The sequence below is a fragment of the Crocodylus siamensis genome, chromosome 4 (assembly GCF_052110815.1).
Source record: "Crocodylus siamensis isolate JL-2025a chromosome 4, ASM5211081v1, whole genome shotgun sequence".
Lineage (NCBI taxonomy): Eukaryota > Metazoa > Chordata > Crocodylia > Crocodylidae > Crocodylus > Crocodylus siamensis.
This window is the reverse complement of record NC_143398.1, coordinates 204481465-204603360: the sequence shown is the minus strand read 5'-3', so window position 1 is coordinate 204603360 and position 121896 is coordinate 204481465. Positions and strand designations below refer to the sequence as shown.

The 121896-nt window shown below is 42.5% G+C and overlaps 1 protein-coding gene across 3 annotated transcripts; it reads right to left on the bottom strand.

Annotated features, from left to right (window-relative positions):
- Positions 1–334: 334 nt before the first annotated feature.
- Positions 335–83453, bottom strand: LOC149867463 (neurabin-1-like). 3 transcript variants are annotated; one of them, XM_090045464.1, is made up of 19 exons: positions 83328–83453; positions 80692–82517; positions 59967–60099; positions 59207–59327; positions 55859–55963; positions 55577–55697; positions 54712–54855; positions 51531–51584; positions 44669–44898; positions 44302–44398; positions 44037–44220; positions 40031–40182; positions 38587–38920; positions 20270–20354; positions 17635–17706; positions 16980–17178; positions 10961–11077; positions 4766–4954; positions 335–1957 (listed from the first exon to the last, which is right to left on the bottom strand). In XM_090045464.1, exons 2-19 carry the CDS (start codon positions 82279–82281, stop codon positions 1790–1792), a joined length of 4095 nt encoding a protein of 1364 aa, XP_089901590.1. In that variant the 5' UTR covers positions 82282–82517; positions 83328–83453; the 3' UTR covers positions 335–1789. The 3 variants fall into 3 exon arrangements, with proteins under 3 accessions (XP_089901590.1, XP_089901589.1, XP_089901591.1); XM_090045463.1 differs by lacking the exon at positions 83328–83453 and adding an exon at positions 82766–82900; XM_090045465.1 differs by lacking the exons at positions 10961–11077; positions 83328–83453 and adding an exon at positions 82766–82900.
- Between the last annotated feature and the right edge of the window lie 38443 nt (positions 83454–121896).

Genomic DNA, 121896 nt, shown 5'->3' with positions numbered 1-121896 from the left:
GATGAACACATATCAGGCTCTGTGAAACTTTCAGCTCCCAAACACGACACATCAGTCAATTCTCTTCCAAACCACTTCATTCTGTGCACCTACCAAAAACAGCCATAAGGGGTGTAGCTATGGGACAAATAGCCTCTCCCCACTCAAACTCTGACCAAGCTTTCCCTTTCTCAACAGTACAGCTGTTCCACCTTTGATCACTGAAACGCTGGACATGAGTGCATCTACCTATAATTAACTACTCTAGAGGAGTTAAACCTTGGCAAAGAAAAAACAATTGTCTTAGTTAAAACACAGAACTAAAAACACAGAAAAGCCATTTAGTAGAAACATATAAGACCAATTTTTTAAAACTTTATTTTGGAAGCGAGTGGTGTGCAGGTAGATTTCCATATGGTCCTTTCTCAGAATGGAGAAGAGGTAATTTTCCATACATATTACAAAAACACTGAATGTCAGATGGTAGTCATTCATTTGATTAAAAATGAAAAAACATTAATCATATATTTAAAGGAGAACTTGGTCCATGTAACTGGAATTCTAATTTTTTAATTTCAGTAATTCTAGATTTATAACTTCTATTCCACGATGGAATTAGCACTTTTACTCCATTATTTTTGTGAAACAAAATCTAATTAGGGAATTGCTTATGTAATATTTCTAGAACATATGCCATTACACAAAAACACATCCAATCATGTTCTAAACTATTTCAGGAATCAAATCCTCCTTTAAAAAAAACCAACCAAACGTTCTATAGTCTACAATCGAACAATTAAATACGATACCAAAACCCAGTGCTTCATTGATAGTTTTTCCTACAAAGCTCATCTGAGAATTTGAAGTCTGGAAACAGTATTGTTTAAAATTAGCAAATATATAAATTTGGTCCCCAAATCTTATACTGAGTAGAAAAGAGAAATACACACATTGCAAACTGATCTTATTCATAGCATAAAACTATAAAACTATGTATTACTTAGGAAAAATACATAAAAAATTGATCTTTTTATTTATCTGTTTAAACCTTGTTCCACCACCCTATCATGTAGCTTGCAGAGAGGACTTAGTGTTATGCTTAACACAAATAGTTTGTGAAAACTCCTTATTTCTGAATACTTCTCAGTAAGTTGCAACACGTGAAGTTAAAAAAAAAAAAATTCATTGCATTACCACAGTAGATTTTGAATTAAAAAAAAAAAAGGACTATGACTGGGAAAATAAAGATTTTTAAAGAGAATACTTTGAAATACATGCTCTGTTTAAATTAATTTGACACTACTGTTTTCTTAAACTTAATTTTTCACTATACAACTTTAGTGGCAACAGAAACAGCAGACTGTTGTAGACTGAATTTGGTGGCAGGATTTTTCTGTTGTCCCTCTGTCAGATTCAACATGCTATTTATACTTTAAGTCAAATGCCAGAGTAGTAACATATTATAGCATATTTCTTTACATGTCGTATCCCAATTCTTTTCTGAATTCCAATGAATATTTCAGAGTGTATGGTGTTTTTACAGATTGGACAGACGCACAAACAGTACTTAAGGCAGGAAGTTAAGTTACTGTCTATTAGTACAGGCAGAAACAACTAGATATAAAAAATATTGAAATTATTACTTTGTTTTAATGGAACATGTAATGGGGAGGGACTAAAGAAATTAAAAAGGTAAATAAAAACCTATCATGTTAAACTGTTGCACTTTTACTCTTTCCCCTCAATTGTACAATTATATACAAATTTGCTGTACTACTTCAACAGTCTGCTAAAATAAAACTAAATCATTTTAGCAGCTTGATTCTACAGTGGCTACCACCCTGCCACTCTTGCGAACTTCTCTCTCTCGCTTTTGAACTTTTTCCTTCTGTTTTTCCAGTTTTTCTTGCGTTTTTTTAATATCCTTAATTTTTTTCTTTATCATGGATCGGTCATTTTGACTGGAAACTCCCAAAGCCTTTAGGAGAAAATGGATATCATTATTGTTTTCCAACATAAAACCAACATCTAAAACACTAATCTGTTTAGGAAAATACTGAAAAAACTTCAAGAAATTGTCCAGTTCTTTACAGGGGAGCAAAGGATGTAAATCTGTGAACATAGCATTTGTGTTTTAATAGTAAACTGGAGGGCAAACTGCTCTTACTTTGCTATAAATATTTAAGTATTACTTAATAGAGTAGTAGAGATTCTAAGATATGACAAAGTTGAAAGCCTGTTTAAAATTTTCTGTTGACTCCAATGATCCTGCAGTATTTGGTATATACTAACCACAGTAACATGAGTATTAATTCCCCACCTCCTTCACCAGCAACATGGCTGAGCTCAGATCAATCATTTGCAGTATTTAGTGTTTTAGAAAAAAATATCTATCAATGAAAATAAAAGGAAAGAAATAACTTAGTGAAATCCTAAGTCCCATACTATTGACGGAGGTTCAAATCAGCTGAAAATGTAATAATACTATTTAAACTGATGGGGGGAAAAGCCCCTCAAAACACCATGCAAATATCCTTAAGTCATCCCATCTAAAGTTGAAAGGGTTGTTTAAGAACATCAAGGAAAAAAATATCTGTGTCCTCTTGGTTCTGTATGATAAAGGGCTGGCTGAAAGCTTCCTGCCAGCTTCCCAACAAACTATCTTTTGTCTTTTTTTAAAGCACGAAATTAAAATCCTGCTTGCCCAGGAAGACACTATACTGATTGAAGCAGCAGCACCATGATACAGGCAATCATCAAGAAAGAATTAGAATCTGTCATTTAAAATTCTCATCTTGCCTGTTTACTTTTTGCATTTCTCAGCACTAGCTAAATTTTTACATTGTTGGTAATTCTGTTTTGGATTCTGATGCTTTAGCCCATTCCAGTCCATTGTTTAAAAATCTGTCATGGGAATTTAAAATAAATTCATAAAAACATTGTTATGTGTTTTTGGTTTGTATCTAAATGGAGAGCCAAACTGGATTCAATACAATCCTTTTTTTAAGTAGTAAGAACAATAATACACTATTAAAAAGATACAGCGAGACTAAAATGTCTTCCATAATTTTAACTTAAAAGCACTAATTTGTTAGTTTCTATTTTCTTTTAATAACATAACAAATTAGTAGTCATTAAAAATGCAGTTCAATTTTTGATCAGCAGATGGCAATATCTGATTTCAATTCACAAACAGAGCTACTGTTTTATAGCTGTTGAACTCCTAATAGAATACCATATAAACAACTGCTTCAACCACCAACATTACCATTTCCTCATATCAGATAAATAGATATAGCTGATGAGTTACTAACGAGCTTCATTCTCTACCATTCAAAGAAGCATCCTCATACCACATTAAAGAAAATTTAGTGTTATAAATCTATTTAAAAAAACAGGTGCATTTTAAAGAGAAATTAAACATTTATTTTTCTTTATTACCAGACATTCCAATCCATCTATTAGTCACTAGGGGCATTTTATAGACATGCTCCTGCAGGCAGTGGGGGAAGGTAGGGGGGTGGGAGAGGTACTTTAATTAGTGTAGCTCTGAGACCTATGCTAATTAAAAGTGCCCAGAGTGTCATGTGTATCAGCGTCCCTGAGCTGAAAAGTAGTAGTGGGGCACTTTGTACTAAAGGTCATTGAACCAGCTTTAGCTTACAGCACCCTGCCGCTATTCTTCAGCATGGGGACGCTGATACACGTGATGTTGGAATCTGTGGGAGTGTGATAATTACCACACTCCAGGAGACTTGATTGAGTCTGCTCAGATGTGCTGTAACTACAGTGCCATTGGAGCAGTCTCCCTGAATGTGTAGGAGCCCTGGGGCTGCCTGTACACATGCTCCTTGGTGTTCTAATTAGAATGCCTTGTAGCAGAACTGATTAATCCAATCTGCTTCCTGTTTTAATTAGAACACTCCAGAGTTACTGCAGCATCAGCAAATGTGAGGGCTTCATATGCGTGATGCAGTGTTTTGGTTAGAGCGGCTTTCCGGGAACTGTTCTAATTAAAATGCGCCTCCCCATTCCCCTGGAACATGTATACGCAGCCATAATTCTGGCTGCACTTTATCCAATATCCTAATTTAGTGTAACATCTTGCTAACCTAGAAAAAACAGTCTGATGGCCTGAATGAAAAGTGTACAAGGTGAAAACTAGTAGCAAGAGATACAAAGTTACAGTTTTTGGAGGCAGAATAGCCTTCTCAAAATAGCACCTGGATGATTTGCAGAGGTTTAAAAGCTAGGCATTGAGAGGGTTCTGTAAAAAGGCAGATTCTTAGAAATACACTTCTCAAAATAGTGGCCACATCTGAAAGTAGAAAAGGTTTTAGGAATAAGGAACTGAATTTCCAAAAAAGAGGTAGAGATCTGGGTGGAAGTCAGATTTCTAGAACTAACTAAAGCCTGCTGTGTTAGGTACTTGAGTCACCTGCATCCTGTTACAGACAGTATAGTAAGGGAATTGCCTTTTTGGGCACCAGTTGCTTTCTTTGAGTTTTACTGCACTGCCATTGAAGAAATGTTTTATTTTGCTCTTTTATTCTGTCATAACTAATCCTTTTAATTTCAATATCCTTTAGTTTAATGCCATTCATTAAATGATGTTTGATTCTACACATTCTGAAGCTAAACCAAGAACACAGAAATAACTGCTATGCCCCTTAAAATGTTGCCAGTGCTCAAATAAGGAAAGGCTAAGTTTCTCTATTTAAAAAAAAATGCATCTCTGAACTAGCAGTCAAGTAACAGACATTTTTAAATTTAAAAAAGCACTTACCTTCAACTTATCACTGTCTAGCTGCATCAGCTGCTGCCCATCTATATTCATTGCTGTGAACTCTGAAATATATTGCTCCATGTTCATTCCCATCAACCAATGACATACTTGTTGGGTTGTCCACTCAGAAATGGGTCTACTCTGCCACTGATTTTGTTTCCCTGTTGTTGCAAATTCATCATCAAGTGCCTAACCAATCAAGAAAGTTACAGTGAATAATTTAAGATGATAAACTTTTTCCCTCCTTGACTGTATAAAGTTAAGTTATCAACTTTCTGAGGTAATAAAGTGCATATTTTTCAGTGCACTTTTATCAAACAAAAATCCAAAAGGAATAATTTATATGAAGAATATTTTATATGAAGAATTCTCAGCTTTAAAATTAACATTTCTTTGAAACTGTCTTTCGCCACAAGTTTTAACATTAAATAGTTCTTATAAAATCTTTCTAAATACTTTCTGTATTTCTTTCTATAAAACTTTAACATTTTCACTTGCATTCTGATGGGCAGCAGACTTTGTAGTCAGTCCTCTTTAAATCCAAGACATTGTAAGAAATATAAAGTTATCACAACAACTCAGACGACAAAATTCACCACGAACACAGGCAAGACAAACATTTGTAAGACATTTTAGTTTTGCCTCTGAGAAACTGAATTGTCATGAAACATCAAAACACTGGCTTAAATCCAGGCAATTTGTTGCCAAGCACTGAGCAACTTGCTCATTTAAGGGAGCACAATCCTGAGACAGAATGATAATTCTGCTCTTTCTATACTGTGCCTAAACAGAATCATGTGGCAATCTGGCCATATTACATGGTAATTTGGGAGAGTGCACAAACATCTAAGACAATGAGACTGACCAACCTGCTCTCGCTTGTAACCAAACAAGGACTTTTAAATTATTCAATTCTAATAATGGGCGCATCTACATGAGATGCTACAGCAGCGTAGCATCGGCAGGCACAAACTGTGATGCCGACTCTACAGAGATTTAGTGTCTAAAAACAAATGCGTGCCGCTGGGACTGTGCAGTCAGGGGCATGTATAGACATGTCCAAAAAGTTACAAATATATTCTCCACTGTAACTAATAACTGTTATTACTAAGTGGTAGTGTATTTCCCAAAAGTCATATTTATTCTCTTACCTTGTCCTGCCACACCAGATTTTTATTTTTAATTTGCTAGGTAGCAGAGACTATCTGAGTAATACCAGGCCATGCGTTATTCCAGTGAAAATACACCTCAATTGCTCAAACAGCCTACTCAATTCTTGGCTTTACATCAGGAATTTTTCTTCAATTTCTGCTTAGCATCACAAGAGGAAAACCTGCTATTACTGCTGAAGCAGTCTGGTACAGGGGTAGGTAACCCCAGACACATGTGCCAGAGCATAGCACACAAAGGCATTTTGCTTGGCATGTGTGCCTCAGGGCAGATGATGGGGAAGCCATGAGGGCTGTGAGTAGCTGGGCTCCATAGTGGGTGGCAGGGGCCTGCCTGGTGCCTGGGCTGGCTGTAGCAGGCAGCTGCAAGCAGCTGTGCTTGGGTCTGTGGAGCCCTGGCACAGCTCACTGCTGGCAGAAGGCACATGCATGCCTCAGGGCAGACAGCACTGCCACAAGGATAGGGCCTCTCATGGCTCCACTGCCATCCACACCTGGCACATCAACAATTTACAAGTTGGGGTTGCATGTGTTTTTGGCACTTTGCCCAAAAACATTGCCAACCCCCAGTCTACTACTTCACTAAATACAAAAAAAATTCTCAGTCTACAGAGGAACCAGGAAGCTGTTTTAAACGTTTTTAAAAATGGTATCTCTGGGAACTTGAAATTGGGATTTCTTGACCTGATGTTGAAACTCAAAATAGGGATAGAGCAGACTAAACTTTCAGAAATCTGTGGTATTAAGAAATCAAAACAAAACTTTATTATAACTTTAGCTGAGGTTCGGGGGATTAAAACTCTGATTACAGTATTATGAAAATAGGTTAACCTGACAAATTTATATTTTTGATCAGTGAACTGTATTTAAGACATGCCAATAAATGACTGTTACGCATAACCAACATGGTTGACCCAAAAGCCATATTGTAGTGCGTGTCCCATCTACTTAAAGTCCATTTTCCATATTCAGTCTTGCATGAGTACGTAGAGAGGCAAACCACATCTGAGGGAAGAGCAATGAAGGGTGTCTTTACACATGCTCTGAGGGTGGGGAGGGGCACTCTATAATTAAAGTTCCTGCAGCATCTCGTACATTCAGTGTCCCATGCTTCAAAATGGTGGTGGAGTGCTTTAACTAAAGGTCATTCAGCAAGTTTTGGTTAAAGGGCCCCTGCCGCTATTTTGAAGGATGCTGAATGCATGAAATGTGGAAGCTGCTGCAGCACACTAAGTAGGATGCTCCAGCAGACTCAATCAAGTCTTCTCTGTATGTCTATAGGCACCTTGAGTCCCCTGAGGCAAAACAGAATGGTTTTTCAGCTTCTCAGAGGCTGACAGTTTTATTCTTTATATCATACTAGCAGCTGCTAGCAGAGAGTGAAACACACAAGTCTGAATTAAATTTTTCTGCCCTGTACCAAGTAGGGTAGATAATTCTGCTATTATCTCTCTCTAATATCAGCAAGAAAAAGATATGCTTCCAAAGCTAAATATCAAAATGCATTTAATATCGTCTAAAAATGGGAGTTAAAGCAAACATATTAATTTTAGACTGCCTTTAAAACAATTATACTTTTGCCATTACAAGACATCAATACTTTAAAAGGTACAGGTCTCATTAATAAAGAGACTCAGACTCATTTACTGCAACAAGAGAGAGCAGATGGTTTTGAGCTGCCTAACTCTTAGGGTGGATCACTGGTAGTCTCCAAGCTGCTTTAACTTACACCCGATGGTAGACATCCTCCAGACTAACGAGTCCACAAGTCAGGCCCACGGCATAATTCTCACCATCCCAAACTCCACATACTGGGGGTAGTAGATGGGAGGTTACTGTAAGAATTTGGTCCTAAGGATTCTCAGCTGGGCAGACCCATCTGCTTTTCAGGACCCATTTTCTCTTCGTTGCCAGAGGGCTAGTCTGTCTCATACATTGTAACTGATTTTTCACCTTAAATATTATTAACCTGGCATACTGCGGTATGTAAAAACTTATCAGCTTTATTATATACAATAACTTACAAAATTATCTCATACTTGAAACTTAATTTTTTTGGTTCTCCAAAATTCTTAGGCCCTTGGCACTGATGGGGTAGTTACTTTCCTTACAATTAAGAATATATTTTTAACTACAATTGCCAGACTACATTTCAATTCTAAGCTTGCTTTCTTTGGGCCTGTTAATTAGCTACGTAATCTGGAAAGTAGTGTCAACAACTGAGTCCTTACTATAAAAGTCTCAAGAGGCAACCTTGAAAAGAAAAAGGAGGGGTGCTATCCTAGCATGCTTTTAACTTTCAGGCTTTGCTTGTCACATAAGGAAAGCAAAACATGGTTGGAGAGGATTAAAGCTGATTATCAATAAAAGTAAGGCAGGAGACTGACAGAATACAGACTTTTTGTAATTTAATAGAAGATTTACACTACAGGTGATGCATGTCACTAAGAGAAAGTAGACAGAATGTCCTCTTTAAGAATCCCCATTCTCCTAAATTCGCTTAGCATAGTACCAGAATGAGTAATAACACTTTAAAAGAATTCTAACTACCGTGCCATTTTGAATTGCTATTGCCATGCAAGTGTTTGACAGATACCACAATACTTCCTTGGATTCTGCTCAGTTAAAGGCATTCCCATACAAGTGCAGTGTCACAGAAGAGGGCCCATGAACACCGCAATTCTCAGCTGACTACTCTCCAAGTGTCATCCCTCTTTTACTTAAGCTTAGTGGGCACAATCAACTGAGGTACGTCTAGCGCTGTAATATGCAGTGTCAGGCATTGGCCATTTTTTTCAATAAAACCCCCCCACTGGTACTGTACATTCATTTTTATAGCTTAAGGACCTTAACTGAAATCTCCTTTTCACAGGTAGGAGCAGCTGTGTGCTGGCTCCTCCTGTGACTAGCTCTCTTCCAGTGGGTGATGTACAAAAAACATTTCTACCAGCAGAAAAAGACAAATGCTGATTCAGACATCAGAACCAAGAGAAGTTTGTGAAGATCTGGGAGAACTGTCTCTTAAGACTCTGGAAAGTGATTAAGGATAGAAAACCTAAAATTTCCAAAGACAGAAGATGAGGCTAGATGCATCTATCAGCTGATAGCAGAGGCCCCATTCATTGCAGCAGCAGATTAGAAAGTGCCTAAACTGGGGAAATATGAAAGTGCCTAAACATGTTGTGCAGCGTACTAGCTCATTCACTAGCTCAACACTCAGAGCTGGCTTCCCTATAATTAGTGTCACTCAAGAACTCAGCAATACACCCTATTCAGATCTCTGTATTTATGAGAGAATATTTCCCTTTTTCTCCCCTTTCCCAAGCTGCAGGGGAGTTATGTGCGTTTTTCTTTCTTTAGAAAGTATTTCATCCTTGGCTTTTAAACTGCTCCAGATTTTTTAGAGGAGCAGGAGACATGCATAGATATTTTCTCCGTCCTTCCCTTAATTCTACTTGTGATGGAGCTAATGAGTCGGGGTCTAAATATCTACAATGCTCTTTAGGAATGACCAAGATAGGTAATTTATGGAACTGATTCTTCAATTATACAAATAGCAACATAAGTGAGTAGGAACATGAAAAGCAGCACAATGCTGACATGTTTTAAAGTAAATTCATATAAAAACTCACTAAGAACTCAGTCGGGAGTTCTGCCCATACCACGCTGTAGTTGAGTGGCATGGGTTCTGCAATACAGGAGCTTGTGCTGTGCCAGACTACAAGTACGTGGCGGGGAGAACTGGTAGCAGCAGCTGGGTGGTAATGCCCACCCAACTTGATGGATCCTAATAGGATCATTCTGGCCCCCTCCCCTCACACTAGAAAATGTTGCTGACTGCTGCACAAGGACATTTCAGGTAACTGCAAAGAAACTGTGCAGTTTAAAGGTAACTTTTTTGCTGAGATGCAAAATAGGAACAACCACAAAACTCAATTTGCTAGTACAATTTAGGTCACAAATTCTGCTTAATTACATTTGCGCACAAACAGCGTGTACACAGACCTCTTTTGACAGTAACCTAGAACTGGAAGTTTGCTGAAAGATCCATCTGAAAATCAGGGATCAAGTTTATTCAAGAAATATTGGGCTTCGTAAAGATTTTAAAAAATTCTATATTCAATAAAATTTTTAGCAGCACAAACTTCATTTACTAGCTTCAAAAAATATTAGTGTTTTACAATGGTAGGAACTGTCTGACAGTCTTTCAGTTAGAAATATGACTTCAAGACACCCATACAAATTCAATAAGTTATGCTGGTACTGAAGCTATTTTGTGCTGATGAAAGAAAATTACGTGTTAGAAGACTTACTTTATTATTATTATATATATATATATATATATATAAAAAATAGTTAATATAATTTAAGCAAATTACCAACATGTGGTTTAAATATTTGTTAAATATTTAATATCAGAGACCAGTGACCTGTTAACTTTCCTTCAAATGTAATCATCATCAGTTGAGCCATCTTATTGAAAGATGAGGTATAGTTTTTGTAACTGTTCCTTCTGTTCTTTTACCTAGGCAAAGAAGGTTAGAGTTTTGCGAGTAGAAAGAACTTTGACTCTCTCGCAGGTACATATACCAGGAAATGTTTTATTTTAAGGATTAAATATCACTACACCAGTAACTACTTATCTAATATGAAAAGTACATTTTTAAATGTGCACTGGTGTGAGAAGAACTGAAAAATGCTGCAAAGTCCACTATCTTTTCAATTTATTTGTGTCTTTCTTTTGTAGCACGTCCTTAATTTTTGAAACTCCTAACTGTAATTTTATTGCATAGCACTCATCCCAATTTTTAACATATAAAACTGTAGATCATGAAGCAAAGACTAAAATACCTCTTTACGATATCAGTCCTTAGTTGACTATTTCAATGTTAAATCTCATTATAAAAGAACAGCAAGATACTGGAGTCATTGATCAATTTAATATTAAACAAAGCATGTTCTATTAGACATACTGTGGTATGAATGGTAACACCAACAAGACACATATACACACTTTGAAACTCACCTCATCTGAAGAGAAGATTAAAGTGTGTGAACGCCCTGACAGATTTGGTTCTGTCACTAACCCTGATAGATCACAACTGGGCCTGCTATGGTATGAATCATCTATGACAATTCTACTCTGCAAACAAGTGGAAATAATAAATAATGTTTTATTAACTTACCCCCTTGGATAGCAGAACACAAGGAGACATTTTAGCACCCTTGATACTTTGTAAAAAAATTATAAAAATATGCTCACTGTGTCAAAAATCTAACTTGTTTTTACTGAACTTGAAAATGCTCAGATATGACAATAGCACTGAAGTCACAGCTGTAGTAATACTACCTTTATGCAGATAGCCATACATTAACACTTAAGTGAAAAATAAGCCAAGTCGGTATTTGGAAAGGATATTTCAAAGGAACAGTGAGACCCAGCAGGAAGGGGTACAGATTTAGTTAGGAAAATTATTCTTTCTGAATTGTACTAACCTGAAATCACAACTTAAGAATGTGCAACTCTGCTTATAGTATGCCTCCACCCCTCCCACTCATGTACATAAAAACAAAGTCCTGACCACTGTGGTCATTAATGTCCCCATAGCACTAAAGTAACTCAAATAGTGGGGGGAAATTTCTATTTTGGTAGTTATTCTCGTCTTAAACTGGTGTGCGCATTGCTTTGTACTATTACACAGTTTCCTCATTTAACTAATGAGGTGCCTGTATTTCCATGAGCAGTGTATATAAATCTATACTATCAGCAAGAAGGAGAGATAGCGAGGAAGCTGACACCCCTTTCCCCCCAAACCTCAGGCAAGATAGGTATACACTGTAGAAAGCGCTGTGCTGAACTGAACAACTTATATTATAGAATGTAAGGTAAATAATTTCCCAAGAGCACTCACAATGCATTTACTCTGCACACATTTTTCTAATTGCCTCCAAAGAAGTAAGTTTAAGTAGACATAAGTACTTCCAGTGAATGATTATTACTAGTTTCTAGTAGCAATGAATGACTACTCAATATTCCTTTACTCTAAATTGTAAGGTAATAACATAAGCAATGTAAAATATTTACTAAATATTTAGCAGCAACAAGACATAACATATACATAGTGTTACTGCAGTTTATCAGGAAAGTACTTTCATTTGTGTGTCTTCAAAAGTAGCTAAGATGCTAATTTCAAATTTAGCCACAGGCACTAAATGTGTGACCTCAGACAAACAACTTGGACCTCAGGACACATACAATCATTCCATGCCTACTAGTAGAAGCCACAAGCATACAAGCTTTAATTCAAATTTCTCCCAGGGAAAACTTGCTTGTTCCAGGAGATCTTCCAGGTCTCAACCCAGAAGAGCTCCCTTGTGAGAGTTTCTTTCACAAGAACAAACGCTTGTTATGGTCCCCTCCTGGTCTGGTCCAGAAAGGGAGAGGCAGGGACTGCCCAGTTGAAGGCTTTGCTGCTCTCCTCTGCTCCTGGATGAGTCTAGGAGGGGAGGGGAAAAGCAGGGCAATGCCCCCTGGCCTTGGGGGGATTTCCCCTGCTGTTCCCTCTGCTCCAGGAGGAAACTTGCTTGACCAAGTCCCTCCCTTTTCTGACTTCTGCCACTGATCACCATCACGTTATTTATTGAATTAAAACTCCAAATATTTATTGTCAAAGCTTCTCATCAACTAACTACCTTATAAGAATGCTATACAATAGCCATGTAGTTATGATTTATGCACCTTAACATAAGGTTCCAGAATAAACTGATTTTTAAAAACTTGGTTCTTTCCCTTGTGGCGTCACAGGATTGAATCAAGTTTGCTTGGGTATCCTGTGTTTTTATACCTCACCATGTTTGGATTTTTAACTTTTTTTCTTAAGTTTTACCTTAACTCTAAATATCCTGGAAGCATAATGCCTGTTTGGCAATAATTAATTAAAACTGATACGTACTTTCAACTTTAATGCCATTTTTGGTAACATACTTTTCATCTCACTTGGGTTTCCCTGCTGTCTCCTTTGGGGGTTACTTTTAAAATCTGTCTGTATTCCCAGGATGGTGTTAATCTTACTGTCATCTCAGATCTCTAGTTTTTCAACGTATTTTAGACTTCATGAAACCCTTCCAGATGCATTAAATGTAACCTGGATGCTCTTAGTCCATGTATCCTTTCAGCCACTCCTTTTTAACTGAGGCAATTGACAAAACACTTAGAACCTGGACAAACTTAAAATTTGGGATTTTTTTTCTTCAAGCCAGCAAATCAACTGCACCTTCCTCATGCTTCTTGTGATCGGAATGATTCACTAGCAGGATTAAAAAAAGACAGCCAAGGAAAAGCCACACATTAGTCACACTAGTAAAGAGAATGGTGGGATGCATTAGAATGAAAACACATCCAGTAATGTCAGTCTCTCTACCAGTTGTAGCTGTTTTTTTAAATTTGAGTATAAAACACAACTTTCTGTTCAGGTGCAGCCATGCTTATTGTTCTCTTAAGAATTAGTGGAGTAGCATAAACTATTGTGGAAGATGCTTTGTAATTAATTCATGAATTCTTAAAAAAGGCCTGTGAGGTAAACTGCCTTTGCTCAAAAAAAATCAGCAACTTGTCTTGAGCGAAAGCCTTATGTAACACACAACAGCCTAATCATGTCTAGTTCCCAAACTGAAAAAGCACATATTTTGAATTCAGTTTGTTAAGCCGTCTCAAATTATGATATGTGTAATACAAAATTACTAAAATGTTATTAATTATATATTCCAGTACAGGAACTTTCACAAGACCCAACAGAATGAAGGTCACTTTGTGCTGGATTCAGCACAAATACATACTAGCAGTAAACATTTCTGCTTTAATCATGGAGACAAATGGTTTTTTTTATGCTTTACTACCTACAAATAATTAAGGCAGATGTATTCAAACATTCAACAGAAATGGGGCAAAATTCTCTCCAGAGAATAAAAATGACTAAAGTTTAGGGAAGTTAATTCAGCATAAATGGTCAGAAAGAGCTCTACAAGAGGTCTGGGGTGGTTAAATAACCTTCCAGATTAATCCTCATGGAATGTAAAAGCTAATAAAATATTAATCCATAAATATGTGGCACCACAATATTTTTCATAGCAGCACAATTTTGCTGAGAAGTTATCTTGGAAATGCTTGTGCTCGGACAGAAGCTTAAGAAACAGCTTAAGAAAGTACTTACGAAAAAACTATACAAGATCATCATTATCTAGAAAAATGAAGTATGTGACTGGTATATGCCTAGTTTGACTTGTAACAAAGGACTGTAAATCAAGAGATATTAGTAAAAATAACCCTGAGTCATTTGTCCATACTTTGATTTCTTTGTCAAAAACCTTATTACTTTAGTACAGTGTTTACGGAGTCAGGGCACCCCTCCGTAACTGCTCTGAATTTGGTAGCACACTGCCTCAGCTTACCTCAGTGGTACTCAACTAGGGTGCTGTCACCTCTATAGCCAGGTAGGACTGTTCCATGCACCCTGTGTGGAGCCAGACTGAGGTCTGCAGCAGGAATGCCCACTCCTGCCTGCATTAGGTTTCTCTGATAAGCCCAAAGCAGATGGGAATGCTGGCTTCTCCTGGGAAGAGGCAGCAAAGGCAGCCCCACCTGGCAGCCGCAGTGGCCCAGCAACCTGGAGAAACAGCTGATGTCAGGTGGAATTTTTCCATGTGCCTCTTTCTGTTCCCACAAGGAGTGGGCAAGCCTGGATCAGGAAGGGCTGCATCAGGAGCACCTGTTTTTGGCTTCCTCAGGCTTACTGGACATTTCTAATGCAGGCAGGAGCTTGCTGCACCCTTGCTGATCTGGCTGTACACATGGTGGCGCACAGGTTAGTTTCACCTGGCTATGGCAGTGGTGCCAGTGCTGCAGCATCCCCGAAAGGCTCCTGATGCACCCCAGTTGAAAACCACTGATCTAGTGCAGGGTTCAACAATCTATGGCCTGTAGGCTGAATCCAGCCTGTGGCAATTCAGGGAGTCTCCAGCATGCTCCAGCCAGTGGTAGAGCAAATCTCCAGCAATTTCTAGCATACTCCAGGCACAGCATGCTCTAGCCTATGGTAGAGGAAGCATCCCCAGGGTCCTATTGCCTACTTCATTCAGTGTATTTCATCTGCTGCAGCAGGGAAGGCATCTCTAGAGTCCTAGCATTTGCCTTTTTCTAGCTCTTCCCTTTGCAGCATCTGTTTATGGCCAGAGAATGTCTAGATGCAGCCTGCAGCAGGGCTTGGGTGGCTAACTGTTGCCCACTACTGCTCTAGGGCAATATTTACATTTAACTACAAGCTAAAGAAGACAATCTGATTAACTGCATGAATCAATAGTTGCAATATTGTCACAAAGCTAAAGAAGCAGCCCAGAAACTACTGCAATGCTATACACCTGACCTGGGACTGTCACAGGATCTGGAATCCCACAGAGCATGAACTGAGCTGCAATCAGCATACTGGTGGCTTTTAGAGATTCAAAATTAGCCTCCCACCACTCTGAAATGCAAATCGGCAGACAAATAGCCAGAGCCTATTATCACATGTTTGGTGATGCTGCTGGTTTCAAGGCTAAAGAAAATGGCTGGCTCTTTTCTGCTCAAAAGAAGAGCACACAAACCCATGACTGGCATGTTGGGTCAACAAAAATTAACTGAAAGCTGAAAGTGCTAATCGACCGGGGTGAAACGGTATAACGTGATGGAAAAAACAGTCAGTCAGTGAGCTGGGATAAGACATAGGAGCTTTCCTACATACTGAGCCCCTTGCTCCCCTGACCCCTCAACCCATAATCAGGGACCTAAGGAAAGGCACTTGATATTTGAAAACTCGTCCAAAATGCTCTCCCAAATATACAATTAGTCCAGTAAAAAGATATCACTAAAATCCTTTGTTCTCATACATTTTTTGGATCATCATGGCTACCACAACTTTCCAACACTATTCTATTTGCAAACTCATGGACAATTTTTAATGCATTTTAACTATATTTTAGTGAAGTTAGCAGCTGGAAACAAAGAAAAACAATACCATGTTATCAGCCAACTCTGGAGTATCCGTGACAAACCCAGACTCTATTATGGGACTACATTATGTTCTATATGCACTATATATCCCTAGATGAAATACTGTATAGGAGAATGTGAAAGCCTACTTTATATGGCCTGAACACAAAAAGATAAGTATGGGAATTAAAACTGAACATTGTTTACAAACAGGCAAGTTTAGTGTAATTTAAAGGTTAGTCTTAACTGTACATCTGCTTCTAAACATATTTATATAGCCAATGTTATTTTAAAAGATATTGCTTTCACTTTAGACTTTAAAGTAAAAACCTCTAAATGAAGAAAAACAATCACTTAAAGAGAACGAATTTAAGTTTCCCCTAATTCTAAAAATCTGTTTCCCCTAATTCTAACAACATTCAAATAATTTAGACCGTAAGAAGGAAGCTTGAACGTATTAACTTGAATTATGAAGCCTAATTTTATACTCTCGATTACAAAGCTTTTTATAACTCCCTGGATCGTTAGCAGAGACTTGCAGTTTGAAAAGTTTACATGTTATCAAGTTCTTTTTTCCATATTTGGAAGTTCAATCAATTTATGATTTTATTTTCCCTTTTGACACATACTTTTTTGGTATCCACTCTACTTCCTCTCCCCTCATGTTAAAGTCAACAAAAGCACCATTTTGTTTTGATTCCGTTTTTTTTTTCCACCAGCCTGAACTATGTAACCAGCAAAAATATATACTCTTTATGGAACTGAATTTCTGCTAAATTCACTAAGGAAATACCAGACAAGATACTGCTCCTCTATAAAACCCATTAAATTCCTTTGCAACTATAAGATTTTAGATTTCAAAAAGAATACTGCTCGACTTTCTTGTTTTATATTGTTCAAATTTTGAGTCACAACTACTTAGCATCCTGCTAGAGTCTATAGCTTACTCCATGTATTAATGATCAAGATTCTAAGTATTTAGACCTTGGATCCTGAACATGTAAAGAGATAATTAACCTACCTTGCTTTTGTTTTTCTCTTGACCCTGTTCAAATACACTGTCTTGCCCACTCTGTGCGAAGTGAAGACCACTACCAGAAACCTGAGGCTCTTTATGACTGTCGCCAAACCAAGAGAAAGGCATGCAAGTGGGAACAGGTGAATCTGAATCTGATGCAGACAGATTGTTGCCAGAGTCCTCCAACAACTCCCGGGACCCTCTGAAATAAATACATGCATTTGTAACTGTGCCACAGAAACTTACTATGTATGTTTCAGGCCATGCTGACATTTTAAAAATTAGAATTTATATTCACTTACCCAAATGCATATGAGAACTCTTGTGTGTCACGTATTAAAAGACCTTTAAAAGCTCATTGTAAATGTTTTAGCACCTTCCATACATATGCAGCAACTACAAGAAGCTACTCCTAACAGGTGTCCTAGATTACATTTATGAACTGAAAAGAAGATACAGACTTCACGTGAATAGGTTTAAACTGACTGCCGTTTCATGAGCACAAAAACATATTGAAATCTTCATTTTTGCAATATTTCATTATCGTTGTACTGACATCTGTGTGTTTCCTACGGTCAGAAAGCAATGTCTACTTCAAGAAAGTTTTTTTTTTTTTTTTAGTAATTTTGAGAGTGTAATATAATTTTTTTAAAAATACCTGCTATCCAGAGAACCCCTTAGATTTTCCTTTTCTTGTTTCTTGCCTTTACCACCAGATTTCCGTAAACCTCTGAATTGAAGAAAAATGCAAGTTTTAAACAAATTCTACATTTGAGTGCCATGTTAAGTTCTATATTCAAATACCATGCATATCAAAAAACGTTAAATATTTGTTATACATTTAATTCATATATCAATTAAAAAAGGCTTGATCTTTAAAACACTATATAGAATGAAGCACAATTTTGCAGATATTTCCTTTTATGTAAGGCATGCTGTTATTCACATTTCCTTAAGAAATGAGGAAAGTTACTTAAAAAAACTTCAATAGGACTGCATTTGCTACAAATATATATGTTAACTTCCTACCTAAAGCAGCTAACTGCTTGATATATACAAACACATGAAAAAAACAAACCCTTTAACAAGCAAACAGATTACAATATGGGGAGGGGCCAGCATAGATAACTGGTTAAAGAAATTAAAACAATTTTAGAACTCTGTGGTGGTAACCTCCTTCCCCCCTGCCAACTTCCACAGAAACATTTATTCACACTGTTTCCATATGAAAACGTGTCCCAGACACTTGCCAATACACACCAAATCCTGAAAAATCCAACACAACTAAAGTTTGGCACATACCCAGTGCTGCTCTCAGACTCAGGCATGCTCATGGCGCATGCTCAGCAGGGCACTAAAAGCAAAGACGTTACATTTCCCCAACTTTTGGCAAATGCAAGTGGATGTGTGAGTGGACATTTTTTACTTTCAGTAGCACTTCCCAGAATAGCTTTGGCAGTGTACACATCCCCACATGTATAGAGTAACTCGCATTTAAAAAAAATGCCCACACACATTTGTTTTGCTATGCTCTCCAGTCCATCTGTCTCAAACATCAGTCTCCTACAGTTTTGGATAGGTGGTCCTACTTTGAATCCTCTCTCTCATGTGCCAACAAAGAGAGGTGTAGAGCATATAGTAAATTTCAGCCACTCTTCTCCCTGGCTTCGGTGCTACTACAGTATTGCTTAGCAAACCAGCTCAGTGGTCTCCACTTTCGTTTTTCCACTATACTCCATTTTTACATCTTCTAACTGAGTCTAAGATGTGACTCCCTGACCTACTGTTGCCTTCTTCTGAAGAATAACGCAGAAGACAAATACAGTGATCAAATTCCAGCCTAGTTAAAACAACAACAAACAAAACAAATTAAAAAAGAGCCCAAAAAAACTCATTGACCAGAATTCCAAACGAAATGAGCACTAGGTTTCTTGCTCCTGGAAAAAATTACATTCCACAGTAAAAGTGCATGCATACATGCAAGCACAGACATCTGTGCATCTCTAGACAAATTCATTATTGCAGAGCCAAAGTTTTGAATACATATCACCAATAAGAGGTGAAATAAATCACAGGGATGACAAATCTCAAAAAGAAGCACTACTAAAGCCAAGAAATTTCCAGATGAAACTCCCTACCTGGTCAAGTAGGGAATTATACAATTAGGGCATCCAAGAAAGCAGAATGTAGCCCTGCAATGCTGCCATGCCATAATCTTATGACTCAGGCACTTTAGTGTATACAGCCCTAGATTAGATTGAATTTATTTTAAATATGTATGTTTATTAAAAAACAAAGCATCCCTCCCTCATTCTCCTGTGCCACAATAAAATAGGAAAACTGAAGCCACTATGTTTGCCAGGTAGCTTATGCCCTTGGATTTAACCGATTTCGCAGACGCTAGAGCTGAAAGGGACCTCATGAGATCATTGGGTCCTGGGATCAGATCACCCCAGCAAGATAAGCATCCAAGTGTAGGGGTGATCTGACCCCAGATGACTTCCTGCCCCTTGGGCAGGGTACTGGGCCCAATGATCTCATAAGGACTCTTCCAGCCTTAATGTCTACGAAATCTATGAAAATCAAGGGCATAAGCTACTTAGCAAACATAGCAGCTTCATTTTCCTATTTTATCCCATAGCACCCATCCTGAAAGACAAGTCTTTGAAAAAACATCTTTCTGGCTTTTTAAGAGCAACAACTTCTAGTTACAAAGATTAATAGTACAATAGTAATCATTACTCCTAAAAAAACCTTCAAATACATATAACTTGGACATAATATTTTACTGAGTTTGAAGTACTATCCAGATCTATAATACTAAGAACATTTAGGAGCATCTGGAAGCATATACTAATGTTTATTAACTCATCTTGAATACTAATCTTAATTGAAATTATTGAAGTTACTTGTAACTTCTCACAAAATGACCATATAAAACTCAAAGAGTCTGCAATGTAATTTGAAGAGATTTGTTGTATTTTACTCAATCTCATGGCATTCAGCTAATACCTCCTTTTATATAAATGCATGGATGCAAAGTATAGAATATGCTGTCCCAAAACTAAAATACATATTTGTATGCTCATATGTTTGTTTGTTTAGTAATTCTACCATGATTAAACCTAACAGAGCAGTCAATGACCAGTGAGGATTAATAGTAGAATGATAGCTCAATGAATTTGAAGGGATGAAGAGGGAAATACCAGAGAAATGCAGAGGAAAACATCATAATCACATTTTAAAGGCATTTACTTCTGCACCAGCACATGCACACACACAAAAAATCTCACCCAAAGTCCGGAAATCTTCTTTTGGACTTCCCAGATGTTGTACCTTCACTTGCTTCTACTGTCTTATCTTCATTTCTCCTTTCATCTGTGTATGAAGAAAGCAGAAATTAAGCAAACTTTAACTACCTGCTAAAGGTATTCATAAACTTCAATATTTGTAACTTTGTGTTGTTGAAAGGCATGTTCATTTCGACCACAAAGATTTAAAAATAATCTGATGCTTGACTTCCTGGTCTTTGAATACACATGCCACATACCTCTGTGGGGCAGAGCTGTACCGCTACCCATTGCGTCCACAGGTGGCAAATAATGGGATGACCTTCAGGGAAGGTTAGCTGTGAAATAAACAGGAGTAACTCTGACTAATAAGCAGTCATGGACCAAGCAGCAGCAGCACCACCAGGATGTGGTGAGGACAGCAGATGGCAATGGTTTCCCTCCTGAAAAGCCACACATCTTTTGATGGTGCTGTGACATGGCAAGCACAGGTCACCACTATAAATAAATCTGCCCAGATCCCAGCCATAGATCTACAAGTCCTGAACAGCAGAGCAGGCAGAAGATAAAAGAATCTCAGCGAGCGTGAAGGTGGATAAAGGCTGTGGTGGAATGAGATCCCAGGTGTCTTAGTTTCCTTGCTATTGGATCAAGGTCCTACTCTGTCAAGGGTTATGTGAAAGCTGATGTGTCAAGACTTCTTCCACCAGTACCTCAATAAAAAGTCATGGACAGGTGTCTTCCATGAAAACAGCTTTTCCAGCACATTCCTCAAGCCCTTTGGTGACCAGTTAATGGCAACAGGAGCAGGATTGTGAGTTCTGGAAGCTCCTAGTCATGAACTGGCACGCAGGTGGCAGTTACAAGGTCATCTAGTACTTAGACAAGGCAGGAGTGCAATTCAGCAGCTGTAACTGTGACTGAGCAGCCCTCTTCAGGATCTCCTCTGTTCACCCCAGATGGGGAGGGGGCTAGAAAAGGTGCCCTAAACATAGTCTGTCTAATAAAGTATTCTGTATTTCTTCCTGACTAGACAACTGCATCCAGTGGGTTCACCTTTACTGTGGTCAAAAATACCAATACCAGCATCATTTTGGGGACCTGGAACAACAGAACCCTCATGGACAACCTGAATGGTAAATACCCAGAGAGCCATGCTGCAATCATGTCCCAAGAACTCAGGCAATGCAATATGGATGTAGCTGCACTAAGCAAGACACAGCAAGTAGGAGATGGACAGTTCACAGAACTTGGAGGCAGCTATACCTTCCTCTGGAAGGGTAAAGAGAAAGGAGAATGCTGACTTCACAGAGTTGGTTTTTTCATTAAGAATGAACTCATAAACTAACTCAATGAATTCTCTATTGAAATTGAGTGCCTCATGATTCCGTCTTAAAACGGCGAAGAGCCAAGCATGTATGGCCTGACTCCTGGTGCTGCCAATGAAACCCAGGAACAATTCTATGCCAGTCTTGACCAAGTCTTTTCTGACGCTCTGAAAGGAGATGCACTTATCTTTTTAGTTGATTTCAATGCCAGAGTCAGAAGGGACTCTAACCTCTGGAACAAAACCATTGGCAAGGAAGGAGTAGGAAAAGTCAACACCAGTGGCATCCTCCTCTTGAACAAATGCGTGGAAAACAGGCTCACCTTCACCAACACCCTGTTCTGCCTGAAAAATAGGCGCAAGACATTATGGCAACACCCATGATCTAAGCATTGGCACCTGATTGACTATGTCATTGTCCGTGCCCAGGATCACAAAGATGTCCGCATCACCCAAGCTATGATAGGAGCTGTTGACTGCTGAACTGATCGCCTGTTCATTTGTTTGGTGATGTCACTCAAACTGGTTCCCAAACAACCACTGCAGCAGAAGCAATACCAATGGAAGATCAATGTTGAAGGACTCAAGGACCCAAGCAAGCAAGACCTCTTCCACCAGCATCTCAATGAAAAAATGGTGAACTCCAATCAACAGTGGGAGACTGTCAGCAGCATGTGGGGTGCCCTCAAGGCCACTATCATCAGTGCCTGTGAAGAGACACTTGGGTTCCCTACCAGGAAACTTCAAGACTGGTTTGATGAAAATGACCAGGAGATCCAAGAGTTAATCAATTCCAAGCACAAGGCCTTTTGTGCTTGGCAAAACAACACCAACTCCAAGCAAAAGAAACTGAAACTCCAACAAGCCAAGGTAGAGGTCCAAAGGAGAATCCAAGATATGAAGAACAAACAGTGGGAAGACAAGGCTAAGAAGATTCAACATCTCGCTGACATGCATGTGGTTTCTTCAGTGCCACCAAAGCCAGCTATGGGCTGAGCTCTCAAGGACCAACCCCTTTAAGACCTAAGGATGGAGGATACCTGATCAAGGAAAGGGGAGCCATCAATGGCTGGTAGGAGATTGAGAAGGTCTTCAAAATGTGAAACTGTTGTTGACGAGAGTGTTCTCAACTCCATCCTGCAACACCCAGTCAGAGATGATCTTGGAATCCCTCCAATCTTTGACACACAAAGCCATCAAGCAGATGAAGAACAAAGTATCTGGAGTGGAAGGAAACCCCATGGAAATCTTCAAACAGGGAGGAGAGGAGCTTACATCACAGCTTCATGCCCTCATCATAAGGATCTGGAATGATGAGGAAATCCCAGACAACCTCAGGAACACCATGATTATCACAATTTTCAAGAAAGGAGACAAGTCTGACTGTGGAAACTACAGAGGGGACATCTTCCTGACCACCACAGGAAAGATCATTGTGAGAACCCTCCTAAATAATCTCCTTCCACTGGCTGAGGAGCTCCTCCCAGAATCTCAGTGTGGGTTTAAGATATCAAGAAGAGCAACTGACATGATCTTCACAGCTCACCAGCTGCAGGAGATATTTCAGGAAAAACACAAGCCTGTCTACATGGTCTTTTTGACTTTACAGAAGCTTTTGACTGTGGCAGTTGAGAAGTGTTATGGGGGATGCTTCTGAAATACAGATGCCCACCAAAAATTTGTCACAATTCTCTGCCTGCTCCATGATGGTATATGAGTGGTGGTTCTCAGTAATGGATCTATCACAGATCCCTTTGAGGTTAAAATGGAAGTTAAACAAGGCTGTGTCATCACTCTACTCTTCTCAATATCCTTTGCCACGATGTTACATCTGACCACCAACAAGCTTCCAGTTGGAATGGAGCTCAACTTCTGAATGGATAGTAAGCTGTTTAACCTCAGCTGACTCCAAGCCAAAACCAAGACTATCCTGACCTCAATCATTGAGCTCCAGTATGCTGCTGATGCTGTAGTGTGTGTTTATTTGGAAGCAAACCTTCCAGGGAATCACTGACATCTTTTCTGAGGCATACAAGAAAGTGGGACTAACACTTAACATTCAGAAGATTAATGTCCTCCACCAACAAGTTCCTAATGAACAGTCTCCAGATCCAGTAATCCAGATCCACAGTGAGACTCTGGAGAACGTTATTTCCCATATCTTGGAAGCCTTCTCTTGCAGAAGGCTGACACTGATGAAGAAATCCAACACTGCCTCAAATGTACAAGTGCAACCTTTGGATGCCTGGAGAAACAGGTGTTTGAAGATCACAACATCAGATCCAAAACCAAGCTCATATTTTATCTAGCAGTCATGATCCCCACCTTGCTGCACAAAGCTGAGGTATGGACAATGTACAAGAGATACCTAAAGTAGTTGGAGAAGTACCAGCAATACTGCCTGCAGAAGACCCTCTAATTTTGTGGGAGGACAGACACATCAATGTTAGCAACCTCTTGCAAGAAAACCTCATTAGTATTGAGGCAATGATCATCTGACATACACTTTGGTGGGCCAGCCACATCACTTGGATGTTTGACTCCAGACTCCCGAAGCAAGTTTTATTCTTCCAGATCAGCCAAAGCATATGCTCAAGAGGAGGTCAGATAAGTGCTTCAGGGACATCCTCGAGGCCAACTTAAAAAAAAATGCAACAATGTCATCTCATGGGAGACTACTGCCCAGGACTGCCCCAAATGGAGGTAGAGTCTGCTGTAGGAATCTCAGTACTTTGAAACCTCATGACAGCAACAGGAGAGAGAAAAGCAGGCGTGGCAAAAACAGTGTGTTGCACTCCAGATCAAGAATCCAGCCAGCCACCCACCCCGCATGGAAACACATGCCCTATCTGCAGCAGAGTCTGTTGATCCTGACTAGGCCTCATCAGCCATCTTTGGACACGCAGATAAAACTATCATCCTTGACTCTGAAGGATTGCTGAAGACTTCTAAGAAATAGATGACTTGAATTAATTTCATGAAAGAGAAAGACCTTTTACCTTCCAGTTGTAAAAGAACAGAGTTGTGGATAATAGTATGGCTTTACTGGACAGAAAGACCTAGATTTCTTTTACTTTGTATCAAAATACTAAGTAAGTACAAAAAAATTATCCTAATACATATACCATCACAAAAAACATTAGTATAAACCTGAGATTTAAGCCACAATTACAATAATCCAGATTTAAGGTCGTCTCACTATCTCCTTTTGTTTGCTACCCCCCCCCCCCCCCCCCCAGCTATTTTTACTTGCCCTTTTGCTCAGATATTTTAATTGGGGCTTTAATTACAAAAATGGAGAACACCATAACCACTCAGATTACTGGGAAAATTATGAAGCGATATGGGCTGACCATAAAGAAGAGCGATTTATTGTGTTGCATTGAATATACTCTCACAAAAATCTCTCATAACATTTCCCCATCTTTCTCTCTCTGCTATACTCCATTTGTCATCTAAAAGTAGCACTTCCAAAAGATAACTTCTTACTATAATTTTACAAAATCTTACTCTAATGTGGCTAAAAAAGGGGCAGGGAGGGAGGATGCTTCAGAAGCCATACAATTTTTTGGCTCCTAAACCTTAAGCTTCAAAATTAACTTTATATGGACAATCCACAAGTTAATATGCAAGCAGAGAAACCACAATTGGAGGTGCTAACAGCAGCAAATGGTACAGTAAAGCATTTTGGGAAATATTTTTAAACTTAAAAGAGCATTCCCTAAAGAGGATATGATCATTTGGGTATGATTTAATGCTTTGTTAGTAAACTAATGAGAGGAAGATTTTTTTTTGTTGGGTGAATGTTGCTTTTGTTTGAGATTATTTTACTTTTTACAGTATATGTTTTTGTAAGAAAATTCACTCTGTGAGCAAATTTTTATAAGAAAATAAAACAACTTTAATTGAACTGCTTTTTTGATGCAAGAATGATTTAGGGTTGACTGGTATTTATTATAAAGGTTGACTTTATATAGGAACTCCTATACAAAGATTAGAGTACTGGTCCGATTAGTCTAGCACCCTGTCTATAATCACAGGGCACATTTACACGTGCTCCAGGAGGGGAGCAGGAGTGCTTTAATTAGAGTGGATCCAAAAGCCGTTTGACAAGCTTTAGTTCAAGCACCCTCATCACCATTTTTAAGTTTGGAGATGCTGATACATGAGATGTAGGAAGCTGTGGCAATCGCCATGCTCCAGTAGACACAACTGAGTCTGCTCTGATGCGCTGGATTCCATTGCATTGGAGCAGCCTCTGCAGTCGTGTATAGGTGCTCAAGGTGAACAGAAAGACGGAGCAACACTTCTAGTAGAAAATTACAGTATAATCTGCTCTTAGGTAAAGTTTCTTCCTAAAAACCTACCACTCAGTGGCTGGCTTATGGTTCAAAGTATAAAGGCATTTTTATACATGCATGCGTCGCAGCGCCAGGTGCTTTGAAAAGTGCCTTGTGCTGCGATGCGTGCAGTTGTGTAAGTGGCAAAATGTACCAGTGCTGAGAAAATGGCAGCAGTGCACTTTTGAACTAAAATACCCAGGAGGTGCTTTAGTTCAAAAGTGCACCACTGCCGATTTCTGCACGCTGACATGCATTTCGCCGCTTATACAGTTCAGTTATACAGTGCAGTTCACCTCAGCGTGCATGCAGAGCACACTCAATTAATCGAGTCTGTGCCGAAGTAGCAGATCTCCAGCGCATTGCTGGGAAAAAAAGTATACGTATAAATGCCCTAAGTGTTTACGTTCTCTCTAAAAATATATTCATGCAATTACATTTCTATATTCTACATTATTTATAGAAGTATCTGGTACTTTATCCTTTTTGAAGCCCACTAAACTTCTTGCCTCTGTTATCTGACTACAAGTTCTACAAGTTTACTATGCCCAATTATTTTCTTTTATCATTTTCAAATTTTCTGTGTTTCATTGAATGCCTCCTAGTTACCTTTTCTCAAAGCACAACAAGAAGCAACATATTTATTTTTCCAATACCATTTATTGCTTTGCATAGTTATGTCACATGTTCTCTTATAATCAAGTACTTCGTCTCCTTAAATGGAAATCTTTCCATGCTTCTAAAAATCTGTCAACATTCTTTGAAACCCTTCCATTTCTGCAGCATTTTTTTTAATTGGGAAAGACTAGAACTGAACATAGTATACTAGGGACAATACATAGTTACTGTATGACAATTAATATTTTTGCTGTTATTCTATTCTATTATTTGCATATCTTAAAACTGTTTGCTTTTTTGTTAAATGCATCCTGAGCAGGGCCTTTTATTGAGCTAGCATATGTCCAGTGATATGCCGGTCTTTTCCTACAGTGGTTACAGTTAAATTTAGACTGCAGTAAAATGCATGGACAATTGTAATTATTCTTTACAATGTGTATTATGTTGCATTTGTCAATAATTAATTTTATTTGCCCTCGGGCTTTGTTAGGCTTTTCTGAAATGCCTGTCTTCTTCTCATCCTAAGTAACAGTAACACCTGCAAATTTTGCTATCTCTGTTCATAGCCTTTTCCAGATATTGCAGATGACTACTAAAATCATTAGAGAAAAAGCAAAACATCTCACAGCTTAGGACCACTTTGCATCTTTTATATTTTGGTGTCTCTAGACCAGGCCTCCTATTTGTGTAAAATGAATACTTAAGTCAGTCCGTTCAGTTGCCTATGAAGGAGAAAACAGAACTTTAGAGATGGATGACTCTGGTAAGATTGTACAAACTCTGATAACCTCAGATGGGGAAAGAAGTCCAACATGCAAGGAACAGAACATGAATTATATTTTTAAAAACCGGAACAAAGATGGATATATTAATTCCAAGAAAATGGAAGTTTCAGTTATTTTGTAGTTCCTACAGGATGGTCAACCAATCAATCTACGGTACTGCTTACTAGGGTCTAACTTTTCACCACAGGGAATGGTTTCAACTCAGATTGCCAGGTTTGGGTGGAGTGAGGTGAGGGTTGACTTATCATCCTATCTTTAACACGTTTAAATTGGTAAAGCCTTGGCACTAATCTATCTTTCCTGGATAGAACCTCAAGATAGTACCGCAAGCCCTTAACCTACCTTTCTCTGAACGCTTTGAATTACTGGGTCCATGTCTTTTAAACAAGTGAAATATAGTTTTTGTTAGCAACCGGGTATGCTACATGATGTCTCCAACCACTGTATTCTCCAGGAAAAAAACTACACTTTCAAGAGGCAAAATACCTTTTAGTACAGCTTCTGACCTTATTTCCAAAATGAACAATTAATTCTGTATTTCCTAATAGCATACTATTTTCATTTTCTTATACAAGTTGAATGCAAAAAACACTCTTCATATTTGTAACAGTTAATATAAATCATTACACTCTTATTTAATAACTTCCAACCAAAACATGGAAGAATTCATGTTTATGAAGACTTAAGAGGAAAACGGTGAAGCACATGCAACTTCAAGGATCCTGGTTCTGGAGAGAATCCAGTTTACAAGGATGAGGGCAACCTCTTGCCAACAAAACAGAACAAATGTGTTCTCAAAAAACACAACCCCCTCCAACCTCCAAAACAAACAAAAAGCACTGGCTTTAGTGAAAGATGTGCAATCACCACGTTCATCAGATGTTATAAATGGTATTTTTAAGCACACAAAAATGCCTTCTTCAACAGGATGCCAATCCAGTCAATAGCTCCTGAACACATTCATATGGAGCTACTTCCATTTTCTTTTATCCATCATGATGTCCTTCTTATTAATGGATAGATTGTGGTGTGAATAGAAATGTTACTTCCTGCTATTTTTTTAATTCTAGAACGCTCTCCACCAATCTGTCACTTCAAATGGAAAGAGATGTTGATACAAATGTTCCTCATAAGTGTTCAAGGTAATAAAGTTAATGACTTTTTACCAAACAAGTTCAAATTCAGTTTCAAAGACTAGGAATAGTTTCTGGCCGGCAGACAGAACCAATGCCAACCAAAGTGCTAAAGCCATGTTCATCTCAAATGCAAATTATGCTTCACCTTCTTTGAAGTGCTGAAATTGCCAAGAGAAAGTAAACTAGCAGTTCAGCATATTTTCATTCCTTGAAAATGCATTACTGAGTGCCCTTGCATTTGAATACCATTTCCCTCTGTTGCAAAACTGCCTGCCTCTTTTAGATCTTACTTATAGATTACTTCAAAAGTAACTTGGAAAACATTACTGACAAGGTCTGCCAGCTTATTGCTTACTTTTCCCCAGGGAATTAATATATTATTTTCCACCTTTGCTTGAAGGCCTTCTTTGAGCAACACACAATTTATCTATTTTTTCATGTTACATACTTCCATATTCATTTAGCCTATCCCTTTAATAGTTTTTGATTAATGACTTAGTTTCCTTTATAACTTTTGCTAAAGCACTTGATCAAAGGGTCTTTGAATGTCCAATGATTATATCAACAAGTTCCATTTAGCTGTATTCCTGTTGACTCACTCCTTAAAAACTGATTGTTTACATTTTGTTGCAAAAGACTTGTATTCTCTTCAAGAATTTTTTTTAAAGAAACAACTTCCAAGACAAAAGCAGTAAGACCATTTTAAAAAATGAGTAGATTGATACAAGATGTATGGACAGGATGAGAGGAAGCAGAAAGGATGGCTTCTGTGCTATTTAATATAGTGGGTAGACATTAAAATCATTAGAATATAAGAATGCAACACTAAAACACTGTTTAGCATCATTTTACCTATTGAGAATGAATTTTTAGCACTAGTATTCTATTATCTTTGATATACTATATTAACCCATTCTATGACTATCAGTTTTATGACTAACACTTGCAATATTTTGTTAGCTACTAAGGGAAGTTTTCATGCACTGCGGACACACCTGGTTATAGTAGTTGTACTCAAAAGAAAACAAAATTGCATGCACATTATGCCAGTGGCATAACTGGAGTAGGGTAACTGGGGCAGCCACCCCAGGTGTTGATTTGGGGGCACAGGAGGCAGAAAAAAACAGCAACCAGAAGCTGCCTTGCACGTAGCAACTTCCCAGGGAACCTGGCTGTGTTATGCCTCTGCATTATGTACATACAGTACGACAGTTCTTATACAAGGAAGGGCATAGAGAATTTCAGATATAGCACTCAGAGATGTATGGAACCAGGAAATTACAAAAGAGCTCCCATTGCTGAGGGTATAAGAATGACCGTCTAAGATGGGCAAGAAAGACTGCAGCCATAATCTTACTAACACAGTATGGTGGCTGGTTAAGTAACTAAATATTTTGTGTAAGGTAAATAACCTAGTTCCTTTTTCAAATACTCCCCAAGGAAAAGCCACAAACCTCTCTTGAATTATGATTAAAGGAGAAAAGTCTGATTATAATCCTTTCAGTTTTAGCTGCCTTAGTATCCCAAATGTTTACTAATATTCAGATTATATACCAGAATGTTTACTAATATTCAGATTATTCTGAAAAACGTCAAATCATTACAGAAGTTTTCCCAGAATTATCTGACATTAGCTAAGTGCATAGGTCTTTAGCCATGACCAGGGATCTGGGTTTTCCATTTCCAGTGGAAAAACATGGATTTTAAAGGAGAAAAATGCAGGAAATCTCCGGTTTCTCCTTGCAGGCTGGCAGAATTTCTGTCTGCAAGGTGCTGTGGGGAGTGGGAGGAGAGCAAATCAGAGGCAGGGGGCATCATGGGCTTGTGTGCATGCATGTGGCATACGTGCAGGCAGCTGGCAATACAGCCAGGCAGTGCGGGGGAGAGTAGCTCCTGCAGCTTCCTTAGGAAAGTCTATGTGGGGGAATGGGGCATAGGTGACCCATGGGGGGGGGGAGGGGGGAGAGGCATAGTCAACACATGATGGGGCACAACTTGTGACTTGCGCAGAGACTGAGGTGGTGACAGCAGCAGCTCACACCGAGCCCGCAGAGTGAGGGAGAGTGGGGCAGGGTTGGTGGTTGGCAGCTGCAGGGACTGCACAGTCAGGGCAGTGCAGTGCCAAGGGCTGGAGCAGGTGGGAACGTGTGGCTGCAGGGCCCAGCCAGGGAGTGGGGTGGAGCTATGGGCAGCTTGCTTCGGAGGGGAAAGGGAAGGCAGTGGGGAGGCAGGAACAGCAGCTCCCTGCTGATGCACACACTCGTGGAGAGGGATCAAGTCCATAGGCAACACATTGGGGGTAGAGGAGCACATTCCCCCCCCAGATTTCTGCATCTACAGCAGAACACAGGGCTGCAGCCTGACCATATTGGCACCAGGCAGGAGCCATCTCAGGGGCCCAGTGGGTGGGACTTGGTGCAGGAGGGTGGACAAGCTCAGTGCTGCTGCCATTGAGAGTGCCATGCTGACATGGTCACCAAGGTGAAGTGCTGCCATGGCAGTGAGGAGTCATGCCCCTTCACTGTGGCAGCATCTTACCTTGGTAGCCATAGAAGCACAGTACTTCTGGTGGCAGCAGCACTGAGCCTCCCTGCCCCGCTGTGCCCTTCTGCACCAGGTGCTGCCCACTGGGCTAGAGGTGGATCCTTCTTGGTGCCGGTTCAGCCAGGCTACAGGCCTGTGCCTTGCTGTGGGCATAGAAATCTGTGGAGGCACATGCCCCACCCCCCGTATGCTCCCCCAACGCTGCCTATGGCATCACCTATGTCCACACCCCCTGCCCCTGACATTGGGGGCCTGGGAGTGGGAGGCAGCAAGTCGGCAGCAAGGGCCACTGGCAGGAACAAGGGGCTCCAGGCTGAGTGAGGAGCATCAGTGGGGTTGGGAGGGATGCGGGGCAGTGGGCTGGAAGGAGGGAAGGCCAAGAGTATGGGTAGGGGCATGGCACTGGCATATCAGGGCTGTTCAGAGCCACAAAGCAGTGAGGGGGACAGCCACAGCTGGACCTGCGTACTGGGGAGTGAAGGGGGCATGAGGAGCTCTGATTTTCCAAGATAAGAAAATCAAAATCAAACACAAACAGTATCTGTATTTTGAATTTATTTTATTATTATGTTTAAGGTACTGGTAGGCTGCCAAAATGCTTTAACTGTAAAATATATCAATAAGACATTGTGTTCAACTGATACTCTCTATATAGTGGCGTTTTATTTTAATTGTGGAAAAAACATGGATTTTGGGGGTTTTAATCAGAGAATTTTGTTTGTTTTTTTTAAACAGAAAGCCAGGATCCCTGATCATGATCTAAGGAAATGATGACCTAAGTTTACATCTTCAGGCAATAGATCTATGAAAGGTAAGTATGTTGTAAACCTGTTAGCGCATTACTTACAAGTTAGCTCTTTTGCACTCCCAGACAAATGTTTTAACTGATTTATAAATTAAATGTAGGCTATTCTTTAGGCTCCTTGGAATTACAGATTTTAATCTTGGCAAAGATGACTTGGATCTTTTTCCTTTGGTATCAGATGCACTAAACTGTAGTGTTTACTGTAGAATAAACTTTCAGCTAAGATCTTAAAAATGTGAGGTTCTGTCTGCTTTCCCTGGCCATAAAATAAGTTTGATACTTACTCTGAGAGTATAAAGATTTTTGTTTTATTCATTTTCCCCTTCCTACTTTTAACTGGTATTCAGCATAATTAGGGTTGGCAGAGGTTTATTTTTATTATTTTATAATTTTGATGGCTAAAATTGATGGGGGGTTTTAAGCATTTAGGTTTTTTTTATCAATTTAAATTTTCAGGATTGTGAGAAATAAAGGGTATGGGGCATGAACAAGTGTGCATGTTCACACACACACGTACAAACACACCTGCTTCCTCCTCCAGCCCAGCACACATCAAGCACGGGGGAAGGTGTCGTGCTGCCAGGCTGTCAGCCCCGACCTCTCGGCCCCAATATACAGTGCCGCTGAACTCAGTGCCCTCTTTGCTTTGTTCCGTGGCAGTCACTACCCGCCCAGCTCTCCCCCTGCCACCCCGGCAAGGAAACCTCTGGCTGCTGCATCTGTTCCCCTACAGCCAGCAGCTTGCTCTTCCCACCAGCTTCCACCCAAGTTTGCAAGGGAAGGCCCAGATGGCTAGCACCCTACAGGCACCAAGCTGAGAAGACGGGGTTGGGGACAGACACACACGCCCAGCCCACTGCCTGCCCTTCAGCTGCTGCTCAGCAAGACACTGTGACCTGGACGCTGGACATTGTGGCAGCAGTCTTTTCTTACAATGTATACATTTTGATTATTATCACTGGAAATGTTTTTTGTCAGTCTCTTAGCAAAAGTTGAAATCACCGTTTATTGATGTTTACCAGTAAAAATCAAATCCTGCCAAACCTAATTATAATGTCTGTCAGCTGTCTGACTGCAGCTGTCAGCTGTCTGACTGCAGCTGTCTTGCCTAGAATAGGATCTGAAATGGTTCTGTGGCACTGTATGAACACAGTTTGTGAAGTGCTTTTGGATCTTACAGGATGAAAGGGATAAATCTACTGAAGAAGTCCTTTAGCTAACCTACTGGGTTATTTTAAGAAATAAGAAGTGGTGATAAACTTGAGGTAATTCAATATTTGTCTACACACCTGATAATATTTCAGCAGGGTGTGGGAGAGATATATGGTCTAAGTATTCTGAGCATAGGATTTGATGCCAGAATCTCTTGATTAATGCTTTGGCCTTGGCAAGTCAATTCTCTGCCTCCATTTCTGTTCTGAGAAAGAGATATGTCAACCTATTAGGGTGTTGAGAGGGGTCTATACAACACTTTTTCTGTATTTCACTGCATTAACATAATCCTTATTTTCTACGTTAGACATAAAGGCCAGGGAGAAACATTACACGTAAACCAGTTTAAGTGATCAGAAACTGGTTCAAGATAAACCTGGCTGAATTTAGTATCAAACTTAACTGATTTGGCTCAAACCAGTTCATGCATTGTCTGTATCAGAACCTTTGCCAGTGTTAAGTTAAATCAGAAACCTCACAGCATCCTGGCATGCTCTCTGGTTGGGAGGGTCTCTCTGCTCCAGCCCAGCAAGGTTGGCCCTGCCTCTGCTCTGCAATGCAAACAGGGACCAGCAGGGGCAGAGGTCTGGCCAGGGAGAGGTTTAATTCTCCCCTCCCTGTGCCACCGGCAGGGACCTGAGCCAGGTCTGACCTGCACTCCCCCCTCGCTGCTGCATTAGGGGGGCACCATGGCCCCTGAGGCAGATGGTGGGTAGGGAGAAGAGTTAGTTTCCCCTTCTACCCCACTGGCAGCCAGGGGCAGTCCCTGCCTGGAAAAGGCCCCAGAATGGAACCCCTCCGCTGGAGGCCAGGAGGAATAAGCCACTTCCTTGCCCCCCTTAGGGGACCCTACCTGGCCATGCCCCCTCCCCACCGCTATCAGGGTGGGAGGGGCAAAACCCTTCCTGGGGGCAGACAGCCCCTGTCACACTGAGTGGGGAGAGCAAGCCCCTTCCCGGCAAGGGGCTGTGCATGACGGGCTCCAAGGCTGCACATGGCAGCACCAGGGTCTGGGGCCAGAGCCCTGCAAGCCCCTGCAACACTTCTGCACTCCACAGCTGCTCTGCTGGCCCCACAGTGCAGTCCCACTGGGAAGTCTGTGACGGGCTCCTGCCCATGTGGGTCACTTGCACTGCTCACCAGCTCCAGATGGCAGCCGGGGTGGGGCCGGTCCCCGCTACTCATTCAGTGCTCAGGGCTTATTCAGTGAGGGGGCTTATTTAGCCCACATTATTCCCCCCGAGCTTCAGCTGCGGCCCAGCCAGGCAGACCCTGCAGCCAGTCCCTAAGTCCCTTCCTGCTGGGAGGGGCTTACCTTGCAAGCCCAGAGGGGCTCCTAGCGCAGCCAGGTCTGCCCAGCAGGTCTGTCCACCTGCTTCTGCTCTGTGCTCAAAGACAGTGGCTGAATAAACGCCCCCTGCTGGCAGGGAGCTCAAGGCAAGAGTGGCTGGGCTGGGCAGACCCAGCTGTGATGCTGGCAGCCAGGAGGGGGCTGTGCTTCAAGCACAGAGAGGCCACTCGCACTGCAGGGAGGGGCTTATGTCCAGTGCTGGCATCTTACACCGCAGCCTGGGTCTCCCCGCTGCCCAGCCACTGCTGTGCTCAGAGGCAGTTCCCTGCCTGCAAGATGGGGGCTTATTCAGCCACTGGCTCTGAGCACAGAGCAGCAGTGGCTGGGCCGGGCAGGCCCTGGCTGGGCAGACCATGCTGCAGTGCGAGTGGCCCCTCTGTGCTTGGAGCAAGTCCCCTCCTGGGCAGGAAGGGGCTTATTCAGCCGCTGGCTGCCGGCATCACAGCCAGGTCTGTCCCAGCCCAGCTTGGTCCACAGCTGAAGTGGGGGGGGTCAAGGGAATATACCAGCTGGGAGCCCCGGGGCTGCAAGGTAAGCTCCTCCAGGACTGCAAGTGACTGAATAGGCCCCCTCAATGGCTTGCCCTGAGCACTGAATGACCTGCGGGGAGCTGGCCCCACCCATGCCTGGCAGTCTGGAGCGGCAAGAGGTGAATGCCCAACGGGCAGGAGCCCATCATGGCTTCCTCGTGCGGGACTGCGCAAAGTGGGACTGGCAGAGCAGCTGTGGCAGTGCTGCGAGGGCTTGCAGAGCTCTGGACCGCTCCAGACTCCAGGCGCTGCTGCACATAGTCCTGAGCCTGCAGCGCAACCCCTTGCCAGGAAGGGGGTTGCTCACTCTCCCACTCAGTGTGGCAGGGGCTGCTGTCCCCCAGTAAAGGCTCTTCCCCTCCTGCTGCAGCAGCAGTGGGGAGGGGACATGGCCAGGCAGGGCCCCTGGTGGTGGTGGGCAGGGACGGGGTTATTTCTCCTGCCTTCGGTGGAGCGAAACAACCCGGTGACCTATTCTGCACAGGGAGTCACCCAGCTGCCAGTGGGGTAGAGGGTGAAACTGAACTCTGCTCCCTGCACCCATCTGCCTCCGGGGACATGGTGCCCCCCTACTGCAGCAGTGAGGGGGAGAGCATGGGCAGACCCAGCTCGAGTCCCTGCTGGTGGCACAGGGAGGGGGAATTAAACCTCTCTCTGGCCAGTTTAACCTGGGTTGGCCACACCCCCCAGCATAGCTTCCCTGCAGCCAAGGGCTGGCTCTAGTGCTCTCTGGTTCTTGGCCTGAGCAACTGCAGGCATGTGCAGAGAGCATGTCTGTCTTGTTATGAACTGGTTCAGCCTAGGCAGGTTAGACTAACATGCAAAGGTTGAATCAGTTCAGGTGCCAGCTTTTTGAATGTCTGTCCCTACCCAAAATATGACATGGTAAAGTAGCAAGATATATAGATTCTACATACATGTACACACATTGCAATATCTTATAAAGAAGACATGGAAAATTCTACTTACCCATCAATCCAATTTATGAAGTCTCTCTTGGCAAGTAAGCAGGAGCTTAGACTAAGAGGCAACATTTGGGGGTCTGAGACCTTCATTCTCTAAATTTATGATAGACCTATGCTTGACATATTGCATTTCCCTTTATGCCACCTCTCAATGTGGTTTTTTTAAACCCATGACACTTTCCTTAATGCAGTTCCCTTCTAATCCTATAGTTTCCCCCTTGCTGTCAGCAGCTGAATTCAAGGGAAAATTAATGACTTATGGTGCAAACAAGCACTGAAGTATATGGTGCAAACTCTACCAGTTTTGTTCTTCCAGCAGAAAAACCTACTGGGCCAGCACTGTTCAAGCATTACAGGGGCTGGGAGGCTGCTTCACAGTCTGCGCTGCTGATACCACACAGCTACATAGGCCCTGTGCATGCATCTCAATTTTTGCAGGCTCTCATCTGCTGGAGACAGCTGACAACAGCTGAGGGCACAGGTCAGAGCTGACTGAATGGTTGCCTAAGTGGACTGCTGCCCTTGCCTACAGCACCCCTTCCTTTCTTCCCAAGTGTCAGGCTTTGAGACTGCAGTATATATCTGCTGTCTTTTCGAGCCTGTCAATTTCCCCTCCATCAGCCTGCACTGGAACCCTACCCCTCTGGCACCAGCCTACAGACTCAGATTCAGAGCAGGTTGGAGGAGTCTGGTTGGGGTTTGGTGCTAGCAGATGGGGTGCTGGGTGGTTAAGGTTGGGCTCCTCTGAGTCTAGGTACAGAAATAGGGGGAGGGAAGGGAGAGAAGGGGGTCTAGGCATTTCAGATCCTCCATAATTGGACCTAGATCTATCACACCTTGCCCCCTCCCAGAAGCAAACTGTGTAAACCTGGCACCCACTGTACCCTCTAGATCCACTCCCCCAAGACCTGAATTAGTATTCCAAGTATGATCTGCATCCATGGTCGGGGGGGAGAGGGGGGGCAGAGGGGTTGCAGGAACAGCGGAGGCAGGAATGGGCCAGCCTGGGTCCACAGAGGAAGTGGATCCGCACAGTCTGACGTATGTGGACAGGTGTTGGGTTTTCCCAACCCCAAAGCTGTCAAGGAGAAAGGTTTGCTGTGGGCCAGGCTGCAGCAGCAGAGGTGCAAGCCAAGTCACAGATGGTTTCTTTGGGGGAGAGTAAAGCAATGCATTCTGGGATGCTGGAGAACAGAGTGACAGCTTTGATCAGAAGGGTAAGTGTACAAGCATTCATTTCTCCAGTAGAACTTCTATCCCCTTAAAGGTTTTTCTACTGGACATGCCATTTTTGGTCTAGTAGAAACCATGCAAATGCTTGTACACCTGAGGTTTCTACCAGTGGCACTGTGATTCCACCACTAGAAACGTAATGTTTGTATGCACCTTTATTATGAAGCTGCTATAATAGCTAAGCAAATGGTATATTGATCAGTACCCTAGGTTTTTTACATGGAGATATTTTTAACTATCTTCAGGCTGATGCTCTAAACCCAAAGCCTGAAATGAAGTAAAGCATGAGAAAAGGTTTCACATACTGGTATTCCAGAAATTTTCAGCGGCTCACACATGACAGTTAGTGAGCATCTAGGTTTTGTCTTTTATACTAAGCATCTGGTTCTCAACACTACAGCTGCAGTCTTCTTGTGTAATTACTGTTATCAGCATTTTCTTTCTGCACTATTTTAAGGCACTTTATTCTTTCATATTAAATTTAACTGAAGCTTTCCTTTACACCAAGGATTGTATTCATTACAACATACTGTTAGCTATTTGTTCTGCAAGCACAAGGAAAAAGTAATAAAAATGTGTTTAAATATTTAACCCCTTAAAGCTAGGATGATTGCTATGTTTCATTAAGTTATTCACATGTGTTCACAGCAGCTGTAAACTTGTTTCCATGCAAAAGAACCAAAAAAGATGTCCTGTAAATATTTTATTTCAAAGAATCACTAAACACAGCCTATTTACCTATCTGGCTGCTGCTGTATTTTAACAGGGTACAGAAACTCACCTTTAATGCCAATCCATCAAATGCCACTGAAGTGCTGGCATTCCAGTGAAATAATTGACTTGTAACAAGGATCATTCCTTTGCAGAGACGCTTGCACTATCCAGTCACGTATATCTAAATACTGTTCTAAGACAATATAAACTTTAACAATCTCTATTTTGTAAAACTTTCCTAGTCTTCACATAGCAGGACCCAAGTACCATGTGTATCCCATTAGAAAGACAGAATTCTATGTTCTGAGATATTTCAACAACTAATCTTGTAGCAAACAATTAATTTTTACAGTAAGTACTGGGGTGACCAAGACACAGCCTGTAGGCTGGAACCAGGTCCAGAAATTTGGTAGCGTAGATATGGCTCCTGGCCTCCTACTCATCCAGCTGCCAAATTTCTAGACATGTGGGGAGCCCCATAGCTGAAGCCAGAGGGTGGAAGTACATTATCTGGAAATCTGGCAATAGGAAAAGTGGTGGCTGCCACAGGTCTGGGAGCTATAGTAATTAGAACATCGCCTCTTGCTCTGAATCTGGTTTGCAGATTGGCTTGGTGTTCCAGATCTGGCCTACAGGGCTTTATACTAACGAGTGATTTTCCCACATCTTAAGCAAGAGTGGAATACTACTGTTCAACAGTCATTTCAAGCTAGCATAAAGCATTTCAATCCAAGGGCTTTTAAAAAAATCTAAAAATTACCTTTGGGCTCTCTTCCTTTCCCTTTTAATTCTCTGTGTTTAACATTCTTTGAATATCCTTGAGGAGAACTTGAAGCTGCATCATCTGCAGGAGGAGAGTGAGCACTGCACATGATGCTCTCACTGTTTGGTTTGTGTACTGGAGAAGAGTGAGTGGATGCAGAAGGGCTCGACTCTAACAGACTCTCTGAGCTTTCCATTTGTTCTGGCTTTTCAGTAGTTTGATCTATATCATTCAGCAGAGATGGGGATGGCTTTTCTGTTATTTCTAAAATCTTGGTTTGGTATGATGTAGAAAAATCCCTGTTATGGAATGTATCCTCTGTATCTTCATCCTATAAATAAAAATATTATATAAAATGTAGCACGCAATCATGCAGCCATGACACCTGTTATGAAAATCTTTATTGCTTGCTTTTTAATAAAATTAAACTTAAAACTATACAGAAAAAAATTATGTCTACTATTTTCTACACAAGACTCTGGAGTTAATTTTTTTTCTCTTTGATCAAAATAGAAATTGACCTTATACTGCACGGATGAAGATTTTTTTGGCCGATTATTAATGAGCCATATTGTCCAATTATTAATGAGCCATATGATTGCCGACATGCAGCCCAGCAACTTGAAGAGCAGTGTTTGGCTGGTAAGGCTGTTGGGTGGGGGGAGGGAAGTAGCATGGCGGGGTGCAGACTGGGGCCACTGCAGTGAGGCAAGGAGTGGGGCTGGGGCTATCCCAGCTGGGGAGGGGCATGGGATGGAGCTGTGAGCGGCTCGTCCAGGGAGTGCAGGAGGGGGGGCATGCCACTGCATGCACCCCTGGGGGAGCCATGGCGAGTGTGTACCTCCCGGATCTGCGCATAAGGCAAGGGCAGGCTGTAGCTGCGGGTAGTGCCGGGCTCTTCCCAGGAAGGGGCATGGGCGCTGCAGGTCAGGGTTGTGGTGGACTGCAGTGGGGCTGGGATGGGGGAGTTACGGGGAAGGCTACATCTACCCCAGAATTCACCATAGTTCCCCTGGTTCCCAGCACCATCACCACCCTGCCCAAGCACAGCCCTGGCCCAACCCCGCCACAAAAAGAGCCCAGCACTGCCCCTGACCCCCAAACCACAGTGGCAATTAACCCTTGCCCTGTGCACAGATCCAGGGGGCACACGGCTCCTCCAAAGGTGCACACAGTGGCAGGATCCACCTCCTCTGCCTCCTACTCCCTTCCCCGCCATGCCTCCATCTCACAACCTGCCCGGGCAGCACCTGCCCCTGCCCCAGCCCACTCCCTCCCCTACCGCTGATTGGAGGGGAGAGGGAGATGGGAATGACCCTGTCCTATATTCTAGTAAATATAAGAGTTCCTATTACAAAAAAAGAGCTTAGTTTTGGGCAACATTAAAATGGTGAAATGAGAAAAACATACAATGATATGTACTGTATCTAGATACAAGTACCTGTAGATTTACATTCTGTGGTCCAGCTCCAAGAGATTCTTTCAGCTTTGATCGCGAAGGTGGCTGACGTTTTACCTTCAAAGCAAGCTGAGCTTTTGCCTTGTGAGCACTGGTATCTAACCTTGGAGTATCTCCCACAAAAGCATCAAAATCTAAGATAAACACAAAATACTTTTTAAAGATTGAGCACCAAGCAAGCTTTCTAACTTATTAATACTGTCAGAAGACATTGCCTGCCACATGTCTGAACAACAAATCAAGATATCAAACATTAATACCGTAGACAACCAATCCGGAAACAGGCTTTTTCGGCCCTGTTCCTTTCCTACAGACAAGGAATGAACTTGTCAGCTTTCTCCAAGTTTCATAGAAAGTCATCATTACTAAGCCTGACATCTTAAAGTGGGCCAGTAAGAGAACACATACACCTGAATATAATTAGCAGACTTTTCAAAAGGTTTTTGGGAAGGTATGGTGGGACATCTAGATAGTTCTCTACAGCTTTGAGAATGGATTGACACACTGGCAGAAACTGATTTCTTGTTTATTCTCTTCCAACTGTATATTTTTCTTCACTAAACACTAGCATGAGCTTTCCAATGCACCAAGACATTAAGTAGCCTATTCCTTTGGAGCAAACATATTTGAACTTTCCAGAGAGTGAAAGACAGGGCAATAGAACAAAGAGGGAAAGTCATGGTTATGAAGTGTCAGGTGGAAGGCTTTTTCTGCTCAGAACAACATACTGGTGCTCTGAAACATGATGAAGGAGGCTAAGTGCTCTATTTTAGAGGTTTCTTTGAAGTAAAGAAGCCCCCAAAAAGGAAGAAATAAGGTTAATTCAAATAATGCTCCTATGTGACAATTTCATCAACTCATATTGAAAAGCAGAGGAGTATAGAAAAAACTAGCTGCATCAGCCTTGAAGGTGATACTTGTCCTGGGCTGTTTCTGTGCTGGGGTGCTTCTCCAGAATGCCTGACCTTCTACTCTAAACCCTAAAATCTGAAGGTACCTGCAGCAGAAGCATCCAATTCAGAGTAATTTCCCCACTCTTCCTTGTGCTCATCTACTACAGTGGGAATTATGTCAAGCTGACGTGGAGATCTAGGGTTGGCAGAAGAAATTCTGAGCAGTAAGGACACATTACAAGAGGAATATAAGAACTATATCCCATTTCTTAAGAGTTACAAAACTTCCTCTGCTTTTTAGGCGTTTTAAGAATTTTAGGAGCATAAAACCTCAATTTAAAAAATCAAAATTAAAACTGTGATTGCGCTAGCTGCTTCAGAAAGAGACAACTAACTATTCAGTTACCAAAGATGACGGATGTGCACAAAAATTCCTTGGTCTAGACTGGCTGCTACTTGCTTGATAGATGAAAGGACACATACATCTATTAGACAGACTTACGACAGAGACAGTAACAACTGGTGTAAATACCATACATTCTGATATTCAGGAGACATTTCCTTTGCATAGTCATTTTGATATACCATTATGCTGAAAGCTGACTATTTTACCTACTTATTCTAGCACTTCTGACTATTATAAAGACTTGTTTCCCTTCTCATAAGAGGATATCTAGGCAGTTTTAAGGTTGAGAGCAAAGAGCAGCACTCTCACCAATTGTCAAAAATAATTTTAGTGTTTATGCAGCATATTCCACTGATAGGCATACCAGGTAAGTGGATATTTGCTTAACTGGAAATGTAAACTTCATTGCTAAATAGGAAATAAGCAAAATTCAACTCCCTGCCTGACATCCAACACCTTCAGGGAAGAAACCTGCTGGAGCCTGTTTCATCTGCATATTCACAAAGCAACCTTTTCACAAATGAACTCTGAAACACAGGGGAACCACAACATCTTTCACCTCCCCTGTACAAGTTGAAGTTTCTTTTCTACCCGAGAGAACTTTTACAACCTTTGAACTCTCCTGTGCCTGAAGAAAGGTGTTTGGACCCGAAAGCTTACAAAGAAAGAAATTTTTTTGCTACTACTTAGGTGGTCTAATAAAAGATATCATCTCTAACACAAGAGTTTTGTCTGTTTCTAATTTGCTTAATTGCATGGCCAGTCCCTGTTTTCTGCCTATTCCTTACGTTATAACAAATGCTTGTTATTTGTCATAATGATTGAGTGCATAAATCATAAGCGCACAGCATCTTTCAGCCCCACCATCTACTTGATAATGTAAACAGAACTTAGTTAACAGCATTAAAATGATGACGAGGAAAGCAGCAGTCCCAAGGGCTGCTATTAGAAACTTTGAGTGCAACTGCTAGGAGCTAGCAGCTCTGAAACTCTCTCACTTCCAAGGTTTCTAATAGCAATCATGAAAGTCTTACCAGGTTATACCCTCATAATTCACTAGGACACAGGTCATTAACTCAGATCAACAGTTGTCCAGTTTTATGTGATCCTTTCCTCCTAGTCATGATCAACTCATTCTAGTTAGCAGAATGAGAAAGACAGGATAGTTGTGACCATTTGACACCTGTTGGCAACCACCTACGTCAGAAGTTCATAATTTTGGGCATTAAAACCCATCTGTAACTATTCTACTTCCACCTTCCTCTCCAGTAGCTTGCATTTATTCAGCTCCGTGCTGTTCAGTACATAAATTGGACCATGAAATGAGGATTGAATCTTCTATGGTTTCTAACAATCTACTTGACAGTTACCAATTTTACACATGTTAAATAAAGCTGGTCAAAGTCAAAATCCACATCAATAGCATAACCAACCTGATTTACCTCAAACTGCCAACCATCAAATAATATGGGGCTAAACAAAAACAAAATAGAAACATAAAAGGGTATTGCCATTTTCTCTTCTCTTCTGCTTATTTTGTTCGTAGCTAAGAAGACACTAAACGAATAACCTGATCACATAGTGAATGATGAAAATCATAACAAAATAAGGACAAAATGGAGACTCTATTGTATCCAACTGTACCTAGACTAATGTCTAACAATATATTCTACTGAAATACACAAAGTGAGTATACTTTGAGTTAGGTCCAGGTGAGTATTTTATCTGTTACTGACAAGTCTTCATCTAGATAATTTGTTTATTCATTTCAAATCCAGCAACAATACAAAGTCTATCCATTCTTCTGTAATAAAAGAGATGCAGATTTTCTATAGTCTATGATTTGGGACTAGAACAATGGTTTCTTTGAAAAAAACTGGAAGGAAAAAAAAAGGAAAAGAAAAAAAAAAAGAGTGAGGGAGACTTCTTTTCAAGATCCTTTAGAAAACCAGGGAACTGACCATCAAAAGGAAGTTCAGAAAAAAAATGGAATAAATACAGCATTAGAAGCTGCTGTTAATTTACAGGTTTCTGGAAATCCTGTCAAAGCTCAAATTTTAACTTGGTAAAATTTTCCAATAAATATAAAAAGTTATTCTATTAAAACATAATTGCTTTATTGCCTGGAAATGAAATTCTAAAATGCATTCAAGTTACTGTCAGTAACCTGAGACACCCAGTTTTCTTGCAAATAACTACATAAAACTCTAAAAGAAAAAACTACTTTAACTTCCTAAAGTTGCAGCAAAAATGATGCCAAACATGTTTGTGTTTACACAGTGTTCTAAGATGCTAATTATAAAGATACTGATTCCCCTTTTTGTACATTAAAAATACTAACCAGCCATTTACAGTAGAAATTAAAGGACTTCTTTTTTTTTTAAAGCAGACTAAATATCTTTTTGACAGAACAGAACACTGCCAAGGTCTTCTGAGCTCAGGCCTAGTGCTCTTTCCATTAAAAAGGCTTCCTTTGCATCTCTAGTTTCCTACACCATCACCAAACTATATCAGGGCTACTAATACATTTTGTATAAAGAATTTGAGACACTTCAGTATGAGATGCAATATAAAAAAGTAACTCACAACCATTCCCATACACCTTTAAAATATTGAAGGTAACCAAAAGCCCCCCCAACAAAACCCAAAAATAGAATTTTAAGATTTTCTTAATTATTGCTTAATTTACCAGAAAATAATGTGTCTGAAGAATCTATTTTTTCCACTATTGACTCCATTTCTTTTGCAATGTCTTCTTTTACTTCAGAGTGTTCATTTAGTTGTTCTGGACTTTGAGAGCCAGCCTCCAGCAAACCTCCAAACATGTAAGGTATTCTCTCATATATTTTTAATTTGCTTTCAAGCTCTGAAATCTGTAAGTGTTAAAATGCAAAAAGTTAGATGCCACTTTTCAAGAATGTGAAAGTAGTATTCAAAATAAGATACTGCCTAACCTTTTCCTGCAACATTTTCAGCTGTTCCGAATGTTTCTGGTCTCTCTCTCCAAGCACCTTTGTGTGATCCTCTTCTTTTTTCATAAATTCTATTTCTCTGTTTGAGGAAAGAGACAGAATTGTACTGCAACACTAGAATGACTTCTGCTGATAGGGAAACACACTAAAATTGGAAACTATGAATTAAGGTAATGAGAATAAGTAAAGTTCAACCTGAACTGGAAGTTATAAAAACCTATATTCAGATACTTACAACACAAAATATTTTACAAACCTTAACTACAGCACTGACCATAATTTAAGCTATGTCAAAGCAAGAGAGAAACAAAAACTTTTTTGGGGTGAGTTTCACTTTAATAGTACTTACTTCTGCTGGTAATCTTTGAGTAATTTCTTGGCCTTATTGTATTTCTTCTCCAGGGTATCATACTGTTCCTGGGTTTCTTTAAGATGTTCATTCACTGTTTTACATAAACTTTGCGCCTCTACCCAATAGGTCTCCAACTTCTTAATTTTCTCTTTGCTCTCTTCTAAAGTTTGCTGAAGCTCAGCTTTGCTTGACTCCCATTCAACCTTTTCAGCCTCAGTAGTTTTTAACTTAAAACATTAAGAACAAGATATAAAAATGATTAAAAGTTAACATTTGCGCAGTGATAAAATACTTAAGCACAGAATAACTACTGACACTTATTAGTAAGTTTAAATGCTAAGCAATGAATTTGTACAGCGCCTTTTGTTATCAAATGGTTCAGGGGCATTGGTTGTAGCCGTGTTGGTCTAAGCCTTCTAAGGACATAGGCAGACACAGTTCTTTGGGTAAAGGTGATATCTTTTATTAGATCAACTAAATAGTTGCAAAAATTGTTCTTTGCAAGCTTTCTTACAGGCAGAGAGAGAGTCAACTATCTAGGGGTCAAAACACCCTACACAACCTCCCCCCCACAAACACTGGCAAGGTGCATGCAGGGGGCAGTGTGCACTGCTCAAAACCAGTGCCTAGCTGGCTGGAGGTACATTGTGGCTATCAATCAGGCTCCACGCACCAGGAGGACCCCAGAACCCCAGGTAAGGCTGCTGGGGCCAGCCCAGTGCTGGCCACAGCCTCCCCTACCCCACCTGGCATAACCTGTTGCATGCCAGAGGGCACATGGCACAGGAATTCCCCTGAGACAACTAATGGCAGCACAAGATGTACAAGATGCTGGCTGTCCCCGGGGAACCAAATGTCCACATTTGTTTGGCCACAGCCATCAGGGGCAAAAAGTCTAGTATCTTTCAGTATGGAGTTTGTTACATTTATAAAAGGGAATATAAAAGATGGAGTCTGCAACATAAGTAGGACATCTCTTCTAGTCCTATGTTCCTGAGAAATCTACCCTTTTCCTGCCCTAATATCTTCCTAGCTGATTTGCTCGCAAGTCACTAAAGCTTGCTATTGAAAATGGATCAGCATATGAAGACCATTTTACTTTCTTGAAGTTTGAAAACATAGAATCAACTGCAGGGCTGGATCCTAAACTCCTGTTTCTGTTTAAAAAAATGAACTGTCAATTTTAGCAATAGAAAGAGTTCAGCATTTTGCATCTAGGTGAGAACTGTTGTCTCTATTATTTTAAAACAAACAAAGAAACAAAATTTCATGATTCCCCTTCTGTCACGCTGGAACATGAACTTGGTAATGTTTTCCCCAAGTCTAAATATCTGCTTTTTGCACACTCAGATATAGCTCGGTTGTCTGGTTTTTAGAAATGGAGCAGAAGGATGCATGCTGTATAGCAATATTACATTACAACTAACTGGCTGTTACAGAGACAAATAAATGGCCAAAATTCACCACAAATTATTTAGAACTTTGTAGTTCTCCAAAATACCTTGTACAGATACACTTCATTCATTTCCAGTGCACATGGAGCTCATGGGCACGACAAAAAGAACCTGAAAAATGTGTTGGGGTTCTCCCTGCATCATGTTACCTCCAGTTACCAACAAGAAAAGGCATAAAGGGCAGAGTGAGCCTTCCATTTCCTGTCCCAAAACATAATCCAGTAAAACAGTCCTTAAGGAGGTTGAAATTTATCAGAAACGGGGTAGAGGGTTGTACTGGACTCAGTCATTCTGCATTACGGGGATAACACAATTATGACATGGTTACATTAGGTCTTCCAGTACCAAAAGATCTCACTAGTGCGAAGAAGCTTCTGCTTTTAATTCCAGAAGTCAGATCAGTACCATAGCGTGCAATACCAGGCACTCCACTCTCAGTAACCAAGGGTTTCAGCACCACATGTGAGTCTGGCTTTGTACAAGTTCCTCAGTACTGAAGGCTACAACATTAGTGCAGGAGGACTTGATGCATGCCCTTGTGTTGGGATCTTCAGTGACAACATGAGTTGATCACAACTCTAAATTTCTGGTTCATAGGAGAATGCTGACATTGTTAAGATTTGGAATTATTCTTGATTTTTCCACACAATGGAGGATCCATAACATTTGTGGTCTGAAAACACAAGAGAGTGCTTCTGAAGCAAAATATGCTCCCCAGTACTCACTGGCTCCTAACTGAAATTCATTATTCTTGCAAATTCCACACCTGCCCAACATTGAACAACAGCAAAGAAAGTGACCCAGGTGTTCTGCCTCCTGTTATTCAACAGAGAGGAGAGGGGGCAGCAGGGAAGTAAGCAAGTATATCATTTTTGTCTGCAGCTGTCAAGTCATGTGGATCACCCAACAAAGCCTGGAGGACTTTAAGACAGTGGTTTTCAAAATAAGATTCCTGTGGTTCGCAGACAATGTCGAACGGGTCTACAAAAGATTAATATAATCTATCAAAAATATGTGAATACACACACTTACAATTCAAAGGAGTCCACAACTCCATTCAACTTTTCCAAAGGAGCCTGCACCTTCATCAATTTTTTAGGGGTCCGCAAATGAAAAGAGGCTGAAAACTACTGCTGCAAGACTCCCAGTCTCCCAGGCTGTCTAGCTCCTTTGGGAACCCAACTCTCAAGTAATCTAATTCATCATGCTGCAGTAGTCAGGAAGCGTGGCCTGAGGACAGTAGTTATAACTACTGTCTGGACCCCAGGACTGCCAAATGGACCTTGAAAGCTTGTTTTAGATCCAACTGAGTGGAAGCTTGCTCTAGGATCAAAGCTGTCAGTGGAACCCAAATCTGGGCCTCAAGCAACTGTTTTCCTAACTGGATCCACTAAATTTGAGAGAGAGACCTTAGGATTGAAGGTACTTGCACTCTCTGTTTTTAGAGGATTGAGTGAGTATAGGGTAGCTCCTGTCACATGCGGCAGCAGGAGCCTAGGCTTGTGAGCTCATTGTACACTTCTGGCTTACTGGAGAACCTAAAGAAACAGGCTGGACCAGTCGAATGGCATTCTCCTTTTCAGGAATCAAACAAACCCTAGAGAACACTATAAGCAGAAAAGCCTTCAGCAGGACTGCCTGGAATTTTGAGCTGTTTTGGAAAGAACAGCACATGGGGCACTTGTGTGGTATCTGTGCTGCCTCAGGGCAAGAGGTACTTGGTGTCTATTACTAGCAGTGATTACAGCCTTGCTGGGGGAGAACAGACTTTGAATTTGGAGAATTTAAGTTCACTGTGCTGAGAAGGTCCAGTGATGGAGTACTTTCTAGACTGAAGATGTCTTCTATATTTTACATCACTTGTATTTGTTTGCCAATGGAGGTGAACATTAAACTAATTATACTTAGGAAAAATAGTCAGTCAGCAGAGAAACAAACACTTTGGGTCACAGCCATCAGTGGTAAAAGGAACTGCGGAGAGGCTGTGCCGGTTCTGCCCTAGACAGTCTGCAGAGTAAGGGAGCAGTTCCAAAGGCGGCTGCAATTCAAAAAAGATTCTTATCTCATATACACGAGGTACACACACACAACATGTAAAAAAAATGTGGGGCAAAATAATCACTAAGAACCACCTGCTGTAACCTGCCTTACTGAGCAGTCTGCCTTGCAGGAGCACACAAAAAGGGAAACGGTCGGAGGGAAGTTTCTTTACTTTCATCTAACCTACAGCTAATATTTTTCTATCCCCAAAAGAGACTCTTCACAGCTTTCCCTCTGTGGACTAAGTGGTAGAGGAGATAAACAGTTTCCCCCTCCCAGAGCAATCAGAAAGCTTAAGTACTGAGCCAATCACCAAGAGAAGCCACTTCTTACTGAAGCTGTCAAGAGGACTGGGGGCACAGAGAGGAGAAAGAATGACAGAAGTTGAAGGGAATCTTTAGCTCAAATTTCCCTTCACTATGCAGAACCCCAAAGACTCTATCCTAGATGTGATTATTTACTCAAAGTGCTAAATACATACACTACCCTAATTTCTAAAGACCATCTAATTTTTGGCACACCAGTATTAAAATGAAACAACTTCATGTCCACTGAAAAAAAGAATTTTGTTTCACCTTATAATATTCAGTTACGGGGAGTCTTCTTTACAAGTAGTATTTAAGCATTTTATACTGGTACAACAGGGGCTGGGATGGTGCAAGCACTAAAGTGCATGGTTGGTAGACCAGAAGTTGCACGTTTGAAGCCGTAGCAGAAGTGGTCATGGTGCAGCCCTGTCAGATTCCAACAAGTCTTTGAATTCTGCTAAATACCTTGTCACTAGGACATGAAAAAGGAAAGAATGGACCAGCATAACAGATCTTCAATTTGTCACAGGATTAAGGTTTAGGAGTTTATTTTTAACATTCCACACTGCACATGGACCTGTACTCTTAAAATTAACTCATCAGCAGGAAAACTGATTTAAATCAGCAGTTTTCCATTTGCCACGGAAAAACGCAGTAAAACTCAGATTTTCACATTTCAAGGAGAAAAATACAGATTTTATCCTTTAAAGGAGAAAAACATGGGAAACTGCAGGCTTCCCTTTGCAGGCTGGCAGAATTCTAGTCTGTAAGGGGCTGGGGAAAGTGGGAGCAGGGATCAGGCACGGGGCGCTACGTGGCAGCCAGACAGCTTGAGAGCAGCTCCCATTACTCCCCACAGGTAAATCAGGAGGGGGGACTGAGGCCCCCATAGGGAGGGAGGGAAGGAGGAAGTTGGGCAGGGCTGGGGCCGAGGCTCTGCTCAGCTGGGGCAGTGCGTGGGGCCTGGGTCAGGGATGTGCAGCCATAGGGCCTGGCTAAGGAGTGGAAAAGAGCCGTGGGCAGCTCATCAAGGGGATGGTGGGGAGCTGACTCCCCACCACTGTGCACACTCCCAGGTGGGCCATGGGAGGTACATACCCCCTTGAGATTTGCACGCGGAGTTAGGACAGATGTAGGTTGGTGGCTGCGGGCTTGTGGCTACCTACCCTGATGCCCTCCCCCAAGGGCTTCCATAGCCCAGATGGTGGGACACAGCACAGCAGGGCAAAGTGGGGCAGGGAGGCTTGGTGCCACTGCCGGGAGCCCCACACCACCATCGCGAGGTGCTCCCTGCCTGCTCAGAAGCAGTGGGGGGCATAACTCCACGCTGCCACCCTCACTGCTGCTGGGTGGGCAGGAGGCACCTCACCATGGTGGTGTGGGGCTCCCAGCAGCAGCACTAAGCCTCCTCCTGCCCTGATCTTCCTGCCACACCTGAACACTGGGCCATGGAGGCTCCCGATGGGAGGGCAGCAGGGCAGGGAGCCCACAGACAGCAGCCTGCACCACCTCCACCACAGGCTTCACTCCAGCCATGCCGTGCATGAAGGAGGGGGAGCTGGGTTCCACAGTCCGCTCCAGCCACAGCAGCCACTGTCTCCAATGGGTGGCAGCCAGGGCTCAGGCACTGCTAGGGAGGAGGGGGCTCCAGACCCGAGTCCCTGGCCTGATAGCCCTGGCAACTGGGTACTCCCTCCAACAGGGCTGGAGGGCAGGGGGGGCAGGGGTTGGGGACTTGGAGTGAGGAGCACCAGTAGAGCTAGGGGGCTGTGGCTTGGGAATGAAGGGCAATGGCATGGGCAGGGCACTGGCACTGGCACTGGCACATCAGAGCTTTTCAGTGGGGACAGCTGTAGCTGAGCAATCGAGGCAGGGGGAGCTCCGATTTTCCATGATAAAAACCCCAAAATCAAACGCCAAAATTTATAGGTATTTAGAATTCATTTTATTATAGTCATTGAGGCGCTGCTAGGCTTCCAAACTGCTTTAAAATTGTAAATATATCAAAAAAATGTGTTCAACCGATACATATACATACACACATGCGCACACACTGTGCCCATAATGCTTTATTTGCACTCTGATTGGCTGATGGAAACAGCCAGAGTGCTCCAAGCGTGGTGCAGCGCCGCCCTGATTCGAAAGCTGCGTCTAGGACCAGACAGATGGCCTTGGTTCCCCTACCCTGCTCCTTGCAAGAGGCAGAACAGCAGCAGCGTAGGGCATCAGGTGGCAGCACTCCATCCCAGCCCCCTCCCGCCTCCATCATTCTTGATGGGTAACTGGCTAGTACACACACAGGTTTTTTTTTTAATTGCAGAAAAATGTGGATTTGGGGGGTTTTAATCAGAGAAGTTTTAATTTTTTAACAGAGAAAACCAGGATCCCTGCCCATCAGCTTTCATTTGGACTCTAACTTGTTTTGTACTTCACTTCAGTTGGAGTGCCGTAAGCACAAAGTTTAGCACCCAGCCCCTCCCACAAGCTTAGAAAAGGCGCGAAAACAGCTTACCCTTCTGACGTCTGGGGGAGCGGGGGGAGGAGAAGGGGGAAGTCTTTAAAAGCCACGGCAAGTCCACGCCACGGCAGAAGCCATTTTGGGACCAGCAGATCAGTCCCTTCTGCCGCGGTCTGGCCAACCGCGTCAGCGCTTCTCCGCCACCCATTCTCCTGATGTACCCCTTCCCTGCGCACTGACCCGATTAGCGAACCGAACCGCGATCCATGAGAGAAAGAGAGAGTCGTTAATTTGTTCTGTAAACAAAACGTGTTTAATCAAGCTGCTGTACCTACGCCCCTTGTTCATCGGCGTGTAAGTAAACAAATAAAAGTTTCTTGTTACAATTTACAGCTCGTGCCCTGTTCTGTGATCAGGAGGCGCCGTGATCTGAGAACAGAGGAAAAAACCCCTCCCTCCCTTAAAGGCAAAACGAACCTTCTCCTCATTGTGCCTCAGGTCCCGACCCTGCAGGGCACAACATAACTTTTTCTTCTCAAAAAACATGAAATTTACTATAAAAAATGTTAATATTAGAGATTTTAAAATAATGTACTTACTTTCTCTTTCAGTTGATTAACTTCAGCTGTTGTTACGGCATGCTTTAATTGTAGCTGGAATGAAAAGTAGTTTCGTCAACAAACATTTCAAACATCTTTTTATGTATTTTAAATTTATCATGGATTGTTTAGGGTCTAATTCTCCACTCAGACTAGCCAGGTTTACATTAGTGTCCATTAATGTACATTATATTCACTTCTTAATCTAAGTTATTCATGTTTTTACCAACTTAGAGGAGAATCAGGTCTTCACATATTATGTGATATAATGTTTTTAACATACAAAGTTAAAAAAAATTATAGGTATTACAATATTCCTAACTAATTTAAAATAAAATAATGATCTTTTCTTTTTATCTGATTTATCTGAAGATAATAATAACATTGAAAACTCAGCAGTAAGTCCTTTATATTAGGGCAAATATAAAAATCAACTGAAAATTCAGTTGTCGAAGCATTTTTACTAGTAGCATTCATAAGCATTTTCATCGTGCAGTTAAGCCACATGGTTAATGTGCAAGAGATGTCAAAGGGATTATGGGAAGTAGAAAAAGGCTTCATTTAAGTCAACTAATTATTACCACACCTTGAAAAATGTGCTACTCTGCCAGTAGACTATTCACTGAAGATAACTAGGGAATTCTTAATTTTCACATTCAACGTATGATTTAGAAGAGTGTTTCTCAATGTGTTTAGCCCCAAGTCACCCCTTATGTGACCCGAGGCATGTCTGCATAACTTTTGCAAGTTGAGCAGCACCCCATTTCAAAAACTAATTTATTTATTACAGCGCTTACCTCCTTGTAGAGGGGCTGAGCAGTGGGGACAGGGTAGCAACCAGGTCAGGAGAAGCCTGAACCTCCTCTCACTTTGCAGCACCTTTCAAAAGATCTTGTGGCACCCCAGGGTGTCCCAGCACCCTGGTTGAGAGTCACTTGATTTGGAAGAAGCCAATTTCTTGTGAAGCACAGAATGCCAAAGAATTGCTGAAGTGAGTAAATTCATGAGTCAACACTTTAGATTTGTTATCAGAGTTTGGATTTTACCTAGAGTCATTTTCCAGCAACAGGCATGATATTTATGCAAGGAAATCGCATTATGATTTGTCAGACTCCCACCATACTTACTAACCTATGAAAATTGAAAATGGTCTTTAATGATTTAAAGTCTGAAATCTGAATTCCATTAATAACTTGCCTAGTACTATCAAGAGCAGTGGTGCTCAACCTACTGCTAAAGCAGTAGGATGTGTCCCCCTTCCTGCCCTTTGCCATGCTGCTGATCTATTTTGCAGCCCTACTGCTCTCTCCTCCACTACAGCAGGCCCTGTCTACCAGAGCTCTCTCCCCTCCTCCTGCCCTGGAAGGTAAGCTCTCTTACTTTGTGTCCCGTCTCCCCCCCACACACACTGATAGACACTCTTCCCCCTCCCACCTTCCCCAAGGGAGTGGTGTCTTGTGGTGTAGCCAAGTTGCAAAGACCCAACCCACCACCCTAAAACATTGAGCACCACTGATCAAGAGCAACATCATCAGCCTCTACAGATAAAATCTCATGCAAATATTCACAACAGTGCCATCTCAAGATAGCAAAGCTCTTGGGTACAGTGTATTTTTCTCAAAAAAATAAGTAATCTAAGGGGCTAGGGTCCACTAAAAACACTGAAGCAATGGACACATGTTAATTTATACTGCTGTAGCAGTGTGCATATGTGCACAGCCCCCTGGCTGGAACACTATAAAGTTGGCTCAAAGGTGAGCTCTCTACCAAAGGGGCTGCTCCCTTGTTTCCCCTGTTCTCTGGGGAGCCTGTCAGTGACCCCAATCATTGACAGCATGCTCATTTCTCTGCTGGGAAAGAGGGCAGGTTGTTAGTGATTAGATGGCAGCTGATACTGGAAGCAGGAGCTGTCAAAGACTACTCCCTTGTCCCCTTTTGCTCACTGCATGGGGAGTCAAGAAGAGCTATTCTCTTTGCCCTTGTTGACCCTGCAAGCAACAGGAGGCTGTACTTGACAGCTACTGCTGATCAGCAGCTGTCCTCTCTCCTACCACCACTGCCACCAGAATGGCTCTATGGCAGCTCACCATGGCTGGGCCCAGTGGGGATGGAAAGCAGAAGACTGTGGATTACTGTGGGGCCAAGACCCCCCTCAGTGTTAGATCTAATTGTTCACACTACAGAGGGCTAAAGAGTAGGTCCTCTGAAAACTTCCAGAACATTTCTGGGGCAGATTTGCCATTTTTGTGGTGTTACTGACGATGTAAGCGTGTGGACACTACAAACGTAACATGCAATCATCCCCTTAGAAGTGCTGTTATGAGTACCATTTTGAGATGCTTAATTTTCCCACTATATCCAACTCCTAATTCTAGCTGTTGATTTATCTACAGAAGACACAGCCTAAAAGTAAGTTGTTATGATACTCAGCACTGCAATGTCTGAGTGGGAACCATCCAAACTAGCCAACAAAAAACAACAAAGAGGGGTGCATCTTAAGCTTCTCTTGGGACCTAAGCACTTAACTGGGCTTCAGAGAGATGTCAACATCAGACTGAGATTCATAGCCCTAAATTCTCTTCTGGAGTTAGAAAGTCTTTCACTACAGAGCAGGGGTCATTTATAATACACAGCAGGAGTGACTGAAGCACTCAGCCAGGATGTAAGAGACCTTTCATGTTGTCTTTTGCCTGAAGACACTTCAGATTCAAACACTGTAGATTCAAATGCTCATCTCTTACCTACCTGGAGTGTGCCTTTATAACATGTGGGCTGTACAGGCATGGAGACACGCTCCATTTTCCTTTTGAAACTGTGCCACTGTACAGCAAAAAAAATGCAAGATTCATAGGGCCAGGAAAAAAGTGGCAGCATTGCATTGCAGCACAGTAATTAGAGAACTCAAATTGTGGTACAAGAAAAATTCAAAGGGGCTCTGTGGGTTCCACACCCTGCTATGAGGACTGTTTCTGCATTTTAAACAGTTATTGGATAATGTGACAAAATCCTTAAATTTGAAAAGAAAATTGCAAGAGACATTTCTTAGTTAGAGGAAAGAGAGTATGACAGGTAGGGATAGAAGAAAAATTAATATTAATCTTATAAGATCCAAATGCTCCTAGGTGCATCACAGATAACATGTAACAAATTTAAATAATGTAATAACATTAAATACAATTACCTCTTTAAATTTAAGAAGAAGTTGTGCTGAATCCATATCCAGGGGTAAATTAATATCTTCATTTTCAGGAAGATAAAAAACTTCCACAGATTTTCCATGTAAATGTGACTCAAAGGTATCTTCATCATCATCATAGTCATCATCCTGACAATACAGAAAAACATTAGTGAAGAAAGATCTGTGCTTTGTTTTATAATCAACAAAAAAGATCTTTCTTCAATACACAAGCAATCCAAAATCATAAATACAACTTTTCTCCTGACTAGCACTTTTCTTTGTTCTTTTTCATTGAACATTTTTCTAATATTATAATGCTGCTTAAGATGCCTGTGAACATCTTATATAAGAATTCTACAAACAGAAAAAGGAAAGAACTGATCTTTTTAATTAACTTCATCTCTTCAAGTTGCCTCCTAGGTATCAGACGCAGGGCTGGTGGCAGTGTCAAAAGATGTCAAAGTATCATCTGAGCCTACCAGCCATTTGGGTTAACTTGGTTAAGGCATTTTCTACAGCCTACAGCACAAAAGGGGGTGATGCATCACACTTGGAGATGTTCAGCTTCCCAGCCTGAATGACCCAGGTACTCTTGAATAGCTGGGTCAAATGCAGTCAGCCCTAGACAGTTAAGGAACAAGGCTCAAAATTCATGCCTTTGACTCTGTAGCAAAAGAGCTTTCTCTTTCTGTCACTACCTCATTATCATGTGGAATGACAGTATTAAGATATAAACTTTGCACTTTTTCCTTTGTTGTCCCAAGCATTTGGTTCAAAGAGATGGTTCATACATATTCAAAAATATATATGCAAATAGTTGTACATAAATATCACATTGAAAGAAATGCAGGCACCGATTGCTTTATACCTGTTCTGCATCATCATGGCCATAGTGCTGCTCATACAGACTCCTCTCTTGCTCCAAAGTCTCACTAATGAGACGGGCTACTTCACTCTGAGTTCCTGGTTTCTCTCTTCCTATCAGAAATCTAGGAGGCAAAAACTTACAAGTCACCAAGTAGTGCAAGCTGCCTTTAGTGACAAGTTCTGTTATTTTTTTTTTAATTTACACAAAACCTTCTATGTTAATGAAAATCTGGATAACTTAAAAGGTAACATTCTAGAATTTGTAACAATAATATATACATACCTGACTGTGCCTTTGGTCTTTTTTAGTACAGTGGCTGCAAAAAACTGAGTTACTCCTACTAGACTTGTACCATCAACCTCAACAATCTGATCATTTACTTGGATTCTGAAAAATAAATCATTAAATATTTAGCCATAAAGTCAATAAAAAGATTTTGGTATAACACATTATCTCTATCTACATTGATAAACATACCTGAAATTTACAATATTTAAACTGACAATTATGGGGGGTCCCAAAAGTCCATTGCTAGCAGAATTAAGGAATAGGAGATTGATTTACCATATTTACTTGAATATAAGATGAGGCTTTCTGCCCCAGTCAACATGAGGAAAAAAGCCCCTCATCTTACATTCACATACCAGGAAACCTCATTAAATACACTGCCTATCTATGAACTGCTGTTAAAAGCAGCACATGCCCAATAATGGAAACCATTTATGCAGTTGACTAAATGCAGCCAGTGCTGAGCATGACTATGAAACCCTTTTTTAAAATTAAATTTTGTGTTACAGGTTGAATTAGCCAACTCAGTTCTGAATCCTATTGACTGAGCAGAACTCAATCATTCAAGTCCATGTGGTGCTACCACCAGCAAGTATCCTCCATCCCAGGCTCTTCAGCCTAGGGCTTCAGATACTCCCAAATCCATGGGCAGGCATCCTACATGCAGACCCAAGTGTGGAGACCTTGGGGTTTGGATGCCCCCAAGTCTCACTTGCCCTTAGCCAACCAGCCAACGGAGTAGCTAGGGAGGGATCTCCCATTTCAATGAAGCAGGTGTGTAGCCAAGATCCTCCACTGGGAGACTACAGCAGACTCTTGTAAGGGGTCCCGTCCACAGTGCATTGGACAGGTCTACACCAACTACTACACAATGCCTTTCTAAAGTGATCTCAGCCAGACAACAGACCAGTGAGGCAACTATGCTGGATCTCAGCCTACAAGAGACTGAGAAGCAATAAAACACATAGCCCATATGGGAGGTAAGTTAATGCAGCCCATCTGAATAAGACAGAGGGCCACTCGCATGATCAGGGGGCAGCAGGGCAGGCCCTACAAGGAGAGGCTACGGGACCTGAACCTGTTCAGCTTCCACAAGAGAAGGCTGAGGGGGTATCTAGTGGCTGTTTACAAACTGGTCAGAGGGGACCAGCAGGCATTGGGGGAGTCCCTGTTCCCCTGAGCACCACCAGGAGTGACAAGAAATAATGGTCACAAGCTGGCAGAGGGTAGGTTCAGACTAGACATCAGGAGGTGCTACTTCATTGTCAGGGTGGCTAGGTGAACCAACTTCCAAGCAAAGTGGTGCTGGCTTCTACCCTGGGGGTCTTTAAAAGGAGGCTGGATGAACACCTGGCCGGGGTCATTTGACCCCAGTACTCTTTCCTGCCATGGCAGGGGGTCAGACTTAATGATCTGCTCAGATCCCTTCTGATCCTACCAACTATGAAACTATATGGTAGTGCCCCTTAAGCACAGTGCCTCTGAGCACCAACTCTTGTTCAAGTCATGGTGAGCCATTAAAATGACTACATTTTGACTTCTTCACTCCCACAGCTGAGCTGCACATTTGTTTCCCATTTCCATTATTCCTAATTCTTCACCAGCTTTAAATGTCTGGCAAATATCGACAAATGGGACCCTAAACCGTTTACCCAGAATCCCTCTGCCGTCCATTCTCTCAGCCCGTCACATGATTAGCGTGGCCCCATACTCCATGAGGTGAAGGCAGACCAGACTGCCCTGCCTCATCTTCATATAAAGTTTTGGAGGATCCCAGAACTCATGACAAGAATACTCAGTTCCAGTCATGAGTGGGGTAGCTAATTACCACATGGGTCTTTTGGGGGCCGCGGGGGGGCGCAGGAATCCGGAAAACACACAGATATTGATTAGTATTGAAATGCTGTTGACTCTTGTGGGGACCAGCCTAATAAACGATGTGGTAAATCAGACATAAGTTATGATTTGTAATGGTAATAACTGTTTGGAACACAAAGACGTATGGTGACTAACAAAATGTGATGGGAAAAGTTTAAATATTCCCCCCTTATGTTCATATTAACATACATGCATTAACTAAAAGTTTTGCTAGCAAATTATTTGGCATAGATGCAGTTTTTATTTTGCTTATTGTAGACTAGACTACATAGACTTTTACTAAAAAAAACTCCAGTTCAAAATACAACTAAACAAATATGATATTTATTTGGCTGCACTTAACTTTTTCAACATTATTCATGGGAATTACCATATCAGATCAAGCCCAATGATCTATCTAGCCTATTTTGCTATCTCTGACAGCTGTCCTTGCCAGATGCTTAAAAATGATGCTGCAAGAAACCCTCTAAACAGAAAAGCAGAGAATAATCTAATTACAGGACACACTTCTTCATGACCCACATAAACAGTGATTGAGATAAGCACTGAAACATGCGGATTTATTCTCCCGATTTTATCTAAAGTGAGTAGGTGCAAGATGGAGAAGGGCTAAATGTTCAATTGGTATACACCAAATGCCACTGAAACCAAGGAATTATGATGAATTAAACCAGCTGAGATTTGGTATGAAATTTGGCTTGTTCAGTGAAGGCTTTAGGGTTTTTTTTAGACTGGCTGAATACCAAACTGATGAAAGTTAAAGGACATTTTCAGTGCTTTCATTAAAATAAGCTGCACTATACAATGCCCTTTGTATTATGGAATACAAGTAATTTTCAGCAAGACTGGAGCACTTAAATATAATAAAAATTACTATGCCAGTTACTTGAATAATTATTGTAGTGTCATGAAAGCATAATACATGTCATATTTGTATTTCAAGATTCTGTAACACAGAAGGAAAGGGAGGATGGCATCTTAGAGACTAACCAGTTCAGAGGCATATGCTGTCTCAGGCAAGAGCCTATGGCTTTGTCAGATGTAACAGACGTTCTGTAACTTTTCCCCTGTATATCTCAAAATAGAGTAATTATACAATATCCAAAAGGTCAAAAGTCAACCCAGGAACTTTAGCTCACTGGGCTACTATGGCTAAGATACACCCATTTCTATACTGATGGCACACAAGAGAACATTGTGGCTAGCAGGTCTGTCTGCCTTTGATCACCTAAACTCAATGACTAGATACCCATTTCCAGCAGGGGCAACTGGAGGCTGCCTTTGGCTCAAGTCCGGGGTAAGGCTTGACCTCATGCCAATGAAGCCATGAGATACTTTTCCTGCTCTGCCACTATACCCTCATTATTATATTGGATTATATATGTATTTTATGGAAGAATACTTGACTATATATCATGCAAGATCAGTACCAACATGGTAGGAAAGACCTAACTGAAAACTTACCGCCCATCTCTTTGTGCAGCTCCACCTTCTGTTATTGTTTTCACAAAAATTCCTAGTTTTTCCAATCCCTGATCTGCACCGACTCCCATTCCAATAATACTGATGCCTAGGCCACTATCACCTGTAGGGTTAAAAAATCCCAACAACAGCCACCATATATTTTATAATATAGTTGCCATAAATTATACTCACCAGTTATAAACAAACTTGCCCTATTCCTTATTTATACTTAATCAGACTAAGGTAAAATATATTTAAGTCAGTAAGTAATGAAAGAATGCAGACTGGCCTGTTCCCAGCAGGATGAAAAACCCCTTACACAGGAGTAAAGTCCTAGTTGCTTAAAATGCTCCAGGACAGCAATGCCTTCAAACACCAGTTGTATGGGAATTGTGGAAAGAGAGATTAGCATCACTGAATGCATTTTCTACCTAGATCCCACCACACTGCAAATGACTGCCTAGTGGATTGCATTCTGAAGTTTATGCTTCTGAGCTATTAATGACCCAAATAAATCCTCTGGTACTATAAACTGTCGAAGTTCCATTTACCTCAATTATATTATAATTACATTACAGAGACCTATCTCTGCAAGTTGTTCCAATGAATTCAAGCTATTCACAAATGTGAAACTAAGCACATACCTAAATCTTTAAAATATTAAGACGTAAATATCATAGAAGCCCACGTGAAAAGTGCTTCAGTATGTATATAAAAGAAATTACTTTTCTCTAGCAAATATTTGATAATTAATTTGCACCTTTTTCAATTTCTACAGGAAACACTTCCATTTTTTCCACCCTTTTCTCAAGTTCATATTCTGCTGATGCTGCTACTGGGTCAACTTCTTCATTGCGCCTATCATATTCTTCATTTGAATAAGTGCTGAAAACCTTAGAAAGATAACAGAAAATGAGATTTCAGTGTAAACATTCTTTCATGTTTAAGAGTAGATTATCTACAAGCCAATACGTAAATTGATAATTTTAAGGATTTCATTTTCTAAAAATTCAATTTATTTAAGAAATAACATTGCTGTTGCAGGACAGTTACTGAAGAACTGAGGAGGTATTTAGAAGTGTCAAATACTTCTAATGCCTTTATACTAAAACACACTTTTCATATAGATAAATACAGAACTCTGTTTTTTCATAAGCCTCATAAAAAAACAACACAACATCTTCTGTCAATTATTATTATTATTATTTTTTTTACAAACAGATGCTTTTTAGGCGGGGAAGTGAAGGGGAGTGGCGGAGGAACTGTTTCCCAGGAAAAGGAAATGCCATGTTACATACATTACTAAATATAGTAATCACTCCAGCTGAACTTTTGAATTGTTAAAAATAACAGGATAATAAATAGTACTAGTTGTTTATCAGTGTTAAGAGACGGAAGACTAAGAAGGAAGAAGGAATAAATAATATCTACTGAGACTGAATGAAAGTATTCACTAGGTGCATCTACATGTAATGCTACGTCACCACAGCAATGTGCTACTGCACCATGGCATTGGTGGGCACAAACCATAATGCTGCAACTACATCGCCATAGCAACACGTCCCTTGTTAAAGTGCATTTCTACAGTGATGCAGTGGCTAAAAAGATCTGTGTGCCACTGGCACACTGTGGTACAGGCTGTTACTGCACCGACATTTAGTACTTCCAAAAGGAAATACTGCAGTAACAATGGTTCAGTAGGGGCATGTGTAGACATGCCCACTAATAAAACCACTATGTTTAACATATACTATATAGATACTGGATTAAAAACCTTGTGAAATACAGTAGTACAGTCTCTTTTTCCTCTGCCTACAAACATATGGGGGGAACCTCCTTTATCTGGTTCATTTTTTTTTGGCATAGTTTGGCCATAGTAAGCATAGACTGCAGGCATGTTCTTCAGCATTAACCAGACAAATGGTACTCAAGAGTTTTGGTGACATACCAGTACTCCCCAGTCAGTAGCTTGCAAACCTGACAGAAAGTCAGCTACATAGCTAAGGTCTAATCTTCAGTTTTAAAAGATTAATGAGATAGGTGTTCATACTGGTGTACCTATGGTAAAAAAACCCAGGATAAATTTTGGTGTGTGTTTCCCTGTATATTTGTTTCCATACAGTGGGGATGCTGGGTCTGGATAGCAGCATCACCCACATGGGAAAAAAGCATCAAAATAGATGGCCAGAAGCAGCAAGGCAGGCTGGGATAGTGAAAGAACAATATATTAAAATATGCAGGTGCTAATCATATCTCGTCCACAGAACAGCCATTAAGCTACAATACAAGACTGCTTTTAGAGATTTTCTGCCAAACACTGCATGAGCAAGTACTGCATTGTAAGAACAGAAGTGGTCATGACTCTAATGAAGCTGGCAAAGAACTATGCAAACAGATGCAGAAGGATGAATAAAGACCCCAGAAGTTTTTTCCCTGTCAAGAATCTTCACATATCATAAAAGGGACTCAAGAATTTTTCGAGTTCTGCAACTAGCAAGTAAGCCAACAACTAGAGGACGATTGTTTCTTCTGGAAACCAGGGTAGATTTGCACCTTTTACCTAAAGAAGAACATAAAACAGGGAAGTTTGTAGAGCACAGCTGCCAAACCTATGCTTGGAGGTTGCGGAAGTTTATTTGATAGATAATTCTGATGGAAAACGTGTAAGTGGACTGCAGGCCTCTGAACAGGTGTGGCTAAGACTCTAGGGTCTGATAAACCCAGTTTTTTGATATCCAAGTAGTTACTCCCTCTCTGTTGGGAAGAAGTGCAGCTGAGCAATAAAAATTCCTGCCAGGTAATGGGAATGCAAATGGGAATCTGGAAAAAGAATACAAGAGGCATGTTCCTACATGCAATACCATAGCGGCCAGCAATAGAACACTGCTTGTAATCTGAATACTGGCACCGTGCTTTACTTTCTTTTCTCTGTGAAGCCAACTAGTACTAAGAGAGAAACCTGTATACAAATTTGGTGGCTGCACTGGCAGAAAAGATTGTGTGATGGAAAGGACAAGTATAAACACTACCAAGCATCATGGGCTGAGTTCTTGGACAATCAGATTAGAAAAACATCCCAACCCCAAATTCAAAGAATCATAGAAGCAGCAAGGGGAGACTTGGAAGTTTGTAACAAGAGGCAAGAGGTCAAGATGACATTTAGGGTGTTTGGAGACAAAAAGAGGATGGGTGGGCTGTGACTATGAAGAAGAGAGAACAAAGAGAAATCTCATACAGCTAAAATTTTCTAAACGTTATTAGGTCCTTAATGTGGAAACTGCAGAATATATTTCTGGGCACTGAGCTGTTCAAACAAGAGAGAAGTATACACTCACAAATGGCTGCTCAGCTTAACCCAGGAGAAAAAACAAAGAAAAAGATACCCACAAAGGGATCTTCAGCTATGCAACATAGACTATGTTCATTGGAGAGTCTCTATTATAGTGCTTCTCAACCATTTTAGGCTCAAGGCACTCTTTACAACTTCTCATAAATTTAGCAGCGCCCTTTGCAGACGCAGGTGGAGGGAGTTCCCTTTTCTCGGAGCAAGGGAGAGATGCTACCCATTTGCCTCAGCTTTAATGTACGAGGCCCAGGGTGCACCAGTTGAGAATCCCTGCTCTAGGCACTCCACTTTTTGCACTGTTCAGCTGAGACACTTTAAAGAGGCTTGGTTTTCCTGAATCGCTGAGCTTCAGCTCTGAAGACCAGGGCCCTGTCTGCAAGTAGGGATGGTCCCTGATTTCACTATTTTTTTAAATCACTGGCAATGCTCTTACCTCCTTGCACATTCTCACTCTCTCCTGGGCTGATTCCAGACCCAGGTTTAGCTGCATTTCTGAAATTAGATAACAGGGGACAGCAGGAAGGGGGAACAGATAGAGCAGGAGATCTTCTAGAGTTGCCTTGTACCCTAGATGCTCCTTGCCCTAATAAGCCCTTGGTCCGTACATGGGCTTTGATTAACGATAGAAGAGGCTACTTTTCAGTATGCTACGACTCTTCAATGCCACCATGCCAACGGTTATAATTCCCTGTGCTTGGTGCTGGCCAGGGCAACACCATGCAGGGCTTAAATCATTCCATTTAGTGCTGCTTCCACACCCTGTGCCCTCAAGAAGCAGCCTTCCCACATCACCAGTAGACTGCAACTTCCCCTGCAAGGACCTCTTCTCCTCCCACTCTTGCTCCTGAGACCCAGCAGGACTCAGGGACCAGCTGCAGGGGAGAGCTGAAGTCACTGCTCCATGGAACTGGCATGCCCTGCTCCTCCCACCTAAGTAGGCATGTTTTGGAGCAGCAGGCCTGAGGAGCTCCATGCCCAGTTTGTCCGGTGCTGGTCCTTGCGTGACTTGAGGATAGAGTGAGCCAGCAATGGGACACGCAGACTCTGCCAGACACAACATTACCAGTCCCAGTTCCAGTGATTCCCTTCCCCCACTCTGCCAGTTCCTCCTGGAAACAAGAGGTGCATGGGACAGTTCTACCTGTCCCATGTGCTTCTGTTTCCTAGGAGACACCACGTAAGGTCAGACCAGGAGGGGCCACAGTGGACCAAGGAACTCCTATTTACTTTAGGTTTATCAGAGCAAGCTCAGGCAGGCAGGAGTGTTGCTCATGCTACAGCCCTTCCCAGTTGCATCATGGCACCCCTGAAAGGGTATCTACAGAATTTTAGTTGAGAACTACTGTTCTATTATGAAGTAATGTCTGCAAGAGACAGGTAGACAATAGGATGAAGCTACTATACATATGATTACAGCTGAATACGTTTCTCAACATGACAGACAAGGATCCACTAGTAACAGTACAGATCAGTACAACTGACACCGCTTCATGTCCTTAGATGTGACTTCAGAGAATTACAAAGGGTGCCGAAGGAAAAGAATGTTTAAGTGATTTCCTCAAAGATCCTTCCCATCTCACTTGTGAAACAGGGCAAAGGCTTCTTGAAATGAGAAGATTTGTGTTAGGTAAGTGGTGTAAAATTTACAAAAATGGAATGTTAAAAATTACAAAGGATCAAACCAACAAGAAAGGGAAGGAAGAGTGGCTCACTGTTGTACAGTCCTAGACAAATCAGAAGTGAATTATTTCAACTGTTTGCAGCTCAGTGTTGTAAGATAACGCAGAAGATGAAGTAACTAATTGGTGTTTATTATACCTAACTTAATCACACTAGTGAATAGATGACCAGCTCCTTAAGCAATTATCTACAACCTGTAGGGGGAAAAAAGCTGCATCATCATAATGGATGCTGCCATTACTTAAATATCCTCAAAGTTGTTAAGAAGCTGTAAGTGAGAAGTCCATAACTAAAAAAAGAGTTACATACAGCCTGGGGGAATTTTATCTGATCTCACTTTTACAGATGAAGAGGAACTGATAAGAGAAGTAAATGTAGGTTAGTGACCATGTTTTTAAACAGAAGAATAAAATTCAATCTATTAACACACTCAGTTAGTGCCTTAAAAGGGGGCAATTTAATAAAGCTGAGATCAATTATGAGTGAAAGCTGGCAGTAGAAAGAATGTAAAGATATGAAAGATAGTAGGAAACTGCTTACGAATGTTTTACTAACTGCTCCACAAGCCATAATCCAAGAATCAAGAAGGCCACATTGTATAACAAACACGCAGACCTCACTTAGAGGGGAAGAAAGAGAAGAAAATATAATAAATGCCAATAAATCATGGATTTATAGAATCATAGGGCTAGAAGAGACCCTGAAGAATCATTGCAGCACCCTGCATGAGCAGGAGAGAAATCTGGGGTCAGACAACCTCAGCCAGGTGACTGTCCAGTCTTCTCTTGAAGACCTCTAGGGTAGATGATTGTACCACCTTGTGGGGAGAGCTTGTTCCATAGTCTGGACACCCTAGTTGTGAAGAAGTTTTTCCTAATGTTCGGCCTGAAACTATCTTCCAGGAGTCTGTTGACGTTGTTTCTAGTTTTCCCCCAGGGAGCCCTGGTGAACAGTTGTTCAGAGCCCCTAATGTATACCTCTGATATAGTGTTAAGCCGCAATCAGGTCCCCTCTCAGCTTTCTTTTCTTTAGGCTGAAGAGTCTGAGATCCCTCAGTCTCTCCTCATATTGCTTACCATGCAAGTCCCTGATCATGCAGGTGGCCCTTCTTTGGACCCTCTTGAGCTTTAGTACAGCCTTGCTGAAGTGTAGCGCCCAGAACTGGATGTAATACTCCAGCTGTGGCCGCACCAATGTTGAGTAATGTGGGAGAATCACTTCTTTGGATTTACTGGAGATGCATCAATTGATGCATGCCAGAGTGTTATCGGCCCTAGAGGCTACTGCGTCGCACTGCCAGCTCATATCCATGCTGCGGTTTATTGTTACTCCCAGATCCCTCCTTTGCAGTGCTGGTCAGGTTAGCAATGCCTAGCCTGTAGGTGTGCTGGGGGCTTTTCCTTCCCAGATGCAGCACTCTGCTTTTCTCTACACTGAACCTCATCTGGTTCTGTTCTGCCCAACATACCAGCCTGTCTAGGTCTGCTTGTATCTGCAGCCTATCTGTGGGTGTGTCTGCACAACCCCATATCTTGGTGCAAGAGAGACTTTGACAAACTAACTTGATTTTTTTAAATTTTCTATTATAAAATTGGTTTAAAGGCAATAGGATTACACAATATACTTCGAATTCTGTACTGTAACAGTTTAAGAGAATGATGATACAATATCAATGTGGCAAAAATTAAAATAGAATCCCTTTTACCCAGCTGTTAATCCTTTTCAAGAAGCTGTGTTTCTAGTGGGGTTCCACAGTGATCATTTTTTGGCCCTTTGCTATTTAACTTTTTACCAGTGACCTGGAAGAAGATACAAAACCCATCACTGATGAAATTTACAAATTATGAGAACAGTAAAAAACTGATACATAATGAAGAGAAGAGAACACTAACGAAGTCCAATATGGTTCTCTGGCTAAACTGGGTAAAAACAATACACATTTTAATTTGGTCAAATGTAAGGTCAGCAATCTGGGATAAAGAATTTGGGCCACATTTACAGAATGGAGGACATTATCAAGCAGTGACTTTGATAAGGATCTCCTAGGAGTTACGGTGGATAATCAGGTAAGCTTAAGCTCCCTGTGCAACACAATGGCCAAAAGGTCTAATCAAGGGAATATATCAAGTAGAAACAGAAGGTTATATCATGTCCAAATTCTGCACAGATGCAACTGCTACTGGAATACAGTGTATACTGCCCTTCCGTGAAAACTCAAGGACTGCAGCAGCAAGGACACAAAAGGTAAGATTATGGACTTGCTGCACCATAAATTAAGGAGAATGCATACGACCTTCCACGTCTGGCTGGCTGCAAGGACTAAAGCAGCAGCTCTTAGTATATACATAGTTTTACACAGCCCACTGTAAGCTTCTTATAAGCAACAACACTATACCAAGTATCTATCACTCTAAATATTTCAGGATCACTTCCAAAATGTGTCACTTTTCAAGAACAGTTACCTTAGTGTTTAACTACCTTACCAGTCAGTTTCTCAAGAGCATACAGATTAATAAAAATGTGTATATGGAAAAAAACCCAAGTTTTTTTTATTCAATGCATACATTCACCATATAAATGCCAACCTTCAATCTTTACTTGCTTTTCTACAATTCTTCAAAAAACAAACAAAACAACAGTAACAGTTGAAACAACAGTTTCAGACAGTAACTCCATTTTAAGACGACAATTTGTTTGTAGAGTACAAAAACACAAAATTATTTTTAGTGCTCTAGAATCTCTTACTTTGAAAATCTGTTAAAGATGTATACTGAATAAAATACAGCAGTAGATACACCCAACAGCAACTGTTCTAGGAACATCTTGATAACTTCTACAGATTTTGCTGTTTTTTAAACCATACTCCCCAGGAAACAAAAATGGCTCACTACCAGTGGTTGGAATTTCTACCCTTGAAGTGGAATTGTGTTAGTTCGAATCTACTTTAACACAGCTTTAAATTGTTGTACATATTGATCTAATAAGTTAACAAGAAATTCACAGTTATTAAATGGTAAGAGAAATGGATTAAAACACCTAAAACGGTGAAAGGTATTGGCTGCTTGGATGGCCTTCCTCAGAAAAGCCACCATATACTTTTCTCAAAGGGACTGACGCCACAGGCATCTCTAACACAGACAATCACTACCTTCCATTTTCTCCAGTGGAAATGAAGCAAACCTATCCTTGATCTTGGTACTTGCATAATCAAAAAACATAGAAGAGTCAAATTTTACTAAGGCCCATTGGGCCTTAGTCCCACCAAGAACACTGGACAACAGCTATTTTGAAAAAAACCCTAAACTTTGCAATTAACACCTTCAGAAGTAAACCTTGTTTTCAAAGTGGAGTAAAATTAAAAAATGAAGTTGTCAAGAAAAAAAACGTAGATAGAAAAGTGTAAATGAAATGGAAAGTTCTTAAAGAAGAATGTATTAGCTGACCAAAAAACCCAATGCCATAATCACAAAGGAAACAAATTCATAAAACCCAATAAATCTGAATTAAAAAGGGCATCCTGGGCCAGTAGGGAAGTTATTGAGGCAACTGAAAAGACAAAAATAATATAACACAAATGTGAAAAGGAGATAGAAGACAACAATACAAATTAGGAGTCTGGAAATACTGAGAACCTACAGACATCAAGAAAATAAAATACATTTAGTGGGACTAAGACCTACAAGGAGTCATAAGTAGAGTAGAAACAAAAGAAACCCTAAAAACAGAATAGACCTATTGCCTGAGTATGGTAACATTCTTCATGATAAGAGAAAGAAAGACATGTTCAATAAATATTTCTTTACACGCTTTCTTTATGTGAAAAGACAAGAAGATGCCACACTTTTCAGTCCACTAGTAATTAAAGAGCATGTCAAAATCCATCTACTAAGTATTTAAAATCAGCAGCTTTGGATAACCAACACACCACCACTTTTAGAATAATCTCAGGAAATATATGGCCTAAATATATTGATAGTTAATAGCTTTTGGAAGACCGTAAAAACTCCAGGTAACTGTAGGAGTGCTAATATTGTGTCAATACTCAAAAAGACATGCAGGATCACCCAAATAATAAGACAGTTAACTTAATATCAGTACTATTAATATCAATACCCCAATATAAATAATATTAAAAGCTGATATAGGACATTGCTACCAAAGAAAAAAGGGTAGAAGCACAATAAACATGGGCCAGCAGTGCAGGGATGTAGTCAGGAAGGCCAACTGCACCTTGTCATGCATCCACAGATGCATCTTGAGCAGGTCCAGAGAGGCGATCCTCTCCCTCTATGCGGCACTGGTCAGGCAGCAGCTGGAGTACTGCGTCCAGTTCTGGGTGCCACACTTCAAGAGGGATGTGGACAGTATGGAGAGGGTCCAGAGGAGGGCCACCCGCATGATCGGGGGCAGCAGGGCAGGCCCTACGAGGAGAGGCTACAGGACCTGAACCTGTTCAGCCTCCACAAGAGAAGGCTGAGCGGGGAATCTAGTGGTGTGTTACAAATGCATCAGAGGGGACCAGCAGGCATTGGAGGAGTCCCTGTTCCCCTGAGCGCTACCAGGAGTGACTAGAAATAACAGTTACAAGCTGGCAGAGGGTAGATTCACTCTAGACATCAGGAGGCACAACTTCACTGTCAGGGCAGCTAGGATCTGGAACCAACTTCCAAGCAAAGTGGTGCTGGCTCCTACCCTGGGGGTCTTTGGGAGGAGGCTGGATGAACACCTTGCTGGAGTCATTTCACACCAGTACTTTTTCCTGCCAAGGCAGGGGGTCGGACTTGATGATCTGCTCAGGTCCCTTCCCGCCCTACCAACTACGAAACTATGAAACATGCTTTTATAGATAATAGGTTATAAAAAAATCTGATTTTTGATGAAATTATGGAATTAGTTAATAAAAGTAAAGCATAGATTAATGCGCTTGAACTTTTATAAGACTTCGTACTATGTAAGATTCTGATTTAAAAACATACCCCGAACAAAAATGAATATGTATATGCTAAATGGATAACAAACTGGTTGATACCTGGTTGTCAATGAGGAATCATCAACTGGTGGTTGTCTAGTGAGGTTATGCAGGGCATCAATGAAAGCCCTGATGCTAGTGAAATTTTTTGAATCAATGATTTAGAAATAGAAAAGTCACTGCTGATAAAATCTGCAGAAGACAAGTGCGGTAACTAATGAGGCAGACAAGGTAGAGATCTGGAATGCATGGTAAGCAAAGCCTATTCAAACAAAATGTCTATTAACACAATAAAAAGCAAGATTATACATATAGAAACAAAGAATGCAATCCATATCTAGAGAATGGAAACTTGTATCCTGCACAGCAGTGACTCAGGAAAGGCTGTATGGATGAGTCACAGCAGACAAGCAACTGAGTATCAGTTCCCAAAATAATGCCATAGCAAAAAAAGGACTACCAAGATTGTGGATATATGTGCAAGGAGTAGAGCAGGAAATGGTATTATCTTTGTAGATGATGCTGGATAACATGATATGAAACTGTACTGTGTGCAGTTTGGGTATCCGCGTTCTACAGTAAATGTCTATTTACAGTAAAAAGACAGAAAATTTTGAAAAAACAATGGAGAGGGTGTTGAAGAGCTACTCAAGTATGCTTACAGTGAGAGAGTGGAATCTGTTTAGCTTATCAAAAGAAAACTGATGGAGGACTTGATTTCAAATGTACAATTATCCTTGCAGGAAGAAAATTCCAGGTAATAAAGATCTGTTTAATGTAGCACAGAAAGGCATAAGAAGAATAAACAAGTAGAAGCTGTAAGTCAGATGAATTCAAACTATCAGATAAGCCTGTAGATTCTAAACAGGGTGCACAGTTAACTACTTGAACAAACTACCAAGGGAAAGTCTTACATCTTGAAATCTTCAACTTGAGATTGGATGCTTTTCTGGAAGATATGCTTTAGTCAAGCACAGGTTATGGTGCTGACTAGAAGGGTGACGTTTTCACAGGCTGTGTATCATGGCCTTTTACATACAGGAGATTAAACTATATGATGCAATGGTCCTTTCCTAAGCTTATGAATCTATTGAGCTTGAAGAAGGTAAGATCTGAATGATAGCCAGCACGGCTTCATCTCTTTCTGTGACCAGGTAACCCACCACCTAGACATGAGAGAGCAGGTTGACATTGTATACCTTGACTTCCAAAAGGCCTTTGATCTAGTATTCCACAATGTCCTTGCAAGAAAATTGAAGGATTGCGGGTTTAACTCTGAGACAATCAGGTGGGTGAGAAACTGGCTGCAGGATAGGACCCAGAGTCATAGTAAATGGATGTGTGTCATCTTGGTGAGAAGTGGGCAGCGGTGTCCCGCAGGGGTTTGTCCTTGGTCCAATACTTTTCAACTTCTTTATTAACAATTTGGATGTGGGGGTGAAGACTGGCCAAGTGTCCAATGACACCAAGTTATGGGAAAGTGTGGGCATGCTTGAAGACTGGTTACAGATACAGGTGGACTTAGACAGGCTAGCAAGTTGGGCGGATCAGAATCTGATGAAGTTCAGCATCAAGAAATGTAATGTGCTCCACCTTGAGATGAGCAACCCGCAAAACACCTACAGGCGTGATGGCACCAAACTGATTGGAACCATAAATGGAAGGGACCTGGGGGTAATAATAGACCACAGTATGAATATAAGCCAGCAGTACCATGCTATAGCCAGTAGGGCAAATAATACTCTGGCTTGCATCAATCGATGCATCTCCAGCAAAACCAAGGAGGTGATTCTTCTGCTCTACTTAGCACTGGTAAGACTGCAGCTGGAGTACTGCATGCAGTTCTGGGCACCACACTTTAATGAGGACATGGACAAGCTTGAGAGAATCCAAAGAAGAGCCACCCATATGATCAGTCTTACATGGCAAGCTATATGAGAAAAGGTTGAGGGATCTGGGACTCTTCAACCTGAAGAAAATAAAGGTGAGAGGGGACCTGGTAGCAGCCTACTGCTACACTAGGGGAGCACATCAAGGGCTCAGTGAGCAACTGTTCACCAGGGCACCCAAGGGGAAAACTAGGAGTAACAGCCACAAACTCCTGGAAGACCAATTCACGCTCAACATTAGGAAAAGCTTCTAGTCAGGGTATCTAGACTGAGGAATAAGCTCCTTCAGAGGTGGTGCAATCAGCTACCCCGGAAATCTTCAAGAGGAGACTGGACCCAAAATTTCTAAAATTCAATGCATTATCTTGACCATACAATTTTTACTTCACTCAAGTGAAAATTGTTCCCAAGCAAAGAACTACACTATTTTAAATACATAATATGGTCACCCATCTGTGCTGTTACAACTATTAAAACCCAGACACAGTTCATGATATATTTGTACCTAATTTAAAGTTATCATTTCAACCTACCACCTCAGCTGAAGTACATAATCAGATGACCTCTACTTATTCTTCTCTGTATTTCTAAATACTACAAGCTAATCATTTCAAAATCCATTATTTGTTGTACTGTGAGTAGAAGATGTTTTTTCATGATAAAGTACATTTATTTAATCAGCAAAGCAAGAAACCTGAATTTTAACAATTGATTCTAATCTTCTCTTGCATTTGCACTTTTTTCTTGTTGACTGAATATAGACCTTTAGTAACTAAACAGGGTGGACATACTTTATCTATGAACATTTAAGCTATTATAGAGCTTAAACATTTATTCAGATTTATAAATCTTTATCGCCTATATTATAATCAAAATAGTAAAGACATTCTTTTCTTCTAGACAATTTTTTATTTGTGATGTTTCAGGATCTATTGGAATTCAGTTAAAATTCAAAACAGTGGTCTTTTTTAGTTGAGCAATTTGGATGCATTAAAAAAAGTTTCTGTAAATTATGTTCTCCACTTAAAACTGATTTATCAATCAAAGTAAGTATGATCTATTTACAGTAAAGACAGAAAAACTTAATTTTCCTAGCCACAAACCAAAATCTGGGGACCACAAGACACAACTTTTCAAGATGCACAAGCACCAGTCACTGATCTGCAACTGGTGCCCAACTCAAATAATAATTTGTCATTAAGGCCAAGTACAGATAATTAAAAAGCCCAGGTTGAATCAAGTCAATCTCCACAGGTCAATCTAAGCTGCATAGATCGACCCAATAAACAAGTGAAGACATTCACTTTTGATTCCAGAAATGCAGCCACCTGCTGCCTGCAGTGGCCCAGACCAGAAGCCAGGGGGCATCAGAGCACACCTCTCTGCTCAACTGGAGCACACCATTGGGGCAAAGCTAGCCCACTCACCCTGCAAGGTGCAGTTTGCAGGGGAGGTGCAAAGCATGCTAGGATGCTGGGGGACTGTGAGTTAACTGATCCCCTACAAATTCAAGTCAAGTGTGATACTACATCCATCCAGTTTTATCATAAATGGGTTTCACCCATTTTTAAAGGAGTTTATGTGCTCTGAACTTCTGTTGCGTTACAGATGTGAACTGGTTTCCAATCACTTATATCAGTTTGTGTGTTGTCTTAAGAAGTCCCTTGGACTAGAGACAGAAACAAGTCATACCTGAAAAGATAAAAACCAACAAAACAGGAGAAAAATAATGTTTTAATTTAACTACATAACTTTCTTCAGGAGCTGCATTTAAAATTATCTTGGAGCTTTAAACAACTTAAGCTGTTTCAATTTAAACAACTGGAAAGCTGCAGTTTGGCCATCCCAAACTATAGTCAGTGAAATGAATGGTTTCTAGTCACCTTGTCATTCAAGATTTTAGAAAAATCTTGATCTCAGACATGTAGTTTTTATCTATGGATTCGAAGAGAAGCATATACTTTCCTGCTCTATCCATTCCTAGTTACTCAATTTTGAATGAAATGGAAATTAAACTGAATATGCTGAGCAAAGTCAAACCAAGAAAATACTCTGTACCAGCAAAAAAAGGCTGTTGCTGTCAAAAGAAGCATTAGCAAGTCAACAAATGGCTTCTAAGCTGTGCCAACAACTAGAACCATTCTATTGGTTTGACTGTCTTTAAAACTCTGACATTTACTCCTTATATAATCATCTATTCAAATGATTTAAATAAATAAATGTATAATATTTAGACCTTAAGAAATGCTTTTCAGAATTTAAAATGTAATTGTAAACATTTATTTTTGAAATAATTGATTTTTATTCATTTGAATTTCTGAGCACCAGAAGCAGATTTCCATGTTTATGCATAGATGAGGTACTGTAAAAGCAGATGAGGACAAATTTCCCGAGTCTTCCCAAAATGCTCAAGCCTTCATCTCAGAACAGAAAAGTAATCCATCTTCTTTTGAGACAGTTATTAGGATTATTAACTAGTATCCATTTTAAAGCAAACCTTCTGACCACATATCCACTAGAAGGAGAATATAGCAATTCAGTGGTGGCCAACCTGTGGCACAAGTGCCATGGGAGGTATGGGCAGCCTCCATGTATGGCACACAGCAGATGAGGGAGAGAGCAGGGACCACAAAGCAGAGCATCAGACTGGGCAGAGAACAGAAAGCAGAGCAGCCTATTAAGCAGGGAAAGGGGATTGAAGCTGTATTGAGGGAGAGCATGGGGTTTTATTTGTGGTCTGTGTGCCAGAAACATTACCAATATTAAGCCTCCTTAAAACATAAGAGGTATACTATTTATTGTTCACTGTAAATTTAACCGATTAAACAGAAAAAAATAAAATAATATCGTTGATGAATGCCGAAAACATTATTAAAATATTTGCTCAACATTTCTGACCAGCTCTAGAACTGGTCAAATGCCACAGCTAAAAGATCAATCAACTAAGTAAACCAATGAATATCAGAGTTCACTCTGTTTACCCCCCTTCATATAATAAATTTGTGGAGCATCCCAGGACTTGTAACAAGAGTACCTGGTTTCAGTCATGAGTGGGGGACTAATTACACATGGATCCTTCGTGGGGGGTGTCTGGAGTACACAAACACACACACACGTACTGAGCTATGGGGCCACCATGGCTTGAAACACTATTAACTCTGCTGGGATTCAGCCCAATGAACAACACAGAAAATCATGACTCTTCTGGCTGTGAACTAGTATCATGCATAGTTTGAATTATATATAAGTAGGTACAAAAGTGCTATTCAAAATGGTGTTTATGGAGTACCTATATTAAAATTTGCAGCAGTTTCTAAAAAGGTAAAATGTATCAATTCTGGATGAACTAAGGCTATGGGTACCCATAGTAACTTGCCTAGGTGCCAATTACTACAGGCATGTTTATTTCAAAGTTAGTGTTTTCAAATTTGCTCTTAATTTCCATGTGCTCAGGGAGGTCAGGGTCTGACAGTAAAGGGGGGGCCACCAGCTGCAGGGGGAAGAAGTTGGGGGACAGAGGGCAGGGCAAGGGGGCCATCTAAACCCCTCAGACTGATTTCCCCTCCTATAGCAGCGGGAGGGAGACAAACTTAAAGCAAATCTCCAATAATTAGATTTTATACCTGGAAAACTAACAAATTTATAATTTTTCTATGTACAGAATCTAATTATTGGGGAGTCATCCTATATTCAGGGTCATCTTACATTCAAGTAAATGTAGTATTTAGATATAGGTCTACAGAAGCTCTTGGGGTCATCAGCTGAAGAGTATATTGGATTCTTCTGCATCACTCTAAGTCTATATTACTAAAAGTCCTTTCTTTACTACTACAATCAAAAAGCCCTTGCCTTTACTAAATCCAATTTGCTTACATGGCAAGTGAACCTAAGCCAGTAAGAGAAGTAACACTGAGCATATTTAAGAAAACATCTGATAAATTCATTTTTGCCTGGTTATTCTTAAGGACTACAAATAAGAAATGAAAACCAAAGAATTTCCATAGCAGACCAGATCAACTGAAGAATCCCTGCCAACACTTAGTGGCAATAGACAATAGCCAAGACTTTGTCAAATGAAAATCTCAACACCTAGCCAGTTGAGTCTGATAATCTGATGAAGATGATGAGAGTTTACTTTCCTGATTTTTTCCAGGGATCTGAAATCTCGTATTATAACGACTCCACAACTACTGGTACAAATACAGACTCTCTCTAAAAATGCGGCTAGGCTCTGGGGCCTGATATCTTGAGAATTCTAGTTTGATTATATATTATGCCAAAAAAACCTTTCTGCTCAAAATCTCTAAACTTGCATTGTCTCATATACAACTATTCCATTTTGGCAGTTAATAAAATCCAAGATTACTTCAAAAACCTAATTCTGTATTTCACTCACTATACAGGTTCAGTGAAATGTACTGCAAACATCTAAACTTTGGATTATGAAAAATAATTTGAGAAGTCAGAGCTACAGAAAACCAAAATTTAAACAATTTACCTGTAACCCAACAATTTAATCTTATCCATCTTTTAAGCATAAAACAACACTAAAAACTTAGCTCTAAAAATAAAAAGTTACTCAAATTATCATAGCTAATTCAAATTCCCCATATGAAAAAACCCCAAGAGCACACAAGAAAACTCAACCCCTCTCAAAAACTAACCTCCTTGTTAAACAAAGATGAAAACACACACTTAGGTATTGCTGTTATCTGTCACAGAGCTTCCCCTCCCCCATGGAGGACTCTGAACTGTTTTAAGCGCCTTTAGCAAAAACAAGCACATAGGACATTTTTACAGGTGTAGTGGGGCGCAGTGCCGACCTGCGCTAATTAAAAGCCCCTGCGTATCACCTGTACCGGCATCCCTGTACCGAAGAAATGGTGGTGGGGCACATCCAACATGTTTTATTTCAAAGTGCCCTGCATCATTCTTTCAGCACAGAGACACATGGGGATGCCGATACATATGACGTGGAAGACAGGAGCACATCAATTTCCGTGCTGCAGCAGACTTGATTAACTGAGTCTGCTCTGACGCACTGGATTTCCAGCACGTCAGAGCAGGCCCCCTGCACGTGTATAGGAGCCCATAGGTATCATCTTTACATGCTACTTTCACCTACGCCAGTGGTATGATAAAAAAGAGGGATATGTTTTTGGTTTTCAGAACAAGTTTCAATCAACTAGTTCTTATGCATACCCCAAGTCAAACAGTAGGAAAAAAACCCAAAGAAATTATTCCATCCAGGTGCAATATGAAACAAAATGTAGAGCAGAGGACCATCATGACTCAAATTACCTTCACACATACACTGAACAACAGAGGTGATGAAACAAACCTATGGTATTTGACATGACTATCACGAGAGATGAGTAACTGCCCAATACTACTTTGTGGGATGTAAATGAAAGAGACAAATGAAGGGAGCCTAACCCCTCTCTCTGTCAATTTTGTAGACATCAGGCAACAGTAGGGCTTGGAGTGGGGGGAGAATCACTCATCTAAAGCAAGCAGAAATCTCTCTCAGATATAGGACATCAGCATTTGCAGGATCTAAGCACTGATTTACAAACATTTTTCAGCAAACATTACTGTGAAAATAGCCCTCCAACTATGAATCAAGAGGCAAAACAAGGCAGCACTTCCATAGCTGGTGTTTATCTACTTGCCAACAAACTGTTCTAAATCATGTTCCCAAACTACACTATAGCCACAGAGTAGTACAGGGCTTTAATGCTATTCAACTACAGGGTTAAACATAGCTTGATTCCAGCTCTACTGCCACTCAGAATCTCCTAAATTTTGCAAATGACCACAGAGTTCTAAATCACAACAGTGAAAAGTTGTATTAATAAAAGTAAATTTCATTTAGCTGTTGCATGAGAAATTCTCATGAGCATCACTATCAATACTTTGGGGGTGATTATGTGGGAGCTATTCCCCAGGCACTCGCATGCAAGAGACAGGCGCCCCAAAACAAGAGATGCTAGGAAGCCATACAGGTAACAGAAACCAATTGTTATCCATATAGCACCCAGTCAGCCATAACATGGGAAAGCAAAGACAGCATGCTTCTTCCTTTAAAACAGGGGTGTAAAACTCTGCCCTGCACGCTGGATGAGGATCTCTGAGCTGGTCTGCAAGCTGGATCTGGCCACACCAGAGCCACTGAGCAGGGCCAGTCCATGGGGCACCATGTGCAACCCACTCCCCATGCAGGCCTCCTGTGCTGCAGGCAACACCCACTGGCCCCATTCTGGGGCTTGTGCTGCAGGCAGTGCTTAGGCTAGATTTGGCACCATAAGCACTGTCTGTAGCCCAGGGGACTGACACAGGGCATGAGCTGTATATGGTGCCTCACCAGCTCAGCCCTGAGTGCCAGCCGTCTGTGCACACTAGAACCAGTGTGTAGAGCAGTCTAGCAGGGTGCTGCATGCAGTACATATCCTGTGCCAGCCTGCTGTGCCACAAGCAACGTGTGCAGTGCCAGATTCAGCCAGCAGGCAGCACAAGCCTTGGAGCAGGGCCAATTCTACATATGGCTCATGGGCTGGACTTTGTGCTCCAAATTCTGCTTGCAGCACAGGGGACCAGCTGCATGTGGCACTCCAGCCCAGACAGTCTTGCATGCTGGCTCCAGGACAGCCTGATCTGGACCAGTCCCAGAACCACCGTACAGCTAGTCCAGCATGGCTAGTCTAGCATAGGCACTGCATGCAACCCACACCCCAGACTGCTGGGTTGAGCATGCACACCAGACTGGCTCTGCAGACAGCATGCAGTATCAGTCCAAGATCCATCTGTCAAAACATGCAAGTTAAGGTGGTAAGGGGTAATAAGGAAATAATTTATTTGCAGAAACATGAAAGCTGGAAGGATGGAAAAGCAATAGGCTTACTTCCCAAGACAGCAGAGAAAGAAAAAAACAAGTAGACACCCAATCCCAGCTTTGCACTAGCTAAGAGATTCTGGAGTGAGAAGATTGGAAGAAACAGAAAGAACACCTCTTCTAGCAGCCAGAGTTTCTGGAAAGACCTTCACAGCAATTCACCCCCAACTGAATCTAACAATATCGTGCTGATAAAAATACCGGCAACGTCTTCCCATTGGATATGATAGTAGGGCAAATCTCTTACTATTGTACTAACTTGGTTATGGGTGGGATATCAAAATAATATCTCAGATTTCTTTTTTCTTCACATGGTTGAATCTCCAAGCCCTGTATATGAAAACACGTTTGCAAAGAAGTGCTGAGTTACTGGAGAAATTAAGAAAAAATGAAAGAACTTTAAAAAAAAAAGTGTATTTCCCTAATACAGCTTTCAGCAAACTTTTCAGACTGTGGGCTGGAAAGATCCAGCTCTGATCAGAGGAGAGTGGGTGCTGGGGCTCATCTTCCCCACCATGTTTCCCCCCCACCCACACAGCTCTGGTCATTGCTGCTTCTCCCCATCATGGCAAATGCAAAGTACCCCACTGCTGAAGGCAGTGGAAGCCTCATTGCTGTAGGCTAAATCCAACGGCTCTGAAGACCATAGGTTGCCAACCCCTATCCCATCCTAGTATTTAAGATACCCTGGTCATGGACTGGTACCCCAATGTACAAACACAAAACAAAAAGACTGGAAAGGCGGTAGAAAACGAAATGGAGAAAACTGGAAAACCAGCATTCAAAACAATGCACAGAAAGATACCCTATAATCTATCAGAGGAATGTTAATGTGCAATAAACTAAGGTATGGATTAGCACTGCACTAGCTAGCTCACATCAATTCCCTGAACAGACCTTTAGTATGTGCTAAATAATTTCCTCCAATCTGTAATTTCCTATGATGACATGTCTCCAGTCAAAATCAGCGGCCAATTTCCAGTACTTCACACATGTTCACCTGTTGTAGCTCATGAGTATACCCAGGTGACCTACATGAATGCCATATTAAAGCCATCGTGTGTATAGGACAAATTAAAAAATTACATGAAACAAGATCACTAATAGCAGTTCATCACTTAATAAGATTCTCTATAGCGCAGAGATCTAAATCTCAGGATGTGCAACCTCCATCTTTACAAGTTTTTAACTGTAGGTTAGACTAGTGGTTCACAACCTTTTTAGACCCAAGCACCTCTCAGAAAATGCCAACTCCTAGCTTTCATGGGTTTCTTGACCATGGAAAAAGTACAATTCCTCTGTTGCAAAGAACTCAAAGACCACAACAGGTCAGAATGTTTTTGTGGATTCCTAATTCAAAATCTCTGGATTTATCAAATAAATCGTATCTAGGTGTTTCCTACTGTGTTGCAGCACCCTGATTAAGAATTGCTGGGTTAGACAAATACGTAGCTGGCATAGTTTAGACAGGGATATTCCTGCCTGGTCCAGAGGACTGGATATACAAGACCTCCTGAGATCCTTTCTATCTGTTATTCTATGTTGTTAAACACCATTGCATCCTTAGTGCAATTCTTGTCAAACTGGAATCCTGATTAAGAACCACTGTTACCTAACAAACATAGCCAGTACTCTCTGCACACCACAGTGCTGCAGTCTTCAGGAAAGCTCTGCAAGCGTTCATGGCTGAAGAATGGTTTGCGAACAAAGTTTTCCAACTTGGTTAAGAGAAAGTTGTATCCTGTTTATCTACCACACCAAATTGTTCTTTTTAGTTTAACCTCTGTAGGAATTGTGAAAGACAGTGAGCTGTTATTACATCCCTCAAATCAAGAAAACAAAAGTTCAGCATGAGCAAGATTAAAGAATTGAGATTGACACAGTTGAAAAAGCTCCTTTCCTAAATATTATCTAATATCACAGAAAAATGTGTATTTAAAACAACTGTCACCACTCCTGGGACTTATCTCAAGTTTTCTGGGTGATCTCAAATATAGAATATTGTTTGAGGTGGATGGAGATTCAAAATCCTAAATAATTTTGAGTTTACAATCCGCACAAATTTATAAGACCCCATCTTCTGCAGAGTTGTAGAAATACAGCCCATTACTTGTATAAAATCATGCCACCATTTCTACAGAATATAGACCAACATGATACAAAAGAACTTCACAAAAGTTATTATTAAAACAGAATCCCAGTATCTAAATTAGGATGATGTCCTTTGCTGTTTTAAGGAAAATAATTTTTCTAATCGTCAATTATGAAAACAAGTCTGAGGTTGAATGCAAACCTTTTAAACATCTGTGTTTTTTATCATACATACTTTCCTATATGTATTAACATGGCAGAATAAAGAAAAGCCTTCCTCCTACAAACATTTTATACAAATATGTAAGTGGAAGAAGAACAAAACGAGAATTTAGAACCTTTCTAATTATTGCTCTAAAATAGTAATCAACTATTTACATTCTGGCACAGAAGTAGGCCTTTCCTTTATATAATTAAGGAAAGCTTAATTTGTTTCCTTATATTGAACAAAAGTTGCCTTTTATAAAGTACAGAATTTTCAAAAATCAGTCTAATATTTCTGACACCAATAGTTTTCTTATTTTAAAATTAAGCAATTCTATTACAATAATATTTTACATGCATAGATTTCTTGCATGGTTGACACATTTAGAACGAAACACCTTCAAAACACTTTACCTTGATAGGAGCTGTTGAGAACTTGACTCTTCTGTCCTGCTCAAGATCTTCATCTTCAGAAAGTCCAGGAAGCTCCTCATATTCATTGTCATAGATATACTCCTCTTCTACATCTAACGTTTCTTTACCTTCAGAGCCCTGGTTTTCCGACTCTGCATCCCTGTCACCATCAAAACCAGCATTCTCTATTCCAAAACCAGTGGGAGAATATGCACTGAACTTCTCTTTCTGATTTTCCCCCACCTGCTCCTCCTCCTCCTCTTCAGTGTCCCCCTCTTGTTCCAGACTGTCCTGACCGTATGTGACTGCACCCTCCTTCAGAGGCACTTCCTCTTTTAACTCTTTCTGACTGACCTCACTGTCATCTTCAAACTTCTCAATTCCTCTAAACATATACTCATTTCCTTTCCCCTCCACAGACTGAAATTGGAATGACTGGTCCTCTTGGAACACATTTTCATGCCCCGAGATTTCTTCCTGGACTAGTTCACTCTGATTTCTCTCTACCCAGGGTGCCTGTGAGGAGGCATTAGCTGACGCCCACTTAGCCTCCTTATCAGATGTGATATTCCCATCCTGCTCCTCCCTGTTACCTACTTCCACATGTGCTTTGCTCAGCTCACTCCTGCTATGGCCTAAAAGACATACAGACACTTTGGAGGATGGGCTCTCCTCTGTGGATCCTTCAGTGGCAGTAGGTGACGCCCTATCGCAGGAAAACACGTGATCTTCACTTGGACTACTCTGACTTTTGGAAATCTCTTTGGGTTCTTCAGTATCACTATCACCCAGGAAACTTTCTAGCCTCCTAGAAATGGGCCCCGCATTCAGGGAGGAGAATCTCAGCCCACTGCTAGGATGCTGCTGCCTTTGTTCATCACTGCTTTGATTTTCAGCTCTTTCTGGGGCAACATGAAGGCTCACATCTGTATTGAAATTAAAGTGATCCACCACACTGCTATAATCAGGAGAGGCTGAACCACATCTCTTCTTATCTTCACCTCGTTCACATTTGCTGGGAGTATATCTGTCCATTGAACTCCGCTGCTTTATATTCCTCTCAAAAAGTTTCCTAGTCTCTGAAAACTTTTCTGCCAGGGCAATTTTGTCCAGATCTCCCTCCTCATTGCTGCGGACAATTTTGTCGCTGGCGGAAGGCACAGGCAGCGAGTCTGGGGGGCTGGTGCTCATATTAAAGAGGTTATTTTTTTGGACGCTGAGGAAAGACGGGCTGCTCGGGGAAGGCCCAAGATCTGTCGGTGCTGTCCTGCTGATGACTTTGGCTTCAACAAGCGGGCTGCTCTCACAGGCTGGTGTGGAAGAGGAGCCCCCCATCTGCATGAACATGTTTTTGATCTTGTGTACTCGGTTGCCATAGGTAGCAGCTCTACCTCGACTGTGTGGGTCACTTCCCCCTCCATTAGACGAGGTGTTCAACTTTTGCGGGAGGCTGGTTTTGCTGGGAGCACAGTCCGAGCTGTTCACCCCATCGAAGGAGCATTTGATGGCGTGAAAATCCGATTTATAGGCATTTCTGTGTGGTGAGGCGCTTCTCAAAGTCCTTTCCCCTTTTCCTTCCGTTTTCATCATGATCAGCCTGGAAAGCCCTTTCCCTCTGGGGCAGATCGAGGGCCAGCAGCGCCGGCCGCGCTCCCGCTGCCCGCCCCGAGTCGCAGGGCAGGCGGAGGACGCCGGGATGGAGCCGCCGCGTTGAGCCGGGCGAGTCTTACGTGTTCACATGGAGCCGTGTCGCGGCAGTGCGGGTCTGGCGTCCGTCTGCACACGGGCAGGAACTTCGCCGTCGATCAGGCCCGCCGGGAAGCCATCTGCCGGGCGGGGCAGGCGGAGACAGCGTAACTACCGCGGAACCCGCCGGCCCGGAGCTACCCCCACCCACGCCCCCGCCCGGCCGGCCCTGTCCTGCCCCCCTGGAGCGGCCCAGCCGGCCCGGCCCGGCCCTCCCACCCCGCAGGCGGGCGCGGGCCCCGCACGGAGGCCGGAGCCGAGCCGTGGAGCGGCTCTCGGGTCCCCCAGCGCCGTCACCCGCCTCGCCCGAAGTTTCCGAGCCGTCTACCTGGGGGCGGGGGTCCCGCCGGCCGCTGCCCCTCCGCGCCACCATTGTCCGGCCCGGGTCCTCGCCTCGCCCCGCCCCGCCTCGCCTCGCCCCACCCCCGCACGTCCCGCTTCGCTCTGCTCTGCTCTGCTCCGCTCCGCCGGCCGCGGAACTCGCCCGCCCGCGCGGCGCCTCCTCGCTCTGCTCTGCTGTGTGTCGCGCCCGCCCGCGCGCTCTCACACAAAGAGGCGGCGGCGCGAGCCCCGGCCCATTCCAACGTGGGAAGGCGGGGGAGGGGGGGGAGCGGAGCGGCCGGGGCGCCAGCGCGTTCGGGCTGTACCATGGCGGGTGGCGGCTGCGGGTGATACCATGTGCGCGGCCGCCCCGCACCCAGCTGTGCCCCAGCGGCCGGTGGCGCCGCGGCTCGACCCGGGAGCGGGGGCTGCCGCTGCCCCCCGCTCTCCTGCCTCCCGGGGCGCGGCGCCTGGGCCCGCGGGGGCTGCGTCCCCGAAACCCGGGAGAGCTGCGGCGCGCGGGTCCGCTCCGATCCCCCGGGCCCCGGCGCCCGCCCCGCTCCGCTCACCTCGCGGCTCCCTGCCGCCGGGTCGGAGGCAGCTGCAGGAGAGCGGGAGGAAAGCGCGAGGCGAGGGGAGCTGCAGGGCAGCAGTGGGAGGCTGAGACTGGCAGCCGCGTGGTGCGCGCATCTCCGGAGAGCGGGGAAACCAAAATGACGGGCCCTGTCGTGCTTGGAGGTGGCGAGCGCTGGCGCGGGGGACACCTGCTGCTGCCATCCTTAGTAGGGGAGCCCGCTCTCTGCTTTCTCTGCCCAAGAGCCTGGGCTCGATTTGTGCATCAGGCCAGGGCAATGAGGCAACATTTGTGGGTCGTGAAGGACGGAGGACAGCAGCCTCCAAAGAGCTGCTACTTATTAGGCAGCAGGAACTGAAATCCGGCATCCAATTCTGGCTCAGATTCTGTCTTCATTTAAACCCTGACAACAGGATGACTTCAGCCTGGCTGCCTGGATATAATTAAAGGGAGAATTTGACTTCTCAGCTTAGTCCTGCTTTGCACATGACAGATATGCAGTCACACAAAAGGAATCAGAAGAACCTCAAAAATGACCTATCAAAAGTATTGGACATTGGCAATGAAGAATATCTTAACTGATGGGTAGGACTGGTTGGAATCAGAATACCTGTTCTGGCAATTAGTCCAAACTGTTGAAATGTTTTGTGCTGTACTAAAGTGAAATTTTGAAATTTCCTGGAAATGCCAAATGACATTTTATTTTGACATAATAATTACCAACAGTTTCATAACAAAGATTCAAAGGTCTGAATATTTCAGTCTTTGAAATAACTTGGTTAAATATTTTTCTGTTAAAAATTACAATGAAATATGTGCATCTCAGGCACTGTAACTGACTTGCTTTAGTAGAATCAGTAATGCCCAGAACATTTTAGATTTGAATTCTAGAACTGTTAAGGCCATTTCTAATTGGCCTTAACAAAGATAGAACAACAGTAAGAAACCCCCAATGTTTGTACAAAATGTTTCTTAAAAATTTAAATTTCAAAAGCTTCCTTCCAACATGAAATAAAGTAAGAATTGGTTTAAAGAGTCTTCCATTATTCTTGTGTTGCCAGTGTTAGTCATAAACTTCTCACCAAAGGGCTGCCTCTAACATCAGACCTAGAAATGTTATTTGTCATCAAACTTCAAATATTACTATTCACAGTAACAAGCTCCTCATACGTTGAGATATTATAGTATTACAGTGAGCAAAATAGTGATGTGTTCCTTTAAATAAGCTATTTGTAATTTTTCTACCAAACTTTACAGAAATAGGAATGGTGGAAAGTACACTGTTTGTTATAAGCTGGGTTAAACTATATTGAACCCACAGGACCTGGAAGAGACCTACAATGCAAGCTTTTGAGTTCAACTGTTGGTAGAAAAAGATTTGAAGCTGTAAGCAGGGTAACTGTCTCTGGGTATTTCATTACTGGTGTGCTTAAAAGAAAGTACAAAGTCCTGCTTTGTTAAACAAACAAAATTATATCAAAGAAGCTTGGTTATTACCAATTTTGTCCATACTGGGAATAATATAAGTTATCTTGGCTACCCATTTGGGTCAGATGGGGTAACACTGGCGTCAGTGGGATGATCCTATCTCCATGCTAAAGAAAGTGCGAGCATTATTCCTGGTAAACCCATATGCAGAAAATAATGGGGCTGCTTCCAGAAATTACATTTGACCAGAAGGAATTAAAACTAGAATTAACTGGAATAAGAGCTGTACACTTCACAAAAAGAATTCAAGCAGCATCTGGAGGTTTCCTAGAAAGCTGCAAAAGATTGCAAGTGAAATCTCTATTGGAGCAACAATTATGATGTGGCCCAATATACTGAAAAGATAGACATTTCCAGTCTGGAATGGTAAGACAGAGGGATGAGATGACTAGCAACCTGACAGGCATCGTCTGAAAGTTTATCTTCACAATAGAGTTGAAGCAATTTTTTGTTCAGCTTGGAACTAACAAATAAGATAAGCTGCAGCATGGACTTACGGAGCTAAAATGTTGGCTCCAAAAGGAAATCAAAAGGTCATAGCAGAAGTCAGCCACCTGGACAGGGAATTGGGTCAATCAGAGCTAAGAACAGACATTTAAAAAACCAAAGACCTTTGCAGAAAGTTTTCCACACTTGTAACCCAGCAAAGCCTGAAGGGGAGAAGTTAAGCTGTTCTAGCTCAGATAACGTATCGGTTTGCTCTTTTTGAAGGAATTGTTCCCAAGGAAGTTTATTTGACTCATTTCAACATCATAGACTAAATAAATAGCTGAAAAGGAAGGGGGCTAGGGGAAGGAGTCCTAGCAGACTACTTGAGTGGCCCAGCTCCAATGGTGATGCAGAATTCTACCCCCAGAAAAGAGACAGTGTTATTGAGTACAAGCATTAATATACAGTTTGGAGCCAGATATCTATCTGAGCAGGCCAGAACACAGCTAAGTGTCACAAGGTGTGAGAAAGGCAACCTTACCTGAACTGACAAGGCCCAGGGAGACTCCTGATATACCTGGACTTTCTGGATAAGTTAACAATATACGCCTGCCTCTCAGCAGGTCAGACTAATAGATCAGAACCAGGAAAGAGAGGGCAAAAGCACCTCTCAAAGGCAGAATTTGCTATGGAATGAATCCGCCAGAAGAGTTTTTGAGGCAGATGGAAGCGGATCAACATGACCCTTGCAAATGCAGCTTCTTTATTCTGTATGCCTGAAGGAAAAGGGAATTCTATTCTGCTTGGTGATATCATTGCATGATTAGAAAAAGTGATACATATGGCTTGTAAAGAAAGAAACATTAGTAACAGCACAAAAATATAGAAAGCAGTGCAGTTACTGTCAGCACTGTGAAGAAATTGGCCCTAAGAAGAACTGTTACACATGCAAGGCTGGGGGTACTATAGTTGACTAATGAAAGCAGCTTTTCCAGTTGGAAAACAGGAAGAAACCTGAAGAGTCGAAACTTGGAGGTACAAAGATCAGCTCCATGGTTTCTATTTAGATCAAGATAGTTAGCAGCAATAATGGGAGTTTGACTATGGAATGCATTGTGAAGAAAAAGATGACACCTGCTTAAACTTACCAGTTGTTGGCCAGACACGCTAACATGCATAGGAAATGGGATCTTAAAAAACTGAACTGCTCAATTGGCCTCTAATTGACCCTGGGAAAGAGGAACAAGAACCTTTGCACAAATTGGGCCTCTGCAGCCTCAACATATATGTGGGTTTGTAAATGTGAGAAAAAAAGTCTTTATATATAGGTTGAGACAAGGAAGCTATTTCAGTGGTGAGCAGAATGTTTGCAACTTCAGAGTTGAAAACGTTCTTGTGGTTGCTTATTTCTTGGCCTACCTATATTTAAAAGCCCCTTCCCATCCTGAAAATGTGCTAAATGCTTAGGGTTTGGGGCCAGTATTGACATACAAACAATAGACACATGAAGGCTTGAAGGCACTTGAGAGCAGCTCCTCCCTCAGTCACTGAAAGAGAATCAAGCTGGGAGTGAACAAATTTCAGGAAGTGAAATTATTCAGGTTGGCAGTGTGAAATTATCTTGACAGGGAAACAGGTAAATAGTTAAGCTTGTAATCTGTTAATTTATTTCTCTCTTTTCATTCTGAAAGGACTGTCTCCATTTTAGGCTCCACTAGCATTATGGGTGAAGGGAAGACAGGGCATGAGTTATAGGTTGGATTAAACTTTGTTGAATGGTAGGTTTAACTACTGCTATTCATTTAAATTGGATGTAAGAGACAGCTAAGCATATATTTCTGCCCCAAACAAAAGGCAGAGAAAAGGCTACTATACTTAAACACAGGTTGAATGCTATTATGTTTGTGTATGCAAGTGTGTGTGCATCTGTGCATGCACCCACATACCTGTGAGTATGCTGGAAAGACAGTTCAAGTGGAGAAACAGAGGCAGAACTCAGAAATAGATTGAGAAGAAAGCCTGAACCAATGTTCAGTGTGGTTCTAGGAAAAAACCTAATGCTTTTTGGACTGGGGTGCAAGCTAAATGAGGTGGGCAAAGAAACTGTGTTTGGTTCCTCCTGTATTCAGGAAAGCAGGACTTTGTACAGTCCTATAAATAAAAAAGAATTGTATCAAGATTTCTTGACTCCATCAAGAGTTTTTCTTCCTAACTGGAATTACCCAAGGGATCACAAATGTTCGGTCAGCTGCTATGGTCAACCTACTATCTGGTGATAGTAGGTTTGCCTGTATGTAAGCAGATATCTGGATTGGCACTTTTACTGTAAGCTGCTGTGGCAGGAGATCTTAGGGGGATGGGTATGCCTATCTCCTGCCACAGAACTAGTCCAGAGCTTTTTAGTTCCAAAACCTGTATCTCTTTCATAAACAACAGCTTGTTCAATCCTCAGTCTTTTCTAGATATGCTCAGAAACACACTGTGGTCTGAAACATGGTATTAAAGTGCAACTCAGCCATGACAACTAACTCTGTAGGAGACAGTATTCAAAGTAGGCTTTCAATTCCAACCTACAAAGGAACTACATCAACTCCTTCTGTATGTTTTTCTATTAGATTGTTCTGCAATCAGAATTTTATCTTGATTGCTTCTTGTCAGCTCTAAGTTCTTTCATGCTGTAGATTTGCACTCAAGAGAACATTATTTTAAGTGATATAAAAGTATTTTTTAAACAGAGGACGGGTCCCAGATTATGAGGTCATCTTTAGTTTTTCCTTATTATGCTAATGCATTTAGAAAGGCTTGCTATTCCTTCACAAGACTCCACTACACAGAGTAGAAAACAAGACAAAAATAAACTATTTTTATAAAAGATGAGATCTAGAAGTTTGAATTTTTCATGCACCTGTTAAAATACTTTAACTTACTCATGCATATCCTAGTGTTGAGTCTTTTTGAGCCCAAAATTGGAGCAAGCTGTTCTTTTGGTACAGATAGGATTTAAAAAGCTCCATCCTCCTCCTCATTGCTTTGCTGATCCCTATAACTGACAGGGAAGAATGCAATAGAAATGGAATCAGTGCCTCACAGGAAAAATGGGGTGGGGGTGGAAATCAACACTGAGTATAACAGTGCATTGTTAAAACCAGTGATCAGCTGAGCTGAAGAAGCCTACATGTTCATTGAACAGAATCATGCCTCCTGCATTCTTTGTAAAGCTTCATTCTCTGAACTTGTACTCTTTAAAAGTCATCTGCTTTATCCACATTTTAGTTTTATCATGTGATTTGACATACACTCTAGCCAAATTTTTGTGTAATCTTTTATTCAGTTCTATTCAGCAGTTTTAAATTGAAGTCGTCTTTGTGTGTTGCACTTTTGTTAAAGGTAAAAAGTAGGAGGGCTTAATTAAACATACTTTTCACAGATTTTATAAAAAAAGAAGACTTAACAACCTGTCATTATTTAAAATAATGGGAATATGCTGGAAATATTTCAGTAATAATGATTTCATAGATTTCATTTCATAGATTTCATAGACATTAGGGCTGGAAGGGACCGCGAAAGATCATTGAGTCCAGTCCCCTGCCCAAAGGGCAGGAAGTCAGCTGGGGTCATAGGATCAGCAAGATAAGCATCCAATTTGCTCTTGAAGGTGTTCATTGTAGGTGCTTGAACCACCTCCGATGGCAGGCTGTTCCAGACCTTGGGGGCCTGGACAGTAAAGAAATTCTTCCTTATGTCCAGCCTGAAATGGTCTTGCAGGAGTTTATGACCATTCGACCTTGTCATCACTTGGGGCACTCTGGTGAACAAACGTTCCCCCAGATCCTGGTGGTCACACCTGATAAACTTATAGGTGGCCATCAGATCACCCCTGAGCCTGCGGTTTCCCAGGTTAAAGATCCCCATGGCATTCAGCCTGGCATTGTAAGGTCTGTTTCCTGACCTCTGATCATGTGCGTGACTCTTCTCGGGACTCTTTCAAGCTTCTCCACATCCTTTTTGAATTGCGGAGCCCAGAACTGGACGCAGTACTCCAGCTGCAGCCTCACCAAGGCCGAGTACAAGGGGAGAATGACGTCCTGGGATCTGCTTGAGAAGCATGCTTTGAATACTATTTTGATATTCAAAGAGAGAAACAAAATATGCTGGGTGGATGTTTTGTTACCTGTGTTTAGCAAAGAGCAAAAGCAACACATTAATTTAAAAGATTGCTATCATTCCTATCATTCTAAAAATAAATTCTGATATGATTTTCTTTAGCTAATGATCTTGCATCACTCTCACAAAGGAACTGACTTTTAGATAAGTTTTGACTATAAATTTAAAGCTGGCAATTCATGGAGAATAGTCTCGGTGCTACTGAAAGGAGGTGAAAAACTTTATAGCAGCTGTGTGCTCTTAAAAATAGGAGAGAGAATGCAAGGCAAATGTAAGATACACACTGGAATGATGCAAGGGTCTTGTGGGAGTCTCAGTAGGGTATAACTTTAAAAGAAGCATAGATTCCGCACAGATGGAGCTCCTCCAAAAAGGTGAGACGGGTGGCCTAACTTAAGGCTTGTCTGTGCGCTGTTTGTTCACTCATTAATCAGTGCAGATTAGTTTTTAAAATCAAATCTAACTGCCTTTAAGGGAGAATGAATTGGTGAAAGCACATTCAGTGTGTTCAGTCAGGCACTTAGTTGTAACAAATCTGGCAGAATTTTTTACAGCTTAGTGGGTGGGTACTATTGGTTGTCTTAAAATTAAAAGACTTAATTACAGTCTTAAATAATAAAAGATTAGGTGTGTTTAATAAAAGAGTAGATGTTACAGCTGAAAGAATAGATGTTACAGTAGTGGCACCACTCGACCACTGCCTCCATCACTAATACTTGGAGCAGCACTGATGCCAATACTGGCAGAAAATATTTCAGATGAGAGCTTAATATAGAACAAATTTTCTGTCTTTTTATTTCTCTTCATCTTCATCTAATTTTATCTGTTTTTCTCTTCACTTAGACACTCAGTCTTTTCTGTGACTTTCTGTTGTCAAGTCTTATGGACTCACTGTCTGTTTCTTCAACAGAAGTATGCATGGAGTCAAAGCAAGGGAGAACTTATGTAGAATGGGAGCCAGAAAATGTAAGAGAGGGGGAAGGAAAGTGAAAAGGAGATAGTGAGAGATGAAGAAAAGGCAAAACTGAAATGAAGAAGGGAACTGGGTTATTAAGTGCTAGGAAGAGTTAAGTAAAGACATAGTTGCAATGGAGGAAAGAAAAATAAGAGAGGGAACAGGAGGGTGGGATATAGCACTCAGACATTTAAGCTCTAGCAGCCATTCATTCTGTCCACAGAAATATGAGGGACAGGGCAGATCAAGGGGCGGTGCCCTGTTGTAGTTGCACCTCCTTTGATTCCTGGTCCACTCAAAGGTTAAAGCCTGCCAGTGGCAGTAGCATTTCTATTCTGGCAGCATTAAGAGAGTCATGTGACTTTATGGCTCATTACAGATTTCTTCAAAACTCTTCATTCCACAGGTGTTAATGACCCTCTCTCCTTTCTGATGGTTTTGATGTTCAGCTTATCTAATTAACTTTTCTTCTGTATTCCTGCTGTTTGCTTGCTCCTCCTGGTAATGTAGCTCCTACTTCATAGCTCTGCAGATGGTTTTTAACAATAGCTAAAAACATTAACTCTGGTGTGTAAATAACTTTGAGTGAAGCATTGGATACATTGTAAAGATGCACAAGAAGGCTAGATTTTGTTTTATGAAGCTGAGAGATGTCCATTTAATTCTAATGATTGCAAAGCTAATGAAAAAACATCTTTTAATTATTTTTGTCTAGCTGTGTCTTTTAAACATAATGCATGATATAGCAAATTAATGAAAATTCCAATACCTTTATATTTGTTTTTGCTCCAATCTTAAACTGAATAATATAAGCTCTCAACCCCTAGTTTATTTCTAAAGACTCTAGGGGATTTTTTTTGTTAATAAAATTAACTTGATAAAATTATGCATTGTGTTATATGTGATGATGCATTACATTATCTACACCCCGCTTTTCAAAAGATCTTAGACCAGCAGTTCACTAACTGTGGGTCAGGACCTCAAATGGGGTTGCAGCATCAGTACTTGGGGTTGCAAGATTTCTGTGCCCACAGCTGGGCACAGAATTGCAATGGGACTGAACCAGCTCCAGGCAGGAGCTTCCTCTGCAGCCCAGTGGGTGAGACCAGTGCAGGAGGGAGCATTGCACCACCATGTCTGTCAAGATAAGGTACAGCAGGGGTGGTGGTGTGGAGTTGTACCCCCACTGCTTCTGAGTGGGCAGGGTGCGCCTCAACTTTGCAGCCATGGTGGTGCAGTGCTTCCTCCCATGCCAGGTCCTGCTTGCTGGGCTATGGAGCCCCATGGGGGGACGACAGCAGGTCAAGGAGCCCCAAACCCACAGCAGGCAGCCTGCATTCTTCCTCTTCCCCTGGGCTCTTCTCTGGCTGGGGATGGGATGGAGGGAGTGGGAGTGGGGGTGAGAGCCAGGCTTCATACTCCGCTCTGGCTGCAGCAGCTGCTGTATCCCGCTGGGGCTTGGGTGCTGCTGGGGGACGAGGTGGGGGGCTGCAGGCCCTGGTTTTGGGGTATCTGGGGGTAATGGGGAGGGAGAGGCATCAGCAGGGCCTGGGGGCTGTAGGTTGGGAGTGAGTGGAGTCTGGGGGGGTTGGGGGCTGCGGCTTGGGAGTGAGAGGTCATGCTGAGGAATGGGGTCATAAATGGGGTCATGCTGAGGAAAACTAGATCTGCCCATGTAGAGGGAACATCTTCTGGAGGTGATGACTTGCAGGACTTGTCTACAAGGGGAGGAGAATTACTCTGTAATGGCTTGCTTTGATTAATGTCCATGTAACACAATTCCTTAGTAAAAAGTATCTGGTGAGGAGAACCTGCAATGTGTGTATTATTGTTGGAAACCACCATAATTTACTCACACTAAGTTAATTAATACTCCGTACACTGCTTTGCACCCCACCTGAATTAGCCAGTCAGCTTAACTGTGTGTCCTCTACTGTTCTGAGTTCATGGTGACCAGATATCACCTTTCTGTTTAAAAGCTGGCATGCAGCCAGGTTTGCTCTATTTGTACTTGCACACTCCAAGAGTCAGCATTTTTTCTCAGCCTTGTGTCATGCCTCATCATGTGTCCAACTGGAGCCATGCAAGTGGCTCTGGGTGTCCTTGTTCTGAGGTAAGAAATGAAGGCTCAGGAAGTCCTGGAATTCAGACTTCAAGGCTATCCTGGATAAAACTAAAGATCCAGAGATGGATTACAAGAAATCAAATGGCAAAAAAACAGGGCCAGCAGTAGTTCTTGAGCCACTCAAGAACAAGCTGGACACAATATTGGAATGAAACTCCAGCACCTGCCTATTATTCTGGATGCTGCCAATGCACACAAGGTTTCTGAAAACTGTCAAATTCATGGCTCAATGAACATAGGAATGCTTGAAAGCCAGGAGTTCTTTGGCCTAAGTGAGGCCCCATTGAGACTGACCTGGTCCCTTAGCTCCTGAAGCCCAGTGCCAGCCAGCCTTCAGTCCGTGGAAGCGGCCTGGCTACCAACAGCATTTCAGAGGAGACGGATAAACATTACTCTGTTTGTCTTTATTTTAAGTCATTAGTATACATAGGTATAGGTACATAGGTTGAAGTTCAAGTGCCTATGGGTACTTGGACAACACCACAAAAAGTGGGATGAGACCTGATTCTCATCTCAAGTGCTTCATAAGCAACCCAACACCCTAGCCACCCGGGTACAAGCTCCCCTTCAACTTATGCATTAAACTAAACAAGATTTGCTCTGGAGCTGGATGCTTTAATGCCACACTTTATAAGAATGGCTTAAGGACAGTCCATATGGGAGTGTGGTGATGCACCACGGACTGCTGACCAGTACTGCATGTGTGCAGTGCACCTGCACACCCAAGATGAGGCCCTGTCAAGCATGAATGATAAAGCAGTTGCGTGGCTCTGCCACATTAATGACATGTAAAAGGGGAAATGAAGTATACAAAAGAAGAGAAGATTAGTATTACATGTTGATGTACACTTGGCATTTATTCTTATTCCTGGACCTAATGCCTCCATGTTATATAGCTATAAAACCACCACTTTCCCAGCTGCTTCTTAAGTACTCCCTGTTGAATTACCCCCTAAGCTTGGCAACAGCTAGAATGTCAGCCATGGTCTCCTTCTCCTTGCTCTTACACCTCCATGCCATCTTTTCAAACACTAGCCATGCCCAAATAGATCTAGTATTACAAGGCAGGACTAGTTTTTCTACCACTTCCAAATAAGTAGGTGGCTCTGCTCTTCTAGTCATGCGGAATATCAGGTGAGACCATTCTGGTGAAATGCATAGCTTATTGGTTTCCCTTTAGCCTTTCAGAATAGATCCCTTCTTTTGCAGGCAGTCCTAATATGGTAGAACATATGCCTGGTCTGTCACCAGACAGCAAAGAACAAACATGATTGTTAGCCTGATTATCAAATCCCTTGCAGTTTACTACCCATCTCACCTCCACAAAATGTTGTGAATTAATGTTCTGACCACAGAATCACAAGTGTGAAATGCAATCTCAGAGAACAGCCATTTAACATGTCCTGAATGATCCTCCAGGACACTTCTTTTATCAGCTGCTTAATATCTGGCAATCTGAATTTAGAAGAAAAAAAGAAATGAGAAAACATTCATTGATACTGCCAGAGCTCCTGAAGACATGTCTACACTGCTTCTTGATTCTCTTGCCACCAATTCCTGAAAACCCAGAAACCAGTCTGTGAAGCTGCACTAGGGGCATTCTCTTCTTCAGGGCTCTCAGGTGCCCCCAGAATACTTGGGAGGAGGGGGTGTGCGTGGGAGGAAATTCTTTACCACCTTGTTTCCAAGCTTGGCACATACAGAGTGGGAGCAGGTAGATGGGGCTGTGCTTTCCTTCAGTGCACTCAGGAGTGCTGTGGAAACAGTAAGGACATACCTGAAGTATTTCCACAAAGTTAAAGTTCAGCCCCAAATCTTTTTAAAAATTCACAGAGTGACAAGTCTTGAAGGCATTCATGCACAGATTCTCAATTTTAAAATAATACTATACCTGTATTTGGGTTTATAGCCCCAATTTTAAATAAAAATATGCATAATATTTCTATCTATATATGTTTATAGATGTATAAATATATATACACATATAAATACACAGATTCATATGCATATTGCACAAACAGATATTTAGATGCTGTGTAGATATCTCTGCCAAATGACAAAAATTATCATCTTAAAATCATTCCTTGTATGGAATCACAGTTTGGACATCTAAATTCAATAATCAGTTTTATAAACCAAAGTTATATATAGATAGAAAAGAGACAGACATACAGAAAGAGAGACTCTGGTTTAGTTTTATACTATAAACCTAAACTTAAGTGGTTTGCAAACATACCCAAAAGTATTCTAAGTGCTTATTTTTGATACCGAAGTAGTAGTTATTTAAGAGAAAGAATAGGGAGGGAAATAACAATGATGTAAGTAAATTATTTAAATTGACTAACTAAAAATTCAGTTTAACAGGTAAGATTTTGAGATTCTGTCAGTCCAGAAGACGACAAATGAGGACACTAAGAGCATGAACCCACAAGTGGGCATGTGCGTTTCCCCAGACACAAATAGCAGTGGCACATTTGTGCTGCTCCACTTTTTTTCTCTGTGCTGTTTTAGATACTGGGATTTCCCAGTATCTAATTTTGCCACTGTGCTGCAAATAATGCCTCGCAGCAGACCAATTCACATGCATTGTGTGCACCTTGCAGTACCTCAGAAGCCTTTGAGATGCATGCTGTAAAGCACACATTCTCACTCATGGGGGGGATGTGGCCTGAAGTGCTGGTTTAGATGTTATATCTTTCTTTGGTGATCTATCTCTAATCAAGTGCTGGTATGAATTGGATTGCCTAAATGTCTTTGTCTAAAACACAACGAATGGTAGCTGTATCAATCAGAATATAAATCAAAGGGCAAATATAGCAAAAGGTAAGTAACATATAGAAAGGAAGCCACCTTAATTTGATTAGGCAGAAGGATAATTTTTGTGTAGATTAGTTGTAGAAACTAATATCACTAAGAAACTTAAATATTGTTTTGATTCTATTTTATTTTACCTTTAAATGACTATTCTTTCCTGGGTATTAAAAGATAGTTACTTCAGAAATGGAGTGATCTATATCTCCCATATCTGGAATAAAAACTTTAATAAAAACCCAGTTAGCTGCTGATTTTTTTTTATATGACAATAGCACTTAGAAACTCCTGTTAGGATCACAGGTCATTTCACTGGGCATGGTATAAACACATGGAAAGACAATGTCTGTGAACTGAAGACTTTGTAATTCAATGTACCACATCTGCAAATGATAGCAGAGACAGAATTGCTGTGATTGTATAGAGCAGCACTGAAGTCAAGGAAGCCCCTCTCAGACTCAGCAGACCTACCATAAAATGTACTAGCAACTGTACAATCAAGGCCTGGATGTAATTCCTTATACTGCAGTCTAATATTCTAAAGCATTTTCAGACTTTACTTAAAATACTCATCAGTGAACTTATCTGACACTGCTGGAAATGAGAAAATAACTTCTGCATTGGGAAGTACTGATATCTTGCCTTGAGGCTGAACAATGAGAATGAGATAAGTGATAGTTATGTTTGATCAAAGATTCAAAACAGGACCATGAGAGAGTATTAAATCCCAGAAGATCGACTTCAAGAATAAACTCTTGTTTTTTCCTTTCTCATTATTCCACGGAACATCGGGGCACAGGCACTTCTTTCAAAGAAATGTCTAGAATTTGCTAAGAGATGTATTTGATAAAAATCTCCTTTCTAGTGCCAGCATATTTAAGCTTTAGCTATCTTAGTACTGCCGAGAATGATGTCCTTTAAACAAGAAAATACTCTGGGGGAAAATATCATTGACCTCAGAGCGTATATTAGAGGGATAATTAATGTGAGAAGTATTTTTCTCCCACAATAGTAAATTCAGGGAAAAAAATGCACATCCAGGGGGGCTAAACTGTTTGCAAATCTGGGCTATGTAGGGTTCTGAAAGCAAGAAATTGGATTTACAGCCAGATCTAGATTGAGGTGTATCTGTGTGATAGTTTCATCTCATTTAATCCTATGCAGGGCCTATATCTGCATATTATATATAGGCTTGGCAGGATGCAAAATTATGTTTGATGTTTTTATCAGTAAACATTGATAAACATTGATTTCATCTTACACTCACAGACTGATTAAAAATATTTTAATTGTTAATAATCAAAATTTATAGAAAGAGGAAGTAAGAAAAATTATGGCTGATGGAATGTGTGGTGAGAGAGGAAGCAGTCCTACAGAACCATTTTGACTGTAATTTGGACAGCAACTCTCAGAAATCCCAAAGAAAGTGACAGATTGGATGAGGGAGCTATGGCAAGCAGAGCTGGGACTAATGGTATCTCTGCTGGTGGCAGTCTTACAGTACCCATGTTTGTCTTGGTGGATGGCTAAATTGTACTAAAATAATAGTATACTATCATTAATAAATTGTCTGCCCCCCATAACTCTAATTTCATACAATCCTGAAAATATAAATTGATAACAATTGAAATAAATACTTAAAAATAAACTAAAATCTATACTATCTGTTGAAATATTTTAAAAAAAATTGAATTCTGCCAAGCCTAATTATAAGTTATGTAATTTCCAAGTCATCTTTTAAATCAGCCAGAGATACAGCATGTTTCAGTAATTCAATAGATTATGAAAACATGGATCACAAAATTTAATTTTATACATAATTACCATGAATTTAACAATGAACAATTCATCAAAAATCATGGGACTAGCCATCCAAATATATCCAAAACCAAACAGGTTTCATCAGATACTATTCACTGACTGCAAAGCTTTTTAGTTCATTTCACATTTCTGCTTTTTGGATTTGAAGCGTGGTGTTTTGGATTTTCTCTCTTCTATTTACAGTGAAAAAGAAACACTTTGAGAATCAAATACTAAACAAAAAGGTCCTGAGCTGAATTAGCTCTTAAAATAAATGCTGTTAAATATATCTTATCAACAAGAAGTTAAAGACACAATGGTGTTTCTTAATGATATATTTTTTAAATATAGTAAGCCAGATTCCTACAGTTGAAGTCAGTTGCATACAGTCATGAAACTGTTATCTTTATTTTGTTTACTATGTAGTACTATTCATATATAAAATAACCTACTATCCTCAAAAAGGTTCTGGTCCAGCATTTATTATCTCCTATTTCTTTGTAGTTCTTACAAATATTTCATTAACACTATCTGCACTAATAGGCTAGTGGACACCTGTCTCAGGGACTAATCCAATGGTTACAGTGAAGTTAATGAAAAAAAAACCTACCACTGACTTCAGTGATCTGTTGGTTCAATTCATAAATCTTCTCTTAAAAACTAATACCCTTCCCTCCCCAAAAACAAACCAGCTAACCAACAGAAAATGCCCCACCAATTATTTCTTTGCCTTAATACCAGAAAATATAGTTTAACATCATCCTCAATATAATCTACAATTATGGAAATAATCCATAAATCAGCAGAAATGACTTTAATGTGTTCAGAATTCAAACTTCTAATATTATGGCACTGAACCTATGCCTAGGCAATTAGCAAGTATAGATAGTTTGAATCATATTAGAAGAAAGACAGCTTCACTTTCACTACAGAATTTCTCTATGCTAAAGTTTTGGCCTCTAATGATAGATTGCAGTACAACTGAGCCTGAAAAGTTATAATTTAAAACTGTCATAGCAACTGCAGTTTAGGTTACAGCAAAGCTGATTATAGCAGCTTATTGTAAACACGAAAATAAAACCACAGAGTAGGTCATGTACATTCTTTTATGGGATGGTATGTCGTGAAAAAGTACAGGAAACCTTGACACTACTTAGCATAAAGAAAAATAAAATCAACAGAATGCTTTCCTAAAGGCACACTTGGCTCCTAATTTCTTTATTATAAGTGTGTGCATGTGCATATATATTCAGATCACATATGTGGAAGTGACATGTGATAAAGTACAGTAACTAACCGCTCGCTTATAACCGCCATGCCATCTCCCCAGGACTTCTGCTAACATTCCAAAATGCTGAGCAGCTTTAAGCAGCTGCTGCTTTTTTATATTATCCTGTCAGAGAGAGATTTCTTCCTCCTTATTCCCAAAATTTCCTTCCCAAATTTACACTTTCCTGAGGTCCTGGTTGGGCAATATTCAGTTTTTTGAGATATAACTATATTACAGTTTCAAAAGTTGAGTGTCTAACTTGATGGTGCTTTAATCCTTTTGAGATTTAAAGATTCCTAATGGCATCTTTTTTTTCAGTCCTGAAAGGTCCAGAGATACTAGCCCAGGGGTTGGCAACAGTTTTGGGCAGAGTGCCAAAAATACACCAACCTCAACTTGTAAGATGTAGGCATGCCAGGGGTGGATGGCGGGGGAGCCATGAGGGGCGCAATCCCTGTTGTGGTGGTGCAGTCCCAGCCCCTTCCCTGCCATCCACTCAGAGGCGTGTGTGCGTCTGCCACCAGTAATAAGCCGGGCTGGGGCTCTGCAGACCTTGGTGTAGTGGCTTGTAGCCTCCCCACTGCTTCCAATCCACCTGCCCCTGCTCCAGCTCAGGCTGGGCTAACCCCAGTCCACAGCTCCATCCCCCTCCCCTCCTGCAGACAGCACTAGTGGTGGGGCTGGGCTGTATCAGCCCAGCCTCAATCATGCACAGGGATCTGGCAGGTCATGGCTGTAGAGCACTTTCAAGGGGCTGATTATGCAACAAATGTCACTTCTGTCAGATAGTCAGCTCATGTTTCTTCAGAATTATAAAAAGCTAAAAGAGAAAATCATCCCAGCTAGGGTACAGAATGAACAGAGTTCAAATGACTGCCTTCCTACTATTGCCGTAGAACTGGTGTGTGTGATCAATTAAAGAAAGTGGGCCTATATAAGTCAGCAGGACCAGATGAACTTCATCTGAGTGCTGAAGGAGCTAGCTGAAGTAATCACGGAACCTCTGGCGAATCTCTTCCAAAACTTGTGCTGCTCCAGGGAAGTCCCCAAGAACTGAAAGAGGGCCAGTGTTGTGCCCATCTTCAAGAAGGGGAGGAGGGACAACCTGGGTAACTATAGGCCAATTAGCCTAACTTCTATCCCAGGGAAAATCCTGGAAAAATTCATTAAGGAGTCTATGTGCAATAGGCTTGCAGAAGGTAGGATCCTTTATGGCAGCCAGCATGACTTTGTTGTGGGCAGGTCTTATTTTACCAACCTCATCTCTTCTTATGATCAGGTGACTGACCACCTGGGTAAGAGAGAAGAAGTTGACATTGTATACCTCAATTTCCAAAAAACTTTCAATCTGGTTTCCCATGATGTTCTTGCAAGAAAATTGGAAGACTGTGGGCTTAACTGAGAGACAGTTGGGTAGGAAACAGGCTGCAGGGTAGGACCCAGACAGTTCTAATGAATGGATCTGTGTCATCTTGGTGGGAAGTGGCCCAAGGTGTCCCACAGGAGTCAGTACTTGGTCCAGTGCTATTCAACATAGTGGATTCAGGCTAGACATTAGAAGGCACTACTTCACAGTCAGGGCGGCTAGGATCTGGAACCAACTTCCAAGGGAAGTGGTGCTGGCTTCTACCTTGGGGGTGTTTAAGAGGAGGCTTGATAATTACCTAGCTGGGGTCATAAGAGCCCAGTATTCACTCCTGCTCAGGGCAGGGAGTCAGACTTGATGATCTACTCAGTTCCCTTTTGACCCTACATCTATGGAAACTATGAAACTATGAGACATCTTCATCAATGATTTGGATGTGGGGATGAAGAGCTCATTGGCCAAATTTGCGGGTGACACTAAGTTATGGGGAAGCGTGGTCATGCTTGAAGATAGCCTGCAGATACAGGCAGATCTAGACAGACTGGCAAGTTGGGCAGACTCTAACCAGATGAAGTTTAACATTGAGAAATGTAAAGTGCTCCACCTGGGGATGAACAATCCCCTGCACACTCACAGGCTCAGCAATGCAAACCTGACCAGCACTACAAATGAATGGGACCTGGGGGTAATAATAGACCACAGTATGAACATGAGCCAGCTGTGTGATGCTGTAGCCACCAGGGCCAACAATACCCTGGCATGCATCAATAGATGCATCTGCAGCAGAACCAAAGAAGTGATTTTCCCACTCGGCATTGGAGAGACTGCAGCTGGAGTACCATGTCCAGTTCTGGGTGCTGCACTTTAACAAGGACATGGTAAAGCTTGAGAGAGGCCAGAGAAGATCTAACTGTATGATTAGAGACTTGCATGGCAAGCCATACGAGGAAAGGCTGAGGGATCTGGGACATTTCAATCTAAAAAAAAGAAGGCTGAGAGGGGACTTGGTAGCAGCTTACGACTACATCAGAGGTGTACATCAAGGGCACAGTGAACAACTGTTAGCCAGGGCATCCTTAGGGAAAACGAAGTAATAGTCACAAACTCAGGCTCACCAATAGGAAAAAATACTTCACAGTTAGGGTGTCCAGACTGTGGAATAAGCTCCCTCCAGAGGTGGTGCAATCACCTACCTTGGAAATCTTCAAGAGGAGACTGGATGGTCACCTTGCTGGGATCACCTTATCCCAGTTATCTTTCCTGGCTGGTGCAGGGGGCTGGACCCAATGATCTTCTGAGGTCCCTTCCAGCCTTGCAACCTGTGAATCTATGAATCTAAAGACACAGGAACATCTCACTTGATGCAAATCAGAGTGAAGTAACAGTTCATTTAGACCATACTAAGGACACTTAACATGTGATTGTCTATATGTTAAAGCTTGTTAACCTGTGTTAAGTGCCTTCTGAAAGTCTCAAAGTTATACCACTTAAGGCAAGAGTTAACTCTGGCCAATGCTACCTAATTCATGTTAGGGTAACTTCAGTCTGTTCTATGGAGATAAAATGAGAAAATTACAGTCCTTCAGCATCTACACCCTGTCTAGGTAACCTGACTCTTAGCCATTCTTCTGCTCACCACCTTTCTAATGGCAAGCTAGAACTATGCAGGCAAGAAATAGGATTAACGCTTAATGTGCTCATCGCATGTTCAGACTTCAACACTGCTTAACATTCCACAGATTTAGTATGGTCTAAGTGTAACTTCTAATATCACCTTTAGTATAGCTCTACTGAAACCATAAAGATAATGACTGCTTATATCAGCTAAGAGTTTGATTTTTCCTTTTATTTTTAAATGAAAACATAGATAAAACACAAGCTGGGAGTTCAAGAGAGATGGGCCTTCGTCACACATTTCCATTACAGTTCAGCCAATCCACTCTTTGTTGTGAGATTTTATAAAGGTTTTATCAGCAGTCACTTAAAATGATGTGCATAAGTCACTCATGGCTTTGTTACTTGTAAGCAATGAGACCATTCCAAACCCATGCCTGCAAAGCTTCTATATTATACCACATGATCTCTTTTACTTACACAAACACAGTCTGTCCATATGCATGCAAAGTTACTTAACAGTTAGAAAGTCTTTAAAACAATGGAATACAATTCAAAACTAACAAGAATTGGTGCCCAAAGTAGTGGAACTCCCACATATATATGGTAGTGATGCTCAAGTGAAAAACCTGCATGATCATTTAATAAATTGCCATTTGCCGCTTTAATACCTTCTAACACTCTAGACCTCTGAACTGTTTCAGAAAGTTAGCATTACAAGAAAACACACACAATAGCAATAAAAACACATACTCTATTATAAAACTGTTTCTGTTTTCTCCAAAGTTACCTTTGGCAGGGGTCCAGAATGGGCAATTTTGATGGATGTTTTTCAGCATGAACCAGTTATGTGCTTAAGTTAGATTTGTCTAGGATATTAAAGAGTTTTATGTCTCCAGAATTTTTTCTAATGTTATGTAACACCTGATTTTTACCCTTGGCTTGTGCTTGTGTAGATATGGCAGATGAGACTGCTGACAGGTAGGGAAATTTTGTCTCACACATTTTAAACAATTTGAGAAATACCATAAGACAAAAATAAATAAAGCCTGGGACAGCCAAAATGGTCCCTGAAATGAAAACAGGAATGCTTTCTTTATCCAGGAACAACCAAAACTGTATATTCAAGGTGTACTGAAGAATCAGAAAGCATCCTTTTGGATTTCCCTCACATAATATTAAAGCCAGATTATGGACATGTGCCACCATCTCCATGGGAGCAGAGGAAAAGAAGGTACCACCTAGGAATTCCAGATATGTTTTGCATTTTGAATCAAGCAACAGCCTTCTGAGGAAAATGCAGTGCCTGTAGTAGTGAAACCTTCCCTTTTAGAGGGGTGCAATTTGTGTTCCTCCTATGCTGAGCTGTTTTAGAAGCTTAGAAAATTAGGGTTGGGAGGAACCTCAGGAGGTCATCTAATCCAACCTCCTGCTCAAAGCAAGGCCATGGCAACGGCATTCCCAGTGTACCCCTGCTTTCACAAAAGTTAGTGCTACTATGCAGTCCTTTCCACAGAAGCCCAGTTCTGGAAAACAGATCTATTTAGTAAAGCAATTTGGCACACTGAATGTTGAAGTCACTGGTACTTAAGCACGTGCCTCAAGTCAGGCATCTGCAACATTTTCTGGCAGGGGGTTGAGATGACTCAGATCAAGTCTGAGGTGAATGGACATTAGGACCTGGCTGCTTCTGCTGCCTACCTGTCCCACAGTGTGGCACAGGCAGAGTCCCCCCTACTTGAGCCTGCGTTGCTCAGTTGCAGTGCAGCATGGGCAGAGCCATAGGCAACACGTAGGGAGCGCACAGTGTGGGCATGTGCTGGTAGGGAGCATGGAGAGCGCTAGTGCCCTCTGAAAATGGTTCCACTGGTGGCAGAAGTGCTGGCACTTCTGCTGCTGCCGTGCTGCATGCGGAAGTGTCCGAACTTTTGCCGCTGCTGTGACACCAGTGAGCTTGGCAACTGGTTGCTGGGGGACCCCTGTTGTGCCCCACTGGTGCCCCCCCAGACTTGGGAGGCACCAGTCACCCATGGACAGAGCATCTCCCCCCCTACCTCCACTGGAACCCCAGGCGCCCAAATGCGATGTACCCCAAGGAGAAATTGTTTGCTGAAGCCCCTGGGCACCCAACTGCAGTGTAGCATGGGCAAAGCCCCCCACTGCAAAATGCTGCTGAAGGCACAGCTCCACAGGCCAGATCCAAAGGCCAGAAGTTGCCACCCCCTGCCTGAAGTTACATGCTTCAGTGCTGTCCAGGAAGTTGTAAGTAGCTTTAGTGTGTAACAGAATTAGACATGATATACTAAATAGCTACAGACTTATCTTGTTTCTCTAACAGGTGAGTATACTTTTGATCAGTTTAAGTTTTGGAAAGATAGTGTTGTTCCACACCATTTCTAAGGATAAGTCAGTCTGGCAATTTTGTTCCCAAAGAGGATTTTCAGATTTGTTTTTTAAAATTGCTGTTCTGCTCTTCACCAAAATCTATATTTTATCCTGTTTAGAAGCTCCAGTCATTTCATCAGCCTGTCTAGACTACAGTGTGAGATCATCATCAAACCATCTGTTTAACTTGTTTGGTTTAGTGTGTCTGTTGTTCGGCCTGAAGACCTACTATTATTAGATCTTCTTAAACAATACTTCACCTTCATCACATCTTACAAAAGTCATACGTGCCAGATATGCTATATTGATAGGTGCAGTATTTAATATTTTGTAATAGATGTCTTAGAAACCATACAACTTAATTTTAATGGTTTTTTTTCTTCTCATTCCTGGATGCTGATCTTCCCTGAGTATCAAGTCTACATAATATAATGAGATGCAAATTAATTTTCCAATTTTTTTTGTTTTTTATAGCAAATAGAGCAAGTATTTATACTGATGAAGGTGCAATATTTGCATAGGCTGTTGATTCATCTCTCTTCTGATCTGACTGGTATCTGGTCCTAGGTACTTTGGTTCTAGTTACATTAGAAATCAGACTCCCAAGACAGTTTTACAAAAGCCCAGGCATTCTGGTCTTTGCTCTCTTGAGCCAAGTTGTCCCACATTGCATCAAACTTTGGGACATTGCAAATCAAAAAATGTCTATTTTATTTATAATTTTCACAGAATCACAGAAATGTAGGGCTGGAAGGGACCTCTGGAAGTCATCTAGTCCAGCCCACTGCTCAGGGTATTATCATCCTTCTCCAAACCACCCATACAAATCAGAGAATAAAGCTGGGGAGCAAGCCTGGGTCCAACTGGGCTGGAATTCACTGTTTCCCATTTTCTAAGTTTTGCCCTCCCACCCTTCTCCCAAGCTGACAGTTTAAATTACTGCCCAGCTAGGTCAACCCAAAGGCTGACAATCATGGCTGTCATGCCTCACAGAAATGGAGATGTCCGCAGGCTCTCGCTATTTGTTAAAGTCACACCCGTTTTGTCCAAGTTCAAAATTTAGTTACATAGTGCAAATTGTGATTCAATATCCACTCCACCAATGTAATTCCAGCATTAGCGGGGTGAGTTGTCACATGTTATATGCCTCTACTGTGACCTGGATTTTATTTAAAAGAGTGAAAGTATAGATTCAATCTCAGTTTCAGTTTGTTATTTCCGAAGATGTGAGTCAGCCCCAAGTATAACAGCAGGTGTGAATTGGACACTGAAATAAATAGGACTGAGAGCACTCACTCATTTTATAGAAGCCAGTGAAGTGTCAAGTCTTAGTGATTATTATTGCGGAGTATTTTCAGACAGGTGACCTAGAAGTGAAAAGCTTTTATTATTCATAGATATGTAGTTAAACACTCTGGCTAGGTCTTTAGAAGGAATGAAAGAAAATACAGTTATTTGTCTCTTACCTATCTATGGTACTTCTAAGTTCCCCCTTACAATAGTATCTAGTGCCCTATAGTGTTTAATGTTAAAGGATTTTTATAGATTGGGTTAGAACAGAATGAAATTCAATGCAAACCAATGTAAGACAGGGGACAGCAACCTATTAATTTGTGAGATCCAGTCCAGAATGGGCTGGGTGGCTTTGGCAGTGCATGAGTAGTGGGGGAAGCCTTTCCCTGTGCCCCCATCAGCCAGGAAGCTAAGAGAAGCAGCAGTGGCAGCGGCACAGCACAGCAGTAGCATAGGTTCCAGCTCCCCAGTCCTGGAAGAGCTCCTTACTACTTAGCCCCATGGGCACAGGCACAGACACAGGCGCGGGCACAGGCACAGGCACAGGCAAAACCCTGTGGCTCCATGGGCCAGATCCAGTGGTTCCATGAGCAGAATTCAACCTGCATGCTAGATGTTGCCATTGTAAGGTGCTACACCTAGGGAAAAATAACTACACGAACAAACACAGAATGGTAGATGGCTGGGAAGCAGCACTGCTGAGAAGAACCTGGAGGTTCTAGTGGATCACAAGCTTAACATGATCCAGAAATAAAACAAATTAATTGGATCAAATGCAATGGTCCAGACATGGTAAGTAATAATACCACTCCACTCAGCACTAATTAGATTTAATCTACAGCAGGGCTGTCCAAGTTCGGCGTAGCTAAGGGCCAAGGGTACATGATCCCCAGACTATCCACTGCATGGGTTACACACTGTGGGGGCAGCCTCCCCAGGATTCTCTCTCTCTTGCGATGCAGGTTGCACTGGCAGCACATGGCTTCCCGTGCTTCCTCCATGGGTGACAGGAAGACCTCATGTCCCCTGTGGACAGCGCACAGCCCCCCTGCCAGGGTCAGTGATGTGCAGCCCCCCACCCCAGACCCTCCTCCACTGAATGGCAGCAAAAGAGGCAGCTGTTGAGGCCTGCAGGCCACATGCTAAGTGTTTGCAGGCTGCAGGCCTTGTGGTAGCACTTCATAAGCCATATGTGATCTGCAGGCTGCCAGTCAGACAGCCCTGACTTTGGGTATGTATGTGCAGTTCTGGGTGCCATATTTTAAGGAGGTGGAGAAGTTGGAGAGGGCCTAGAAGTGGGCCAAATAAATTATTAATTAGTTAGAAGGTTTGATGAAAAGGAGATTGGGGGGCTGGGGGGGATAATAATAACTGTTTTCAAATTTTTGAAAAAGCTGCACTAAAGGAGAGGGAGAACAGTTGTTCCCTTAAGGAGAACATTCTCCCTTGCCAAAGAGGTAAGGACACAAAGAAAGAGAAGTTAAATTTCAGGGAAATGGAGTTAGATTAGATCTAAGGAAAAACTTCCTTACTGTCAGAACAGGAAGGCAGTGGAATAGACTGCCCAGGAAAACTGTGGAATCTCCTTCACTGGAAATTTTCAGGAGGAGCCTAGCTGTGAATTGGTCAGGGATGATTTCGGGATAACTTTCCTACATTCTTGCAGGGGGTGGACCAGGTCCCTTCCAGCCCTATGCTTCTATCTAACTTTGCACTGGATCTCCACACTTTTGTCGACAAAGATGCAGAAGGTGCCCTTTAAGGCGGTGCAAAGCTTCGGTAGCCAATTCGATTTAGAATAAATTTGGCCCGATTTGGCAGCCAGATCTCGAAATCTGAATCAAATTGGGAGACCAGTTAAAAGATCTGAATCAAATTGATTCAGAAAAGACTTGGCACAGCTTTGGAGATTCAGCCACAGACTGAATAGGCAGCAGTCTTCACCATGCTGGACACAGCTGCCTTTAGCTGATAAGTCTGTTGTGGTGGGCAGAGGCAGGAGGGAAGGGACATGGGAGAGGGAGGGATGGGGCTGGGACAAGCTGTTCAGCTGGGGCAGTGGGGCATGGGACTCAGAGAGTGGGGTGGGGGGCGCAGGATGTGGGATACAGGTGTAGCAGTGCTGGGAGTGGGGGCTATACCCTGCTGCCACTTGCCCAGCTGCGGGGAGGGTGGGGGAGGCACAGGATGCAGGCGTGGCTCACTCTGGGTAGAAGGGGGCAAGCAGCATCAGGGCATAGCCCCTGTTCCCAGCACAGCCGCACTTGCATCCTCCACCCACCCGCCCTGGCTGGGTAAGTGGCAGCAGGGCATAGCCTGCTCCTTGCCCAGCTGGGGCAGGGGGCCACCGGATGTTGGTGCTGCTGCCGCTTGCCCAGCTGAGTTAGGGGGGTGGGCGCTGCTGCCACTTCTCCAGCTGGTGCAGGGGGGTGGGTACTGCTGCCACTTGCCCAGGTGGTGCCGGGTGCTGTGGGATGTGGGCACTGTCACCACTTGCCCAGCTGGGACAGGGGGGTGGGCACTGCCATGGCTTGTCCAGCTGGTGCAGGGGGAGGGGATGCTGGGAGGAGAGGCTATGCCCTGCTGCTACTTACCCCCTTCTGCCTGGAGCAAGCCATGCTTGCATTGTACCACCCCCCCCCGCCCCAGCTGGGCAAGTGGCAGCAGAGCATACCCTCTCCTCCCAGCATCCCCTCCCCCTGCACCAGCTGGACAAGCCATGGCAGTGCCCACCCAGAGGGGGCAGCGAGTGTGCGGGAAGAGTGCAGCGTAGCCCCAGAAGGGGGGCAACGGCTGCAGAGAGTGCGACATAGGCCCCGAGAGGGCGAGGCCCCAGAAGGGGCGGCGAGCGCGTGCGAAGAGTGCGGTGTAGGCCCAGAAGGGGGACAACAGCCGCAGAGAGCGCGGCAGAGACCCTGGGAGGGGCGAGAGCTGCTAGTGGCGCGGCAGAGGCCCCAAGAGGGGCGGGGATGCCCAGAGGTGGGCGATAGGCCCCAGAGTGGGGCGGTGGGCTAAGTGGTAGCCCAAGAGTGTGCCGGGCCCAGGGGGCACCAGTAGCAGGGCGGCGGCTGCGTGCCGGGCCCAGGGGGCGCCGGTAACAGGACAGCTGCTGTGTGCCCGGCCCAGGGGCGCCAGGCGGCTGACAAGCCCAGGGTGCCAGAGGGGGAGCACCCGAGGGGCAGGGGACCATGCAACGTCCCATGGAACAACTGCGAGGCTTGGGGCGTGCTAAAGGGGAGGTTTGGAGGCACGCATAGCCCTTAAGGCAGGGGTGCCCCAGCGGTACCCCATATGGAGTAGGGGTAGGAACACACACACGGTCTACTTGGGGATAAAGGCAGCCTCCCATACAAACCTATTTATTATCAAAGTCATGGCGGGTGAGAATCCGAGGGTGCCGAGTCCAACGTGAGTGACGGTAGGGGGCGCTAGGGAGTTCACGGCTGCTCCTAGGCCCCACTCCCTCACACCTCCCGCTCCCATGCACCTTCCTTCCCCCTTCCACCCACCACAAGAGACTTACCAGCTGGAGGCAGCTGTGTCCAGAGTGGTGAGGACTGCTGCCTGTTTAGTCTATAGCCAAATCTCCAAAGTGGCACCAAAAATTTGGATCTGATTCAGCTGCATCGAATTACTGTCCCTCCAAATTGGCTGAATCTGAATCCGAAGTGAATACATGATGCTTTACAAAGACCTACTGCCCTTGTACCTCTGGTCCCCCATTTCCTTTGGCTCTTCCAAAGGATATTAATTAAGGTACAGAATATGTGGTAGGCTAGGAGGCAGAGGATGGACAAACTTGGTGAGAGTGAATGGACCAGGATAAACTCAACTTCACTAACACAACACAATCTATGTTTGTACTGTCTTTTTGTCAGTCACTGCATGGATGTGTGTGGGCCCAGAGCCAGTGAAAAGGAGACAAAGAGTTTCTGCATCAATAACCCCGGTTTCCTGGGGATTCCTAGAGACACTTTTTCAGTGGGAATGGACCTGCAGGGCCCTTCCACATAAAAAAAACCTAATAATTTCAGTGTTACTACTGACCAAGTAAGAGAGTACTTTACAGTGTCAAAAAATATTGGGTTACATTTTGTTTCAAGTTTGCTTTTGATAATTTTCAACAATCTCTACCACAGGACAAGTAAGGTGTTATTTATGAATAATACTTTTATTAATGTAATGTTATATGGGAACAGATTGAGCTACATTTAAAAGAGGTCCCAAAGGTTTGTCTTTTAAGTTAAAATTAGGTCCTATATTGTTGGTCCAATTTTTCTACAAGGCGGATTATGTGTGGGAGCACAGTTGACTCTTAACTCTGGATTCAGTGTATAATGCTTTAGTTAGATTTTTGCTCTTTTGAGTGGAAATTTTGCAAGCTTTGTTGTTAGTGTAGAAGTGGCTTAGATCCAGGAAAGCAGAGAAACATTTCCTAGTGTAAAATAGCATTTCATTTGCTCGCCTCCCCTCCACCCCCCAAAAATCCAAGCCTTATAAAGCACTTTAAGCATATTTTCCTGAAGTATAATCACTGCCTTTTGGGCTAATCCTTGAGAGTGAGCCATTTTGAGATAGAGGTATAATTCTCTGAAAGAAAAATGTAAGTACTCCTAGAGAGAGGCTACATTTACTTGGGTACACGTAAATCTCTAAGGAATCTTTAATCTAACTTTTAGTATTATAAATGAACATAATCCCCCAGAAGAATGGGAAGTACAACAGGGCACCAGCCTGGATTGACAGCAATTTCATCAATGAGCTGAATCTCAGAAGGGAATCTTGCAAAGCGTGGAAACTTCGTCATTCCCAGAAACTTGGTCAGTACCAGAGAAGAATATAAAAGTATTGCATAGGTGGGCAGGGGGAAATTAGGGGGCAAGGCACAACCTGAGATGCAACTGGAAAGGGACATAAAAGGCATTAAACAAAAGGGGATGCTAGAAGTATGTCAAAAGTAAAAGGGAGACCAGAGAAACCATAGGTCCAGTACAGAATGTAGAAGTTAGCCTAATTATGGATGATGTATAGATGGCTGAAGTGTTTAGCCTTTTTTACTTCAGTCTTCATGGATAAAGTCAGCTACCAGATGACAAATGCAGCCAGAAGGAAAGATAGGGAAGGAGACAAAGAGCCTAGAGTAATGAAAGAACATATTAGAGATTACTACAGAAACTAGATGCTTTCAAGTTAGTATGGCTGGATAGGATACATCCTAGGATACTGAAAGAATTGGCTCAGGTAAATTCAGAGACATTGGCTACATCCTCTTTGGGTAGAAAAGGGCAAATATAATGCCCATCTTTAAGAAAGGGAAGAAGGAGGGTCTGGGGAATTTTGGACCAGTTAGGCTAACCTCCATGCTGGAAAGATCATGGAGCAGGCCCTCAAAGAATATATTTTGAAGCACACTGGGCACGTTTACATGAGATGCTTTACTGCACATTAGATTAGTCATGCTAATTATGTCGTACTATTAGTCATGACAGTTAAAAGTGCCTGCGCATCATGTGCATCAGTATCACTGTGCACCCCTGCACTGAAAAAATGACGATGGAGCGCTTTAAATTAGAGCTCATCAAATGTGTTTTATTTCGAAGTGCAGCCATTTTTTCAGTGTGGAGATGTGTGGTGACAGTGGTACATGTAATGCAGAAGGCTGCCAGAGCACGTCAATTTCTGTGCTCCGACATCCTTCTGCGCTGGATTTCCAGCATGTCAGAGGAGGCTCCACACACATGCATATGAGCCCATATAGCGTTTTTTGGCAGATGTCTTACATGTGGTGGGATTTGGGACTAACAGTCCCAGGTCAGTGCAGCCCTGCCATACGCCCCTGTGATCACTGGTGGGGAGGTCCAGCTTCCAGGCACATGGGTCTAGTACTTGGCAGCCATGTTAAAGCCAGAGCCAGCTGCCAGCATTGGCAGCCATCTTGAAAGCACACTCTCCACACAATGACCTTTGAGCTGATGCTTCCTGTGCCAGAACAGCAGCATGGCAGAGACACAGGCAGCAAGTGCCTGCTCTGCTCCTGCTGCAGCTGCACATCCCAGCCCTGGCTTCCATAGCTGCTGCCCTTGGCACCCAGGGACAGGGTTCCCTGCTCCTCAGGGCTGCCGCAGCTATCCTACTTACCCGCCACCATTCTGTATGCCTGGCACTTGGCCATTTAGTCATCCAGCAGACCCCTCACCTGCTGGATGACTGATACATGGGCTTCGGGGGCCCGTGCCACCGTGCATCTGCTCTCACAAGCCTTGGCAACCATGGGCTCCAGGACACCGCTGCTGGGACTGCCATCTCCCTCCTGTCCCACCAGCTCCACTGCCTCTGGGCCCACCACTCCAGCTAGCACCAGTGGCAGTGCATTGTGCTGCAGAAATGGCATGATGACCAGTGGGTTGACACATTGCGGACAACACGGATCACCTTTGGAGACCTACTGAACCAGCTCCAGCCCCACCTGGAGTACCAGGACACAGAGAAGCACCAGTCATCCCTGCTGACACCTGCCTGCCCCACCACCCACACCCCTCATATCCCTGCCCAGCCCCAGTACCACTCCAGGACATGCACATGCTTGCAACGAAAAACCTTTATTCCCCTCACACCCTCCAGCTCCATTCCACTCACCTCCTTAATCAACAGATCCCCCTCTCCCCTCCCTCCTTAGCACACGGAACCCCCACCACCACCTTCATCACCCGCCAACAATAAAATACCCTCCTCTCAAACTGAAAACTATATACAGCAGTCTCAGTCTTTGTCTAAGTCCTGGAGTGGGGGACTGTGGGCTGAGGGCACCCAGGGTGCAGAGCTGGGGAGCAGGCAGCCAGCACCCTGGCTGCAGGCAGTTCTCCTGTGGTTCTGGGGGCTGTGGTGAATTCCAGGGGCTCCTGCAGGTGGGAGGCAGTGCAGGCCTGCTCCAGGGTGGTGCGTGGGACTCAGGGGCTGTGGCTGGCTAGTTGCTGTTGGAGCAGCTCTACACAGTGCTTCTCTAGGGTCTCCAGCTGAGCCCAGTGCACCTGCTGCACCTGATCCTGTGCCTCCCCCTGGGTGGTCTCCCAGGTGATGTCCTCATCCTTCCAGGCCAGTTCCCACACCTCCCATGCCTGCTGCTGTGCCTGCTCCCATGTTGCCCAGTTCTCAACTGCTGACACCAGCTGCTGAAACAGGAGGGTCCCAGCCTTGGTGCACTGCTGGTGCAAATGGTGTTTTTGGCCAGCTTCAGCAGTCAGTGGCAGTGTCCCTGCTGTGACACTCCCACAGGGCCCTACAGCCTCTCCCCAATGTCTAGTTGTTGGCTTTGAAGAGGTAAGAGACAGAAGGCTTTTATATGAGTTTGCAACATTGCAGAGATAAGATGCTCTGCACCGCGGCCCTGTGCTGCTTGGCTTGAGATCAGAGGTTGGCCATGCGCAGCTGCTTAGGGACCAGGGTAAGTTGTCTGGTCAGGGCTGGGCCCAGGAAGCCACAGCCGAGCCCTTTGACCTTGCTTGTTCCCCTGGGGCTGCTGGGCTGCTGGGTGTTGGCCACAGGCAGCCTACCTCCCACTCTCCAGGTCCAGGCCAGGCTGCTGGCAGCACCTGCTGCCACAGCTCCAGACTCTGCCCGCCCACACCTTCATGGCCAACCACTCTGCTGTGCTTCCCAGCACATGGCACAAAGGCTCAGTTCGCACAGAGCTCCTGGACAACTGGGGTGAGGGGCTGGCCACACCCGCACCCTCTTCACAGGGGACTTTTCTAGGGAGGTACCCCAGGGCTGGCCCTCCCCACACCACCACTGCACTCCCAGTGTGCTCCATGCTGCATATGCAATGAGCTGTTTGTGTAGGTGTGTGAACGAGTCCAGTTATCCAATGGTCTGTACCCATCCGGACAATAATCTCCGGCCGGAAGTGCACTGTCTCTGGAGCTGCGTACATCAAAATCCTCCTGCCACGACTTTGCTGGTTCCTTGGTTCAGTGTTTTCCTTCTGATGCGCGCAGGTCCAAAAATAAGACTTCTGGTTATTCCAGGTGTAGGGTCCTTGAGGGCTCCTTCCTCCCCTACACCCTCACCCAGGCCTCCGTGACAAAACACAGTTGTCCTTCTAGTCTTCCCCTCTAGGGAGAGTGAAGGCAAACGCCTCAAATATAAGAATCCCAAAATTACCAACTATGAGCCATATAAACAGTTCCACGCCCGGGCGTTCAACTCTGGGTTTCTATGTTAGTTGGCTTTAATACCATTCAAAAGTCCTTTATCAGGGAGCTCCTTTCCATCCCCTTCCTGAGGATGGCTGTCTGCCCCCCCAGAGTCCTCCCTCTCCTGGGGTGATCCTGTCTCTTGCTTGGGGTGCACTGTGACTGGGATTAGCAGCCCTATAACCCGAGCTGCCTGCTGTGCATTCCCAGCCGGGGTTAGGCGCCTCCAGCCGCCATGACTCCCTCAACCAGCTTCGGAGCCTATCGCCCCTGTTGTCTCGCCCCTCCGGGGCCTTACCCTTGCCCCAGAATGTATGCGCCGGTCGCCTGTCGGCGTGCCTCCGCCATGCTGGGCTTCCGCCGGCGATCTGTTCCCGCACCGGCACTTCCAGTCTCTCACTCCTCCGTTCTGGTCTGGCTTTTAAGCCAGCCAGTTCTGCCTCACCCCTGCAACAGATGAGTAAGTGCCCTGCCCCCAGGGACTGTGGGCGGGCCGCTGCTGCAGAGCCTTCCGCCCCGCGGGTCTCGAGGCTTGCCTGCCCCGCTGTGCTCGCACAAGGTGGAGGGCTGCCTGAGCCACTGTGTCCTGCTGCTGCTGATCCTGCTGGTGACCCAGGCATACCTGCACTCCTGGTTTGGGACCCTGAGCTATGATAGCATGGGGGACAAGCCCAGGCTGCCCCACAACCTCTGCCACTGCCTGGAGGGCTTCCTGTCACAGCACTACATGTCCCTGCCCTCCTGCTGCTGAGAAGGACACCACTGCCAGCATCAATGCCTTCCTCAGTGTGTGAGGCCTGTGCCTACCCAGCTATGGCGACATGGGATGCTCAATGAAGTTCTGAACTGTGTCCTGCCTCTCTGCATGCTGTGGGTGTGAGGGAGAACCTGGGGCCAGGTGAGTGTGGGTGGACTAGGCAAGGAGAAGGGGCAGAGGCCAAAGGAGGGGCAGGGGCAGGGGCAGGGGCAGGGGCAGGGGTAGGGCCAGGGACTGGGAGGGCCCTCCTCCAGTGCAGGACTTACCATGTGCCTTGGGCTGGTGATGCTGGTGATTCAGGACAGGGCTCCCTATCAGTGATGGTGTCCACCTGTGCCTGGTTTCCACAGCCTGCCATGAGTGGCAAGCCAGTGCACAGGCAGAGTCCCTCCCAGGAGGAGCTGGTGCTGCTGGTCGCCGGTGGCGGCATGGCTGGCTATTCCTCTTGGCAGGGTGTGGGGCTGGGCCAAGGGTGAGGCATCCACTGGGCAGGGCTCCAGCTGGGGAGGTGGGTAGGGTGAGGTGCTGAAGATCAGAGGTCCTCTCCTCCAATGATGCGTCACTGGAGGCATCAGGGTGGGGCGCAGGTGAGGGCAGGCCACCTATGCTGGTGGCACTTGCAGGGGTGCAGCCTGGCTCCTGGGGCACAAAAATGTGGGTTAGCTCTCACATAAAGGGCATGGTCTTCTGGACATGACCAGACCGAAGACTGAAGTCAGTCAGGGCCACCCATTGTGCCCACAAGATCTTGGCCTTCACATGGCACTGCTGTGCCTTCCGGGAGTGACCTTACACATGTACACCAGCTAAACTGGACAAATAAATCTACAAGAAGCATTCAAGCACCTGCCCCCATGTCAGCTGCCTCTAGACATTGGCCCCACCCCAGAGTGCCACAAAGTTGTGCACCTCCTCCTGGGTCCAGCTGGAGGCCTCAGGTCCTTGGGACAGGCATGAGCACGTAGGCCAGGCTGGGGCTTGATGGGGAGGTGGTGTTGGACGTGCTCCCCATGCTGGCTGTCTAGGCCCCCACACAGCTGTCCTTGTGATGCTGGCCAGCAGCACCCAGGACAGGGGTACAGCCAGGGACAGGGAGCCATGTGGCAGAGGTGCTTCACCACAGTGCCTGCAAAGAGACAGATTTGGGGTTGAGCAGGAGCAGGTGCTGGCCCTGCTGCCACAGAAAGCAAGGCCAGCAGCCCTGGGAAGAATCTCAAGGCTGGACAAGGGATGCAGCAGGCAGCAGCCCTTTGCAATATTCACTTGTGGCCAAGGAGCTGCTCCAGCTAGGGGACAGGATAGGCAGAGGCTGCCTGGATCCTGTGCAGGGGGGCACACGTGGCCTGGTGGGCTCCTCTACAGTGACAGGCTTGTCCAGGCTCCTAGTGTGTGTGTCTCAAGGCACAAATGGCTATCTCATATGTGGTAGAGAACGTTGCCAATTTTCTATTAACCACACACACACTGTGCATATATTGAAACTATCTTTTTTTTCCTAAGATAAAATGTAGATTAAGCATTTGATATTAAAATCAATGATATGCTAAAAATAACAGAACAAGAGCAATTTTTCATTTTGTCAGAAGTACTGATCCATGTACTTCAGCAGGTATCTAACTTTTATCATGTTAGTAGATCCAATAGTTTCCCATTAATTCCATTGGTCCCAAGACTAAAGCTGGGCACGTGCATAAGAATCTTCCTGTACTAGAAATTTGCCAGGCAACGATTTCTTTCAGTATGCAGCGTTTCAGGTGCTGGACATTGCAAACACCTATTCTGCTCCTTTTCAGATTTTTCCAACTTCCATTTTTAGCATTTACCAGAAATATGTTGGCTGCAATGATGATGTAATACCTTAGGAATTAAGGGATACAAGATAGGCAAGTTCTATACTTGCTTTTTGAAACTGAATTTTAGATGCTTGGCATGTATCTGTAATTTGTAGAGCTTACAGGGAAAACAATGATGAGGAATTCAGAGAGATATTTCAGCCTAGGTTAATGATAACGCAACATTATACATGATCTGAGCCTACAAGAAGCTGAGAAGTAATATCTACATTTAAAAATAAACTACAAAATAGTGGCTTGTCATTTTTAATGCAACTCATAGGACAAATGTTTTAGAGTGCAATCTTTGAGCAGAAGGAATCGGAACTCATGGTAGAGGTGATATTTTTTATTAGACCTACTAGATTTTTGCAAAAAAAAATCTTTAATTGCAAGCTTTTGGAGAGCTTCAAATCAATTCAGACTTTTTATTGGTCTCCTGATTTGATTTCAGATTCAAAAATTCAGCCACCAAATTGGGCTGAATCTCCTCTGAATTGAATCAGCACTTGAAGCTTCCCACAGCACTTGTCAGCAGGTACCTGCAGACAGTCAGCTAAACCGAGGTAGGTAAACAGAGGTAGGTAGGCAAGACCCTGGATGCAAGCCAGTCTAGCCCTGCTCACTGCCAGGTTAGGAGCTCCTGCCCATGAGAAGCACCAGGGACACTGATCAGACTGCTTTTCTGCTTGCAGTAAGGCTTAGGCTCCTACAAACTCACAAGGGGCCTGGCTGGGAGGTGTGATGGCCCAAGAAAGGGCAGAGGGCTGCTTCTATTGTTGTTGTTTATGTTACAGCCCAGGAGCTTATGATTTACGTTACTGTTTCTACCAGTGACTGGGGATGAGGCTGGAAGGGGAGGCTGGAGGCCTCATTAGTGTCCAGGGAGCACTCAACTTCCTTGAGCCCTGCCAGGGGTAGGCTCAAGGCTCAAGCAGTTATTGCTCCCAGAGCAGGCAGAGAGAAAGGGCGCAGTTACACGGGAGCCTGGCTCCTGGTGCCAGAGAGGGCACAGCCACACAGGGTCCTAGGACCTGCTGACAGAAGGGACAAACAGAGCTAGAGCCTCAAAGCTGGGTCTGATTCAGTGGGCCCAGGCTAAACGGTCTAGTGAAATTAAAGGGGCAGAAGCTGAGGATGTCAAAGTCACACACAGGGAACAACATTGTAGTAACACCTGTGAGGCATGGGGTGTGGTAAAGGGAAGAATTTGGAGCCATGCAATTAGTCCTTAAGGCTTTAGGTGCCCTGCCAGGTGCAGCAAATTAGAGTGAGGCCCAGTGATGGGCCTAAGGACCAGTGAAGCCCAGTGAGGGTCCTGGGTGCAGGCAGAGACCAGCTGGGTTCAGTGGGACTGAGGCCTAGTGAAGACCTGTGGGCAGCCTATATAAATAACACCAAGGCATAGCAGGAGAGACAGAAAGGTTCCCTAGGGGCAGAGCAATGCATGTTCATGGAGCAACTAGGGGGTATCATGGCTACCCCGGGACCCCAATGTGTTACAGCTTAGTTTAGTGATCTTCAGCTTTTACAATCCCAGCAATTTATGCAATGCTAGCAAAATTAAAATCCAGAATATTAGTCAATGTCTCACCCATTCTTATGCATTACTGTCTTTTCTATGTACCCAAACAAATGGATTTGTCACATGAATACATGCAAATGTACATTTTTTCTTTTGTTGCAAAATATGTGCTTTTGTCAATATGCATCAAAATCAAAAGTATCAAAGGAAGTTTACATATGGCAGAGGATCACAATAATCAAAGTTTTCACCTTTAACAATATATTTATATAGATGTAGTACCTAGAAAGAAAACTTGCTAATTGCAAATAAAATCTATATATGTTGAAATCCTTTAGTGTCATGCATAGTCATAAATTGGCTGACTGTTGGATCATTGGAACAGATGCATATATTATGGAGGTAAAACAGGAGGATTTGGATTATCCACATGATTCACCATGGGCTAAATCTTGTCATCTTTACACAGGGAGAATTTCTCTTTCCATAAACGGGAGTTTTGCGAGTCTAATCCCTGAAGGGTTTGAGTCCGTACATACATAACACTCAACAATTAATATATGCAAGAAAAACTGAATTATGTGCCCAGAGCAGGCAGAGAGAAAGGGCAAACCCTAACTCCCCTTTCCTCGGAAATTACACTTAATGTCTTTCATTTCTTGGCTCTGTGACTGACTTAGACTGTCTTTGAGTGTAATGCAGTAAACTAATGGCAGTCATAGGTTTGCTCTAGCTATTTTGTGATACTTGAGAAATGCAAAACATCTGTAAAACTGGCTTAACCTCATTCTTTCTACATAACACCTGTAAGATACAGACTTTTCTATCCATCCATGCAGCTAAAGTTCACATTGCAGCACTCTTCTCAGGTGCAACTTACTGCAACATAATTTTTTTTTGTCTCTACAAAAGCAGTCTGCTCCACTCATATCCATTCAGGATACCCATGCAAAGATTATCTCCCTACATATTTGCTCTGACTATGGAACTCGTCTCTTTGCTTCCCACTACTGATCTCTGTGTCTCCATCATATAATATGGAAGGGTCTCTGTATTTACTTCCAAGGCCTTTCACAAGTGACCACCATGCTATCTATCATTACACATCCACTATCAAGAATGAAACTTCAGCATTTCATCTTCCAGTGATGCCAGCCCCATCATCCACTTGTTACATTTCAGACAAACACTTTTGTACCCTCTCTTATGCAATCTGTCACATGACAAATTCTTCATACATATCCACAAAATTCATTCATTATATTAATTCACCCTTCAAACTCACCCTTGCTGTGAGGCTTACAAAAAACCCCAAACAACTTAACTACTGCCTACTGCATCAACCAACATTGCCACTTTTTGTACTCTTATCTATCTTTTGGCATCTATTTATCGTGTGTCTTACATGTCAACTGCAGTCCCTGGTGTAGGGACTGTCTTTCTGTACTGTGTTTGTACCCTGGTCCTTCTTAATACAGGCACTATAATAACACAAATAGTGCATCAGAGTAGTAGGGGTGTAGGTTGTAGCTGTGTTGGTTTAAGGACATAGGCAGACAAGGTTGTTTGGGTAAATCTGGTATCTTTTATAAAACCAACTAAATAGTTGGGAAAACTTTTTCTTAGCAAGCTTTTGGGTTTTAAACCCCTTTGTCAGGCTGAGGAAGCATCTGCAGTTGGTGTGTGCTCTTCTTGGATAGAATGAATAGTAAAGAGGCCAGAGACTGGTGTGCATGCAAGAAAGCCAGTGAGTGAAGATGTAAATTGATTGAGAGACAGGCTGGGGTGGGGAGCGGGGAGGAGAGGGAGGAAGAATGTAGCAGGTAAATAGAGGTGAGGTACCTGGGGAGTCAGATATCAGGCAGGATATAATGTGTCATAAATCCAACGTCTATATTTAGTCCAAGTTTTTGTATCCAGGAGGTCGATGACGTAACGTTCATAGGCTCATCTGTGAAAAGTGTTTTGTAAATTCCCTTTGAGGATTAGAACTGAGATATTGAAGAGGTACTGGTTTTCTTGTGAGAAATGTATCCCCACAGGTAATTGGGTATTCTGGTCCTTAATAGATTTCCAGGGTGCATTCATTTTGGTGCGCAGTTGTTGTGTGGTCTCTTCTATTTTCTATCAGGGCATTTGATGCATTGGATGAGATACTGTACATTTCTGGAGGTGTGGCTATAAGATCCAGGAATGCTGATGGTTCTGCTATGGGGTGTGGGAGTGGTGGAGATATGTTGACATTTCTTGTCATGGCATGGTCTGGATCCACTCAGTGTGTTTTGGGCTGTAGGAAGTTTGCTTCTGGTGATGAGGTTAGTGAGGTTCATTGCTTGTTTGAAGGCTAGGATGGGTGGTTCTGTAGTGGCTATAGCACAGATGGTTATACTAGTAGTGTATATAGTGATGGGTGGCTACAATATTAGTGATCTGACCAATACGTTCTTCTGAAGGCCTAACATTCTCATAAAACTCTAATATTATAAAAGCCTGCCTCTGTCTGTCTGTCTGTAACTCTTTATTTGCACTCTGATTGGCTTACAGAAACAGCCAAGCAGAGTGCTCCAAGCGTGGGGGAGCGCTGCCATGATTCTGAAGCTGCACTTCAGACAGAGGGTGGGGTGTTGGGTTAGGGTTAGGACTGGACATAGGATGGGGGAGCTGAGGCCAGCACTGCTGGCCTCAGCTTCCTCACCCCGCTCCCTGCAAGAGGCAGAACAGCAGCAGCATGGGGTATTAAGTGGCAGCACTCCATCCCAGCCCCTGCCCTCATCCTCCCATCATTCTTGATTGGCTAGTATACAATAATTGCCATATGTACTCAAATCCAAGACAAGGTTCCCCCCCCCCCATTTAAAATGAAGGGAAAAGGTCCCTTGTCTTGGATTTGAATACAAGGTGGCTGGTGGGGGAGGAAGGTTAGCAGCTGTAGCTCTGACTCTGGCTTTGACCTGGAGACAGGGTTGGAGATGCACCTCTTGCCCTCTCCCTGCACCCCACTGCATGTGCTCATCCCTGCTGCTGCTTCCCCCCTCCCCAACATCTCTGCCCCCAAGGTAATTATTTTTATGTAATAAAATGTGTACTCAAATGAATTAAATTCCTTACTACAGAAGGAGATCAAATGGAATTGCCACAAAGGATAAGAAAATACCTATTAGGTTCTCTCTGTGTAAGTCCTCTTGATGCACATTTTCACCACTAACTACTAAATACTTTCTGAAAATTTATAAATTTGTTATAATCTTCCATGTATAGAATCTAATTATTGGAAGGTCTTAAATCCATTCCCTCACTGCTGCAGCAAGGAAAACAGTGGCAAGGGGGCAGAAGGTGGGAGGGAAGGTGGGAGATTTATTAAATACAAAAAAACCCTTGTTCTGAATTTGAGTAAAGATAGTGTTTCATTGCTTATTTCTATTTTGTTGCTGGATACATTTTTTAAAATTGAAGCACCTTGCTTACACTCCACAGCTTAGCTGCAGCATTCCTTGAAGCTCAACTTATAGTCTGAGCTTCTAAGTATTTTAGCCTTCAGCTATAAATTAAGGTCTTTATTTAAATGACACTTGTATAGTTTGCCAGTTATATGAAGTCAGAATTCTGAGTTTGTTCTGGTATGCAAACATCCAGAAAGTAATACAAAAAACAATGTACATTGCAAACACACAAAGCAAAAGATCAGTCAGATTATTTCCTCCAGCATGTTGTCATTCTTTGCTAAATACATCATTCTCTGAAGGCTTTTGGAAACCTATGTTTTCTTTTCAAAGAATATTAGTCAACTCTCTCCCCTACTATTTCAGAACAGAACTTACCTGTGGAAAAAATATAATTATACAAGTATTCACTGATTTGGCCAAGCAGAGCATGTGTTTCAACTGAACTATAGACAGAATGTAACAATCTGTTCCAGCCTGACATAGTTTACAAAGAAAGGGATGGGGAGCTTGGCCATCGCTATGTGAGACTTGCATGCATTATGGCACTTATTCACATCTCACAAGGTGACAAAAAGGGAAGCCAAGTAAATAGCAGTAACTAATATGCAAGTATGAATAGATGGGTCATATTATGCTCCCATCTACATCCCTATAGTTATACTGTTTTTTCAGAGAAGCTACATAGGTATAAATGAAGTCAGAATTTGGTTCTTTTTAGGAAGTCAGGCCTTAACTTGTGGGCACATGTAATTTTTCATACAGTCATGTGTCAAAATGAACATGTGTGTGTGATTCTGCATCTGCTGATATTAAATGTTTGAAAAAATAAATCTCTGGAATGCTCCAACACCAACATTCACTTTTTAGACATGATGGTCAATATCCAGAATGGTACAATACAGACCACCATATACAAGAAAACCATCGATCAATATACATATCTGCACAGAACTAGCAATCACCCTAAACACACAAAGAAAGCTGTAATATGCAGCCAAGCCCTCTGATGCCACCAAATTTGCACTGAGGAGAACACCTGTGATCACCTCAAAAATCTCAAAGGGCTTTCACTCAACAAGGACACTCCTCCAGAAAGTTAAATCACACTTTTGAAA

What these genes read in the sequence shown, in the direction of transcription:
- LOC149867463 (XM_090045464.1), bottom strand. Translation starts at nt 82,281, where the DNA reads ATGATGAAAACGGAAGGAAAAGGGGAAAGGACTTTGAGAAGCGCCTCA. An exon ending in CTCAAAGATTACCAGCAGAA is followed by an intron (nt 44,399 to 44,668) that starts GTAAGTACTATT and finishes TTCCTCAAACAG; the next exon opens with AGAAATAGAATTTATGAAAA. An exon ending in AGAAGATTTCCGGACTTTGG is followed by an intron (nt 17,707 to 20,269) that starts GTGAGATTTTTT and finishes TCTTCAATTCAG; the next exon opens with AGGTTTACGGAAATCTGGTG.